General features: G+C 37.2%; 3 protein-coding genes and 1 long non-coding RNA gene across 6 annotated transcripts; 1 reads left to right on the top strand and 3 right to left on the bottom strand.

Moving 5' to 3' along the window:
- The first annotated feature begins 1,791 nt into the window (after positions 1–1,791).
- Positions 1,792–37,938, top strand: arhgef19 (Rho guanine nucleotide exchange factor (GEF) 19). Of its 3 annotated transcripts, XR_005281928.1 has the most exons (17): positions 1,792–2,145; positions 22,039–22,735; positions 22,818–23,315; positions 27,092–27,224; positions 27,305–27,390; positions 27,499–27,755; positions 27,842–28,002; positions 28,116–28,268; positions 29,420–29,549; positions 29,706–29,780; positions 29,871–29,960; positions 30,049–30,212; positions 34,159–34,317; positions 34,407–34,486; positions 34,560–34,664; positions 35,410–35,646; positions 35,806–37,938. XR_005281928.1 is itself a non-coding variant. In XM_038298507.1 (16 exons), exons 2-16 carry the CDS (start codon positions 22,060–22,062, stop codon positions 35,562–35,564), a joined length of 2,922 nt encoding a protein of 973 aa, XP_038154435.1. In that variant the 5' UTR covers positions 1,792–2,145; positions 22,039–22,059; the 3' UTR covers positions 35,565–35,680. The 3 variants fall into 3 exon arrangements, 2 of the variants coding, with proteins under 2 accessions (XP_038154435.1, XP_038154436.1); XM_038298507.1 differs by lacking the exon at positions 35,806–37,938 and having other exon boundaries at positions 35,410–35,680; XM_038298508.1 differs by lacking the exon at positions 35,806–37,938 and having other exon boundaries at positions 1,793–2,145; positions 27,092–27,206; positions 35,410–35,680.
- A 2,952-nt stretch (positions 37,939–40,890) lies between these two features.
- LOC119792056 lies at positions 40,891–63,634 on the bottom strand. Its single transcript, XM_038298511.1, has 11 exons — positions 63,269–63,634; positions 53,950–54,064; positions 53,151–53,297; positions 51,681–51,767; positions 51,489–51,576; positions 51,272–51,408; positions 51,029–51,175; positions 48,533–48,619; positions 48,227–48,302; positions 48,025–48,101; positions 40,891–41,312 (listed from the first exon to the last, which is right to left on the bottom strand). Exons 1-11 carry the CDS (start codon positions 63,361–63,363, stop codon positions 41,181–41,183), a joined length of 1,188 nt encoding a protein of 395 aa, XP_038154439.1. The 5' UTR covers positions 63,364–63,634; the 3' UTR covers positions 40,891–41,180.
- A 205-nt stretch (positions 63,635–63,839) lies between these two features.
- Positions 63,840–80,220, bottom strand: ttll10 (tubulin tyrosine ligase-like family, member 10). The gene is made up of 12 exons (XM_038298509.1): positions 80,127–80,220; positions 79,922–80,039; positions 78,243–78,384; positions 77,948–78,066; positions 77,757–77,871; positions 75,792–75,895; positions 73,586–73,730; positions 72,852–73,023; positions 72,232–72,372; positions 69,403–69,519; positions 69,233–69,326; positions 63,840–65,756 (listed from the first exon to the last, which is right to left on the bottom strand). The coding sequence occupies exons 1-12, from the start codon at positions 80,211–80,213 to the stop codon at positions 65,335–65,337; spliced, it is 1,776 nt and encodes a 591-aa protein (XP_038154437.1). The 5' UTR covers positions 80,214–80,220; the 3' UTR covers positions 63,840–65,334.
- A 15,383-nt stretch (positions 80,221–95,603) lies between these two features.
- On the bottom strand, positions 95,604–100,378 carry LOC119792080. The gene is made up of 2 exons (XR_005281934.1): positions 99,267–100,378; positions 95,604–99,177 (listed from the first exon to the last, which is right to left on the bottom strand). It is a non-coding gene; the product is annotated as an uncharacterized LOC119792080 (long non-coding RNA).
- Positions 100,379–116,517: the final 16,139 nt, after the last annotated feature.

The raw sequence follows: 116,517 nt of genomic DNA, 5'->3' as shown, positions 1-116,517 counted from the left end.
TCCACACAAAAGCTCCTTTCCTTTGCTTTGAAACACAATGTAGGAACCAAAATTAAATTAGCTTTTACTTTTATCGAATAAACCTAGATTGCCGATGGCTTTAGTATTTTCTGTGTTTTATAACTTTCTTTTGTGCTCCTGCAAAGAAACAAAACAAATAGGGCATCCAACGCTGCAGAGGAAACTGCTGACCTGAGTTAACCCCCCGCCCCCTCCACTCCCCCCACTATCTTTAATAAGTGAACACAGTTGACAGAGCAGAGAGCACTAAAATAGACGAGAGCTGAAGCAACCCTTAGCAGCTCCAATCTGTCACCACCTCACAAGCCTGATATGTGGAAGAAACTACCTGTATTGGATGCAGTAGGAGGTTCTGTTAACTATTGGGCTGTTTGAACAAATCCACAGACATGCAAATATTTTTTATGCAAAGTTTTGCTTCTATAAAGCACGTAGTGTTATCAAATCACTCCAAATAAGGCTCATTGTGTGTATAAGCCTGGCAACCTTAATGAAATGTGTTAAGATTTTATGTGACAGAACACAAGGTAGAGCTGTCACTGAATAAAAGAAAATTCTGCGATGTCTCTGAATTTTTTTTTTCTTCATTTTTAGAAACAATACTCCAATAGCATTTAATTGAATCAAGCCCAAGAGATAAAATTTAATATTGCAACATGCAAAAAGAAATGTGACAGAAGCTAAACTCTCCATACCATCATGAATCATAGCAGGCTGTGGGTATTCTTTACTACGGCAGGAAAGGAGTTTGTGGTAAGATGGATGGAGCTAAATACAGAGAAAATGTGTTTCATATTTATTATTTGGATTGTATGTGATGGAGAAAAACAAAGCAGCACATAACAATAAAGAGGAAAAAAAATATTTTCATGTGTTTTTAAAAACACAAATCTCAGTGATACTAAATGATTATTTAAAGAACATTTTGTATAATTTCCCAAATGATCCAGACTAAAATTTAGTTTTCTGTTTTAATTATATAAAAATATTCATCATGAATAGTGGGTTTTCAGGCTTTAAAAGACAAAGGTAGAAAGGAATAGAGAAAATAAGGAGAGTGAGATGCAGATTATGACAAAATGAGAGAATAAAGGGAAAGGAAAGGGTCGGGTAAAGGAAGAAGAAAAGATACAAGAAAGAAAAAGGATGTGAGGAAGTGCAGAAAAAGAGGCACTGAGAAGGAAATGATTATGCAAGGTAAGATGGGAAGTAAAGACAAGGAAAGGTGTAAGATCACAAGGAAATAAGGATAGAATGTAAGATTGAAGGAGGGAGACAATAAAGCAGGTTATGAAAGAAAAAAGGAGGGAATGGGACGAATAAGAAGGAAACAAAGATGGAAGGATGAAAACAAAACAACTCTTAGATAATGAGACTTCTTCCATTTCCATATTTATCGACACTTGTTAATGAATTGTGAAATCTGAAAAGTGTGGCATGGATATCTTCTCTTCTTTAACCTGATACATCAAAACAAAAATACAATTTCAGTAAAACAATATCAGTTCTTGATGGTAACGGTAAAAAAGTTGACAAATTTAAAGAGTAAATAAGCTTCCACAACACACCTTGGGCACACTTTCCTATCAGATAAACATTATTGTTACCAAGTCCGTTTGTCCCTCTCCCTTTCTCCTCTTTCTGTGTCAGGGCAGGTGCTGAAATGAGACACTAAATAACTATTAGAGGAAGGGCAGCAAAAAGGGAGGAGAATAAGAGAAAGAAGGAGCGCTCCTCTCCAACAGTAGCAGGGAGAAACAGAGAGAGAGAGAGAGAAGGGTGGGAGGGTAAAGAAGCAGAGAAGCTCAGAGAGTGGATCTGCATTATAAGTAGCTATGAGAGCAGCAAGCGGGAGTTGTTTTTAACCTGTTTTTGATTTTCTGAGGAAAAACAGAAGTAAGAGGAACAAACAGAAGAGAAATCAAGAAGAGAGACACAGTTTCAAAAAGTCTGCTGTGATCCAAAAAAGAAAGCCAAGTGCAGAAAGGGGAGGAGGGAAGCCGAGAGGAACTCAAGGCAGCGATGGATTGCAGACTTGCTCAGGCTGACCCTGGGATGGCCTGGATTCACACACTGCTGCTGGCCATCGTCCAGCACAAACTCTAGGCTGCGAACGCCAGCGAGGTATGGTACCAGTTACCCTAAATGAACAATCTGAGCTAATAAATCTGCATCTTTCCAAAACTTGTCATCTGAGCACTTTGTAGCAGGGAGTGAAAGGTGAGCTGGGCTGTATAGGAAGGAGTGAGCAGGCTGTACTTTTTATGTTGTGCATTCTGTAAAAAGAAAGCTGTGCGGCTCATTAAATGACCTGCAAATTAATTAATTTCTGATTTGTATTTGTAAATAAAGCCCTAGATAAAGGCTCCAGAGATCCAACTATCCAGCTTAAGCAGATGCATGTTTGGTACCTGAGAGATTATTAGCTTCTCTATTAAATATTCCCTTTGAAGAAGCTGCTTCTTGCATCGATAATATCTCCAGCAGCTCCTTAGGCAGTGAGCCTTTAAATGTGATGTTACAGAGTAGCAGTGGGTTGCTGCAGAGCGAGGCAGGTAAGTGCATGTCTGGAATATGTTAGATGAAGGGTTGTTAGGAACTCTATGTGGCTAAAAGTTGGCGCTTGGCTCTCCTTTCTTGAATTTTTAAGGGTAAGAGGCAAACTTCTGATGCTTCTGTGGCACCAAACAGATTATTCTAGTCCTAAAGAGTGTTTTGAAAGGCATGAATACATTCATCAGATCATAACTTTGCTTATATTTAGTTTTTGTTGTCATGTGCATCATTTGAAACTGCCAATCCTGTTGGAGAGAAGGTGAGCTGAGGTGAGGCTGTGTTTCTGTCTGCCCACCTGATGACTAAGTGCTCTGTCATGTGAGGTGTCTGCTGCCCTGTGTGTAGATAGTTTGTCTGTAAATATTACCGCTTTACAATAAGGTCGCTGCGGTTTTTACTGGTCTGATTCACCACCTTAGTCCAGGCCTGAATGCACAATCTGCATGTCTGGTAAATGTGTACCAGGACCAAATTCAAATCAGGACCTTGAACTGTTCAACTGCCGTTTATTACAGGCAGGAAATCCTCTGCATGATCCCTGACGCCTTGTTAACCTTTTTTTCCTGGAATGATCACTGCCAGATGAGATGAAGAAGTCAGAACCAGGCCCAAAAAAAGAAAAAAAGAATCAGTTAGCTGGGAATGATTTTTTTCACCTATAGGCCGTCGCTTAGATCTGATTTCCTCATGCATGTCTGCTCACATAACACTCAGATGCAAAGTATGATCCCCCTCCCACTTCCTCCTTCCCCCCACAACTGTCTGGAGAAGCACCTGTCCCATCACCTGCCACTCAGACGGCGGCTGTCTGAGCATGTATGTGTGTGTCTGTGGATGCACCGTATAGGACGCACACATAACCTCAACATTTATCTCCTTTAAACAAAAGCTGCATCCAAATAGTCTTATTTTGTGATTTTTTTCATACATTTTTAAGGTTTCTGGTAATAAAAAAAAAAGTGCATGCAATTGACTTAAAGTTATTGTAGAAGATTTTCTTGCATTATTTAAAAGAACCGACCTCTCCACTTTAAAAAAATGCGCTTGCGAGAGCATGCACAAGCCCATTTCTCCTCGTGCACGCTCTGTTTAAAAGTAGCTGTTCTCATAGCTCCGATCGACTTCATAGTGAACTTCGACTTGGCCTACGGACAGATGATCACTTCCCCGTTGGTTCATTGTGTGGTGCTTGCGCCATCTTTGACATTAGTCGCTGCTGTTGAGGGGCAGAAGCCTGTAGCGACATTGGGCAACTGTGAGAGCAAAGCATTCTGGGAAACATCTGCCTCTTCTGAGGCCTTTCTTTTCCTCTCATACACATCGTAGACACTTTTTCTCTTACGACCCTCGGCCATTTTCAGAGAACTGTGGTGAGAAAGGTGACCTTCAATGACTGTCTGAAACCGTCAGATATACACCTGAAAGTGCATATGTGCAGAAAAAGATAAGCTAACTGGATGAGCATGTAGGACGGTCCTACTTAAACTTATCACCAGAATGATTGACAATTTAGAGGACCACTTATTTAGAATATTCACCCACAAATAAAAGATCATCCTCTAACTTTGAGCTGGGATTAAAGGTACAAGTCTTTTTAGGGGTACGTCTGCCAGCCCATGCTCAGTTAGTCTGGATGGAGAACACTCCTGAGTTCATCATTTTCAAGTGAATTTAGGTCTGAACTTTAACACGGCCATTTACGCCTATGAATTCACTTTGAACCATTTCACCGTGGCTCTGGCTGCATGTTTTAGGTGATTTAGCAGCTGGAAGCTAAACCTCTGCTCCAGTCTCTATTGTTTTGCAGCTTTCAAAAGGATTTCTTCTGGGATCAGGTTGAATTTAGCTCCATCCATCTTCCCTTTAACTTGTAGTTTCTCTATTGCTGCTCAGGAGAAGAATACACCGAAATGATGCTGTGATCACTGTATTCACTGTAATTAACAGTACGTTTGTTGGGAAGGATTGTGTTAGTTTTCCTTCATAGTGTTTTAGAGTAAAATGTTTTTTCAGTCCTATCGGAGAACCTCCTTCATGCATACCGTACATGGATTGTGGCAAACTGCAAAAAAGATTAATCTTTTCTTTTTTAAGCATAAAATCAGTTATTGTGTCAGAATATTTTCCCCTCCTGATCAGTGAATTTCTGCAGCTCCTCCATATTTGACTCTGGGTCTCTGGGCTTTCATTTCAGCTGATAATATATACCCAAATCTTGGAGTATTGTTTTAACCCTGCTTTAAACTTTTAAACATCAATATCACAAAAAAGTGTTGCTTCTACATCCACTAATGATTTTTTTTTCACAAACCACAGTGGCTTATACTGAGCTAGGGTTAGAGTGAGTTTGGCTTTGTTCACATCATAGTAAAGGGGATTGCTGTAGGTTTTAGTATTTTTTTTCATAATATATTTGGAAAAACATTCATAAGCCTCAAAGCTACCCTGGTTAGTTTCCTTAAAACTAAGCTTAAAGCATTACACATCACTGACTGCAAGAAACCAGCCATTTAAATATGAGCGCCACAGTTATTTTGGAGAAACTCGGTCACTTTCCTGCCATTTTGGCTTGCGGCCCAGATACCTGCAGCTTTAATAGTCTATAATAGCAGCTTGTGCTCCTGCGCGTGCATAGTTTCGGTGTTTTCTTGCCTCCTGTCTCAGCTTAGAGTTCTGTTTCAGAGGAATGAGCATGCAGAGTCATCCGGGGAATGTGGAAAAGAGTCTCAGTGTGTCAGAGGGTCTCATCTGTGATGGTAGCTGGACGTGAACTTGTCATGAAGCCAAGGCTGTTAAGCAGACCACCTACTGAGTTAAGAACCACATCTATTCAGGTAGCAATTATTAAACCATGTAACAGATGAAGATGTGTTTGCACTGTAAGACAAGCGGGCAGCTTTTTACTCATAAAAACAAGAACTTTGACACGTTTTAGGCAGCAGTTCTCGATCTGCTCTTCAGATGATTATTTTGTCCTTGCATAAAAGCAAAAACATTCAGAATCTAGACATTTGAGCCTCCGGCTGTGTTTGCTGTGGACAGCCCTGCACACCTGTCTGGCTCTACAGCCCTCAGGGTATTTCACATTGAGTCTTGGCCAATTTGATGCACTGTGTGCAGCACTTTTTTTTTCCTAACTCATGTTTCTGTTTTGGGAATAAGTCAGCAGAATAAGCTTAACCCTAAGCCTTTTTTTCTCCCCTGGAAAAACTTGCATACCTTTTTTCTCACATCGAACCACAACAGATCCTTATTCCTGTATTCTTTACCTTTAGCTATCTATATAAGTATAACTGCTAACCTAAAGATCTATCCTAAAGATTTGGCTGTTCACTCACAGTTTTATCATTAAGCTAAACCTAGAGGTCATCCTTACTGTAGGTGTTCAGATTGACCTGATCACATAAAAAAATTAAAACACGACTTGTATGCAGAGGTGAGTGCTAATTACTTACATTTACTCAGTTTTTAGTGGGAGTGGCAGCCTAGTGGTTAGGGCATTCCACTTGGAATCCAGAGGTTTTGAGTTCAAGCCCCACTCCCACAGACTGCCAATCTGGGTCCCTGAGTAAAGACAGGAAACCCCACACTGCTCCCTGTGTGCAGCCCACTGCTCCCCAAGGGGATGGGTCAAATTCAGAGTGAATTTCATTGCTCTGTACTTGTGATAGTGTAATGACAATAAAAAAGCTAAAAAAAAATACACTTACTTGAGGAACACTTTGGAAAAAAATTTATTTTAGAAGTAGGTTTACTGTGCCACTTCTTACTTTTACTTGAGTGATATTCTTGTAAAGTATCGCTCCTCATACTACTTGAGTAAAATCTCTGACTTCTCTTTCGTCTGACTAATTTGAATTATTCCAAAATCAGGTAAAACCTACAGTAAACAATATATATTAAAAGTGGAATTTGTTATCCTGTCCTAACATATATACAGTTCTCATTGTACGGAATGGTTTTCATACATTTTATGTTAAAAAAACAAAATAAAAGTATTTTATCTGCACATATTTTTTCTTTTATATTCATCTGGGCATTTAAAAGTTGCACATAGAGTCTGTTTGCCAGCATCAGTTATAAAAATTAAACCTGGTGTTATTATGCAACACTTCCTCAGTCCTCAAGTAGCCTTTCTACCAAATACTTTTTTACCTTTACTGGAGTTATTTCTTGGATGACTACTTTTTACTTTTACTTTGGTAAAAAAATGTTAAATGCTACCCTTGAGTACAATTATTGGGTACTCTACCTCCTCTGCTTGTATCTACATGTCCAATAAAAGCTAAAATAATAGGTAGGTGTTGGTATGCTGGACCGAAACAGGGAGTTAAGAACTGAGCAGATAAATGTAGGAGATGGATCAGTGTTTCTATTGAAAGAAGGACAACTTTTTTTTGAAAGCATTTGATGGATCAGATTGGGACCAGAGTGCCATGGCTGCAAAAACCTAGTTTCAGCCTTTTTTAATGAGTGTACAATGGGCCTAATAATACAGGTGGCTCCTTATAGTCACCACATTTTTATCCAGGAGCGAATCCTTCAAGTCAATGTATCAATGCCACCAGATGGGTTTCTTTAGATAATAATCTAACCAATCAGTCTGTATTATTTGATTAAATTGTCTTTATAAAGTGCCTTTGGATGACGTTTTGTGAATTGGTGCTTTATGAGTAAACTCAATCTAATAATACAAACAGATAATAAAAATGATAAATTAAATTAAAGCTTTGACTTAATAATCACTTTTTAAAAACAAACAAACTGTGTTTTAGAGACCTTCTAGCTACAGTCCATTTATTGAATATATTTCTAGGCCCAAAACCTTAGAAATGTCTCTCTAGCAAATTTATGATCATTTACTGTGGCTGATTTTGTTTTTTCAAACAGGGTCAGGTCTTTTTGTGTTAAGTCAAATTTTCTTTATCACATTATAATGTATGATCTGTTTTGGAAGCAGCAGCATATATCTCAAAGCAAGAAAAAACAAGAAAATCTTATGTTTTTTCCTGCAGTTTGCTTCCGTTCGCACTTAAAAACAAGAGCTTCAAACTCACCTATGGGATAGTAGGCACTCAGCAGCACTAAAACCTCTGCTGTATTCATTGTGCCTCTTGTTGGTGGGGATATTCTGTAATTTCTTAAGCAAAAGGTCATGAAAACTGACAAAAGACCAGCCATTAGAATAATGGATAATAACATCTTAAAGCTTCCTGGTTTGTGACAGAAACAGAAACCTCTGAAAATTGACCATAAACAGCAGGTGAATCATTTATTAAAACAGCAAAGGAACTTATGACTAAAACAAACATTAATTAACGGACTTTTATTAGATTCTATTTTCAGCAGGAATAACAGTTAAGTATTATTGTCAGGGCTTTTACTGATATGTTATCTTTTGTTCTCTCTATGGATGTTTACCATAGAGTCTGCATGGAGCTGAGTTTCATACAGATTTGCGACTAAAATTAGAAACTCCCATAAACTGAGGAACTTTTTTACTACTGTAAATGCCAACAAAACCCTATGAGCAACTTTAAGTATTAAAATGGAAGAAGTATTTCTTTAACCAACCAGCTGGGTTAATCTGATGGGACAGAAATAAGGACATTTTGATGAAGTATTGGCTCCGAGTTGGGTTAGAAAAGGGCTCCTCATTCTTTACAAGCAGGAGTTGCAGAACAACCTGGTCCAACTTAAATGAACCTCGTGCATTGGAGGAAATGATGCTATTTAATGATGTTGATAGTAGTGGCGTCCAAATGACTTCAGTGCCACAAAGAACCAGCTAGTTTAATGTAAATTAACTCTAATTTAAGTTAGAGGAAACTAAAGTTATTTCAACATTCATGCATTGATTAAGAAACTGTTCATACAGAGAAAACACTAACATTAAAAAAAGAGTCGTTGTTGGTATAGTTGTTGCTATTATGGCAAAACCACAGAAATTTGAGGTTTGATTCCCAACTGGAAGTTTTTGCACACTTTGAATCTTTTTTCTGTGTATGCATGGGTTTTCTACAGGTACTCTGACTTCTTCTCACATTCTGGTGAACAAACTTAGGTATGTTTCTCTGTCCTGAATATTTGTGATGAAGTGATCACTACCCTGGTGGGGATGAACACCAAGCCTTCACCGATCTTTAAAACATTTTGAAATGGATGTATCCCACACAGAAACATAGCTAAAGTGTAGACCATAGTTACAAATCTTGGAGTTAGAATGGATTCTCAACTTACTTTTGAAAATCACATTAAGCATCTGTCTAAAATCTGTTTCCTTCATCTTCGTAATATCTCCAAAATTCGTCCGTTTCTTTCTTTTTCTGATGCTGAGACTCTCGTTCATGCATTTGTCTCCTCCAGGTTAGGCTACTGCAACTCTCTGTTTGTTGGAATCCATAAAAAACATCTTCAGAAGCTCCAATACATTCAAAACAGCGCAGCCAGGATTCTCTTGAGGGCCCGCAAATTTGCCCATATTACACCTATTCTGCATGACCTTCACTGGCTTCCCATCACCTGCAGAATTCAATACAAAATCGCGCTCATCACCCATCAGTGTTTAAACGGATCCTCACCGGATTATCTGAAGGACCTTCTCACTCCACATTCATCCACCAGATCTCTTCGATCACAAGACTGCAACTTCCTTCACCTTCCTCGCTCCAGATTAAGGTCCATGGGAGATCGGGCCTTCGCTGTCGCTGCCCCCCGTCTCTGGAACTCTCTCCCAGATCATCTGAGAGCTCCACAACCACTGAATGATTTTAAAAGAGGCTTGAAGACTTTTTTTATTTAAGCAAGCCTATTCTGCCTCCACATGATTTTTATGTTGTTGATTTTTATCTTTGATTTTATTTGCACTGTGTAGCACTTTGAGATTTTTGTTAATGACCACATGATTTTTAAGGTTGATTTTTATCTTTGAGTTTATTTGCACTGTGTAGCACTTTGAGATTTTTTCTTAATGAAAGTGCGGTACAAATTGGATTTATTATTATTATTATTATTACCTTTTTTATACCCTTTAAAGGGTAAAAATGTAGCATTGTCATTTCTACTTTGTATCTGTGTCTTCAGGTTTTACAAAAATTCTTAGATTTGAATAAAAAAATAAAATAAAAATGCTGATAACATTACTGTGATGTGAACATGTTGCTTTTAGTAATTTATCTGTTTTCGGCTGTTTTTCAATGCTCTAAAACTCCAATAGGAATATCAATAATAGTGGCCAGACTACCGGAATTACTTCACAATACATTAACAATGCAACCAGGAGGTGAAAACAAATTAAGAACCACAGTTTAAGTTTTTACTTACCTATTGACTTGTACTGTTCACATTTGAACCAGTACAGTGCCAATGGCCGGTACCAAGGAATCGGTGTCAGTACTCAAGGGTACCTGCAAATGTCATCTAGGATAATTTATCTGAAGCAGATGAAGACTCTGATGCCTTTTGTTGCTGGCTGCATACGATGAGCTGCTAATGGATGCTAACGGTGGTGAATACAGGAGCGGCACTTTACCAGATGCTTCCTCAGATTTGAAGTATACCCAGCAGCTGCTTTTTATATCGCTTCACAAATGTTGCAGCGAATGAAATCTGCATGACATTTCAAAGAGTAGAGCCCTCCTCTCATGTATTTTCTATATGCCATGCTTTCTTTGTATAATGTAGCAGCTGCTTCTGCTGATTTTCAGTTGGTACCAAATTCGGTACCCATTTATATTTGGTCACTGTTCACAATTCAGCATGATCGAACATTAAGAAAAACCATTGAAAAAATGCCATAGGTAAAAAACAAAAAAAAAGGCAATTTTCAGAATCAAAAATAGCATTTTGATGTTCAAAGATGTATGAGAAAATAGCCTTAGAACGAATACTGCAACAAGTGGAACCTTTTGAAAAGTCTGCATCCTCCAACAACCAAGGTCAAAAAGACCCAGCATTATAAAAAACAAAAGCCATCATTATGACAATCATACACTGTGATGTATTGTGATGGCCTGGAGCTCATTATTTGACTCCCTACCAAAAACACCTAAAGAAGAATGTCCAGTTATCAGTTTAAGACATTTATTTCAAGTTCAATTGTGTTATGCACCAACACAATCATGCAAGAGCATCACTAAATGGCTCCAAATAAGCAGCAAAAGGAACATTTTAAGATGGGCTAATCAAACTTTAATGATAAAGGTGCAGTGGCATGATTTAAACCAGTAGAGCTAATTTCTGCTCAAGATTTTTTAATGTTGCTGAATTATAACAGACCTGTAAAGAGGTATAAATTATATTTAACTGGCAGAGTTTGCTACCAATAGAGAAATAAGTCAGTTAGTTTAGCTTTAGCATGGGGATTGGTTTGGAAAGATTAACTTAAAAAAAGAAATCAAGTCAGTTTATACCCTTGAAACATTTAATATCTCCTCAAATGCCATTTATTCTCTACGCCTTCATCCACAAATTAAACATGTTCGTAATATGGACTATTGTTACACAAAAAAAGGAAATCTCAAAGCATTACTCAAGGTGCAGGGATTTGTATTATACCCACTGAACTCGGGTGTCTTATCTAAATAAGCTAAAAGTCTAATCTGTCGGTTCAACTCTTCACACAACCTGGAAAAGAAAAACTTTTCTTCCTTTGAATACTGCTGCACAGACATTAAGAGTCTATCTAAAACTACTGCTTATGAGATTTTCAGGCTTTTCTACCTGTTGAGTCTTTAGCTTTTTATCAACTTGCTTTCATGACTTATGACAAAGCGCCATAATTAAATCAAGTTTTTCCAACAAGTTTTATCAATGGTTCCTTTGTGCCTTTTATAGCCATGGTGTGCATCTCGTGGATATCCCCACAACAGAGTGCAACAGCAGAAGAGTGGGTTAAAGGTCCAGAAGCTTTTTGCGTTTACATGCAAGATGGTCACCATTTTTCCAAGTCTGCAAGCAAAGCCAATGCTGTTTATTTGTGTTACTGGGAATCCCGCTGGGTGAGTCAGTGTCAGCGAAGGCTTCCCTGCAGCCTCAGAAGCCCATGAATACCGATGCTCACTGTCATTTAGATGGACCTTGCATTGCATTGTTTAGTGGGTGTGTAAGTTGTCAGCAGGCATCCTAATGGGTTCCCAGAAGGCTGTGAGTCTGCAGCCCAAGACCCTGAAGGAGGATTAGGAGAACCAGCAGTTTGTGTAAACATTTGGGTTAACCCGCTCATCGGCCTCCTTCGTAGCCTCTGGGGTGCTCAACTGTCTCTGTAGGCGAAAGCTAGAAGAAGACAAATGAAGACACCCATGACCTGACACAAAGGGGACCTCAGATTTCACAAAAAATGTGTACATCATCTTGACATCAGGTGTGACTTCTCTGGCTGGAATGTTAAAAATTGCTCCAAGGAGTTTGTTTTGGCAAGAGATAAAGAAAGCCAGTAGTACTCAGAATGATTTCCGTGAAATTTCAAGTAGAGTGAAAATGAATGGATATGTTTCAGAGTTCTTAGCGTTATTGATGAATTAGTTTAAGAAAAAAAGGCAATCAGGTTTATGAGATGATGGAAAGTTACCAGTCTGTCCCTGCCTAAAGCTAAATAAAACAAACTGGTTTCACACAATGCAGAGAGTTGAGGAGAGCTGTTTTCCCAGTGATGCTGCATGGCGTCATGTCTTCTCCACACAGACAGAGTTGGGCTCTTAAAGTCCACATCTTGGCAATTAGTGGTCTAATGTGACCAAGTAAAACTGTCTTTTCACACATACACACCAGCAGGTCGCAGCACACTGTCAGAACACTCCGCTTTGTCTGACCAAACAAGCTGAATGTGAGCTCATGGAGAACGTTATGTAGCAGGGGAAGAGCAGAGGCTGGGTCTTTTTCATAACTTTCCTTTTCTGTTTAAAAACAATATATTTTGATCTTAGTCAGTATACTGCTTCAGTTATCTTTAAGCAGATTAGTTGTCCAAGGCTTCAACATCTATGCTGTTTTTCACCTGATAATCCAGGGAAAGTTAGAACTGAAAAGCAGCAGCGGATTCCTTTAGCTCTTCTTTGTGTGAGGATTTAATGGAGTAAATCATCTCAGATCATACAGCTGAGAAATGGAGGGACTATTAGGCTTAAAGATCTCTTGAAATAATGGCACGGCAATGTTTTTGTTTTTTTATTAACCTTCCTTTTTCCTGACCAGACTTGTAAGGTAAGCCTCAGCTGAAGGCATCGCTCATCTTATCATAATTTCTATCATATTAATGCTGTCCTGTCAGAAAGTGAACTCCAATCTAAAGTCCTCTGCATCCCATCATCTCTTCCTAACTCTGACCAGGTTCTTGTTCTTGCTGACGAAAAGCATTCCCACAGCACTATGCTGCATGTTTTACAGAGGTACCTTCTTTAACTAGCTAGTTGGACTAGATTTTATACATTTTGCTTTTTTGTTTTTTACTTGCATCCACCTGATCTTGAAAAAAGCAAATCAGTATGAGGATCTTGTAAACTTGTTTTTTTTCTGTTTAATTAAAGGCCTTTATCCCCTACACATTATTTATTTGATACAAAACCAGTTTATGATTCTGATAACCTGTTACTGTTTTGGCATGTTTTCTTTGATGCCTCATCCTCCAGCAACCAAGGTCTCTTATTGGTTGTCTCTTTAAAACTCTGGGTATAAAAATCTGTCACTACAATATCATGCAACAAAATTCAGTCGTTTTCTGGTCAGAAGAGTCCAGGATTAGTAATGTACTTGCATAAAGGAAATAATTTTTGATAAAATCCTCTTACCGGTAATAATTTTCAGGACGCTATTTCAGGAACAGTTATCTGAGCAGAATACCTGGCGATTTTACCTTTTTCCTGACTGGAACTTGCTTCTGTTTGATTGTCTGTCAGTTTCATTGATTCATGTTAAGCCTTGCTAGCTAAACTCTTGCAGATCTGTGCAGTTGGTCCCAAACTCCTGCAGTTAATGGACATGAGGCCGGGCCCACCCTGCACTGATCAATGGATTTCAGATTGAGGAGAAATGGATACTTTAGCTTCAGATTATCTGTTAATCTAAAAAGCAACACCAGGTTGCAGCAGAATTAATTATTATTATTATTTTTTTTTGTACCTTATTAATTTAAGAGAGAATGCACACACCGTTTTCTTTCTAAACTTTTTGTTTATCATATTAATTTCACCTAGTCAGGTATAAAATGTCAAAATTCTAGGTTTAAAAAAATAGAGAAACTACAATAAACATACTAAAGGTCAAAAGTTTGATGATATATCAAACTTAGATTTTAGAAAGTATCAATACTGGTCTATATGTGCTTTGTAAAATGTTCTTATTTCATCCATGTGGGTTGGAAAACTTCAGAGTGTGATCCTGGACAGGAATAAGACTATCTAGTAAAAATTTTTTGCTTTAAGCATTTATTTCTGAAGTCAGTTGTTCTTGAAATGTTTGCATTTTCCCTCAATTTGGGCCAGTAGGACACTTAACCAATGAAATAAGATTATTTTTTTTTTAAATAAGACAAAAACTAAATGCCACTGGAAGACCCTCTAATTTTTCCGCTCGAGTCAAAAACAAGTACACTTGTTTAAAGTCATTTTTACTGATTTTGAGATCAGTCTTTGCAGTGAACTAAAAGAAAACCCAGAATGAGGCTGTTTCTTGTGGACAATTAACAGTTTTAAAGTCACTGGAGACTGGTTACGCTATAAGAACTGCTGAATTAAAAACAACCCAGATTAACAATTTATATCCTGGGTCAGCTCTGGTCCAGCTAGGAACCCAGATGATCTAAGGTTTATGCTGGTCAAACATGCTGGGTTTTGTTTCAAATGAAATAATTCAGGTGTTTTATTTTTAGTACTAAGGACTCTAAATAATGGGTTAAGATGAATAAAATATGGCATAGACTTCTAAAAAAGCAATATTTAGACTAATTTAATGACTTTTTAAATTCTATCCTGTATAAAAAAATAGCGTTGGGAAAAATGCATTAAGTACAATCTTGAAATATCTAAAAAGAAGTTTTCTGTAAAAACATTTGAATTTTAACTTTATACTCTTAATGAAAACAGGGAGGCTATATGGATTTATGATAAATCATTCAGTGAATAATTGAATGGTGATCAGCGCTAATAACTATTTTTATCTAGCTACTTTGCAGGCATCATTTCACCCATTTCTCTCATGGAAGAGCTTCTTTGAAGTGTGATCAAATTATGTAATTCAAGATGGCAGCTTTTGAAGAGAAAAACTTCCCCATCATACTTCCTCTAGCTAAACAAACTGAATTGTGTTGGATCATCGGGCATTTTTAAACACGTAATGAGCTGCTCAAATGACCAAAATAAGATTTTATTGTAATGCACATTCTGACTTTTTCCTTCATCTTTTTAAGCTACCGTATTTTGAGCCTATATAATGTTGTTTTTAAAATGAAAACGGCATCTAAAAAATGAATGTTGATCTCAGTCTAAATATTTCTGCTAGGCCCATTTACATGAAACTCACCCCAGATGTTAACAGCAACCAGAGTAATCCAAACATTCAAGGAAATTTAAGTTATGTGTAAAATATGGAATGACTTAGGAAATAAGTGTTGGAAACCATTACCAACAAGTATTAAATGCATGGTGAGGACAGCCTTTTCTGATAATGAGAACTTCAATATGTCTCATGGAGAAGTTTCATATACTATCCTTGGGAATCTTGATCAATACTCCTTAAAATCGTATAAACTGTGAGCATCTTTTTTCTATGTCAGCGCCTCTCTAGTTATTTCTATATAGTATATTTTCCATTAAATAAAATAGGTAAAAGACTGACTGAGCCTTGGAGTTTTAAATTTCTATCTCTGAGAGCAGTTGAGAGGCTTTAGGCTTAGGACTTTAATGTATCTGCATTATGTTGCATCCATCTGGTGGAAAGATCTATCTCTTATGCTGTTTCTGATGTCAAACATGCTGCATCAATGACATCAAAAGCATTCAGTTTTACTCTTATCTAGAAAAAAACTATAATCTCAGTTTTTTCACTGGCTTGTCTTCCTATGCAAATGCATCAGGGCACAGCAAATACAAAAAGTACTGCATAAAACAACAAAAATAATCTAACAAACATTAAATCTAGTTAAACACATTGTGATGCTAAATTTTTTTAGATGAAGTCATTTTTTCTTTATCAACTGTGCCCCTTAGTGATATTTTAGTAATAGGGAAGCCTTTTTTAGGGCCACCATTTATATTGAACTGGCTGATAGTATTTTTGCACATACAGTAACAACAGAAATATCATCTGGAAATATTATGACATTTTAACCCAAATCTATATTGAGATGCACTGAAAAAAACAAAAACAAAGAGTAGTTTTCTTAGGAATGTTTTTTTTGTACTTAAAAATAAAGCCCTTTCTGCTCCACAGATACTCATGAATGAGTGATATACCCAAATGATGGGGCCATTAATTATAGTTTAGTAGTGGGTTTTTTTTTGTAGTTGTGTATTTTGTTTTGTTTTTTGACCCATAGACCCTAAATTCATATATTGGTTGTAATCAAGAAGTATTTTTTGAGCATTAGTAGACATTTACATCAGACTTTTGAGCTGAAAATCTATAGATGAAGCTTAGATAGGATGCCTTCAGTAGGAAAGTCACTAATAGATTTCCTCAGCTGGAAGTTGATGCTTGGAATAATACTAAAGCATCTCATTATTAGACAGACACAAGCATGTCATAATCCATTAAACTATAAAGCAACTTTTTAGCTTTGCACAGGATCAACATGATTACTTTCCACTTAAATGTTGCTCCTTTAGCATAATTTTCCACAACATTTGGAAAGTAAACAGAGGGGACCTTTACAGGTATGTCCTCATACAGCAATAAAGCACATTATCTCATGCGCTGAATCCATTTCCATTTGTCTGAAAATCGTTCTAACTCCCCTGGAAAAACCATGAAACTTCCTTAAATTATGTGATTCGGTAACATTTCGCTGTCTTGCCGAGCTTAATCAGCAGCGCTCCCTCACGTGATCCACCTTGTTAAAGGGATTATTCAAAGGCCATTGAGATGAAAAATTTAAAGCATTAAAAATGTTTTTCTTATGGATAATGGCATTAAAGACTTGTCAGAAGGCTGTTCGTTAAGACCTCCCTATGCAGACTTGGCGTCTTAGAGCAGCCTAGTAAAATTACAGGGAGGAAAACTGGCTGCAAAGTCCATAACAATTACAAATAACAGCTTGGTGTGACAAGCCAAATTACACGTCTTTGGAGTAAATTTTAATGGTGTGATATAATTGTATCAGTGCAAGGAATGTGCGATAGAGGTTGGTACTTTTATGTTTAGCTGGCGAAGCTTACCGTCAGATTTTTGTGATCTTTTTTAGCTTTTGATTAAATAAGAATATTACCAATTCTACATCTTAAGTCTGGCTTGATTTATGACGACTTAGCTGTTATTGCAGGATTAAGGGAACATTCATTCCTTCACACTGTGACTTTGTCATTATAGGTTTGTTATATGTAAACATTTTGCTCTAGATAATGTTGAAAACTCAGATTTGACCTCATGACAGGCAGTACAGCTGCTGTTAAGTAAAGTTTAGGTAATTCTCCAAATAGAGTAGGATTACATTATAAGCAGTGGGCTATCAGTTGTAGACACCATTAAGATTGTGTCACTATGCGGGCATGGACTGGATGTATTTATATGGCTCAGTGGCTGCACTATATGAGTGGATGAGAATGAGCAGTTCCCACACCCTCTCAGGTGTCCTGTGTTCAGGGCAGCCTGGCACAGGTACACACATAAAGACTTTCTTTGTCTGCATTCGGGAACAGGTAACCATTTGTGCCAGCCCTACAGTGTGTCTGTGTGTGAGTGTGTGTGCAGTCATCTGCGTGTGCATGTTTCTGAAACAAAGGCGGATAGGATTCTCTGGCCGGCTTACCCCGGCCACAAGAGCAGGTGTGGCTTTTCAGTGGCCTCGTATTCACCGTTGACGGCGCATGTGCGTTTGATAAACAGAAAAGATAACCCGTGATTTCCTGCAATTCTCAAGAAATCTTCCGGCATTCTGTGTAAAGATATGAGTTGAGAAACAAACATCTATCAATGCTTTTTCATGTTTTTGCGAAACACGATATGGGCATAAATTACTGGAGTAAAAGAGATTCAGTGTGGTACTAACTGCCTGTAAAGTAACAAAGAATAAACTCTATGGTTTAATAGCTCTGGAGGACGTCTACAGTCTGAGCATGCTAGCAGGAACAAATAGTGTGAAAGATAAAAAGTTAACCATTAACATTCAGCCTCCTTTGTGTCTCAGAATGTATGCTTACCTATATTCATTCCATTTTAAACATCCTCAAAGAGAAACAAGAAAGACTTTTAGCCTTTATTACTTCCATACAGCAGACCATTAAAGTCGTAGGGAAATCATATTTAAATTTCAAATCATTCTGGCTTAAACATGTATATAAATGTACTCTTTTAGATGATACTGTCTTAAAATCTGCGGGGTTTTTTTTGTTATTTTATGCAGGCCAATTAGTTATACATCAGCGTCATAGCATCTCTATTCATATGTCGCAGCTAATATACACAACCGCTGAAATAACAATTTCCTTTCCCATTGAGTTCCATCCCAGTGTTCACAGGGATGGACGTCTGTGTCTTCAGCAGGCGTAGAGCTAACAGAACTGGCAGCGTTGCGAGGCAAGGGCTCAAACATGTACGGCTGTAAGCCTTCTACACCAAACCAAGCTTCTACTGGAAATGCAACGGTTGGAACAGCCGTTTCCCTAAGACTTTAAATGTGACATTAACTACGATGTGTCTGTTGTGTGTTAGTGGCATCTAGTTTTTTGTGCTGACTGAATTACATTTACAAGGAGCTAAGCTAATTGCTCCAACATTCACTTGGATTTAGAGTCAACATTTGTTGCCTGATGCACGTTTTAACTCTTTTCTGGGCACCCGGCCTTTTTATAAATAACTATAAATTACCTGAATTCTGAATAAACCAGTTGTCATTTACATGTTTTATTGATTTAGTTGTATAGTTGGTGTCCCTTTAATTTGTTTTGATTATGTTTAAACACATTAGTTCACAAAATTGTAACCAACATAAAATATTGACATTTGTGATGTTATTTTGGCTATTGTTACTTGTTTGACGGATGGGAGGGGAGATTTAGAGGTAAAGGGACAACAGAACTTTAGCACACCCACACAAAACCCAAAATAATTCATAACCTTTTTATAGAGGTAAATTCCTTTTAATGCAATTCACCCATACATTTAGCACCACCGGGTTGTTTGGCCACCGGCAGAAGGCAAGCGGAGTGTCTGATGCTACCTGAGGTGTCTTGCCCGGGGACAACGACTGAGACAGAGAGAGTGGGCATTCAAACTGGTAACCCAGCAGTTAGGATTAACTCCTACATCTGGAGCCACTGTCTTCCTATAATGGTTAAAACCACAGTGTGAAAATCACTGGTTAAAAAACAACTTCAGTAAAAGTCGGAAATCTGTTCACAATATTTGGCAAAGTGAAAGTACAAAGTATTTTTGTACATTAAAAAAGCAAGACAACCTGCTTTTTTGTTGGTCCTTTATTTCACTTAGCCCTAAGAAGCATGGTATTCAAACAACACTGTCCATAAGAACCCAGAATAACACAAAAGCCATCATACATAATGACATGCATCCAAAAAATAAAATAATTTACAGGCAGTAACTTGGGTTTACAGAATCTATGAAAAAATTTAGTCAAAGTCAAAGTCAAAAAGTCAAAAAGCCTTTATTGTCATATTCTGCGACAGATACAATGAGATTTGGGACTTCCATAACAGCTACCATGAAATAAAAATAAAAATAAAAAATATATAAAAAAAAATATATAAATATATTAAAAGGAAAAGGAAATGTAAACAGTTACAAAAAATATATATAAATATATTAAAAGGAAATGTAAACAGTGAAAAGGAAATGTAAACAGTACTGGCACAGATTGTGGGGGGGGGGATAGTAGGGATTTAGTATAAAATGTAGTAGAATAAAGACATTTCTGACCCCTGAAAGCAAATAAAATAAAATCAATATTTTTGTTTTTACAGAGGCATCCTGTAAAATGCTTGTTGATTCCACAAAAACAAGTCCTTTCAAAATAAATTTCAGTCATATTTAAATTTTTAGTTATCAAATTTTAGATATCTCAATTTTTTATTTAAAGAAATAAATTAAACATTCTCAATCAAATTTTTATTGTCTTATGTATAGAAATAGAAGTAAAAGTCTGAATAAAAAAAAACTTGTTAATAAAAACAATCAATACTATAAAAAAATAAAATGTAGTTCAGTTACTATACACCTTTGTTAAGGCACATATATCTTTATGCTGTGCCTGAGCTGAGCTTGCAGCTAACACAGAGAAGTCACCAGGTTTTTGCCTTTGAGGGGGAAATATTGAGACTCCTCCCATCAAAGGTATGCAACGTTTGTCTTCAAACTTATTCTGCAGAACTCTTACAATCAAAGCTAAACTTATGTTCCCCATAACTTAAGTTCCTCATAGGAAAAATGGAATTTGTTCAAATTGCTCTTGCAGCATTAATTACTCAAGTAAATATGCTCTATTGAACGTATGTGTTTGTAGATTTCATTTATCATAATTAATTTTGTTTGTCTTTGTGTGGATTTAAATACTTTTGTTGTAAAGTTCTGTCTTTGACCTGGATCCAAGTGCAGGCTCTCTAAGAGGAATGATAAATATAAGGCTTTAATGAAAAGGCAAAAACTTACCGTAGGGCACTATAAAAACAGGACATGGAACGCGGTCAGAATAACAGAAACAATGCCAAGCATGCACAGAAAGAAAAGAATCCAGGGGAGAACAAAGAGGAATTAGGAGGTTAAATAGCAGGTTAAACAGGTGAGCGTCATTAGCCTGATAGGCAAGGACAGGTGGACTAAATGAGACGGATTGGATTGAATGTTATGAAATGGAGACAAATAAATATACAGAAGGCTGAACAGAAATACAGAAGAAGTAAACAAATGCATGCACAGATATCAAACATAAAAAAACACAAGAAAACACAAGCCAAGAAAAAAATAATAAACTAACTAACAATCCATGATGTATTCATGTGTGTTTTAAGGATTTTATGTTTTGTTTCCTTATCTTTCTCTCTTTTTTCCCTTTTTTCTGGACTTATTATCTTCTCTTACATAGGTGTAGGGTGTTGGTAATTAAAGTAACCCAAACTTTGCACCCTGAGTTAAAATAATACTTTTCCCAGACTTTCTTTTAGCCCTGCTTTCCTCACAACTCCATGCCCAAGAACCTGAGAGATGGCGAAAGAAAAAGTACTTGCTGCTTAAAAATGAAAGAATTAGGTATTGTTACCTTAATCTTATAGCAATAGCTGCACATCAATGACCAAATGCAAGAATCTTTGCTTTCCCTTGTGCACAGATGCTGCACGTCAGAGTTCCTGTAACAGGTGTTTAAAGCAGAACTCAAGGATTAGCAGCTCAGGAAGCAGAGGCATAAAAAGCAAGAGAGCTCCTCTGGTGTGGGTTTCAACACACTTGTCACGTGACCTACAGTTTTGACCCATATCTTGCTCTGAACAGATGTTATCTGTAAATATCAAATTTGGCAAAGATACCTGCTATTAATTAGATTGACAGCCTGAGTGAGTGCTTGGTGTAAGTGAAAGGTGAGAGTGTGGAGGATGTGCTGTATTTTTTCTGTTCGTCCTACCACTGTGGCGTTCTGTTTGAGGCTGGCGTGTCACTGTGTTTAAAGATCTTAAGTACAGGGGTTGGATGCCATGTGGAAAGAAGTCTTTAATTAGAGCAGGAAGGCCCGGCTCAGGAGACACACCAGACCAGACGTCAGTATGTGTGTCTATCAGTGAAGAACAGCCTTGACTATTAGATGTCCAGCACTACTCCACAGTTATACTCCTGGAATGTGCGCATCATGAGTAGGGTTTAGTATTATGCTTTTTTGAATGCACCAAGCTAAACCTTACTCACTTCAGTTTAATTATACATAGCAGCAATTCACAAAAAATGTCATCTCAAGGCACTTTACAGAGCCAATTCACTCAAATCATGAACTCAGATTGGTTTAAGATTTTCTATCAAAGGAACCCTAGATGACTGTAGTTAAAGGTTCCTCATCACTCCTGATCAAGAATCTAAAAACTGGGAAAAATTTGGAGTTATTTAAATTTTATGCCTGCAAGCTAAGGTTTAATATGCAAAGAGAAGAGATGGTTTCAGAAGATAAAATAGAAACAACTATTTAATGAAAACAACATTTAAAACTCAATGAGGCTGCATTAAACCTTTGTAATCGTCCCACACTGATTAACCTTTGCATCCCTAATACATGCCTTTAAATTAACAGTGTTTTGTTTATAATCTCTGTTACTACAGCTTCCATGTGGCCATCTAGCCATGCTCCCTGGGTATGGATTCTCACATTTTCCTGACTTCCATCCCCACCTTCACGCTTTTCGCTGCCGAGGAGAGAGCCCCAGCATGTGGATCCCAAGCTCAGCAGAGTCTCAAGGTTCCAGCGAGTCCAGGGAGGGTCGGCCTCTCCTCCATCCCATCCATCACAAGCATGTGGCTGTGTGCCAGGAGGAAACGCTGGCATTCATTGAGCTACAACAACCAGCACCTTCTAAATTAAACAATCTTGGCTGTCAAAGGCAGAGCAGCGTTTCAGACTTACACTCTCAATCATTTAATAGGTTGAGACAAACTCTAAATGAACTGAATGACGTGCAAAAAGGCAGCCACAACACAGACAATGAACACAGATTGAATGTAAACTCTTCATCACATGGTGAGAATGAGGTTGAGGTTGTTTGGCAGAATGGCACGAGTACATCTCGACAGGACCAAAGTGAGAAGCCTCGGGCCATAACAACAGTTTGCCGACCTCTCCATGCAGCTCTTAGCCTCCCTCTGTCCCTGCCCCTGTCCTCCCTGTACTCAAACAGAGACTCACTGGATTCTCAGGTACCTTACTCCTCTTCCTCTCCAGAATGTACAGATTTTCAAGGTTTGGACACCTGCCAGCCACAGAGGAGGACGTCACAGGGATCTTTAAAACAGAAGTCTATCCGTGAGTTGACAGAACAATCAGACTTTAGAAACTCTTTAACATGTTTTTGTTTAGGCTGAAAGGGCTGTTTTCTTGTCCTCAGGGCGAAAGGTGCAGGTTTATTCTTCAGACACCCTGAGCGATGAATCACTTGGCAGCCCCATTCTGGAGCCGGATTACATCTTCCCCGGACCTTTTGCATCTTTTCTGGAGGAAGACCTCAGTGGATTATCTTCCCTGGAGGCTGGTTCAAACCCTCCATCCACCGACAGTGTACCAGATCTCCCAAACATCAGTCAAGAAGATATTTTCAGCATACATTCAGAACCCTTGCAGATAATAGAGGACTCAGAACCAGGAGCAGAGGAGGAGGAGGAAGGTGGTATTGTGGAGACATCGCTTCACCCGGGAGTGAGCTTTTTGCCACGCGGTCGACAAACTGACCAAGAACGCCGTCGTTTCTCGGCTTCAGAGCTGATATCAAGGCTACAACTCTCCCAAAGGAAGAACTCTTTCACCTTAAAGCTGGGGAAGTCTCTGTCTGCTCGGGTGTCTTCCAGAGACAGGCAGAGCTCCAACATCCTCAGCCCAAATTCTGACTGTGAGTGGAAAACACTACCCTAATCTTTGTAGCACTTCTTTAACCAAGATGTACTGCTATGATACACCCTTAGACTTTTATACTCTCCTTTAATACTCCAAGCTTTCTTATAGTATTTTAACTAGATCTGGTGCTGAAATAGGATGTTAAACTTTTTCTCTGGTCCTTCGCACTCTTCAGTTGTTCTACCTGCTTACTGTATATCAACATGTCTGTACATTGTGGTCAAGTTTTCAACTACCAGATCATTAAGAAAAAGTTTAAGTGATAGGGGAGAAAAAAGCTTGGAGCAATGTCATCACACCAAGTTTAGTAAAATAGGGGTAAGTCAAATTTACAGAGTATGGCACATCAATTAGGAGTTTGAAAACTTTGTAAATGTTGAAAACTTTACAACAGTGGTATTCTAATGGTCCAGTCTAGGTTGCAGCATGACAGGTGTCACAAGGAAAACTTTTGTAAAGGTTTTCTTTAAAAACTCATGAATCAAAGTAGCACCTAAACAGTTCTATGATCAATGCTTTTATTTTTGATCTTTCTAAGGTCTATCAACACATGTTTGTGGATATACATAAACAAGTATGATGGGTGTTTCAGCTATTTTCCTGTCATAATGCCTTCACTATCTCTAGGCTCAGAACAAAAGGACCCAGTATAGAAGGCAGAAAGACAGTTAAATTTAACAAAAAAGAGGTCCAGAGGCAGAACGGGTCAGGATCTGACAATCAGAACACTGTAATGCCATAAAACTTCTCACCAACAACTCTAAATAAATCTAGCCCTGATGGCTGCTCTGAATGTTGGTTAAATAGAGGCTGAAGCAGGTGGATCTGATGAGTGGTAATGAAATGAGTAATCAGATGGGACATCAGCCCCAAGATCATGACAACATGTTAATCGTCCCTTATTTCGCCACAATTGCTGTGATGGCTCTTACTGTAAGTTTGTCTTATGTGATAATCCTGCTCCTCTTGTCTTGGAGGGATGTTGGGAACACTTCAGCATATAATTGGGTATAACCAACACGTTAGATTGCCTTAGCCTGATATCGTACCATGTGTGACATTCTCTGAGGACCCAACCTGTTGAATATGATGACACCTATCCGATCAGAAAGCACTTTCCATGGAAAAACAAAACAAGCTAATAAACTCACCAGTTAGAGCCCTTTCCACTCCTTCAGCCAGCATTGCTACGTTTTGTTATATTTTTCTCTGGTGAAATAACTTCACACATATCTTGATTTCGTCTTCCTATCAGGATTTGTTTGTGGATAGAGGACCTAAAAGCAGAGGCAGGAAGGTAGAGGTGAATTTATAATTGATTTAATGATGAGTTGGAGGAAGATTGACGAGGACCCAGCAAACAAGAACTGAAGAGGGAGAGCATTTAAAGGAGAAGTTCGGTTTTTAACACTTTTAGCCCATTTTCTGTAGTGTCCAGGATGAAATCGAATGATCGACACCAAAATTTTGACAATTGCTCCTGTCTCTGCTTTTTGGCTCATTTAGAATCACCCCCTGGCTGCTTTAGAATGGCTTGCATAGAGCATGTCCGATAATGTCCTTAAAACAACCTTAAACGTTCTTTTTTTAAAATATGCTACTCACCGGGTCGTCAGCGCTGTTCAATGACGTTCCAAAAAAAGTTTCGTAAAGAAAAAACGTTCCTGTAGTGTTTTATTTAGCATTTTGTAAATCCCATTGAGTTCTGTTGGAATAGTCAATATTCCCCTGCCACCGGAAATGGAAATGGGGCCTGTTTACACAGTTGTAGTCTTTTCGCTTCACTCTGTGTACTCCGACGTCGAGAATGAAGAATCCACCTTTCGTATTCCATTTTCAGGGTTTTTTAAAGTGTTTAACAGAGACGTTAGCACCTCGACGTCGGAGTACACAGAGTGAAGCGAAAAGACTACAACTGTTTAAACAGGCCCCATTTCCGTTTCCGGTGGCAGGGGAATATTGACTATTCCAACAGAACTCAATGGGATTTACAAAATGCTGAATAAAACACTACAGGAACGTTTTTTCTTCACGAAACTTTTTTTGGAACGTCATTGAACAGCGCTGACGACCCGGTGAGTAGCATATTTAAAAAAAAGAACGTTTAAGGTTGTTTTAAGGACATTATCGGACATGCTCTATGGAAGCCATTCTAAAGCAGCCAGGGGTGGATTCTAAATTAGCCAAAAAGCAGAGACAGGACCAATTGTCAAAATTTTGGTGTCGATCATTCGATTTCATCCTGGACACTACAGAAAATGGGCTAAAAGTGTTAAAAACCGAACTTCTCCTTTAAAGGAGACTGAGACAAAGAGAAGACTAATGAGCAGAATGGGAACAGGTGAGCACAGGGCAGGAGAGGAAAAGAGCTAGAGAAAAAGGAGAACACAAGAGGGCAGCAGGGGGGAACAAATAAAAACCTAGAAAGCTGAAAAGTACCACAAAACACAACAAAATAAAAATTAGACTACTAAGAAAATAAAAATGGAGCAAAATAAGACTAAACACTCAAAAGAAAAACAAAACAGAGCCAAGACTGAAGCAGTAACTAAGAATAAACCAGAGAACACAGCAAAATAAGAATAAAACCACTAACACTAGAAAACAAGGAGTAAAGCAAAACTGAATATGAAAAGAAAAACAGAACATAACAGAAACAGAAACCTAACACTTCCAGTGCTCTTCATTGGCCATGTAAACTGTGTATTCTCACAATTTTCTTAACTGAAATGTGCTACTTTGAGGCTTTATACAGAGCCAGAAGGAACCTGTTATATCTACAACAGTTTAACATCATATAACATCATATCTAAGATCTCTTAGATTTAGAAAATGACAAAAATTGAAAGCTTTTAAAAGCTTGCTGTGTTAACTAGGCATTACTGAGTATAAAAAACAAAGGTTCACCAAAAATCCAATTAGCTAGAAGGTGTTGTGAGGTAAAAGATTTGCCGTCAGAGAAAAAAGCTGAAATTCTTTTTTTTACTAGTAGAAAAAAAGAGCAAAAAACTGATGAAATAACAAAAAACTAATTGGTAGTAGATTCACCTCAAACTTGTACGAATCCAGTTTAGTCTGAATTCATTTGAAAAATATGCTAAATATTCCAACCAATCTAATTAGAACCACACTAAGTCATAAGCAGTGTGGTAAAATCTTAATCGTAATCCAATATATAATCATTTTGATGATTTTTGGTAAAAAGATGATAATCATCAATCCTTCACCCTGAGCAAGGGTGTGGCAACCGTGGACAGGAATAACTTGTTTATTTGGAATAGAGGCTTTTATCTGAAAGTGATCAAACTGGAAATGTGGCGAGAGGAAGAAGACATTCTGCAAAGGTGCATTACTATAATAACTCTCTTTTAACAGGAAGGCGGTTCCAGCAGATCTAGGGTCTGTTCAAGATGCCCTCCTCTCCAAATAACCAAAGTCTCAGAGATTTTTATGCATATTTAGCAACCATACATCCATCCATCCATCCATCTTTTTCCCATTATTCCATTAGGATCGCGGTGGGGCCAGTGTCTACCTCTGCAGTCTATAAGCGAAAGGTGGGGTAACACAGAGATGCTCAACCATGCAACCAATCACTCACACTTAAGCACAATTTAGAAAGCCAATTATCTTAACAGTTATCTTTTTGCAGAAAGACTCTGGGCCAGATATCAATCCCGGAACCTTCTTGCCGCAACGCAACAGTGCTACACACTGCACCACTGTGCAGCCCCGCATATTAATTGTTCTTTTCTTTCCTTTTTATTATAGATAAGTCTAACTCCAGACTGCGCAGCTCAGGCGGCTCCAGTGATAGCGGTATCTGCAGTCCTGTTGGAACTGGACCTCCCCTGCCCAGTGGTGACAATGGGATGCCTTTACATCGGTGGAGCACTAAACTTGGGTTATAAGAAACCAATATGAGAATACATCTTTCAAAGACATCTTTGGATTTAAATAAAATCTGTTGTTGTGGTTTCACAGAATGCGAAAGAAATCCATCGAAGAAGATTTAAGCACATCATCACTCTTACCCACCTCAAATCGCCTTTCACGTTTTTTGCCAAGCTGTGAGTTTACCTAAATTCTAGAATCTTTGCTAATAAATTATTCCTTTCTCATCTCTTCTTCCTTTCCTTACTGTACCGACATATTCCATCAACGTCTTGTTTTTGCAGCAATCCTCTACCAGGAGTACAGCGATGTTGCCATCAACCGAGAGATCCAGAGGCAGCAAGGAAAGGATCCAGGAACAGATGAGGAGGGGCTTAGAGATGAAGGATCAGATGGAACTCCCTCTCCTTCAAATCTCTCTCCATCCAGCTCTTTTCGCTCTTCTCGAGGCTCTGCATTTGCACTGTGGCAGGATATACCTGACGTGCGAACCAGCGGTCAGTTAGACACCTTCAGTAACGAAGAAAGAAAACTACAGGAGGTGACAGAAGTTCAAGCTTGCTTTCCTTTGGATTAAAGCTTATTCTTTGTTTGTTTTCTTTAAAACTGTCTGTTTTTCCCCTTTAGGCAAAGTTTGAGCTGGTAACATCTGAGGCGTCGTACATTCGTAGCCTGACAATCGCTGTGGACCACTTCATGCTGTCTCAGGAGCTTGCTGAGTGCCTTGGTGCTAAGGAGAAGCAGTGGCTCTTCTCCAAGCTGCCTGAAGTCAAAGATGTCAGTGAGAGGTGAAGAGATCTGCAGCTGATTGACTCCACTGCATTCAGACTCTGCGTTTTTACACCTTAAGCAGAGATATGTCGCTCTTTGAGAGTGTTTTCTACCCCATCACTGTCTGTAGGTTCCTTCAGGACCTGGAGCACAGGCTGGAGAAAGACATTCTCCGTTTTGATGTGTGTGACATAGTCCTGGATCACTGCCCGGCCCTGCGAAGAGTCTATTTGCCTTACGTAACCAACCAGGCATATCAGGAGCAAACATACCAGCGTTTGCTGTAAGTAATTGTTTTTTGGTTCATGTTCAGTGAGTCTGTTCCGACATGAACCCACAACGTTACTGCAATCTTTGCCAAGAGTTTTTTTCATATTCATATCTCTTAGTTGCTTTAGTGCGGAGGCACAAATACAAAAGTTTGGCCACTTAAATACAGTAACACAATTGTTTAGAGTAAGAAAAAGGGTGGCTGATTCACATTTTCAAACTGAAAAAGTGTGGCATTTATTTGTTTTCAATTACGCCCATGAACTCTGACCAACTTGCATCTCTCTGCAGAGAGGAGTATTTTCCTATGGAATAATGCTCTAATGCCATGCTTCATGGCTCAGATGGTGTTTCTGGGCTGACTTATGTTAATTTTCAACATTAGTCACTTTTTGTACATTAAAACAAAAAGTGAAGTTTTATCCTTAACCAGCCAGAGTAAATTGTTTTCCACATTTGCTTTGTCCCCAAAATGTAAACCCTTGTTTTATTCGTGCTGAGTTATGGGGACAGCAAGGTAGACCAAAATCAGAGGCAACTGACTTTTTCTCAGTCTTTCATCCCCTGTAAGAGTATTTGTCTTCCTGAATAGGTGTCAGAACTCAGTAAAAAAACTGCGGGGAAATCCAATTGCCTCCGATTTAAGCCTGTTTTGTGGTTGCTCATTCTATTGTTGGTTTTTCACCTAAAATCCCAATAAAATATACTGATGTTGGTGGCTGGGAAGTGACATATGTAAAGGATTGAGGGGTCTGAATTTACTGTTAATCTAGATGCTGTTTTGTAGCAAACTGGTGACATTCTGTGTGTTTTATAGACTCTTCGGAGCATTCATTGGTGTTTCTTGTGATTTAAACTATAACTCCTTGAATAACGAAGTATACAGATTATCAAAAAACAGGTTATCCCTGATTGCTGGTTTAAAACTAATCAAGGCAAGCAAATGCTTTTAGAAATTTAAAGACTCCTTAAGAGCCCCTGTGTTCAGCATAAAGTGTTTTTGTCTAAATCTAAAATAAAATGCAAAATATACCATTGTTTTGCTTAGTCCAACATAACTTAGATTCTGCTTGTGTTATTTCTCTTGTCTGGGCTAGTAAAAACACCTGGAATTTTGATTAACCTAATAGTCATACAGGTTTTTGATTTTAAATGTCCCCTCAGGCAGGAAAACCCTCGTTTCCCTGGCATCCTGGCTCGCCTGGAGGAGGACCCCATCTGTCAAAGGCTTCCTCTGACCTCTTTTCTTATCCTCCCATTTCAGAGGATCACACGCCTCAAAATGCTGGTGGAGGTATGATGTTGAGCATTCATAGTAAGGGTTCATGCCCATGTTTAAAATATGCCGGTAGATGTGGTAATAATTGCACCTGTTAAGTTTTTGACGAGAGCTGGGAAAATACAATTTACCTTTTGGCCCACCTTAAAAAAAAACATATTTATTTCTCAGAACATCCTAAAGAGGACAACACCAGGCTCCCGAGATGAGGACACCGCCACAAAGGCTTTCAATGAGCTAAAAAAGGTGGTGATCATCACCTATAATGGCTGGAATACCAGTATTATTACCAGTGAGGCTTAACAGTAATAACAGTGTTGGTGTTTGCATTCTTAGATCATCAGAGATTGTAATTCCAGCGTTCAGTCGATGAAGAGGATGGAGGAACTTATTCACCTAAACAAGAAAATCCACTTTGAGGGCAAAGTTAGTTGCTTTAGGATTTTGCTTTTAGCAGTTTTGATTCTCTTCATCCAAGTCTAAATCTGTAATTTGTCCTATTTTTTCCCCACAGATATTTCCCCTCATATCCCAGTCCCGCTGGTTAGTTAAACATGGTGAACTCCTGGAAGTGGACACTCAGACGATGAGCATTTCAGGATCAAAACTCAAGCTACCCACCAAGCCTGTGTACCTCCACTTGTTTAACGACTGCCTGCTGCTGTCCAGGAGGAAGGAGTGAGTTATAGTCTCTGTGGTATTAGACCTCAAATTGTAAGGCCTCATAAGAAATATTTATTCTAAACAGATTATTTTTTCTGTTGTTTCTTCAGATTGTAAAAACTGAGAGAGGTGAACAGACGTTTGCCCATAGAATGGCTAAACTTGTAGATTTACTGCATGGATATTAATCAAAATACAGTGCAGTTTCTAACTCTTTATCAATGCTAAGACAAAGACTCAAAACATTCTATATTTTTCAATACTGAAGGACTTTTTTGAGGCTCAAAGTTCCCAATAATATCCAATTTATTTAGTCCATATTAAATATGACGAATGGTATAACGACACAACAATAGGCCCCTAAGCAACATTATCTGGGTGGGTTCAATATGAAGTACATCTGCCAAATAAGAAGATGGTGCAGCTACCTCCACCTTTCACCTTTCTGTCTCTAAAAGTCAAGTGAAGAGGCAACTAAGTCACCAGGTCCTGATGGTTTCAACCCCAGAAGCCTGAAGTCCTGTGCAGAGCAGCTCTGTTGGCTTCTACAGCACCTCTTCAAGCTTAGTCCGACCCAGGAGACAGTTCCATTAATGTTGAAGTTGAATGTTGAAGTCATCCTGCGTTGTTCCAGAGTCAAAGAAAACTCAGCCAACAATCCTCAGGGACTATAGACCTGTTGTTCTCACATTCTACATCATGAAGGTCCTAGAGAGACTTCTGTTGGTTCCCCTCAGAAAACAAACACACATCTATCAGGACCCCCTGCAGTTTGTTTATCACCATGGAATTGGAGTTAAAGATGCCATAATACAACTGCTTTAACAAATCCACAGTCATTTAGACAAGGTAAACAGCACCGTGAGGACCATGTTCTTCGATTTCTGCAGTGCATTTAATACAAATCAACCATACTTTCTTTGTGAGAAACTCCATAGGACTGTGCAGACTCATCAATACTCACCTGGATCAAAGACAAACAGACCACAGTTAGACTGAAGGGTCAGGTGTCTAATCAAGTAGTCAGCAGCACAGAGGGACCACAGGGGACGGTACTCTCTCCAGTTCTTCATAAGGGCTGGTTATACTCCTGCAGCAGTGTGTTGCAGTGATCTTGTCGCAGATATTTTTGATTTAAGCCCAGTATTGAAGCATGGTAGGCACTATGTTATTCCACTCCACAGCGCTAGAGGGACAATGACGAACTGTGGGTCTAGATATGGCAGAAACGGTGAGGAACTGGGGGCAAGGTTAAGTGACAACGGAGGGACATGAGGGTGAAAAAGAGGAGGGAAACAAGTGGAAAAAGGGTCCCATCTTTCTTGCGCACCACACTGTTCTAGCTGGTCCAACTTCACGAGTCGCTTTCCACAATGGCGGTCATACAAACAAAACAAGCCGCTAAGGTATTAACAGGAAAAACGCATAGTGTAGAGCGGATGTATATTTGACCAATCAGAGGCCTGCTGTCTGCAGCACTGTCTGCGGTCACCTACAGTTTTAGAGAGGTGCACCAGTGTGTCTGCGGAAGGCGCGGGGGCACATTTGCTTTCACTGCTACACACACGCAGACGACCTGGTTTCTGAGTATAAATCGGTCTTTACTCTGTACACATCTGACTTCCAGTACCAGACAGAGTTCTGTCATCTACAGAAATACTCAGATGACTCTGCAGTCATTGGGTGGATCAAAGATGAACAAGGAGTTGAGAACAAGGAGCTGGTGAACCGCTTAGTGGAATGGTGTGAAAACAATCATCTGATCCGGAATGTAAACAAACCAAGGGAGATTATTGTAGATTTCAGCAGAAACAGGAACGAGTTGAATCCTGTTCACATCAGTGGAGGTGTTTAAGCAGCATAAATACCTTGGTGTCCATTTGAACAACAAATTCAACTGGAGACGAATCTGTGAAGCATCACAAGGAAGGGACAGATTAGATTGCACTTCCTAAAGGAAGCTTAAGTCCTTCGGTGTTTGCAACAAGATGCTACATATCTTCTTTTAGTCCTATGTGGAGAGTGCGATCTCTTCTGCCATCGTCTGTTGGGGTAACAGTATTTAAGCAAATGACTTAAAAAAGCTCAACAAGCTAAAAAAGAAGGTTGGTGCTTTTGTAGGAACTCCCTTTGAACCTCCGGAGATTATTTAACAAGGAACACTGCTACATAAAGTGAAAAAAGAGAGCATCCTCTTCAAATTATTTTTAAAGAAGAGTGTCTGCAGTAAGTGGCTTCTACACATTGATCTGTGCAAGACAGATCAATACAGTAGATCCTTTCTGCCCGCAGCTATAAACACATACAATAAATGATTAAGAAAACCATATGAATGAATTAAATTTCCCTTTGGAATTAATGAAGTATTTATGAATTAACCTGAATTTAATGATATTAAAACATTTATTCCTAACTGTTATTATTTAGTTAAAAGAAAAATATTATCTTATGTTATCCAGAGCAGTCAAAAATACCAACTGGATAAAAACAGCTGGAAGCCATAATTAGGATTAAACAAAGAAAAACAACAAATAAAATTATAAAATTAAGGTAACGTAAAGATGTCAGGAACAAGATGGGAACTTAGTTCAGAAAATAAAACATGAAGTTAAAAAAATTAAAATGGAACCAGATTCTCAACTTCAAAATGTTTAACCACCATAGCTGGACATAAAACCTGATACAAATTAGCCAATGAGCTGTGTACTGCTTTGAAGCAGGACTCTCCACCATGAACAGAATCAAAAATATATATTGATCCAGGCTCAAAATGAGCACCTTGATATGTTCTTGAGAATGGCTTTGTCTCCATTCAAACCCAGGTTTAAAGCCTTGCAGGGCAGCATAAAGCCCACTGCTCTCATTAAGCCAGAAAAAAAGAAAAAAAAAAAAAAGAATTTCAGGTTTTCAGTTCAGGTGTTTTATAAAATATGTGAATCATGAAATTGTCTATATACCAGATTTTTGTTCTCAACTTCAAAAGACACCCCCCCCCCCCCCCCCCCATTATAAAATGGAGTATAAAACGTGTTCTTTTTTATATATATGTATTTATTAAAAAAATCAATGTATAACATGGATGAATAAACACCTCATTTTATTTGAGTGTTAAATTCTTAATTAACTTGTTCCTTAGAGTAACAGATTGTAATAAAAAATGTCTCCGGACCTTTACTGGTTGTTGATTTTCTTTATTCGGACCCTGCTGATTTTTAATTGATTACCCCTGGTTTAAATAAAAAGAACATTAGGATACAGGGAAATAGAAATAAAACCTATTCATATCAGGATTAAAAGATGTGGACTTAAAGCTCCGACTGGGAACAAAAATCTGATCAAATTTCATTTCTTTTTAATCTTTTTAGTCTTTCTAATTGTTGGCTTGGAAATAATCTCTACAATCTTTATAAAACTGGTAAATTCTCCAACACTGAAAAACAATAATAATGTGAATTATGATAGAGGGAATTATACACTGTTGGTTTCACACAATAGTTTGGATTTTATGCTTAACCCTTTAAAGCCTGGACCATGAAATAATTGACAGAATTCCATTTTCTTTAAATTAGGGTTGTCCTTGAACTTTCTGATAAATGACATCAAAAAAGAATTGTTGTATAAGTTAAATTACCGTAGATCATTTATTTACATCAAATTTGATACATAAGGCATTTCTCTATAATCTTTTAAAGGTTTTCTGTTCACTACATGCATCTTATTGTGTACGTCAGGGTTGTCAAGAACAAAAATATAACACTAATGATGTATAGGTCTCAAAAACGTATGTATCAAATATGATACAATTGGCTTTAAAGGGTTATTTCCAACCAGTGAAAAATAAGATCATGAACTTTTTTAACTATTTTGACAAAAAGTTGTTAACCAGTTTTAAGTCTTATTACATATCTGTATTATATTTTGTTTAATGATGGCTAAAACCTTTTTGTTGATGTTGTTACAGTACCTGGAAGTTCATGGTATTTGTGCATGCTAAGATTGGAGAGCTGAAAGTGAAGGATCTCAGCCAGAAGCTGCAAGGCATCTCAGGCTTTATCTTCCATCTGCAGCTCTGTGAAGGCCAGCAGCTCAAACATCAGATCCTACTCAAATCTCACACAGAGTAAGACAAAAAAAAAAAAAAACTCTCTAGCATCATCTTCCTTCAGAGCTGCTAAAAGCTAACTGCTGTTGCTGCTTCTGTCTGGCAAGGAGTAGCAAGCAGAGATGGATCACAGCAATGTTTCCATCTGATCCGTTTGAAGACATTGAGCAGGCCAGTGAAAATGATGGTAAGCAGAGATCTGAGTGTGCGCATTATATGAGGATATACCTTTAAATAATTTTTTCTGTGTTATTTTGCAGATATATCCCAGGTTCAGTGCATTAAAAGCTACCAGGCTCAAGAGCACGATGAGTTAACTCTGGAAAAAGCTGACATTCTTCATGCTAAAACTATTACAAGTGATGGTAAGAGTCAGGAGGACCGATTTAAGACATTTAATACTCGACTTAAATTTTTTTGCATTGCAATAAACAACCATAAAAACTTGTTTATGATTTCTTCATTAACCAGAAAATAGTAGCAAATTGGAAATGAAGAAAAAAGATACATTTTTTTCAAAATTTTTTTCCACCTTTGAATCTAAAAAAGCATTTCTTTACATGTGTGAGCACCTTATTAGTACTTTAATTTATTGTTTCTCTGGTCAAAAAAGAAAAATCAGTTAAATTTAACGTTTTAGTCTACATGCAAAATATTGGGAAAATTTGATGGAAAGACGAAGAAAAACGTTTTTAAACTGGGGTTGATTTTAATTTACAAGCAAAGAAAGAAGACTCAAACATACAGCCAAGTAGAGACTGTGGTGGTTTAAATCAAAACATATCATGTGCTTTAATGGTGTTGTCAAATTCCAGGCCCATATGAAATTCAGCATTTTTGCCAAGACTGATATTTACAGCTGCTCTCATGCCAGTCTCACACTGCTAGATAAATTTATCAAGAAAGGTTTTTGAGGTTGTTATTTAAAGAAAGTCGTAAAAATCACTTTACATTTATGGACTTCTTTTATTTCTGTCTAACACCTGAAAATTTGTTGAAATACAGTAAGGTTTGTAACTGCATCGTGACTAAATGAGTTTAAAGCATAATGTCAATGCATTTCAACTGCACTATGGATGTCAGTGAAAGATATTTGATATGTTTCTACAGGATGGGTGGAGGGCATCAGGCTGTCAGATGGGGAGCGGGGCTGGTTCCCCAAAACCTATGTGGAAGAAATCACGAGTCGCAGCGCGCGCCTCCGCAACCTCCGAGAAAATATCCGCATCAAATGTGTCACACAGAAGCTGAAGGGGGAGGACTGAAACCTTTCACTGCCACGCTTCAACTTTTTAAACTACTGATTGTTTTCCTTTTAGATGGATGTATGGCCTTTGCAGTTAGCAGGTGATGAAATAAGACTTTTTCTCTTCTTTTCTTTAAGAAAGCTAAACTTTTTATTAATTTGTACAATTTTTAGTTGGAGGCTTTCAACCAATATGAGCTTCTAGAAATATTTTTTGCATTTTCGTGATCAAATAATTTATTCTTAATGTTTCTTTTCAGGGCTTTTTTTTTCAAAAATTGGGAAACATGCTGAAAAAAACTGGAACAATACAATTTATGATGAAGAATATCCCTTCAGATTCTTCCATGCAATCAAATGCCTGGCAGAGCACAGGAATCATGCTTGTTATCAAATTTTTGCTGCTGAAACACTTTGATACAGTACACATGATATTTTTAGTTTAGAGCCCTTAGAGGAATGTGCAAAAATTATTAAATTAAAACTCTTTAGACTTTGACACCAAGGAACCATTTTATTGGAATCTAAAGGGTCAGTGATTCTGCACAATACAGAGATCAATCTTATCCTAATATGGGGATGATGTCCAAATCATTTTGGGGTTTTCTAATGCATTTATGTAACACGAATAAACAGGATAAGATAAAGACATAGAAGAAATGGTAGGACCAGAGTTGCAGTATTACAGTTCGACCATATGTCATTTAGCCAATTTCAATATTGGAGAGGTATCTAAAAATAAACTCAGAAGATTAATAGAGACATAAAAAGCTTCTAGGCTGCAGAGCAATTGTTCGATTTCAAAATTCACTGAATTGTATGAAAAATTATTTAGTACGGTAATTACTTATAGATTTTCAAGAGGACAAATCCAAATAGGAAAAAAGGAGAAAAATCCAGGACATACGTGAAACATTATTTCCAGATGCAACTGTATTTTATCATAGTTTAGTTTTCATCTAATTCTTGACTTAAACTACCTTGAAAAAAAGAAAGTATTTTTAATGAGCAACTGTTCCAGCTCCTTTAAAAGAGTAAAAGAAAAACTGGCTCCTTTCTACCTGGATATAAAAACAGTGTTGGTGTTTTTGCAAACTACTGTTTTTCTGTTTACCAGATACAGAAACAAGAATCCTGAGACAATGCATCTCCCTGTGCCGAAAGCAACAATTTTCTGTTTAAACTATGTTCCCAAAATCTATAATTTGGTTAAGTCAGAGGGGCATACGTTTCTGCAAAACATGGACTTTTTTTTAAAAGTCATTTTTAAAACTCTCCATCCTGCTGCTGTAAATACTGGCAAAACTTTTGCTGCTGAAAATAGAAACCCAAATAATGATGCACTTTTTACTACTGAAAACAATGTATATATAAAAACACTTCAATATAAAGCTGTGTGGGATATATTTCTCTTATTATACGGTCTGTGAAGTGACCCCCAAATGATTGATAGGCTAGACTTTTTTTATACGAGTAAACAGTAAATAAGGAAAATAAATGGCTGTTTTAAAACATAAATAAACATGAACAGTTCTGGTCAAAAGTTCACTTACAACCATCTGCATTAATGTCATTGTTGTGGATTTTTTAATGATTTAGACAATATTGTTTTTTTTTTCTGAGTAGAATTGATCATAAAAGACACAATTTTCTACAAAACAAGGGATTTGGATCTTTGCTTTACTTTTTTATATCATTCAAATTGCTTCTGAGGTTCAGGATTGATTCAGAGGATTTTTCAAAAGTTGTGTTAAATGTGGGTAATTCCAGCAGCTTTTGTCCAATAGCTTCACATTAGCTTCTTTGCTAACATGAAGCTGAACATATTGATGTGTTCGGATATTTGTCCTGCTGTAACACAAGCTGTGTCTGAATTGTAAGTTCTAGCTCTTAATTTGTGATGAAGCTGAAGGTTTGGAGGATTGTCTTCCTCATTCTTTGTGTAAAGAATCAGTTCTGCTTACAGCTGAACGGGCCCCCAGCATGATACCACAACCACCATGCTTGTTTTTTGAGATTAGAAAATTCTTAGCTTCACTCACCTAAACATTTTCCTTGTGAAACATAATACAACATTTTCCTGGTCAGCTTACACTGTCAGACATGTTTAATGGCGCTTTTTATTTTTATGTCTTTGTTAACTCCCTCTCAGTCCATGGTACAAATATCTTCAGAGTGGACAGGAATGCTGTTGCTCCAGGATCTGTCATTATTTAATAGCCTTTAGTCATTGTTAAGCATAATTTGGTGTTTCAGGTGGACAATAAACCCAAATTCACATCAAAACAACTTTTTGGAAAAAAAAGCAGGCTAGCATCCAGGTTTTTAAATGACCCAGAATGTCAATCTAATACAAATGTACGGATTATGTAAAAAAAAAAAAAAAAAAAAAATAGCTCTGCCTATTTAAGAAAAAAAAAATCAAACTGATGAATTTTCCAATCTGAATTTTATCCAAGTGTTGTTAATTGCTGCATTTGCCCAATTTTACTGGGCCTGTATGTATAAAACTGAGCTTGTTTAAAACTATTTAGTGAAACAAACTGAAACTGCTACGCCAAACTTAAACCAAAGCTTCAGGGTCATCTTTGATATTTAAAACTGAGAAGGTTGTTTTTCCTTTTCTTCAGGGTGATAAACCTTTTTATATTAAAACAAACAACATACGATGCAATAAAAACATTTAAAACACGTCAAAAGACATCTGAAGCTAATAACTAAATAAAACAGTTTGCCTCTTTATTCCTTTTTAACAGGAACAATGGTGATGATAATTTCCTTAAGTAAAACTATATGAAGGTTATTTTGTTTCCAAATTATTTGTGGATTGTAGTTTTAAAGCTACAGTGTGTAATTTTCAGCGACATCTAGCGGTCAGACTGCAGACTGCAGCAACATGAACGTCTCCCCCCCACCGCTTCTCCCCCCCAACAGTACGGCGAGCGTTACGGGACAAAATGTCTTCCACGACGTCCGCATCACCTACCTTCTCAAGTGATGAGGTTTGTTTACATAGATAATTTTACAGATAGTATTTCATTAGTCTGTGTAGGGTATAGATTTCATGTAGACTTAAGATAATAAATATACCCGTTATTTTTTCTACGTCGTTGTGACGTTTTGGTGAGCTGCTTTGCATGGTGATATAAACAGACGAAGTAATTGTAGTCATTAGTTTAACAGCGAGATTGTGTTCGCTGGAAGAATATATATTCCCCGTTTACAGAGTCCAAGTCTTGTTTGTGGCACGGGGGTTACAAGGCAAGGAAGAGGGAAAGGAAGAGGGCAGAGAGGCCGGGGTGAGCGTGCAGCTGGGGCCAGGCGAGAGAGGGGAGCCAGCGGGGTGAGAGCAGAGGAGGAAAGGCTTGAAGATCTCCAAAGGAGCCGGAGAGAAGTAACCGAGGTATATATCCAGAAAATTATTTTACAGAAAATTACTGAATCATTACCTGTGAAACGTCAGGGACGTTGCTGAATAAGTATACTGGAGAGTAACAGCATCATCACGCAGCATGTTATTGTTTTAGACAGGTCTGAGCATCCTGTACTCCAAAAACTGCAGTGATATTAGACAATTGTGTGTATAGGATTAATTACCTGTCCAAGAGAAAACTGGCAACTTGAGCGTCACTTTGAAAACCTTTTTCCTCCATCAGTGACTTCCATCGTGTAAATGCCGTGCCAATGTTGATCCGTGTTTTTTGTCGTTTCTTGTCACTCTTGCGTTTATTCTCGTCGTGTTTCCGCTTCTTAGATGACGGGGGTTCGGTGTCCGCCGCTTTTCGTTGTGATACAGAGTAGGCATGATCCTCCATTCGTCTGATGTTTGGCCACACAGTGCCAAACAGTTTGCAAAGTCACTCACGCCTGCCGCCTTGTTTACCTTTCTTGTTACAGAGGCGCAGTATACCTGCTTCTTCTTCTTCTTTGGTTTCAGGCAGACTAAACGCTTCTCAGGCATAATACTGCCATCTACTGTTCAGTACCGTCTCAGTTCATCTCTCTCAACTTGCCGTAGTTATTTTCGAGCGTCATGGGAGATCTCGCAATCGCTAGTTTGTTGCCTCTGCGCTGCCGTAGCGCAAAGATGTCAGCCTCCATGGCTGCGAGACCCGCTCCTATGTAATTATAAATAACGAATTCTAAGGCAACGCAAATGTTATGGTTAAAAAGCTGAGCTCATAGGTGATGATAAATAACATAGTTATGTATAATATATTAAATTTCTGAATTTATATGCCTGTAATTATTACACACTGTAGCTTTAAATTTGAAGTTGTGGAGAGAGTTATATTCTAAGTTTTGTATTTGTAGAGTATTGCCCGCAGTTTTGCTCACGCTGCAGCGCGAGCAAAACTGAGAATTTAAGAGGTTTTTGATGTGCAAATTGTAGAACATAATCTGTATACTTGTACTTGAAATTTGAACAGGGGCAAAAAAAAAAAAACTGTACTTGTGAATTTACAAATACAAAAATTAGAACGTTACAATCTCTTTACATTTTCAAATTCACACTTACAATGCACAAATAGTCTTGAAACAAAATAACCTTAATAAAAGATTTATATCCATTAATTAAAATGGGAAGGAAATCTGCCGATTTGTGCAGCAGAGATTTCTGGACCACACTGACTACCAGCTAATAAGCTCTTTTAGACATTTAAATTTCAATCATGTTTGTCAATATTTGGCCATATTTTGACAAATATCATAAAAGTCTGATAAGCATGAAATTAATATGACATTTGCGTTCATGATAAGTGGATCTGGATGCCTGACTGGAGCCCATAATCAACCTTTTATTACATTTACTCAACTGTGTGAGAAATAGGGTTTCTATAGCATCTCTAGTTTCAGAGACGCTGATCTAATAAAATGTAACTGCTACAGCTGAGCTCTGATCCACTGTAGCTCCTCTCAGGCAGCACCAACGCCTCAGATGCAGAGCAGCCCAGTGTAACTGAGCTGAGACCTGATGATCGACCACTATAATCAACTCTTCCAGTGGCACATGAACTGTTTTGGACTTCCTGTCAAATAGCTCTTTGTTGTAATTTAAACTGTTGCAGCGTGCGTATTTATATTCCTCCAGATTCTGATGTATATGTATTTTACTGTAGATTGTGTCGTGTATTAAGAGTTTGAACCTTTTTTTTTTCCCTTTTTATCACTGTAATTTATATTCAGTAACGTTTGACACAGATGCAAGCTTTTGCTTTAAATCCTGATCCCATTGTTGATATGACTGCAGTAAAACACTGGAACTCTGCCTACTGCTGTAAATGTTTCAGCTCTGAGATAAATACAGATACTTGTATAATGTTGTGCTCAGTAAGCAACTCATGTTCATTTAAAAAAATCTTTATTAGTAAAGCTCTACATACAGGTATGTACAACTTCTCCAGTCCTAGCTTTTTTTATCAGTGTATCTAACATCTCTGCAGCTATGTTCTGCTCTAAACCGGGTCATGGCCTGGTTTCCTTTCCGGTTCTAAGAAATTATCAGCCAGAATAATTTTCCAGCCACCATGCCACCATGTTTTGGCACACATCAAAGTAATAAATACTTTATCTACATGTCGGTTTGAATTTATATTTACAGCGGATTAATAAAGATTCTCCTGAGTGCGGCAGGTCAGCCCCAGCTGTTGATGTGATACTGGGCGTCTGATAGGCTGGGATCATGGAACTCCTTCCCGCTTCTCTGCAGCTTGGGCACTAACGGAGGAGGTGGCTGACTCAGAAAAATGTGGCTGTCTCTGTCTGGCTGTGGGTCAGAGAGGGAAAAAAAAATTTCTGTAAAATATTCTTTGGAAAACATCACCTTCCTGGAAAGTTATATTAAGCAACAATTTATCAGAAAAAACAGATAAACAGAGAACAAGAGGAGGGATTTCTGTAATTCAATTCAATTCAATTCAGTTTATTTATATAGCGCCAAATTCACAACACATGTCATCTCAAGGCACTTTACAGTTCAACCAGATCATACAGTCAAATTGATACAAAGTTTTCTATCTAAGGAAAACCAGTTGATTGCATCGACTCAAATACAATCCCCCACACTAAGCATGCTTGTAGCGACAGTGGAGAGGAAAAACTCCCTTTTAACAGGAAGAAACCTCCAGCAGAACCAGGCTCAGTGTGAGCGGCCATCTGCCGAGGCCGACTGGGGTTCAAGGAGACAGAAGCAGAGATACAAAAAGCAGCTGTAAAAGGCGGCCCCGTCCAGGAAACACACAGCCAGGCAGACGAGCTCCAAGGCAGCTCCCATGCCAGAGGACGAAGAGAGCACATCCACTCAGTCACGGTCAGAGAAACAGGACCACACTGGAAAACAGGCCGATCTCCAACATCTATTAACAAGGGTGTTGATAGAAGCAGCACAGCTGATGTTTTTTCCAGGATGACGTCACAGCCAAACAGGAACAGACGAGGCAAAGCTACTCTGAGGAAAAGCAGAGAGAGCAGAAGGTTAGAGATTGAACTAACAGATTCTGCAGAATAGGAGAACAGAGAGAGAATGAAGCAGAATGATGAAATGGGGGTCCCTATGTCCTCCAAAAGTCTAAGCCTATAGCAGCATAACTATAGAGATAGCTCAGGATAACCTGAGCCACCCTAACTATAAGCTTTATCAAAAAGGAAAGTTTTAAGCCTAGCCTTAAAAGTAGACAGGGTGTCTGCCTCACGGACTAAAACTGGTAGTTGGTTCCACAGGAGAGGAGCCTGATAACTAAAAGATCTGCCTCCCATTCTACTTTTAGAAATTCTAGGAACCACTAGTAAACCTGCAGATTGAGAGCGAAGTGCTCTGTTAGGAACATAAGGAACAATCAGATCTCTGATATAAGATGGAGCTTGGCCATTTAAGGCTTTATATGTGAGAAGGAGGATTTTAAATTCTATTCTTGATTTAACAGGAAGCCAATGAAGAGAAGCCAGGATAGGCGAGATATGATCTCTCTTTTTAATTTTCATCAAAACTCTGGCACCCGCATTATGGATCAGCTGAAGGCTTTTAACTACAGTTTCTAGTCTTCCTGATAATAAAGAATTACAATAGTCCAGACTTGAAGTAAAAAAAAAATGCATAGACTAGTTTCTCAACATTGCCCCAGGACAGGATATTTTTAACTTTTGCAATGTTCCTCAGATGAAAGAAGGAAATTCTAGAAACCTCTTTGATATGGGATTTAAATGACAGGTCCTGATCAAAAATAACACCAAGATTTTTTACTTTATTATCTGAAATCAGTTTAATCCCATCCAAATGAAGTGACTGGCTAATCAGTTTCTTTTTCAGAGACTCTGGTCCAAAGACTATAACTTCTGTTTTGTCTGCATTCAGAAGCAGAAAATTAAGAGTCATCCAGGTTTTTATGTCTTCAAGACATGCCTGTAATCTATGTAATGGGTTAGCTTCATCTGGATTTATAGACAGATATAGCTGGGTATCATCAGCATAACAGTGGAAATTAATCCCATGCTGTCTAATAATTCTACCAATTGGGAGCATGTATAAAGTAAAGAGAATTGGTCCTAGCACTGATCCCTGTGGTACTCCACAGGTAACCTTTGAGCGTGTTGAAGATCTATCATTAACATGAACAAACTGAATTCGATCAGATAGATAAGATTTAAACCAGTCTAGTGCTGTTCCTTTAATTCCAACAAAATATTCAAGTCTTTCTAAAAGAATATTATGGTCAACTGTATCAAATGCAGCACTAAGATCCAACAGGACGAGCACAGATACAAGTCCATTATCTGAGGCCATGAGAATATCATTAGTGACTTTCACCAGAGCTGTTTCAGTGCTATGATGAGCTCTAAAGCCAGACTGAAACTCTTCAAAAAGTTCATTATGGTGGAAGTGATCGCAAACTTGTTTGGCAACTACTTTCTCAAGAATTTTGGATAAGAAAGGAAGATTGGATATAGGTCTATAATTGCGGATAGAGGAGTGCTTATGATCTTATTTTTAATAAGATCAATCTTATTTATAAAGAATCCCATAAAATCATTGCTGCTAAGAGCAGGTGGAATGGACGGTTCAACAGAGCTATGGCTCTGGGTGAGTTTGGCAACTGTATTAAAAAGAAATCTAGGATTATTCTTATTCTCCTCTATTAATGAGGAGAAGTATGCTGCTCTTGCTTTACAAAGGGTCCTCTTATACAGCAGTAAACCATTTTTCCAGACTAGGAAGGACTCTCGCAGGCCTGTGGAGCGATATTTTCTCTCCAGTTTCCTAGCATTTTGCTTCAAAGTACGCAGCTCTGCATTAAACCAAGGAGCAAGCTTTCTATTTTTAACGGTTTTCATTTTCAAAGGAGCTGCGTTGTCTAAGGCAATACGCAGAGAACTAGCAACCCCCTCAACAAAATCATCAACCTGTGAAGGGGAATAAGCTAAGCTTTTGCACTCTGCAGCACTGCTCAGTGACACAGAGCAGAGAGAAAGTGAAGCAGATTCTTTAAAATTTATAACTGCACTATCTGATAAAGATCTACTAAAATTGAACCTTCTTTTGGGGGAGGAGAACTCTGTTAAAGTAATCCTGAAGGTTATTAGAAAGTGGTCAGAGAGGACAGGGTTGTGAGGAAATACTGTTATTTCTTCACATTCTATGCCGTATGTCAGCACAAGATCCAAAGTATGAAGATGAGAATGCGTGGGACTATTCACATTTTGAACAAAGCCAATAGTGTCTAAGATAGCATTAAAGGCTGCTCTTAAGCTATCGCCTTCAATGTCAGCATGGATGTTAAAATCTCCCACTATGATGACCCTGTCAGTATTTAATACCAAATCAGAAAGGAACTCTGAAAACTCATCTAAAAATTCAGAGTAAGGACCTGGTGGACGATACAAAGTTACAAAAAGAAGAGGTTTTCTTGCCTTGAAATTTGGATCAGGGAAATTAAGGGTTAAATGTTCAAAAGAGTTGTAGGAATTAATTGTTTTGGGAGTAATCAGTAAGTCAGACTCGAAGATTGTTGCTACTCCTCCTCCTCGCCCAGAACTTCTGGGGATGTGAAAATTTAAATAGCTTGAAGGAGTTGCCTCATTTATGCTCACATAATCCTCTTGCTGCAGCCAGGTTTCTGTAAGGCAAAACAAGTCAATGTGATTATCACAAATCAAGTCATTAACTAGTAGACTTTTAGAGGAAAGCGATCTTATGTTAAACAGACCGCATTTAATTGTTTTAACTTTTTCCCCAATTGGAGTTATTTTGATTTTAATTAGATTATCATGATTTACTCCTTTGGGAATCTTTGCTAATTTATTAGATTTTGGTCGTGGGCAAGACACTGTCTGGATGGAGTAAAGAGTGGGTAACAGTAGAGAAGCTGCAGAGATGTGTGTTAAACTACAACTCTGCTTCCTGGTCTGCACCCTGGGTGGTCAGGGTTTTGGAGGACTAATAAATGTGGCCAGATTCCTAGAAAGAAGCTTTTAACTCTTTTTCTGCTAAAACCGAAACCTAAAATGCAAGAAAAGATTCAGTTCTTATTTTGAAAAAAAAACAAAAAAAAAAACAAACATAATGCATGTTTTCTGAGGGGGTATCATGTCTGCAACCATACAGTATGGTAAAAATAATTTAGATAAATGCTGTAAAGGCTATCTCTCCACAAATCCACCAACTTTTCTTACTGATTATTCGAGCTAATAATATATGAAAAGCTTATTATTAAGGATTGGAAAGAAAATCTTCAAATTTTCTTCTGGTCATTTTATACTGTATGAGAACTCAATAGCAGACCTGCGGGTAAATCCTTATGGGTCACTCCTACTGCAGCATTCGTCAACCACACCCACTTAAAGTTTACAACCATTTACACAATAGCTGTTATTAAAATCTGTGTTAATGAAGACAAAGATGCATGCTGGTGCAGCTTCTGTGGGATACATACAGGCCTTAGAGATATGAAAATGTAAAATCATGAAAACTGAGAGACTAGTATTTTTGTTGGTTATGCTGCTCCCATACACCTTATAATGTACCCCAGCACTGCAAAAACAATCCAGAAATAAGTAAAAAATGGCTTAAATTAAGTATATTTAGCCTTAATTTGAGCAGGTAAATAAGATGATTTGCCAATGGAATGAGTATTTTCACTCTTAAAATAAGATAGTTAGATAATATTTACTTGAAATAAGACGATAAAATAGTTTTTTCTTATTTTAAAAGGAAATTGTCTTGTTCCATTGGCAAAGTGTCTTACTTACCTCCTCAAATCAAGAAAAAACACACTTATTTTAAGAAAAAATAACTTATTGAGATTTATATTTTTTGCAGTGAGTAGACAGCCTATATTAGCATATCAAAGATACTCCAGCCATCCATTAATAAGGCCTCTGTATCACTTTAGATTAACCCCCATTTTATATGTGTTTGGATAGAGTATGTTACTGAAAATGCATAAAAACATTGAATTTGATGCAGCTTATGCAACTTTGCAGTTAGAAAAACAACAATGTGATGCTGTAAAGCAGTTTTGAAAAAAAGAACCACTGAGTCAGAAATCTGATTTAATGTTTCCTCCACTCTGATTGGCTGTTTGCATTAAAATTAATCTGCTTATTTTTACAGATTACTATAATCCTGATACGAAGTTAAACTGTTCAGTAATGCTTACCAGAATACTACCACAAAAAATGTGAAGTATCCCAATAAAATAAGTAAAAAAGTGAAATCTACTGTATTACTAGATCTTTTATGCTACTTTTCCGAACAAATGACAAATTATTCAAATTCCCTCTAATTTCACTCTCTCAGTTCCATACATGTCAAGTTTTGGATTTGAAAGAAAGGGGAATTTTACAAAATGAAAAAAATATGATGCTGTATGAAATGAATACATGCCCCAAATTTGAATATGTTTATTTGGTTTAGCTTCTAAAATTGAATTATATTTACCTATCCTGCATTGAATTAAGTTATGTTCAGCTTACTCATAGGCTGTAAATAACCAAATGACAAATAAATCCGTTTTATCAGCTCAATTTAATTTATTTTAAGAGTGGAAACTGTTTTTGTCAATAAAGATGCATGCATGTCACATGGCCAAAAAGCCTTCAGAAACAAAGAGCTGCCTGTGATCATGGATCTTAGCCTCAAGGTAACTTATGGTTTCATGTGTGTGGACTTGGGCAACAACTAACTCCACCATATGACCTCCACCATGCTGACTTGCTCTCTGGCAAAAGTGGTCCGACAATTAAAGGAAATAATAATTGAGTTCACTTAAAAGACCGTCCTTTTAAGCTCAAAAGACACCCTTATAATGAACTCAGAAATTTTACTTCACATTGCATCATAAATAAAATGTTCATATATATTGTGTTACATAAATTAAATATTACTAAATATTTCTGGAACCAATTCATTTAGGTATCTTTAATGGGAAGAAATTGTTTCACCTCAATGGAGGGCTCGAATCATTTTTTTTAGTGTACTGAAAAAAACAAATACCCGTAGTTAAGAATGGTGACATATTGTAAAATATATTGACCAGATTCTGGAACACATGAGGCATAATCTTATCTCTTTCATTTGCAAATTTGAGCCCATTTACATTTATGTTTATCTTTCATATATTGTCTTAACTAAATCTTAGGCCATTTTCTTTATATTTACAAGCTTTATGAGCTCACATGCTCAGTTGATTTTTAACAGGAAAGGGGGATCAGCAATCTACAAGGGAGCAGCTCAATGCATTCAGGCATGTAGATATGTTTAAGATAGATATGTTGAGTCCCTTAGTAACAACTCATCATCACCGAAACACCACAGCTTACATGAGCATTGATGCTAACTATGCCCATTCCTCTATCACCACAATGCACCTTCTGAGTGCTAACTCAGTGTACCGTGTCCCAGATCTCAAATAATCTCAAACTGTTTTCTTAAACTTAGACAATGAGTTAACTTTACTTACTGTGTATTTTAGTATATTTTACTGGTTATTCATGTTCCTAAGTTGAGAAGAACCTTCTCTGTTGTGACTTCCAAACTTTAGAAGAAGAATGACTTCCATCTCATCTAAAGACTGCATCTTTCTAACTTGATTAACTAGATTTTCAGGTTGGTTCTATTCATATATATATATTTTTTAATTATTTTTATTGCTTGAATTCTCTTAGATGCACTCTTAATGTTGCATATAGTTACTTACTTACTTACTCGTATCATTTTATAAGCTGTGCAGCACTTTAGCCACAGGTTGGGAGTTTCACATCATAGATGTTCGGCTGAAAAATCTGCAGCTGCCAGATGTTTTTATGTTGTTATGAAACAAAAGTTCTTTGAGTACCTTATTGAATCTGTCATATTTAGAAATAAAACAGTATCTAACAATGACTGGTAGGGTTTAGGTTCCTTAAAAAGCCGAAATAACTTGATTATTTATATATATTTTTTTTTCTATGAGAGATTTGCTCCTATAAATACAACACAGCCAAACCTGCTGCAGATGGAAAATCCAGGTCTGGTAATCCTCCTCACAGGTGCAGGAGACTTGCAGTGGCTCCACCAGCTCCCCTGCAGCAAAAATGAATATTACGTACATGAATTCCAGCATTCCTCATGGGTCTTTGGAAAAATGGCAAAAGCAATAAGACTGGCTTCTGATTAAAAAGAAAAACATGATTTCCTGAAGTTTTTACCTCTCAGATCAAACTCCAGCCGTCCAGGAAGAGCTGAGCGCTCCACTGCTTTGATGCTGTGTCGAGCCAGCCTGCCCTGTGACCGACAACATGGAAAACACAAAGGGAAGGGGAATGTATAATGTTCTTTTCTTTTTTTCATTAATTATTACTGTGAATCTGTTATATTAATAGCTAATGAAATAGGTGTGAGATAGAAAATATCCCCCCATGTGAGCCATGTATCAGCGGAACAAGCGCCCTGTAGTGATTCACAGGTCAGCAGCTATTATTATGGGTTTTCCAATGAGAGTTATCATACACTACCTCATACTTTACATTTAGCCGCTTGCTGTCCACAGAAAGCAGCAGAACATCATGAGGAAAGAGAACCATCAGCCTCTCCTGGAGACCCTGCAAGAAAAAAAAATTTAAAAACACCATGTCCCCCATTAGTTAAAAACTGCCTAAAACAACAAATTCCACTAAACCTCAAAGACGCCTCATAACTTCAGCACAATAATAGGAACTCCCTCAGGAATATAAACTGTTTCATTATTTGACATTTTGTTTTAATATGAACATGTTTCAAAATATTTTTTTTATCATAGTCTGTAAAAAAAAAAAAAGGGTTATTTATGAAAATATGTTGAAGAAAAATCTTACACACTCAGAACAGTAGAAACTGAGCAGAAAGAATTAGAAATTCAAGCTTGATTAGCATTTATTCAACAGTAACTACCTTCTTAGATGTCATCAAGAAGGTATTTAGGCAAGGTCACACAGCCTCCAATTTTTATGTAATGTAAATCCCTTTTATTTTGCCATAATGGGGAAATTAAATCTCTGCATTTGACCCATCCTCTTGGGGAGCAGTGGGCTGCCATCATGCGGTGCCCTGTGAGCAAAGTGGGGTTAAGTGTTTCGCTCAGAAACCCAGAGTGGAGGCTGTGGGGATCAAACCGGGCACTTGTAACCTTCTCAGATAACAAGCACTGCTCAACCACCAGGCCAACACTCCCCAACATGACACTAATGGTATCTGATACTTCTCTAATAGCCCTTAAACAGTTATGGGAGAAGGATTTAAGTTATACCTTTTCAGAGGCTGAATGGGAGGGGCTACTTAGAAACAGGAAGAAAACATCAAGAGAGTTGAGGACTCGATTAGTTCAATTCAAAATATTACATAGAATATACTGGACTCCTCTTAGGCTAAACAGAGTGGGTTTGGCAGATAATCATAAATGTTGTAAATGCCAGGAGGATAACGGCACATTGGTACATATGCTGTAGGAATGCCCAGAAATTCAGGTCCTTTGGACATCGGTTCATAGAGTAGTCAGGGAGATCCTCGACAAGGATATTCCATTTTGTAACAGACTTTACATTCTTGGTGACCCCTTGATTATGAGTTCTTTGCCATCATTTCTGTCACAGTGGGCCCAAACTACAATTATGCTTGGAAGGAAATTGTTAGTAATGGAATGGAAGTTTGCTTCAACTCCATCTATTGCCATAGTAGTTCAAAAACTTCAGGCATCTAAATAGGTTGGCGATACCTCTAAATTTTAGGTCCAGATTTGTTTGGCATCAACTCTATTTTATTATTACTAGTTAGTTATTTAGTGTTGTTATTTTAATTTTATTGTTATTATTTTTGCTTTATTTAATTTTGCTACACCATATTGATATGGAGATGTGTAATTTTTGCTGCATATTCTATTAGAGCATTTATGTTTTGTACTCCATTATTTTCTATATTAATTTTGTTCTGTGTGTTAATGTTCCAAAGACTGAATCTGATATTATGTGGATTGCTGTTTATAGATGTTTATTGTTATTATTTGAAAACAATAAAGTTCAATTCATAAAATAACAGTAAGTACATCTTCCATAAAAGAAGAAATGCATTTTTTTTAAGGTACCCAGTCCATCGCAGGGCAACACAAAGACACACAGAGACAAACAACCACTCACGCACACAATCACACCTTTTGCCATTTACCATTACCATTTTAAGGAAAATTTTAGAGAAACCAATTAACCTAACAGTCACGTTTTTGGACTGTGGGCAGAAGCCAGAGTACCCGGAAAGAAGCCATGCATGCTCAGGGAGAACATGCAAACTCCATGCAGAAAGACGTCGGGCCCAGAATCAAACCCAGAATCTTCTTGCTGCAAGGCATCATTAAGACATATTATTTGTAATATGTCATATATTATTTATATATTATTTTTTATTGTTTGTTTTGTCTTATTTATTATTATTTATGATTTATCAGAAGGCTTAAGGTTATTCTCCTCAGATGGATCTATTTGTCCCCTATTTGTCTATTTGTTTTGAGATGTTGCATTATTATTTCCACTCTGTATAAATCTATTAGTGTGGTGCACCAGTCCCTCCTGTGCCTCCCTCTTTACTTTACAGGTCTCAGATTTCCTGCTTTTTTTCCTCAGAACTGTCATTGTATCTAAAAACTAAATAAAGACGCATATTCCAACATTTTTATTCAATATAATATATTACCTATTCTATATGTTTTAAAAGCCCACCTCTAAATAATGCACCAATTTTTCCAATAAAATTGCCACGATAAATTTATATATTTATCGGTGTATGATGGAACTGATTAGTCATAGCAATTATAACACAGACAAGCTTGTTGCTTTAGCAGTCCCACATTATGCCACACAAGATGATCAGGTATTGTGGAAAAAAAGGATAAAAAAAAAAAAATAATAATAGCAAAATAAGTTAAAGGCCTGATGGGGTTTTGATTATGAAGCAATCCTTCTGATGACATTCAGAAACCCGACTACCTGTCTTTGAGTGTTGATGATGTGAACAATAGAGATGTATCCTGGCTGACCCATGTGCTGTATAGGCGAGCCCTCCCAGTTCCATATGGGAGCCTGCAGCAAGTATTTTTTCAGCTCCTCTCTTTTCCAATGTTCATCACAAGGCAACTAGCAAGCAAAGATAAAAAAAGGGGAAGGTTTAAATGCACTGTTGGAATCACGCAGGCCTTTAAACCACATTTGCAAAAGATGTGAAAAAATTACAAGATAAGAAAGAGCACAGTGGGAGGGACTCATGGGTTGCATCATGGACTTGTATCTCCTGTCCTCTATGTTCTGCATCCACCTCTTTAACTCTGCAGCACTGGCACACATAAACACCTTCGAGTCCATCATTGGACCTGGACAACAGACAGAACAGAAGAAATTAAACTTAACAATCTGAATTATTGAGCTAAATCTTCACTGGGATTCGTCTCACTGCTGATCTCAAACATGTGTGGTGAATGGGACACTTCCGGCTCCAGCGATACAGCTCGGAGAGACAGCCCAGAAACAGGAAGAATACCCTGCAGGAAAAGAAAAGGCAAACCTTGAGTAACTAGAAGCATACATCTTTGGGTAGACTCAGAGGGAAAGATAAAAAAGAGTTAACTGATATCAAATCGGATACCTCATATATGAAGTCTTCTCTGGAGTGGTCCAATGACAGGATCAGAAGGTGAAAAGAGAACAACAACAGGAACCGTTCACTGGTTTCCTGTGAATATAGATGTAGAGAAGCAGAGGTATAATCTGCGTTCTTTGCCTCAGCAGGAAATAATACAATAAGATAACAGATTACATTAGTTAGGAAAAGTAGCTGTATCCCAATAATAAGCACATGACAACCAGAGGTTGGTAGTATCTAGTTACATTCACTCAATTACAGTTACTTTAGTAACTTTTTGATAAAAATATACTTCTAGGAGTGCTGGTCCATAATTTTCTACTTTGTTGAAGTAATATCTATAAAATATCCCTACTCTTGCTTGGGTATAAAGTTTCCTTTAGACAAACAGTTATGTTATGTTTATGTCGCAATCTATTTTATTTTTGTACACAAGACACAAGATATGTTTTTCTTTTAGAAAGACTCAAATATTTTGTAGGAATTAAAGGAAGAGCACTAGACTGTTTAAATATTATCTATCTGATTAATTTCAGTTTGTTCACGTTAATGACAAATCTTCATCATCCTCCAGGGTTAGCTGTGGAGTACCACAGGGATCAGTGCTAGGACCAATTCTCTTTACTATATACTGTATATGCTCCCAATGGGTAGAAATATTAGACAGCATGGGATTATTTTCTACTGTTATGCTGATGATACTCAGCTATATTTGCCTATAAGATATCCAGATTAAGCTAACCCATTACATAGATTACAGGCATGTCTTGAAGACAGAAAAAGCTGGATTACTCTTAACTTTCTGCTTCTGAATGCAGACAAAACAGAGTCTTTGAAAAAGAAGCTGATTAGTCAGTCACTTCATTTAGATGGGATTAAACTGATTTCAGATAATAAAGTAGGGTTGTCAAAAGTATCGATACTCAAAAAAGTATCGATACTGAAATGCTGTATCCGGATACAATACTCGTTTTTAAAAGTATCGATACAGTGCTACCACCAGTGGCACCTAAACAGTCATTCATCTAAAGTGCAGAATAGTGGAAAATGCACTTTCTGAACACTGTGTGATTAAATCATTCTGTGCACTTTTCAGTTTCACACTTCTTTTTTGTAAGAGGTGCAGCTGCTGAGAATTATTTTTGTTTCTTAACTGGTTTGGCTAGTGTCATTGTTATGTGTGCAAAGCATAACCAAGGAAGGAACACTTAATTTTAATTTTGTAAGTTTTTTCATCAAGCTTGCTTAATATTGTGAACAGCAAACAACCTTTATTGTACTTATTTATTGTACTTTATTTATGAATGAAAATATTTCTGTAGAATTTTGGAGTCTTTGTTTTTATCCTTGTGGTATCGAAAATGGTATCGAGTATCGAGTATCGTGAAATGAATTGGTTAAATTATTACGTAACACATTTTGCAATAATTGAATAAATATATTTGTTGAATTTTTCCTATTTCTATATGTTACCTGTGTGTAGCTGGTATAGAGTGACACCAGAGAGGAATAGATGACCTCTCCATAAATATGAGCAGGTTGGCCCTCCCAGCCCCTGATTGGCTGCTGAGAGAAAATCCTGTGGTGGAGCTCATCTCTGGTCCTGCCCCACAGCACCACCTACAGACACAAGCAATATCAGATGTACATTTGTCAGGGGATTGAACATAATCTACCCTCAGACAGAGCGTTAATAGATAAACTACACGTTAGAAACGAGTTTGTCTTCTAAAGCTTTCAGTAAAAAACTTCTCTTTTTTCATTTTCTTGCTCATAGTATCTGTTTTTACAGTCCTGTTTGTTGCTTGTTTCTTGTTTGTATATTAAGCCACTGTACTCAGAGCTATGAGCTGTTAAAAATAAAATGTTTTGTCTACACACAGTGGCAGTTGTTAAAATGGTTATTATGGCTATCTGCCCAGGGTAGCATAACCTGCAGGAGGCCAAGAGCAAAAACCTGAACAAAAGGTTTACTGGAACGCCCCAAACAGGTTTATTATTGTGTATTTGACTGCCTACTCATTTAATCACAGAACAGGCTTTTTCAGGGAGGACTCCAATGTTGGGATAATATTCAGCTAAAAAAAACAGTTACCAGCAGCTTCTCATACAGACACAAAGAAAACTTCAGGAGATGTTTACGATCTTAATGCGTTAGCAAATATTGTCTTCTTTTGTATACAAACAGCCCATATGGAAGAACTATTTAGCATTTTCTCTATGCTCCCTTATAAAACTGCTATTCTAAAGGGAGTGTTTGTGGCGCTCTGACCTCCTGCTCCTGGAGTCGTACTGAGGCTTTGCTTGGCAGCTGTGGTGGGAGCTGGTGCTCATCTCTGCTGGTCCTCACAGAAAGCTGGACTCTGTTTTCGCTCAGACTCCATACACTGAAAAAAACACACAAAACAAACAGGAATCTGAGTATTTGATCAAATCAGATTAGTATCATGTATCAGCAGCAGGAGCCGAGCGAGCAGCTCATAGATTTGCTCTGTAGCCTCACTGTAGCTGGGTGACCGGTTAGCAAACTGCAAATGTTGAAGTGTTTTATGTTTTTGGGGAAATATGCAGCCTTCAGCTGACCAAAGCGTTTGTTGCTAAAAGAAGATAAATTGGGATAAACAGTATTATAACCTAATGATAATGGCTTGTCTGCAACCCCCTAACCAATCCTAATCAGATTATAAAGGTCTGAGGGGAGACAGACCGGCTGCTTATTTATTCCTTTAACAATTTGTTGCTACAGTCTATCCTCTAATAATAATGACTCGGCAACAGATTAGAGGACATGCAAACTAAATTATACCAATCTAATCCAATTTATTCCATTTGAAACAAATTTGAAACAAATAACAAATAAAGCAACATCAGATAGCATTTCTTCAGCTCATTCATCATGTTAGAGTAAAATAATTAAATAAATAAGGTTTAATAACAACTACATAATTATACTATAACATATACTATAATTTCTTAAACATTTTGTCAATTTACAATTATTATTACTCAAATGTATTGTATGGGGATTTACTGTGAAAGAGCATCTGGATAATATTAAGTGAAATGGAAATATGTTTAAATATGTTTATTTTTTTTTTCTTTAGGTAAAGCTTGAAACACATGTAGGTATTTCAAGCTGAAAAACTCATACGGAAAGAAAAAGACAATTAAAATAAATGTATTAATACGATTACTTTTACTCTTTGGCGCTCAGACCTCAGCAGGAAACATTAGCACTGCATTTTGTTTGAAATGCATGAACAGGAGTATGAGAACAGGGATGTTTCCCCCCCGAGGCCTGAAACTGGTGGTGGAGTGGAGATGGATGAAAATGGTCAGTCTGTAGACTGCTGGTTGGTAAGACGGTGTACTTGAGCTGTATGGAGAGATCCAGTGGACTGCGTGAGCTGATACTAGAGGTTCACTCAGGGACCTGGAAGATGGAAGTCCAGCTTTCATAACACAGGTTGCATTAAGCTGTCCATGATGAGCAAGCATGAAGCGACAGTGGAGAGGAAAAACTCCCCATTGGGAAGAAACCTCTGGCAGAACCAGGTTCAACATGGCGGTCTTTTGACAGACTGGTTGAGATGAGACAGCGAATGCAGTAAGAGTCAGTGAGGAATGACACCCTGATGAAGCTTTGGCTAAGATGGTGAAGAAGGGGATGGAGGTGGGTTAAATCGGGGTCATTCGAATAAAGTCAGACACAGCCCAACCACTGCCTGTGCTTTGGGTAGCAGACGCAGTTATGGATTGGAGACCTTTCAAGAGGAACTCCGGATGCTAACTGGGCTTTGTGGAGGTGTAGTTCAAAGCTGATTAGCTTGTGTCGGAGGCGGGTAAGAGTAAGTAATCAGTTTTTTTCAGTTGAACTTGCGCCTAGGCTCCATTAAGCCTTATACTTTAACACTGAAGCACAGAAACACGTTTTGCTGCATCTACAGAAGCCGCAAGCCATTTGGGGACTCTTATTACAGATTATCAACTGAATTTAGTTGTGGACTTTGACTATACCATTCTAATTCTTTGATCTTGCCAACTGGCTTCATGTTTGGGGTCCTGCTGGAAGGTGAATCCCTTTTAGTCTCTTAAAGGATTTCTTTTAGGGCTGCTCTACATTAGAGCACCAACTATTATGCATCAACTCTGAAAATCATCCCTATTCCCAGCACAGATAAAGAATCCCCATAGCATCACGATGTCACCTCCATATTCTGCTGTGTTCAAGGAAAGCCCTGGGTAAGTTGCACAATTAGTTTTCGACCACAACTAGAGTCTCATCTACAAAGATTCAAAATGAGAGGCGCTATTCTGCATATAAATATATTTTTAGTTGATAATAAGTCGGCGTGTGGAAGGCGATCTACAAAGATTGCTGAGCAAATGTCAAGATGTGCAAACCGATTTGGTTTTAGCACATTAAAATGAGCAGATTGTGTGTTCCCTTGTGGCACTGTACCAATGCCACTTTTGTGGCAGCAATGATTGTGGTTATTTTTGTGTCAGTTTCCAGCTGACTTTCAGAAGCACTAAAACTGCAGTAGCAGTTTAGTTTCAGATTTGGAAAATTTGATTTGAATGTAGTAAATTTTGACATTGCATATTCCCCACCCATGAATTTCCAGGATTTGGTCATTAGAGTCAGAATTGCATCTTGATGCACACACACACAAAAAGTTTGCACACCCTGACTGCTGAAATGCAAATGCAAATCCCTTGCACCTTCTCTGAAGTTCTGCCTTTTGTGTGCATACATGTTTGAACCTGTTTTAAGAAGTGCAAACATTTTAAAGATTAGACCAATAATGTTTTGTTTGTTTTGCATGTAAGCAAATTAAACATATATATATATATATATATATTTATCTGATTTGACCACTGCTCTTACACTTTTACTATGACAACAATCTATAAACCACAAACATCAAACAACTTTGACTTCCTTCTCGCCACTCTTCTATACATTATTGTTCTTTAAAATATTAGAAACTATTGGTAATTTCCTGCACTTAACATTTGCAAAACTGTATATGATTCTACTGCATTAAAATATCATTACATAAATAGGCAGTTGTTATGTGACAAGTCGTTGAGTGGTATATTTATAATCATAGATATTTATTTTCAATCATATCAAGGCACTGTAGAAAACAAAACCAATAAAATAACATAATATTCCTTAGTTCAGCATTTTAAAAGCTTAAGACAGAAAGATTTCCTCCTGTCTGGTGGCTTTGCAGCAGTAGCATTAGGAGGTCTCTGACAATGTATAGAGTTCTAATCTAGGAGCAGTGATCCTGTAGAGTCTAAGAAGGGCCCATGACCCTTTCAGCTCCCTTAACTATCCTCTGCAGAGTCCTTTTATCTGTTAGTACTGCAGCTGGAGTTCCATGCTGGGGTTTATAGAAGGTGATGCATGTTTAAGCTTTCTCAGAAAGTGCTGTACCTGCTTGGGCCCATCTAACCCTCACAGCAATCTTATTTCAGCAAAAAAGGTCATTAAAAGATTTAGATTCCAAAAAAAGCCAAATGAATGTGTGAAATTCCCCTTAATGCCAGAAAAGATATCCAGGTTGTGTATCCATTGCATTTATCATTCTTCAAACATTTCTTAGACGTAAATCTCATCAGAAACCTTAAATATGTCTTATGGATCTTAAGGGAATCCTCTTTTCATAACTAGCACAGTTAACTTGTGCATATGAAGGCTGTTCACACTCCACTTTATCTTAGCCTATTCCATTGCAAAGTAACCCAGGTACTCTGAGGTTGACATACTGTATGTACATTTGTGCAATGCCTAGAACTACCACAACATGGGTTCTAGAATCAAGAGTAGATCAAGACTGAAGCTCTTAAGCATTACCAATGAGATACAAAGGCAACAAGGAAGAGAAAAAAAACCCTGTTATGAATACAATAATCACATCAATGACCAGGGCTACCAGAGCCTTTTTTTGTTCTTGCATTTTATGTTTTTAGGACCTTACATTGCATCTTCAACTTGAATAATCTGGTTTGACTGATATGAGAAATTTGACATCTTTGAAGATAAGCTACAATCTGTTCAAGATTTTCAGTTTAAACAGTGATTAATGTGTGAAAGTCTTAATGTGATAAATGAGTTTCCTTGTATAAAGGAATTCATCCCTAAAAAGGTTATATAGTTATAGAACTCATCAACAAGTCTTCACAGATTTTTATAGAAAAGGCTGATAAATCTTTAATTAGCCAATGCAGTCATATTTATCCTATCGTTTACCTACCATACACTTCAAACTTATAAGCAGATCTCCATGGTGTTGTGAAACCATGGAGAGCAAGATATTAACCAATTTCTTCATTCTGCTTAAAAATGTATCTTTATCTCAGCGCTAGAGTTAATATCACACTCTTCCAGTCAGTTTGTTTCTTTATTAAATTACCAGATTATGATCCTCTGTTCAATCAAAATAACAATTTATGGCTCCCTGCCTGGATTTAAGTGAGCCACCTGGATCTAAGCAACCAGATACGAACCTCCTATCAGATAATTACTGCATGACCAATCATCTTTTAGCTTGCAACAAGTTATCGAACCTCAGTTGATGCAATGAGGCGCTTCTCATTTTTTAAGCAACCATGTCAAAAGATGCATCCTGTGATCAGGGAAAAGATGTTCAGTCTGTTTTAGAAGAGTTAATTCATTGGCATTCAGCAAACAGAAACTCTAACTTGCAGATTCATAGTGATGAATCTGTCGTTAATATAGTTACAGCAGATCTGAGGAGTTTAATTTCTGAATTTGTATTTGTTGGCTCAGTTAAACTCCACAGAAAAAGGGAATGTGGCACACCAACATATGTGTTGGTGAGAAAAACAAGCAGAGTTTAAACTGTGGTTTCCTGAGGGGAGGAGGTAAAGTGCCCAAGGGGAACTTTTAAAAAATTTAGTATTTCTCTGTGACCACAACTTCCTTTTACCGCATATGTTTTCATACTGATAAACACTTTCAAAAAGTGAGAGTTTGTGAATTTATAAAACATCTCTCATACAGTATATACTAGATACTTCTTTTGAGCTTTTAGCCAAGTTTATTGCTTTAATGGCCACATTCAGTATAAACCCTCATGATAATGGTTCTAAGTGTTAAATAAAATACGCTGAAAAACTCAGAGGAGAGTTTTGTGTCAGAGGTCATGGATGAGTCTCCTCTGTCATACAATTTTTTATTTAGAGGAGGAAAGCGGGGATGAAGATGTTGTGGAAGAGGACACCATTGCGGCAGAAGCTTGGTTTGGTGTAGAAGGCTTAAAGCCGTACATGTTTGAGCCCATGCCTCTCAACGCTGTTAGCTCTACGCCTGCAGAAGACACAGACGTCCATCCCCGTGAACACTGCGATGGAACTCAATGGGAAAGTAAATTATTCTTATTTCTTATTTCAACCGTTGCGTATATTAGCTGCAACATATGAATCAAGATGCTATGCCCGAAAAAATTTGATTGACAGATGATCACTGACATATGATTGGCCGAATTTAGGTTTACAAGTTAATGTATAACTAACTGGTCAGCATAATATAATGGAAAAAACAAAACAAAAATACACAGATTTTAAGACTAATTTTCTGACTTTTGGGACAATATCGTCCGATAAAGATGAAATTTTTGTACATGTTTAAGTCAGAATGATTTGAAATTTAAATATGACTTCCCTACGACTTTAAGTCTATCAGTCAACATGTTGCATCATCCTTTGGAGGAAATGCATCACCTTTCTTTGCACTGAAAAAACCAGCTCTAGATAAACAGTGTTTTGTCAGTTATAGGCTGCTTGGGTTTAAGTGGATATTTACTTCAGACATTTCATCCCAAAAGTCCCATCTGTTTGTATGTTGTAGTCTTGAATGACCAGCTGCTGGCATTAATTAAACAAGCCATAAGAAGCTGTAGTTCCTGTTTTTGATTAGCCTCCCGTTAATCCCTGAAGCCTCAGACTGAGCCAGGATTTTGTCCAGCCCTTTTCTTTGTATTAAAACCTCTCTACGCTTTTGTCTTGCAGTAATCACCTAATTATATCAGCTTCACCTCACCAGCTTCGCATGGTTTAAGCTGAGGAAACAGGAATCTTTTAGTTTGTCTGTCTCAGTCTACTGCTGCATGGTAATTTACTGCTGATATAATCTGTTTTTTGTTGCTTTTTTGAAACTATTTATGCCTCTCTTCAGATCTGCTTTCTGACTTGGAACACCTTAAATTTTCTAAACTATGCATACCTCTTAAAACATTTCACATTTATTTCCTGCTACAAACCTTATTTTGTTGCATTTGATATGATCAATGGGCACAAAGTGCAGTTAGCTCAGGTACCTCGGAATCCCTTAAGCAAATGGCAACCTCGAAGAGTTGACAAGGACAGCAGCTACAGCCAAATACCTCCAAAGAGTGAGGCAGGTCCTAAGAAGCCTGCTCAATGGCAAGAATAAGTCTCGGGCAATAAATAGCTACGCTCTACCAGTAATAAGATACCCTGCAGGAATAATAAGCTGGCCAAAGGATGAGATACAGGCCACAGATGTTCAGTCATGAAAGCTTCTAATCATGCAGGGAGGGTATCCTCCAAAACCAGCCCCCTGAGACTGGACACTAGCGGTAATGAAGGATGCCGAGGACTAGTGAGTGTGAGAGCCACTATCCAGGATGAAACATCCCAGATCCATAAGTACATCAGGGAAAAAGCTCCAACAGACGACGTGCTCAGTGAATGTCTCAGACAATGGGGAAAAGAAGATGAGGTGCTAGATGGATCGGTGGTACATCCCATGTACCATACAAACATAACCATCCATCCATTTTCTGACACGCTTTATCCCAAGCGGGTCACAAGGGGTGCTGGTGCCTATCTCCAGCTGTCTACGGGAGAGAGGTGGGGTACACACTGGACAGGTCGCCTGTCTATCATAGGGCAACAAAGAGACAAACAGGAAAAACAACCATTCACGCACACACTCACACCTAAAGAGAATTTAGAGAAGCCAATCAAACCAACAGTTATGGGGATTTCCTCCTGTGGGAGGAAGCCAGAGTACCCAGAGAAAACCCACGCAAGCTTAGTGAGAACATGCAAACTCCATGCTGAAAGGGGCCAGGAATCAAACCCAGAACCTTCTTGCTGCAAGGCAGCAGTGCTACCCACTGCGTCACTGAGCACAACACAACCAGGTGGTGGATATTAGGAAATCCTACCAATGGCTAGACAAAGCCGGACTGAAGGACAGCACCGAGGTACCCATCATGGCTGCACAGGAGCAGACCCAGAGCTCCAGAGCAAAAGAGGCCCAGATCTACCGCGCCAGACAAGTCCCAGTCCGTGAGCTGGACTGGAGTTGTGACCGGTAGCCCGGGCCACAGGCGGCTACGCTCTACCCCTTATATTCGTTCAGCTAGCTAATCTGAATCGTTCAATTCCATTTCGAGAGGGAGATCATCTGTGGTAGTAGCACTAGACATCTTGCAGGCATGTGAATAAAACTAGCAGCAGTTTAGCAGGCAGGATGAATGAGGGGACAGTGATTCTTCTTCATGTAATGAATGCTAGCATAACACAAATGATAAATTATGAACAGTTTAGTTTGTGCCTTCAACTTGTTGCCCATAGGAAGACTAGGAAGACATTACTTGGATATAACAAAACCAAATATCTTCGGAACAGCCCCAAATGACACAAAACTAATATGGGTGAGTAGAACATTATGTAATAATGTAAAATCAAGAAGCCAATGTAAATAAAATGGTGTTCCCCTTTGAAGAGGTGGTTGCCAAAAATCACAAGAAAAGTGACTCAATGACACAATGGATATCAACAATAGGGGACATCTTCATGTTGGAGACAATGACCTGCCACCTAAGAATCAATTCCTCTGCCCAAATACAAATAATAATGCTTTTACACTTCTTTTGTATATTTTCTGCTTTTTTTGTTCCATGCAAACCTGAGAGATAATGACAAAAAAAGAATGGGAATGTCTTGAGAGCTGTACTGAACAAAATTTCGTTTTACACCCTGTGTGCAAAAAATGACAATAAAGTTTGTCTAAGTCTAAAGTCTGCCCATGTAGTATCCCTCAGACCTAAAAAGATTGGTGACCCCTGTAATAGATCTTCTTCAAAGATTTGCTGCCTGCCCCTACCAGAGACAAATGATTCCACCTCCATCGTGTTTCACAGAGGGGAACATTGTAAGCCGAGTGGAGAGCAGTTTTATTTTTATAACACTTACTGCTCAGCATGTAGGCTACAAAAAGCGTAGTTTGATCTCATATGACTGCGCTCCTCATTGTTTTGAATTGACTTGTTTTAGCTTTCTATTTACAATAACTCACTTCTTCCAAATCTTTCACGAGACCACATTTTTTTGCAGTGCACAACTAAAACCAGGCATGTTAACAGCCAGTCTGTGCTGCTCCTGCCAGTTATGGCGGACTACCATGTAGGTTTTGCAGTGAGATGGATTGAACAAAACTCTACGTATGTGATGAAGAAAACATGCAGTATTGTTTAATAACCTGATCCTGCTTTAAAACTTCCTCCCTGACCCATCCTCTATGGTCCTACCAGTTTGTTCTCTATTGGTCTCTAACAAACCTCTGAATATTCAGCAGAAACCCTGAATTGGTAAAGAGATTAAGGCTCTTCTCAGTAAGGGGACGTCTGGGTTGAATGAAGTTTTGATCTATCAGATTATTATATTGTTTAATATATCTGTACACTAGTTTTCATTGGACTAAAAATGGAAATCCTATTGAGGTATGTGGCCGTGACATGACACAGTGTGAAAAGTTGAGTTTATTACTAATTTACTTTATTTCTATTCCTACGAGTTATGCAGGATTTTATTAAATCAAGTGTTTTTCAAAATCAAAAAACATCCCATTGAATCTATGCATTACAAGCATTATCCTCCTCATCTGATGATGTCCAAAGATTGAAAATGAATATGAAACAATCAAAAAGAGTTAAAAAAAGAAAGGGAAATCACAATTTATAAAATGCATAGAAAACTAAAACAGCCCTCTAAAAAAATTTTTAAGACTTTTATATTAGTGAAATAAATTAAATGTATCAAAGATTCTGACCCATCTTTCAATGCAAAAGAATCTAAGTGATCTTTTCTTTATTGCAAAATGAAACAAAAAAAAATCAAATCTTGTAATATTAATGTTTTTATGTTTTCAATTGATTTTAGTATTTTTTATACCCTACATGCCACATCAGAGTCTAAGCGAGGCTTTTGTCGAAACATGGTGAAGCTTTGAAAACATAAAAGAGACATTTTATGTTGCCTTCAGAGTTAAATGCAAACAATCCCAGAGAAAACCACAGAGGTGGCCTTTTTCACTTCACACACTGTCACCACTTCCTCTTCCAGAACTTACATAACATGTTTGAAAATGTTGAAACTAATAAAAATAATATAATCTGCCAGCTAAAATTAAATTTCAAAGACTTGCCTCATATTATCCTTGCAGCTCTCTCTTACTTCTGTTAATATTTCTGACCAACTTAATAAAACAAAACAAAAATAATAATTGTAGCTGGTTTTCTTACCCCAAATTATCTCCAGAGAGTTCCAGCAGTTCGATCTCATCTGGACCAACTTCATCCACTCCTGTATGCCTCTGAGTCACGCTGCAGCATCCCATGACCAGCCAGGACTTCACCTTCTTACTCCCGTCTCAGCAACTGAGGACCATCTGCCGACGCGACCATCCACAGGGTTTGTGTGTGAGGCACAAATAAAACCAAGAAGATAACAGGAAAATTTTGGGGGGGTTGTTTGGGTTTAGAAGAGGATATTGTTCAGTAGTGAGGAGGAGGGGGAGGCAGGAGGAGGCTTAGTATAGTTCCCCCTTGCTGGCAGCATGCAGAGCAAATTTCCGTAGAGTCCAAAGAACAAAAGGTGTTACGGCTCTTAAAGAGACGCTGAAGATAAAAGTGGCAAGCTTTTGGCAAGTCACAGCTCAGAAGCTGTTCCTTCCTGTCAAGTGGCAGCAGAGGACTGAACCGCTTCCTCACTCTGCTTATTTTTCTCTCTGTACACATGCTGATGATCTGCCAACACGTCACTGTGGCAAATACAAACTGTTTGTGATGTTGCTTCTTAGACAACCCTGATCAGGTAGAGGAGGGAAAAGCTGCTTCTCCTCCTAATGTTGACAACACAAGTTCATTGATGCCCTTTGAGTTCTTGCTGAAAGCAGGTGGATGATGAAGAAAACTTCCTGTTGGGAAAGATCCAGTCATGTTTATCAGCTTCCAGCCCTGAATGCGGCTTGCCGGGCTTAGATAATTGCGAGTTGTGACATGGCAAGGTAAAGAGCTGCAGTCAAAACAAGCTGAAACAGCTCTGAAGCGCAGGCTGGTGGGGATCTTCCTGGTTAGAGGACGATAAGAGGGGTTGCACACAGTCCCAGGGGTTGTGAAGGGATGCAAATACTGTTGCAATCTTGACTGCAATTTAGGTCACCTGGCGTGATCTATGAACTAGAAGCTGCTTACAAAAAAAAACAAAACAAAGAAAAATGATCTGCATACCTCCAGCCAGAAGTGGAGACATTTGTGTACCATCCAAATTAGTCAGCTTCTGCTTTATGGAAGCATATCTAGTACTCAGTAGAGCAGGTTTGTGCACAAATTGACAGCGTTTGTAATGAATCATGGCCCAGTCCTCCAACAACCAGCACATTTAAGCAACTTATGCCTGCTTTTTCTTAGTTTTAAGACATTTAGCAACATTTACGTCAGCCCACACTAAGTGCCATCCCAGGTCCAGTTTAATTTTAACTTGGGAACCTCCTCCTGTTTAAAGGTCAGATGATGCTCATATTTCAGCTTCCTCTTTGGTAATTCTAACCCCACCTCCAATATTTATTGTCTTAAACTGAATCCAGCTTAACTTTTATAATGTTGCAGGTTTCCTTTACAAGGGGGAAAAAAACAACTCCTCAGCATCACTGAGCCATCGCTATGCTTTAGCGCAACAAACCCTGCTAAGCCTTGGTTTTCATTCACAGAATCCCACCAAATATTTTGTATTATTTAAAAAAATATATATGTATTTTTTAGTTTTTTGCTCATTGTTAGTGTCCACCCTCAAGTTTTGGCATTAAGTGCCGGTTTGTGCAGGTTTTTCTTGCCATGCTCGGGTTTACCTTCAAACTATATTTCCAGCAGTAGCGCTTAAAACATTTCTGGTTTTGTGACCTTTTGTCCTTTTTAAGCAAGACAAGAATCTTTTTTTTTTCCTGAACTGTTTTTCTTTTGACTCATCCTTTTTTCTAATATCTAATGACACATGTGACCGCTGTCTCACTGGTGAATGTATAAAAAGCCTTTCAAGGGCTTATATGATGTTTAAACTGCAATTTGTAAGAAAAGAAACCAGACTTAAGAGTTTTATTTAACTATCAAAATGTTTCATACACGTTTTACTGTCCAAAAAAATACAAAGAGTAGGAAACGCTGCAGAAAACAAGGGGTTTTATTCTTACAAATCTTTTCCACCTGCTCTCCTCAGACAATGATCACATTTGTTTCCATGTATCACTGTTCCTCTTTCCCTTGCATGCTACTCTGACCGCGTCCTGTTTGAGTTTTCATCAAGAGACCTGCAGTCAGGACAGAAGCGTGGCAATCCTTCTCTTCTGCTCAGACTTTGGCTGCTTCTGATTGTTTGTGGCCTTTAAATGATCCCCCATTGAAATGTAGCCGCTCAGTCTGACTTTATCTTGCGGTTGCATGGTTCTACCCCTGAGTAACTTTGAGCATTTAGGTGGAGATGTTGGGTTTTGAAGAGAGGATGTGACTTTGGGCAAAGGATTGTCTGCCCCCTTCTTCCCCTCTACCTTTGACTCTCTTTTAGGCTGTGTTGTGTGGTTTCTTTTAATTTTCTTTTTGTCTAACTTGATGCCGTTGCTTGTTTTGCTGCAGGCATGATCTGAGGCACCACTATACAGCATTACGAAGTCCTTCTGACTGGCTAAGGGAAGGATTTTCTTTCTCAGACGACACTTGTTGAACAACTCCAGAGTTAAATCTAGGCAGAAAAAGCCAGAGAACAAATGTTTAGATTAGTTTAAAAAAAAAAATAAGACAAGATAAGTAAAAAGAAAAAAACTGTGTACAGTGGGAATTTTTCAAATAAAACTGCTGCATCAGTTTGTAAAGTAGAAACCTTTTAAGACGTTTGGTGCTTCAAGGATCTGTTTGAGAAGAGACACATCATCTGAGCGAACACCAACCAATCCTTTAAATAAACTGGGACCATTTTATAAATTGAAATGATTTTTAACATTTATCACTTTGAACTATGGGTGTCAAACAAATTTTTATATGGGGCCCCTTAAGCATCATCAGATCTTTAAAAGGTTGTTTGCTGCTGTATAAATTAGACTTTTGATTTACATTTTCAAACAGCAAACTGCTCTGATATAAGTTTATCTATATTCACCTTGCAGTTTTAGCAACTGGTCGTACTTTGAAACGATATATGCCTTTACTTTATATGAGAGGCCTTTTTTGGCTCCTAACAGCCCAAGTACTCATAATGGGCCGGATTTGGCCTTCAGTTTGACCAAGCTTTAATCTATGTATTTACTTGACCGCAAAGGGACTTTCTTTAAACGCTGAACCTCAACTTCTGATGGAAACAGTGGACATGTTCCCCATGTAGATGATTTTTTTCACATGATCCCTGTTAACTATATGATTGATTGATTTATTGTTGCATTGTTCATCTTCGAGGGATTGGATAGACATCCTCCTTGTATCTTCCTGGACACCTGCAGACATATGCACCCTCTAAATCCCATATATCCAGTGATTATCCTCTTTTATTTGCATTAAAGTCCAGACTGGTCAGCTGGATCAGATCTTAAGAGTCAAAGCCACTAAAATATTTTACACTGGACTTTTTTTCTAAACATCATAAGATTAAAAATATTCTTGATGGTGAACTTTATTTTCTCTAGTGTCTCTCACACTTTTATGCTATTTTTCTGTTTGATGTGAAGCATTAGTTTCACCTATTTTTGCAATATAAAGAAGTTTGAACTTGAAATCAAATGTTCTTAAAATGATTCTAGCCACCGATTTTGAGGCCAGACTAAAGCCATGTTTACTTGAATATTTATGATAGATTTTCATTTAGATTAAGCTAACTAAATTTACCTGATTACTATTTAAAACACCCCAACATACATATTATGTCCTTTCTGCTCTTCATTTTTTTCAGGGATCACCACAGCAAGTTATTCACAAGGTGCACAAATGGAGATTTAAATTTTATATACATCTTAAATGAAAACATGTGATGAGTAACTAATGAGAAAAGGTAAAGATAAAAGTTGAAATAATGAAACAACTTGTAGGTTGATGATTATTAAAATTTTGCCTAGGAACAGAAATATATTTAGTGAAGACAACAACCAAATTACTAACTTCGATGTAACCTTAAAATAGGGGATGCAAAAGAAAAAATATCTTCCACAGTCCTGTCAATCATAAAGTGCATATAACTTAACAAATATAAATGTACTCTCTAAAAAGAATGACTTATTCCTCAATTTGAAAATTCCACCACCTACAGACAAATCTTTCCTGTATAATTACATAGTGAAAGAAAAATATTACAGGTTCTAGGATTTAGGGAAACAGCAATTCCTGTCAAAAGAAAATGTATCTTATATTATTGAGTGAAAACAATCTTCACCTGAAACGGGCTTGTTTATGGTTGCCATCTCTCTTGAATATAATCTGGCTGGTGGGCGGGGCAGGGTTCTAGTAATGGTTTATTTCTCTTTTTAGTAAAGACAGGAAAGCAAATTTGTGCAAATAAACTATAAAATTGGTCATTAGCTATAGACAATTGACTAGAAAACATTGCAGCATTTAAAGTAATAAGGCAAACGATGAATAACTTATAATAAATGTTCCTATTCAGACAAGTTATTGCACTGTTATACTCAATTGAATTATTAATGCTAAAGATAAATGAAATAATTAAAAATGATTTATTATATATTAATAACATTTTAAATATGTCTTTTTTATAATCTAGCATAAAGCAATAGCACCTAAAGTTTGTTAGTTTGTGTGAAGTTTGTAATTAAAGCTATTATATACTATACAAAACTCATCTGCCTACATTGATAACCACCCATTCATTGATGTCTGAATACTTTGAATAAAAAATAAAAAATGCGCACAGAAGATGCAAAAAAAGAAATGTATTACAACTAGGATATGCTATATGTTATAACTACATTTTCCTACTTGGTTTATTTTCTGATTCCTAGTTAGCATGATTCACTCTTTAAATTAACATTTAGTAGGTTTTACCGGTTACTGTGTTTTGTAACTTCTTTTTAGATTTAGTATTGATGTGTCTGTGACATACAGCAATTTTTAAATCGCGCGACAAATCGTGGCGTTCCTTATTGGTTTAATACGGGACACAATGTTTAGCTGCCAATTCCGTATTTTAAGGGACAGACTGCAACCCTTTGCTTACTGAATGTTTAGGGAATCAAATGAGCATCCTGCTCTGCAATTCATTACCAGTTTTTTTCTCAAGGTTTTGTTAAAAAGATAACCACATCAGTTGTTAAAACTTGTATTTATATTAAATCCAGGCAAATTCAATTGTAAAATGGCTCAAGTCACATAAAAAAAATTTAAAAATACACCAGATTGTGTTGATTTTTGTAACCCGTAACTATGGTGTCAAAGAAGTTCAATTAATCGAAGCGCTGTATTAGTTTTTGTTCTACAAGACCTTAAAAATTCTTCGGGCAACACTGCATAACTTTTAGCCAGTAGGGGAACTAGACCTGTAACTTCCTGAAAGCAACTGGAAGAAGTGCAGAGTTACAAACTGAAACTGTCTCTCTTTGTGTTTTGGAGTCTGATGTACATTATTTTGGATGAGCAAGTAGGGAAGTCATAGAGTTAGTTGTAAAAACATGGAAACATTTACTATTCAAGATAAAATCCTTCATTGGAGAACCAAAACATGTCTCATTAGGTATCTGTTTTACCATCTAACAACAACTCTTAGCTTAAATAGAGGTGTTCAAGGAGAGCTCAGACTGCTATAATGCTGCTCCCTTGGTCACATGACTCATTCAGTGCAAATCCAACCATCACAGGTTACATAGGACAGTTTTTGAGAGGAGGAGCCCACATGGAGCATTGATGCAGGTGCAGCCTATTAGCATATATCAAAAAAGTAAATAATTTGATAAAAAGTTATGCAGTTTTGCTTTAAATTCAGCTTGTAGAAATGCTCTTTTAATCTGAACCATAAATAAAATAATACTCAAGTCAAGTGCTTGTGTTAAAAGATTACACCTAAATACAGGAGGACAAAGCAGCAGCAGATTAAACAACATTTGGGAGGTTTTTACACTTGAGTCATTCAATTAACAACAGTACATTTGAACCTTATAGTAAGATGCAAAGTTGTGCTTATACTCTGCAAATGCGTTAAATGCTGGTGACTTGCCAACTGACCCAGCGTCTCTGAAACTGTGCGAGGTATCACCTCCTTCAGCACCTCACAGTCTGCATTAAGTGCTGGATTGCAGGTCATCTCTAGCAGCCACACCTAGAAGAGGCACATCACGATTTTATTTAATGAGCACATTGGGATCCAGCTCCAGCTAAGATGTGTAAACATCCACCTTAAAGGACTCGTCGACTAGGAAGTCGCAGCCGATCAGGTCAAAAAATCCAGGGCGGCAGTCTAACTTGTCTTTGACAGCAAAGAAACACTGTGTCATGATCTGCTGCATGCGCCTCTAAAGTGTGAAAAGAATAAATACATCTGTCAGAGAATATGTGGTGAGAACAGTGAGAACAGTTCAGAGTCATAATTACCTATATGACTCAAGAAACAAGACATTTGTCTCTTGTTTAACAGAATCACATCATAAAAACATTAATGTATAATCTTAAGGGAAACTATATTTACATAGCTATATGTGTATTTGCACCCAATATTATTTTGTTTTCTTTTTTAATGCAGGATTCAACAGAGATAGTAAGTTATTTTTTTAAACATGAATTTGCTGACAACTATTCATCTTTGAAAAGAGACGGTTTTTGCAGAGCTGGTTTGAGCTCCAAAGCACAACAACTAACATGTAAAGCAAAAACATGACTGATGTAAACTGCACAACAAAGAGTTGAAAAAAATCCCAAATGAACAGAAACCACAACAAAAGAAAACTGTTCCATCCACAGAAAATAGAGCAAAGCAGAAACCTTCAAAATACATGCAAAGGAGAACTGATGAAAATAAAGAAGAATTAACAGGAACTTAAAAAAAAAAAGTTGAGAATTCACTCTGTAGAATTGAAGTACAACAGACCACTAGAGGGAGACATCTGCAATGTCACATGGAGGCGTAGCATATTTATTGACGTCAATACTTTGCTGTTCTATAAAACTTAAAAGATAAAACCATATATTTTAAAATACTATAAGGGAAATAATATATTTTTCTTCTTCCCTGAAACTTTGGTTAATCTTTCCTGAGGGTCTCATCCATATGACTTTGGGGATGCCCCCCTTGTGGTCAGGCTTACTTCCTTTTTGCAGTGTGAATTTGCTGCTTTCTCTGATTCAGCTTTTCTGTGATTGCATGTTATTTTACTTTGCAAACATTAGTTGGTTTAGTGTTTCGGTGACAGCACCATTTGTCTTTAGCAGCGTTTTACTGCTTCATTTGTTGTTTGTTTTCTAGTTTGCATCATACATGTGTTTGCACCACATTTGGCCCCTTTTTCTACCTTTTCTCCACTGGGAAAACAGCTCTCTAGCACCTGTATGAGGGTTTTATTTCCTGAGTCGCCACTGGAGGTAAAGCCTCAGCAGCTTACTTCTTAGCAGTGTTTGTGTGGCACTGTTTTGGCTTCAGGGGAAGAGCTTTTCCAATTATGTCTTTTATGGAAGGGTTTGGTTCAAGTGCTGCTACTCAACTACTAGTAAAGGTATCATTTTTATCATTATCTTTCTTATTTCAAAACCAATAAGTGATCCAGTAATGTCCCCATAAGACATGTGTGTTGCAGAAGTTTTTTGTAAATTTTGTTCCATTGCATTAATCAGACCATGCTCTGCAGCAGTGACACGTCCTTCTAACTCCTGGTGAGACAAGAGAAAACAAATAGCCTGTTTCTACTGCATTATAGTAAACCCAACACTAGTGTTGCAGCAAAAGTGAGTTGTGGTTCACTTCTCAAAATGTAAATTACCACTTAATTTTAAATTAAACTTAATCTATTCCTTGCAGTTTACACAGCTAACAAAGATAATATTGAAAAATATTACCTATGATAGTGCCGAACTGTTCAGTCTTTTAATTTACAGTGTTTTGTTCTCCTTTCCAATGTCAGTGCAATCTGTCACTGATGTAACTCCATATGTTTTCAGCCTGACTGTGTTAAGTGACTGAGGTTTTCTTCTCATTTTGGATAATGGGTGTAAAGATCTCATATTCTACCTCTCTATCAAATCAGCTTTTCTAAGACGGATTTTTTTTTTTTAACCCCTCTCTTTAAAGGTGCAGTGTCTGATAATTACAGGAATTTACTGACAAAAATGTAGTATATTATCTATATGTATGTAATTTGTAATCACCTATCAGCTGAAATGCTTTCTTTGCCTTGGAAATTGCTATTTATAATTACATAGCAGCAGGTTTGCATTTATGGCGGCAGACATCTTTTGTGCTACGACAGCATAGAACTGAGAAGCTATTGACTGTAGAGATCGTTGTTCAGTGTTCATGTCGCTGCAATCTGCAGTTGACAATTAAATGTCGCTGACAATTTTTAGCTATAAATAACCTGTACACAATTTCTGGACCAGAGTGGATTTAGCTGGACAAACTACTGGACTTTGTTTCCAAGTTTGAAGACGTCTCGCTTCCCATCCAGGGAGTTTTTTCAATTAAAAAATTTATTTTTTGAACTGAAAAAGCTTCCTGGATGGAAAACGAAACCTCTTCAAACTTGGAAACAAAGTCCAATGGATTGTTTTTAATTTTCTTTTTTTTTGAATGACTATGACCTGGATGACTGAGAATCTTCACCAGCATTTAGCTGGACGTGTCTCTGGGCGTGACTCTGTCAGAACAGCTGTGTTTCAGATACTCTTTTTTTATCAGAATAAAATCTAAAATCTGACTGGCATCTTGATTAATGCAGAGATAACACAGCAGGCGTTTAGAAAAACAAATCTATTGTGGTTTTTCAGACCATAAAATATGTTGTAATCAGGTTATAGAGCTCTTTTTATAAGCTGCGGCTAAAAAAAAGCATTGCAATGCATGACAGTACAAAGAAAAACAACTTGTAATATTTCCTTTTTAGCCGTAACATGATGACTATTCATAGAGCAATGAGCTCATGTAAAGTTAACCACATTCTCAATTAGCTACCAGTGCCAACCACCCCGTCTGTATTGGTAATTGGTCCCTCAGAGCTACAGCACGCCGCAGCTCTCACCGCAAAGGCTCCCAGCACCCAGTCCCTGGGCAGACCCTTGGCAACCTGAAACCGGAGATTGACATAGGTGTTGAAGCTCTCCATAGACCAGACAGTGTCCTCCTTCAGCTTGCTGTAGAGAGGGTGTTTCTTCTGAACATACTGGAAACAGACAGCAGGGGGACCAGTGACACATGGAACAGGAAGTAAAGGTTACAGTTAGTGCAGGTTGCAACTCTTTGAATGTTAGGTATTGTGCATCTTTCATTTAAGCTGATTTCACAGTTAAGATATAGAAATTACATCTACATGAACAATGTCAGCTGTGATCCATGTGTAAAGCAGGCAATCATTGTATGCTTTGTTTCTTCATGTTCCATTCCACACAAAAAAAAGTGTAAAGGTTTTTTTAGGCTTTCCCTGTTTTCAGGATTTTAAGTGAAAATTCAAGTCATTCAAGTGGTAATGATATAAAAAAAACAGGTCAATATGTATCCCTCTGCAGGAGGCTAAAAGGTCAGAGCAGAAAAATCCATCTCATATGTTTGGCTTTGTTCAAAAGGGACCAATTCCTGTTTAGATTAACTATGTCAATTAGAAGTGTCTAGAAATGGCTGATAGTTCAGAGGTGGGGGAGTTACCTGGTTGGTGAGGTGAGTAGAGAGATTATTGGAAATTGGATCGTAGACGTCACACGTCAGCCGGACATAACCGTGACGAAAGAAGACCATATAAGGGGCAGTGCAGGCGATGAGAAGGTAAGATCGCACATCAAACTTCCTGCCGTCTAGCAGAAGCGGCTTCTGAATATAACTGGGTAAAAAAAATATGATGAAACAATGGATGCATCAGTTTAAAGGCGTAATGTAACTGTGGGGGGAAAAAAGTAGTGTTTACAGCAGGGTTTCCGCGGGTCATTAAAAATCATTTAAAGTTATTATATTATTATTTTTTAAATTAAGGCCTTAATTGGCATTTAAATCCATTCAATTTGATTATTGTGGCATTGAAAATGCTTTATGAAAAAAATAATTTATAGAAACAATTTCATCAAATATATTACATCGCCATATATATTTGCGCAGAACTGCTTCCGGTTGATCGTAAAGCCGTATGTTCGGAAAAGAAGCTTGAGGCGGAGAAAAAGCTAGAGAATGGGAAAATGCAAATTTCAACAACAGTGGCTAGAAAACGAAGAATTCAGGACATGGCGGCAGCCTGTCGATGGTAAAGATGATTATATATGATCATATATGATTCATGGGTACTTGTTCATGGCATAAAAATGATTTCTCATAGAATTAAAAGAGCATTAAAAAGCACTAGTCATGATTGACTAGTTTTTGTGTGATCAAACAACCAGGTATTCACCCACTGTTGGGCAATGTAGTTCCTTCCGTGGGCCAGGCTCTGCAGCTTCAGTCTGAATTCATCAACATCCTGCGTGTTCTTCAGAAGGAAGATCCCTCTCCCCTGGCTCCCATTGGTGGGCTTACAGATCCACATACAGTTCTCCACCGCTGTCACCAGAAACAGAGACATATCACTTAGATTTTAACCTGCTATAACAAATTATTCTTCTGTAACAGCAGGAGATATATCTAGTTTTGGTAAATGTCTTACAAAATCACTTCAATGGACAAAACTGAAGTATGATACTTTTATATAATATAAGGAAGTTATTTTCCCTCAAAATAAGCAAACACACACAAGTGAATGTCTAAATTCACTGGTGACAAAAAGTGAGTACACTCCTAGGGGAAAATGTCAGTTCACAAACAATTCAGGTAAACTTTTTTCTTTGGTACTTATGTGGTAAGATGTGTTTTATTTTAAAAGAAAATCATTCTAAATTTATGTTGGAACACAAAATCCTGAAAAGTGAAGCTGTCTGGGTTTCCTGTCTTACAGAAAACTTGTTAAGGACTGATTTCAAATGTGATCTCATTTACTCCAGATTGAGTAGCGCTACAATTACTGGAGTTTCTATTGTTACCTAAGAAAAAAATTGAAAGTACAGTAGGCATCCTGCAAATTCCTCTAGAATACTTTAAAAGAAGTTAAAAGAAATAACATTTTTCTGTTGCATTTGTTGTTTGTGTGTTTTGGAGTTTGCATCATATATGTGTTTGCAGTGTAGTGCAATAGCTCAATTCAGCTCATAGCATCTGATCTAATATTTTAAAATTATGTAATCAGACATTTATGTGCAAATTATGGCATTTAACTGATAAAGTTAAAAAAAAAAAATTAAAGAAGAAACACTTTTAACTAACTAAATATTTTTTCAAAGTAAAATGATAAGAACCAACCTTAACAGTATGTAATCCACATATGTGAGAAAAGGATAGAGAGCATCAATGTTTACCATTTACTGTAAGTTACTCCAAATTTTACTCAAGTAAGTGTAAAATGACATTCAAGTAAAACTACTTCTAAAAGATTTTTTTTAAGTTACTGAAGTAAAAGTAACATTTTACTTCCCACCTCTTGTAGAGAGAATACTTTCTTACCACCTGAAATGATTCCTGAATTTGAACACAAGGCAAACAGTAGATAATGAACGAGTGACGCATTGTCAGGTGTTTCCTTCTTAAATAAATGTCTTTTCAGTTAATCTACTTAGTTTCTTTATTCCTAATCTTTACCCCTATATAAACAGCACAATGGGATGGCCAGAGAGTGAAGGAAAAAATGTGGGATAACATCAAAGGAAGAAATTAAGGGGGTTTAGACTATTTTTTTATACATTGTTAAAGTGTAAAAACTAAACACACAGAGAAGGGATGTCACTGACAAATGTTGACTCACTTCTTTCTTTAATTTACCCAAAACATTACAGCGTTTCATGAAAAAAAAGCGGTACCATAACCTGCAAAGCATTTTGTAATCCCCTGTATAGAAATAAGTGACTCATGCAGAGACTTCAGTGCAGACTGTTTCACATCTCTATTATTTCTAGTGTGGTTTGGTTCTCTTTTGGCTTTTTTTTTTTTCCTTCTCTTGTCTGTCCCATGAATCCATCCGTCACCCAGAGATTAAACCGGCTGTTTAAGTCTTTCTCCTGTTTGCTTAGTGATAACTTTGTTTGACAAACCCGTACACCTCTTACCACAATGTGTTTGTTGTGAACCAATCAATCTAGATTTCAACTGTGACTTTCATCTCCAGGTCCTAACACGACATTAAAGGCGTTTGAAAGTCCTGAAATAACTTTGTTACTTGTGGCTTTGTTTGGTGCAGCAGCCGGTGCTGCGTTCAGGTTCTTCTTGTTTGTGTCTCAGCCCTGCCCTCTGCTGACTCATCTCCATGGCAGCAGCATGGTTCCCTGTTGATTTTATCACGGCCTCATGGGAAGTGAAGTGCATTATTTTTCCAACGTTCTCCAGCTCTTTATCAAACACGCACCTAGGCGACTGTTGTCCTGACACCGTCAAGAACAAACTCCTTGTCTGATTCATAAGTAGTCAGATGTGATTAAGCTTTCTGACATGAAGCTGGCAGCTCCACTTTGAAAGGTGAGATAGGGGGTTTATTGCAGGAATAGAAGGATAGGTTGAGGTAGAAAGAAATGGTTTTACCTGTTTTACCCTCCTGTTGGGTGAAGTGGGAAAAGAAAAGTTCCCTCTCCTTCTTCATATCCATGCGGTACGTTGAAGGAATGAACTCCTCCATTTTCAGCCACCTGTGAGGGACGGTTTAGAAAAAAATGAAGCAAGATCATCTACATTTAGAAAGTGTAGCATGCAGTCATATTCACAACACTTACTTATAGCTGTAAAAATGTGTGTATTATGATCTCAGTATAAATACAGCTGCTATCTGAAAGGTAGTTTTCTTTTTAGAGAACATTCAATAAACAGCATAGCGGACACCAAGGAACAAAAACAGATCAGAGAGAAAGTTTTGGAGATGTTTAAATCAGGATTGGGCTATAAAACAAAGGTAGATCTGACAACGAAACTTCTGTCTAATCAATGTAGTGGCATACGGTATAATAAAAAGAATATGCTGAATACCAAATAAGAATTTTATTTTTTATTTTTTTTAAAGACACAACGCTCATGCAGGTAGGTGCTCAGGTGTAATGAAAGACCTCCATAACTGAACTCCATGGTCTGGAAATTACTGTAGCTCTGTATCTCAATCTGTACACACCATTGCAGCCTGGAACACGGTGGTGGCAGAATTATGTTATGTAAGCCTGAGACGGTGGTTCACTGTAGGATACCAGCTGTAAACATACAGCCAGAGCAAGAATGGCTGTAGATTAAAACATATTACGTAATGTGTTATAAATGGCCCAGCATACAGCGTAAAATTGAATTTAGGTTGTATGGCAATGCTAGAAAATTTATTTTTATTGCAACCTGTGGCTCCAGAGCAACATGTTGCTATTTGGACCCTCTCCAGCAACTCTTAATGGTGGCTAAATGTATTTAAATAGTTAAATAATGTATTATAATGAGTATTAAAAGCTTTAGTGTTTTTTACAAGATGGAAGAGCTTAATATAAAATAAGCAGAAATATGTCTTGAGAGCCATTTTTCTTTTAATTAGCTTTGAAATTACAGGTTTCAGAATGATCTTTAAAGCTAAAAATACATAAATTGTGGATTGTTTAAGATGACAACTAATTTCCTATAAAAAAGTTGTTTCTTTGAAAAAGTCATATTTTGCAAAATAACCTTTGTCGGACTCTGAGCAAAACTGCTCTTTGGATATGAAAGGTTGCAGATCCCTGTCATGGACAATCTATGTCCAGTCTGACTGAGATATCTTACAGAGAAGAAAATGAAAATGTTTCTGTCTGTGCAAAATTGGTAGAAACAAATATATCCAACAGGAAGTTGTCCAAAACATTAAATTTGATTGTTGATTAGATGAAGGCCACACTGCTTTGATTTCTATCAGTAAACTATTTTAAAAGTCATGAACCATTTTCCTTTTACTACCCATATATTTACAATTCTGTGTGGATTTATCATATAAAATCCCAATAAAATCAGTGTAGGTTGCACTTGTAACAGGTCAGAATGAATACATGTTAAAGGTGAAGAAAGACAAACCAGTAAATGTTGATTGATATGTTTTTAAATGACAATATATCAGCATAAGAAGATATTGTGATATTTTAATGTATCAATATTTTTTCCCTCGTCTTTAGAAGTTTTTAAGTCTGTAAAAAAGAAGTTTTTGAGGAAGAAGAAGTAGTAGTATTTATTTTTTTTTTAGACTTTAGAAACTCAGAAGCTGATCAAATATCGGGTTAAATATCAGTGGGGTGGCCGATGTCCGATATTCAGTTTTAAGGCCGATACAGGCCGATACCGATAGGGGGCCGATTATATCGTGCAGCCCTAAATCAACCCTATCGCTGCGTTAAGGTTTTTGAGAGCTGGAACCTGAGACTTCTGTTAATCCAACTAATGAATTAAATGGTCAGCACAACCAACAAACCGGCTTCCTTCAGACTACTTTGACACTCATTTAAATGAAGGTTTATGACAGAGTAATAAAAGGGGGAAACAAGCTATTTGTTTTACCTGTGTCCATGTTGGACTTTGCGGCCGAATTGCTCAAACTCTCGCAGGCTTCTAAGGAGCCCGATTTTAGTGGTGAGAACCATGTTGTTGGGAATCTGGTACATCAGATGTCTACCTGGAAAACATTTCAACAAGGTTTTCATGGCTGTTTAAATTTAGAGTTCTTCTAATATAATTTAGCTCTACTGTACCTTCTCTAAAGCTTCTGTATTTAGCTGGAGATTTGGTCACACACCACTTGAGTTTGAAATCTTCTCTGTGTTCACTATAAATCCTCATCCACCCTCTGCTGTCAAAGTAGCTGCTCACTCTGCAGAGAAAATCAGCCACATGTGTCCAAGCAAACCAAAACCAGGTAAGAGTGGTGAAGGAGCACACACATCTCCTTTTTAGCATTAAGATCATTATTGAAATAGTAAATCTGACTCTCTGATGGCCCTTAATGTTGAATTGGATAATATTTTGTATTTTGCATGTTTAGCTCACATGTCAGCCCCATTGGTTCCTTCAAAAAAGTAGAATGGTCCATTTCGACAAGGCTTTTTTGTCATCTTTTTGTACTTGTAAGAAGAGGGCTGCCAGCTCTTAGGTTTGGAGATTTCCACTTTCTTCTCCACTTTGTGCCCACCTGATGCTTCAACAAATATAGAGAACCGAATTATAATGTAAACAAACACTGCCTTTCAAATGTATGAATGCCTATCAAACATTTTTTAATGGTGTCATATCAAAACACTTTTTTCTATGAAAGTATTCTAACTGATTTATTTATTTATTTTTTTAAAGCCCATGGTATTACTAAAGGAGCAACAGATATTTAAACTCAGATTAAAGAAACTATTTAGCCATACTGCGCCAAAACAAAATCTAAATAAGTAATTTTTTTTTAAATAAATTATTTTTTTCTTGAATTTAGGAGGTAATTGAAAGACTTTGCCATTGGAACAAGATAATTTATATTTGAAATTAGAAATTTTTTTTTGCATTGTCTTATTTCAAGTGCATATTATCTAATTATCTTATTTTAAGAGTAAAAATACTAATTCAATTGGCAAATGATCTTATTTACCTGACCAAATCAAGGTAAATGCACTTATTTTAAGAAATACTTACTCTGTAAATTAGGCAAATACAGCTTTTTAGGGAGCAGTCATTAGGAAAAAGCAACTGCTAAGTTGGTCATAGATAGAACAATCCTGAAAAAAAAACTATGTGAAGCTGAAAAGGATTTGAGACTGAGGTGAAGGTCGACCCTTGTGAAACGCAATATTAAACATAGAATAGAATAGAATAGAATAGAATAGAATAGAATAGAATAGAATAGAATAGAATAGAATAGAATAGAATAGAATGGAAAATCCTTTTGTTGTCCCACAATGGGGGAATTCTGGTGTTTACAGCAGCAAAAAGATTATAGAAAAATGATCAGAAATATGGACCTTAGAAAAATGTATAAGAATAACATAATAGTGAAGAGTTAAAAGATCCAAAAAACAATAATAATAAAAAAAAAAAAAGTAGGAAAAACTCAGGAAAATAAAGGGAGCTGCTGAAACAGGCTGCCTGATCTTCGATGGCACCTAATAACATGCAGCTAAAGCTACAGCGTGAACTTGAATTCAATATTTATTAATTTGGAACACTGAAGTATTAGATTTAGACTTAGACAGATATATTTTGTCATTTTGTATATACGAGTATATACAAACATCAAACCTAAATCCAATTCAGAAACTACAAGTAGACAAGCCTCATATTCACACATCCACTCTATCCATTTGTTTGTTGATTATGTATATATATATATATATATATATATATATATATATATATATATATATATATATATATATATATATATATATATATATATATATATATATATATATATATATATATATATATATATATATATATAAACATATAATCAACAAACAATTCATAAATTGTATGGCTGTAAAATATAAGTAGTCTGTATATGTGCATTTTAAGTAATTGTAAAATTATAAAAGTATAAGAAGATTTTTCTTCTTGAAGCAGTAAATCATCCTATTTCATAAAGTTATGGATTTATAAACATTTAATGTGTTTACAGATGATTTCAAACAACTTGCTAAACAGCTTTATCCACCCTCCACAGCCCTGCCCCCAAAACAGACACACACCTTCCCGCCCATCTTGCTTCTCCTCGCTGGTAGATGAGAGCGAGCACTTCCTGCTCTCCTCCTGAATCTCTGCGCCCTCCCTCGAAACATGCTCTGCTCCACCTTCTGATATCATTTCCTGTATGTTGGTACAGTCAGGTGACATGGACTGTTCTGTTTTTGGCTCCTCCTTCTCTGCATACGGAATCTGTTTATTTTGTTTTACCTTCTCTTGCTGTGCCTTCATTTCATCCTCCTGCTGCTGCAGATCACTGGACCACTTTATAAAGCTTCGTCTTGTGCAGATGGACATGTTTTGATCTGGAATTATATCATCATAAATGTTTAAATCATTGTAACCCAGGTTATCATATCATTTTTCATCATTCTAAACTAATACACACAGAGCATTGCAATCCAGACCTAAAACATTAAACCACATCATTTACTTGGATTTCATGTAATAAAAACAACTAAAAGAACTTGGTAATTGTAAAGTGGAAGTACACTGTTTCCTGTTTTTATTGTGCTTTTTACATTTTTTACACTGACTGACATTTTTGTGTTTGTAAAATAGGTCAAGCTCAGGATGAATATATAATCTCTTTTTAAAAAAAAGCTAAATGGAGACACATTAATGTCATGTTTGCTCTTTTCATTTCTCTGCAGCCAAATTCAATCCGGGGTGGTGTTTCTGTGTTTAGCTGGATCCCCTCCCACAGATGGCCAACGTCTATGCGATATTATCAGTCTCAAATATAGGCAATCTATGGAGTCCTCTCAGTCCATCTTTTGAATTAATACAAAAAAAAACAAAAAAAAAATCAAATCAAGAAATTTAACAGTAATCAAAGCAGAAACATAGTTTACATTTTTACCCTGTAAAACCGATGTAAAATCCCCAAAGCTTCAGATAAAGTATGCTAAGCTAGTGGTTGAATGTGAAAAATCAGCAGTTACTGGCTTTATGGGTCTCTTAGCAACAGTTGCCATTTGTAAACTGAATAACAGAACAACATCAACAACATCTTAGACAAACTCAAAACTCAAGGTTAATGTATCGCTTACATACCCGCTGTCTAACTTTAGCTTCATTCAATATTTACCTGCTGTAAGCCTTTGTTCAGTGAACCGTATGGTAATCTGAGAGCAGGGTGTCGGTCAGAACAGGGATTGTATGGTGATCCAGAGGGCAAAACAGCATTTTAACCCACTCCCTAACACATGTTTTGCATTATCTAATAAAACTAATATAATGTACAGGATGCACAAGATATCTATCTATCTATCTATCTATCTATCTATCTATCTATCTATCTATCTATCTATCTATCTATCTTAGTAATAAAAATAAAAGTCTTCAACAAAAGAGGATAATGACTCAACTCATAAGAAGTTTCTAAATCATTTCCAACCCATGAATTTTGACATGTTTGCAGAGATGATTCCCTTTGAGATCATGTTGACAAAATCATTAATCAATCTCTGCTGCCAAATCCGGAGCCAAGGTATGCGGTGGAGCAACATAGCATTTGTCTGCTTGCAAGGCAAATCCACTAATTACCTTCTGTCTCTGTGATTTGCCTCAAGAGGAAACACCCAGGCCGAGCTACCGTTGGAAATTATGCATAATCCCTAGTCTTCCCCACAACAGCGTAATAATTGACAGGAGGTGGGCGCCTCTCAGACACAAAACCGTGTAATTATGCAACCAGTATTAACAACCCATAAATCAGATTAGTTTGATGAAAATGTTTTTTGAAAAAACAAGTAGTTTTTTTTATCATCACATTAAGTGAAATAACAACCAAAACATATAACACATTTTTAATGCTGTGAGGAATAAATATTTTTGCCAGAAATCCTTATTTGGGAGCAAAACTGTTAAAAGGTTATGAAGTTTCAAAATCTTACCATCTACAGCTTCAGCTAACAGCCAGTCTAAGATACAAAGCAGACCTCTATCATCTTAAAGAACAATCATGTTTATGGGCCAAATTTTTTTAATAACCAAGAAATATGATATGACTTTGGCTTACATCACTGAAATCATATCAAAATAAATAAAATATGTTAAAAGATAGAGGAAATGCAATAACAATACGCACAAGTAGATATTTATGCAAATGCTTTTATATGAACCCTTAAAATCTTCACATTTATATTTTAGCAGCAAACCAGCACAATGATCTTCCTGTGTTGTAAAAACCTAGAATATGGATATACATCCATCCATTCATCAATTTTCTCCCACTTAGTTCTCGTTAGGGTTGCAGTGGGGCCTGTGCCCATCTCCGGCAGTCTATGGGCGAGAGGTGGGGTACACCTTGGACAGGTCGCCAGGCTGTCGCAGGGCTATAGATATCATTTAGGGTTGTTAAAATGATTCATGTTTTAACAACACTTTGGATTCCAGGCATTTTTGTTTGTTGGGTGCACTTCTACTGCTCATAAAGCTATAGTTTGATGTATAGCTTTGGAGCCAGTATGCTAAACCTTGGAAAGATCAGTGCGGCATTGGTGACGTAAAAGAAAGCAAAGAATAAGGAAAATAGTGGTTAAAGACAAGAGTTAATTATCACAATGCTAAGTGGTATAGACTCAGTTTTATGTGAGGGTAGTTAAACTATAACAAGGATGTTTCATTCTCAGTATTGTCTGGATAGTTGTCAGAGGGGAACTTGGAAAAATTCATACGTTGATTGAATAAAAACCTAGAAAGGTGGACCCCCACCATGGACTGCTCTCCCTGCTGCCCTCTGGGAGGAGGCTTTGCAGGATCCTCTGCACGTACAGCAGATTCTGCAACAGCTTTTTCCCCACTGCCATCTGACTGCTGAACTGTTGGGGGAAAAAAAACAATCAGGTCACAGATTCTGTATCACACCAAACCAAAAAGAACTCAAAATAAAATAAAAAAAATGTTTTCCTACTGCATATTTGCAACATATAAACCCTCAAAACTTTAAATCAAGACTCTGCATAACAAACCAAAATAATGCATATTTTCATCATATATATTTATATTTGCAATGCTCTGAACTTCCATATCAGTGCATTTGGCTAGGGGGACCATATTTTCATTTGAGAAAACCAGGACACCTTGGAGCGGCGGGGGGGGGGGTGGGGGGGTTGATTGAAAGAACAAATGTGTCATCATCGGGATTTGCTCCGCGATGAGAGGAAATGTTACTTGTTACTAGTTGTTTTAATGGTTATAGAGTCAGATATGTGGCGGTAATGTTTTATCTAAATGTTTTTATCTGTTACTGTGTAAATGAGTTTGGCTGGAATTTAAGGACAGATTCTAATAAATCTGCAGAGCGGGGACTATAAATCTGATAGGAGTTAAATTTTTTTATTGTTGTTTTGCACAATATGCTTAACTAAGTATTTTTGGTTGTTGAAGATTAGATATTTTGCAGATACATTTTGTAGATACATTGTTTAGATTTACTTATATCTCTCTACCCCTTTTATAGAATAGAATAGAAAATCCCTTTATTGTCCCACAATGGGCAAATTTACAGCAGCAGAAAGATTATTGAAAATGGTCACACAAATGAGGACCTTAGAAAAATGTATACCGTAAGAATAACATAATAGGGAAGAGTTAAAATATAAAAAATTTAATTCTGTAAAGTTTTTTAACAATATAAAACTGGAGAATTAATAACCAATATGCAGCTATAGACATTTTTACAGTAATGGATATTTGAAAATAGCAGCAACATCAGAGATGTGCAGAATGACAGCAGCATGTTATTTAAATGACTAAGGTTTCTATCATTACATTTGATTTTATTTGTTCCTGCTCCCGGTGGTTGGAACCTTTATTCCACTCTGGATTCTTATGAGTGTAGTCTTTGTTCACTTTAACTTTTTTTAAAATAAATAAATAAACAAACAGTTTTGAAAACCTCGGTATTCATTCTTTTCCTGCTTTGTGTGTCAACTTTCACGGTTGCTAAGCAACAGAGCATACGGCGGTAAAACCCGCTGAAGGGAGGACCTGTTCGAATTTACAGCCAAAACTCTTCCGGCCTCCTTATTTTCAAGGACTTCGAAGGATCCAGTCTAGGTAGACCGCGTCCTTGGAGGATGAAGCCCAGGTTTTCGAACAGAGCCTCTGATTAAGAACAGGGCTGCCCGCACTGACGCGGCTCAGGGATTACGTCACACGGAGCGTTGTGCGCAGTGAAATCAGGACATTTCCTCACTTTCTAAAAAAAACCCGGGACGCCCGGGACAGGACGTGAAATACGGATATGTCCCGGGAAATACGGACATTTGGTCACCCTAATTTTGCACCATCTCCCACATTTGATCCCTGCTGCACTTTATGAAATGATCATTTCACTGCTAAGCTGCTGTTTATTCACTGTCTGAAGGCTGTACAAAACTAAATTTCGTTTTGTACACACTCTGTGTCAAATGACAATAAATATTTTCTAAGTCTTTGACCGTGAGTCTCTTACCGTCGCATATCAGTTTGGTCTGAAAGGGATATGGAGAATCTTCACCTCCGGAAATGCCATTAATTTAGATTTAACTCAGATTAGTAATTGCCACTTAACCTGACCCTAAACTTTTCTGTTAACAAAGCAGTTTGAGAGCCTTTATAGCATTGAATATTGTAGGTGGGTTTACAATTAAAACAGCATTTTCCATAATATCATGAGCTAGGCTTAAGGTGCTTTTAATTGTCCTGCATATGAAACAAAAATAGCTTTTTTAGAGTTATTAGCACCAGACCAAGCATGTTCCTGTTTAACAGAGCTGTGTGGAGCCAGTGTCAGCCACACCTTGATAAAGAGCCGCCATCTGATAGACACAGCGTGCAAAGTGCTGCGTAGGAGGACAAAGAGAACAGGCTTGTTTTACAGCCCCGTCGACCTCGTGCTTTAGCATATGCCAACAGTCTGTGTGTGTCTGTCTGGATTAGGAAAATGTAATAAAATAAACACACACATCTGTATTTATGGTAGGTATTTTTCTTCCAGGTTAGATTTTATTTTATCTACTGGAAAACAAGTAAAACATGAATTCTTTGTTTACGGTTTCTATTTAGAATAATTGTTTTAAACACTTATTTCTGACTCAAACTTATCTATGTAATATTTACTGTTGTAGTTCTATCATTCAGTGTGAACCACATCAGCACCAACCAGACATTTGAAGAGGACAAAAAAGGAGGTTTTGGGTGACACACGTAACTTTATCATTATATGAAAACTAGGTAAGCCTGAGTGTTTGAGCCTGTCTGTCTCGGGGTGGTTTCGCTATACGTTGTCTGTGTGTATCTTTGGGGACTCGCCCATTCCCATGTCATTTCAACTGCCTCTGACTGGGGAAGTGCTCAGCAATTACAGGGATGCAGCCCGCAGCAATGGTGTCTCTACACAGCCTATTATTTGGAGGGATCTCTCTGTCAAGGTGTTATATTGGAAGAAATGGAATTGAGTTACGCTGTAAAGAAAAGCCTGTCTCAGTAGAGCCTTGCTCTCTCTTCCTATTCAGGGTTTCCTTACAGAATTACACTCAGTAGAGTATATGAGGCCTGTTCTACCGGGTCTGTGTATTGGTGGTGTTTCCCAGGGTTTCATTCACTTATTTCATCTTGTGGTAAACTGAAGATGAAAACTGAGGTTAATAATCCTGGACATTAATCTGCATTGTCTATGTATTTTTAATAAATAAGTCAATCATTCAAATCAATATTATATTTTGTGAGTAATATTGATGTGAATAATAGCCAGAACCCTGCAAGTACCTATTCAAATATCTCCACTGTCTCTTAAAGCCATCTGAAACCAAACCAAGTCAAGTTTTGGATTTTATCATGAAGAAAATTTAACAAAATGTGAGCTGCCAGTAAGTTGCACTCAATATTTCAAGACAGGTGCACAAGAAATCTAAAATAATCACTTGTCATCCATTTGCAAACTACAATATGGTGATCAGATTTAGACCCGGCATGCTAGCAACAGTTCTGTTTTAGGAGGCAGATGAATGTTTTTTTAGACATACATACACACACACACACACACACACACACACACACACACTTATACACAGTGTATATATATATATATATATATCCATCCATTATCCTACATCTAGAGAAGCCAGTTACCCTAACAGTCATGTTTTTGGACTGTGGGAGGAAGCCGGGGTACCTGGTGTATATATATATATATATATATATATATATATATATATATATATATATATATATATATATATATATATATATATATATATATATATATATATATATATATATATATATATATATATATATATATATATATATATATATATATATATATACAGTACACATCAATTTCAAGCAGACGGTATTGGTGTGGTATCGGTATAGGCCAATACTGAAAAGTCAGGTATCGGGTATCTTTATCAGGGCCAAATAAATGGCAAATAAGGCAAAATAATGGAAAGAGTTTCATCACTTAAATCAGTGTATGTGGTATTTAGCAAGCAAGAAAAACATACTTACCACTTTACTTACTTATCTTTGACTATGAAGGCCATCAATAGAATACACAATGTGGTTTATTAAAAGCTTGTTAATATTTGTAAGATATTTTTATATTTTCAGATATAAACAAGCTTTGATTTCTCTCCAGAAGCTGCTTGAGATAGGATCAGTTCAGAAGAGGATAGAGTTAGGCCAGAAGCACATGCAGCTAGATCAGGGGTTTGAAATCTGTCTCTTTGGACATTAAACAATGGCTCTTAATTGTAGCTAAAAAAGACAAAGAACCAAGCAAAAGTTTTGAATTTAGTGTACTAACAAAGCCGTTTTAAAAGATTTTGAAGATTTGAAATAATAATTCAATGGAATTTCCACAACAAATTACATTAAAAGAACTAGTAAAATGTTTCCTCATTAGTTTGGAAAAGGTTTTATTTTATATAATTTTCCACAAATATGTACCGCATAGCTAACATTTATATATGACAATGTTATTTCTTTTATCTAAATGTCATTTAATGTTTTTAGTTTTAATCTACGTTTATTGAGCTGGATCCAGGGCAAACTGGCTCTTTAGGTTTTAAAGGTTACAGACCCCTGAGCTAAATAAAGTCTTAATTAAACTGTGTAAAAAGGCAGCAGCTGGATATGTTTCATAAAAATGTTAAAGTGAGTATCTTTCACCAGAGGTGAAACAGGCCATTTAATGTATCTAGAGAAAACTTTTTCATCGAAGTTTAAATCCACAGCTGCTGCTATTCTTCTGTTATAGATATTGAATAATCTGGATTTAAATGAAAACATCAGAGCAACTTTACTGCAGATTATAGATTACAATCTTTTACCTTGGAGTCACACTCTGGTACCGTAATGTGTGTTTTATAAGAGCAACAGGAATAGCTTTACACACTTATAGATGTTTACGAATGATACAGTTTCAATTTAATTTGTCGGCAAATTAACTATGGACCAACAAAACTCCATTACTGTCTATTAATTTTAAAAATTTCCTTTTCCAGTATCTACACCTTCCTAAAACTGGCAAGTGTTCCTTCATGTTTTGGAACCTGATAGCAGTCAGTTTTGGACCAACGGGTTGATGTCATGGAGTTACTGCAAAGAAAGAAAACATTTACCCCTCTAGATTTAATCCTACATTAGAAAACCAAATATTTCTGATCAGGTAAATTTGTTTTAGCTAAAAACTTTTAGCTTAGTTAGCTCTAGTATTCAAGGGGAGCTTAGACTGCCATCATAGTGGTGCTCTGGTTCACATGACCCTCTAAGAAATGATTCTGACTCTCTCAAGTTACAAAAGTGCAGCCTGCACAGAACATTAATACACAAACAGTGTTAAAAAAATATTCCTGTATATTGACCTAAAGAAATCTTTTAAAATTGCTTAAGTTAAGTTAATCTGTCGATGAAAAAATAATCAGTTTTAATAATAATGAAAAAAATATGTGGTCTCTCAATAACTTGGCATACAGTTTTAGGTGGGGGTGAGGAAGTTTGCATCCATAATACAACATTAAATGAGAAGTAAAAACATATAAACTCATATTACATTAATATCTCAGATCAAACTGTCTTTATAGTGTATGAAACCTTCGAGTTAAAGGTATAGTGGAGCATTTTTAAAATTTTTTGAAAAGACCCGCCCTCTCCACTTTAAAAAGAAAATCCACATGCACAACCCTGTATCCACTCTCAAGAGGGAACGCCTATGAAACGCGTGCGAGAGCTTTCACAAGCCCATTTCTCCTTGTGAACGCTCTTTTTAAAAGTTGCTGTTTGCATCGCTCATACACATTTACTTTCCAAAAGAAGATTTGCAATTTTTCCACTATGATTCACCAACGGTAACTGAAAATAGGGACGAGCAGGTAGGACAGCCTTACATAAAAATATCACGAGAAAGATTGACAATAAGTAGTTAAGTAGTAATTAAAGATCCACCTCGAAAAAGAACATCCTCCACTATACCTTTAAGCTAAACACTAAACCTGACATGATTTTCCACTCAGTGGAAGATTGATTAAAGGGACAGTTTGACAGGTGAGTTCTGTAACAATGTCCTCTAATCAGCATCTTCACTTTAATAAAACTGAGACTTTTCTTTTAGCTGACTACAAACCAGAGTTGTTAGCTCTACAATATAACCAACAAAGAAAAATACCATCAGGTTTGCATAAGCTGATTAGTTAAGTAGGAATCAACAGATGGTCAGTGCTAAAGGCTGTAATAATACTTATCCATTCTGGAATGCAAAGAGTAGTGCTAAATAAGTGTCGCAGTGGGTAGGACTGCTGCCTTGCAAAAAGAAGGTTGCGGGTTTGGTTCCCGGCCCGGGGTCTTTCTGCATGGAGTTTGCATGTTCTCCTTGAGCATGCATGGGTTTTCTCCGGGTACTCCGGCTTCCTCCCACAGTCCAGAAACTTGCCTGTTAGGTTAATTTGCTTCTCTAACCTTAGGTGTAAGTATGTGTGTAAATGGTTGTTTGTCCTGTTTGTCTCTGTGTAGCCCTGTGATGGAATGGCGACCTGTCCAAGGTGTATCTCGTCTGTAGACAGCTGGAGATAGACGCCAGCACCCCTCGCAACCCTGCTTCAGGATGGATGGATTTTTTTTTCTTCAGAGTTGAAAGTATTTTCTTCTAAAAGAGCTGTTTAAAAAAGATTGGCATTAGGCCTATTTTTAGAGCATCATAGATGTTGCAGTTCAGCCCCAGCACACTGCCTTCATACATCACGTATTGTATTCAATGCACCAAGTGCCTGAAGTGGCCCCAAAAATATCCAATTTGTGATTCATAAAGTCACTATTATAGTGTCTCAATGAAAGCGTATATAAAATAAAATTTCTAAAGCTTGCCATTAGATGTAAGTAATACAGAGGAAGAATATTTGCTCCAGAAAAAGATGAACCCATCTCTGGTCTCTGCCATTGTGCCTCCCTCTACCAGTGGTCTGTTGCTGGGCTGGTTGACCTTTAGCGACCTCTTGAAGCTTTCATTAATGTCTTTAAAACCATAACTGTACAGACAATACTTTTGCTGCCCCATCGTAGCACAAACGCTTGAAACCATTTTTGTTTGATTTGGTTCATGTGGGGGGGCTGGTCAACCTTTTAAACTTTGGGCAATAGAGTTAAAGCGGCACACATAAAAACAAATGCTGCCAAATTGATTGCTACCAATTTTGTTTGATTTGAAGAAGGTGAGGGTGGGTTTAATCTTTGTTGACCTTTGGAAGCTGTACCTAATATCTTTAAAATGGTAACAGTGCAGACAAAGATTAGCACATATGTTTCACACTATTCTTGTTTGATTTGAGGCCAACTTATACTCAGGTCCTGCGCAGATGAGCCTGGAAAACATATAAAGGTGTGTCAGGAGGTCCCTATGTTAAAAATACTTTTAAAACTCTAAATCAAGTCACAGACTCTGCATCACACTGATAATACCAAACCTAAATTCTGCATTTTTGCACCATTTGTATTTGTCTTGAAATGCTCTGAACTTCCATGTCAATGCATTTTGCACCATATCTTTTTCTCCCACACTGTTTACATTTGATCACTGCAGCACTTTATGGAATGGAAATGTTCATTCACTGCTAAGCTTCTGCTCATTCACTGTCTGAAAGCTGCACAAAACGAAATTTAATTTTGTTTACACTCTGTTTATACAAAGTTACAATAAAAGTTGTCTAAGTTAGTCTTAAGTCTAAGCTAAATGAAGTGCTGCTAGGAAGCATCCTGCTTCAGTTCAATTTCAATTTAGTTTATTTATATAGTTCCTTGTCATCTCAAGGCACTTTACAGAGACAATTTAACCAGGTCATACAGTCAAACTTATTCAAAGTTTTCTATTGATTCTCTATTGTTTTCTATTGTTTTCTATCGACTCACTGACTCCAAGGCAATCCCTTACACAAAGCATTCTTGTAGCGACAGTGGAGAGGAAAAGTCATTTTTAAAAGAAAGAGACCTCCAGTAGAACCAGTGTCAGAGTGAGCGGACCTCTGCTGAGGCCGACTGGGTTTCAAGGAGACGGCAGCAGAGATCAATTAGAAGTAATAACAGACTTCCTAACCTAAGGTCTTTCCTTACTACCAGTACTAATCAGATACCACCTATTACTGCGACTGTAGACTCACTTCCACTGCAGCATTAAGTGCTGTAATTGATTTAAGGCATTCCGATTGAGGAAAATAATAGAAAACAGCTTAACCCCTTGATACCTATTGTTGCAAATATGCAACAAACCATATTCTATGTTGAACAGTTTGTTTCAGCTGTGGCTGGTTTTAAAGCTCCACATTATTGCTGTTGATGATGTAGTTGTTGTTATCGATGAAGAACCCATATTACTCAAACAGCAAACATAGAAGGTGTGGGGCGTGCTTTAGCGGTAAGGCAAGGCAAGGCAAGGCAAGGCAAATTTATTTGTATAGCACAATTCAGTACAAAGACAATGCAAAGTGCTTTACATGATTAAAATACAGGAAGATAAAACAGAATCAAAGCAAGTAGGAAAAATAAAAAAAATAAATAAAATAAAATAAAAAATGCAGGAAAAAAAAGAATATTAAAAACAGTTGGATTAAAGGAAATATGTTTCAGTTGAACTGTTTAACTAGAACAGTCGAAGGCAATCCTAAACAAATGTGTTTTTAGTCTTGATTTTAAGGAACTCAGGCTTTCCGCTCTTTTACAGTTTTCTGGAAGTTTGTTCCAGATAAGTGGAGCATAGGAACTAAATGCTGCTTCTCCATGTTTAGTTCTGGTTCTAGGTATGCAGAGCAGGCTGGAGCCAGAAGACCTGAGTGGTCTGGAGGGTTGATACACTGATAGCAAGTCTGTGATGTATTTAGATGCTGAGGCATTCAGAGATTTATAGACTAACAGAAGTATTTTAAAGTCTATTCTCTGAGATACAGGGAGCCAGTGGAAGGACTTTAGAACCGGGGTGATGTGCTCTAGCGGTGCAGTGGAATCTGACCTGAGGACCTTTGCCGCATGTCTTTCACCTCTCTCATACCCCCTTTCCTGTCAGCCTACTGTCAAAAAAAAAAACAGCCTCTAGTGCTGTAAAAAATAAAAAATTAAAATTTAGAAAGTGCACTCCCCCAATATCAGTGGGGACATAGGAGCTTTGGGCAAGCACTTTTTTCTAGTACAACTGTTGTTAGAAATTTGCACTTGGGCTAAATTGCTATCTTTTTTTGTGCCATAGTCAAAGTAACAATCTCAATTTGATAACTACTTAAAGGCAAAAAACATGTGCAATCATTTTACATACATGTATGTGAATTCAGGTGTCAAGGGGTTAAAAAAATTCTTGCAACTGTCAATGAGAACACTTAAATGTGTATTAACAATAATAATTTTGAATGCAGTTATACACTACTGAAGAAGTGCTGAACTTCTCTGGACAAACAGAAAAATGGATAAAAACAGAAGCAAAAAGAGGTATGAAATTTTCCTATGTTCAGCCTGTTAAATCTGTCCTAATTTTAAAATGTTTTACTTCAAACAGCATTCTGTGAATTTTAAGCATATTTGGTTTTATTAAGCTCAGGATAATTCTTCCAAATTCTTTCATGATGATAAGGGTCAGTTTCTTCTTTGAGTTCAGGCCTTTTTTAATGATTTTAGGTGCATTAAAGAAATAAAAACAACTGAAAAAAATCACAAAGTCAGACTTATTCTTGCAACTTTTCATAGAATGAGAATAGTTCTACGTCGCATTCCCCATTGTTGTATTTCCTTCCTTTTACTTTGTTTCCTCTTTGTTTTAATCACACATAAAAACTTCTGTCTTTTTCAATGTTCCTCAATGAATGTAAAATACATTTATCTTAGGTGGAAGTATTACAAAATACCAGAGTTCTTTTGGTATTTTTTCTTCTTTGTGAAATAAGAACCATTTATTTCTATAAAAGTCCATATTGTCATGTTTGGTATTGCTTCAATCATATTAAACACACATCTTCATAAAAAATATGTGTGTATATCAACTCCAATGCTTCAATTAATATATTAAGGCAATACTCTTTTGAAGCAATTGGAGTACGGTATATAAAAAAAAAAAAAAAAGCAATTATTTCATGACTGAATGTGAGTTAACTGTGGATATTAATATAATTATTTGTTTTTGAATATAACTGATTGAAAGGCCAACTTATAACCAAACATCTGCTACAGTAACTACAGATGTAAACTAATAGATGTTCTGCCATATTGATTCTGTCTTCTTTGTCCATCTAAGCTGTTGAGGTTTTAAATAGAGTCAGACTAATGAAGATAATAATGTATCTGACTGTGTCTGACTTTTAATTAGTTTAACCCTAACCTACTGTATGTATCTAGCTTTTTAAGAGAGAGACTAAATGTTATCAGTGTCTGAGAAACTTTTCTTTGATTTGAGTTAATTTTACTCAAATTTCCCATAAAAGACATTTTACCGAAATGGCAGAAGAAGTACTGAATTGAAGTAAAATGTTATTTTTAAAACTTTTTTAGGCAGTCCCTTTGCTCCAATTTTAAGTTTGAACCAAAGCCAAGACAGGGATTTACAGTCTGAACTTCTCTCTGAGCTCTGTTCTGTGATAGTATCTGAGAGAAGCGAAAGTGAAACACATCAGCTTCTTTAGATCGGATCAACTAACAAAAACCGTCCTTACTAACTGCAGCATGGGACAGATAACGTGCATAAACAGAGCTTTTTTTATTTTCCTTTTTTTTTTTATTAACCTTTATTTAATTAGGAATGGTTTAAACATTTGAGTTAGTAAGGCAATTTGGGAAACATGACATAAAATCTTAAAAGTGACTTAAAAAAACACAGTGATCCAGAGTTACATTTAACTTAGGCCTTTGAAGGTTATTGAATAGTTTTCTTTTTACTAAACAAATATTAGATCCAGCCCGGTGACATGTCACATTTAAACATTTTCATATCAAATATATTTTTTCTTATTAACTTATTAATAAAGTTATATCTACATCCATACATGGACAAATAAATTAAATTGAGGGTAACTGTCTGAGGAGTGTATCTATTTTTCACTTTATGTGCACGTCACCACGCCTGCAGGAGCCGTTCAGTCTTTGTTGTGTTCCCGTTCTACCTCAGTGGCAACCCCAGCTTAACGTACCTGGCCGTCTCAAACAAAACCGGTAGAATTGCAAGAATCCTGTCTGATTGCACTAAACATGCACAGACCGGTGCAAGAATCCTCTACAGGCCGTCTGCCAGCCAGGAATGTGACTCAGTGATGTCACTAAAGCAGATAGTAACCACTGTTCTGTTATAGATACCTTACAAAGTCCAACTTTACCTTACCGACTTTACCAACTTTAATATCTTCTCTGCAGAAATAGGAGGCTTTTTATGAACTAGTTGCTGAGAATTAAAATATCTAAACAAAAATAGTTTTAAAAAAACTGGCTATAGTACATTTACTCTGTAATATAGAAAATGCTGTTACCTTTTGGGTGTTAAAAAACATCTAGTTTTTTATGCCATTCTTTTATCAGATAATATTAAAATGCATAAAGTTCTGAATTTTATATCAGTTTAAAAGTTTGCAAAGTACTATTTTCATTATTATTATTTATTATTATTATTATTATTATTATTATTATTATTATTATCATTATTATTATTATTATTATTTCCCAATAAAAATTAGAATATTCATAGATATATCATTGTATAATGCATATATATCTTTATATGCATCAAAATATCTATACCTGTAGGAGATTAAGATTTAAAACTATCCTAATTAAACATTTGGATTTTATGATAAATGCTGCAGTTATCGTTGTTTTTTTAAGGTTTCTGTTTACACTTTATCTTAGAAAACAGCATTAAAATGATCTAAAACATTCCCAGCAATGTATATTAAAAATATTTGTTTGTAATGAACTCCAAAACAGAGTCTGGAAGGCCTCCTGCTATTAAATCAGATTCAAGTTGTGATTCTGATTTGGAGATAAATGCTAATATGAATTTTAGTTAGCAGAAACAGTAGAATTACACCTATATCTACCAGGGGAAGCACCAATTCTGAGATTTAGTGTAATATTTCATAATAATATGAAAAAGAAGAAAATTTTCTATATATAATTACTATAGAAGCCCTTTGAGGCCTGAGCTTTGTTTAATCTCTTAAGAAAAATGAGATTTACCCCTTTATATTTCACTGAAAAGCAGTTCAACCTTTTGATAATCAAATAAAAAATGAAATTTTTTGAAAATAATGTCTGCAAAGTAACAAAGAGGAAAATCCTGTTGTTCCTTTAGTAGAATAGATGAAGCCGTTTCTTTTTGATCACAGGTCTGTGAAAGGTGACTCAGCAATGAATGGTGCTCTGGGTTTAATCATTAAAACAAGCAGGATGCCAGGATTAGATTCTTTAAATAAAGAGTTACAGGAAAACAATATAATTACCCATAGATAGCACAGCTCCTATAATAATTTACCAAAACCAGAACCACGTTGGAGACTGAGAAAAATGAATCCCACTGAACCTTTTAACTTTAGCAAACAGATTCAACATGTTTTCCTTCGTTCAGAGTCAGATTTTTGAGGGGAGCTTCAAGGTTTGCGATGTTTCTGGGAATTGCAAACTCTTCCTCCTGGCTGAGGAGATCAATGAGGCTTGAGGCCTGTTATGTTAAACGGCTAAATGGTTTTTCTGTTTGTGTTCAGGCTGATAAAATCTACGGACTCCGTTTAGATAGTCAACTGAAACCCAGAGCCAATCTAACACAATATCTATTGTCTCTTTCTGTCTCTGTAATGTAGATAAAAGACTTTTACCTTTATGTGGGTGAAAGTAACCAGTGAGTTTGCTAGAAGCATTTCTGCAGACACAGACGCCTAGTTTGTGGCACAGAAACATGCCTTGTGCTGCCTGGGTTATCAGGCCAGCCTACTTTGAGCCGCCATACAGGGGGGCACAATGAGGGCTTAGCTGATGGAGGGACCTCATGGGTAAATTGAGGCATTTAAAAAGAAGCTCTGTTCAGCGGTAACCTGATCCACACCTGACTGAGGCTCAGCATTCCGGTGTGTCCGAGGGAAGAGTTCACGATTACCAAGGAAGCTGCTACAGAAGGGCTCCAGAGAAAGTAAAAACTGTTAAAAGTACCCCCAAAAAGTAAGAAAAATAAAACAGACAAAAAGGCAATTTACAATTTAAGCTCCTTTATTAAATGTTCCAGTTTACATTGTAAAAATATTTTCACATTTGAAATTACAGAAAGATTTTGTGCATTGCAACCTCCACGGTTTTAAAAGCTATAAATATCATTTCTGGGTAAAATGAAAAAAAAAAACAAGTTGTTGCTGTTATAATGAAAAACGAATAAAGTTAAGTTATTGTACATCATTCTGAATGTAAAATGCATCAATCTTGCTCTGGACAGCAGCTTAAAGGAGAAACTTTGACTCATGACACATGGAAGAAGCCAAAAGAAATAAATCCAACTTCCAGTGCAAGGATCACAGTTCCACAGTCGTCCTTATTAAGCCCCACATGCCTCTAACTGTATAGACGTTCTTTTGCTTTTAGAGGCTTGGCTTCTGTCAACACCAACGCACTTCAGATGCACAGAGCAAGAGGAGGGGAAGTAAGAGAGCAGAAGGTAGCGCCATTTAATGGACGGCATTACCAGACAGTATTAGACACCAGTAATTACATCTAACCATGTCTGGTAAGACGCCTATCAACAGGCTGGAAGGGATGACTTCTGAGTGTTCATCTGTACAAAGAGGAAGAGCTGCAGGAAACAGAACAGTGTGGAAACAGGTTTGCCCCCTTTTTGTCTGGAGAATATATTTTTGTCCCTTTATGTCCGTTTGAACTCGTAGAGCATGCAGAGAAGTAAGTAAAAGCACAAGTAAACAGACTGAGGAACACAAAGAGAGTTAAGCTCGGTTAGCTGAAATCATTCTGCTGAATACAAAATATGTGGCAACAATACAAACATGACATGTAACAGAAAAAAAAGGTTATTTCATTTTCCTGTGGCCTGGATAATAGAGCTTGGTGGGCAAATAAAGGTGTGGCTCAATATTTGTGGGGGTATATCTCCCTCCTTTAACAAACACAGAGTTTATGCCTGCTCTACTCTTTTTTTTTTTTTGTCTGTGCGGAGGCTTTATTACTACATCTCTGCCTAGATAAGATAATGATTTAATGACACGTAAAAAACAATAATGCATCCTCAATTACTTTTTAGTTTTTAGTTACCAACAAGAGCTCTAATTTCATCCCTTTAAGTTTGTTTGGAGTCTGTTGTTAGCAGGTTTTGCTTGATTTTCTTCCTGTAGACAAGGCTTTGAGAGTCTGAGAGGAAGCAAGTTTTTTTCTCTCTCTCTTTAACCACCATCAGGTGAGCTCATGTGTCCGTTTCAGGATGTGCCACGCAGGTAAAGCTCTGCCGACCAATCACTGTTATACAGCACAAAGACTAACGCTGTTCAGGGGAGGGAACAAGGAAATGTCGCCCTGCAGGACCGGTGGAACCATCAACCGACTGCTATTCTTTAACTTGGGTGGGGTGAGGTTGCTACAACAGCTTTTTGTGTTGTTTTTTCTTGTGAGACAAGCAGAGGGGAAAAACACTGTGCTTGACATCTCTTCTCAGTTATAAAGTCTCTTTTTGGTCTAAATGTTTGTGTATTTTTACATAAACTATTATCTGTTGTTGTCTTTCTTTTTTAGTTTGAACAATCAACAATGCGAGGTAAAATGGCCGGGGGTATCTGCAGCACTAACCCTAACCCTAAACACAAGACCAAAAGTACACTTATTACACTAAAATTAAAAGTACCAAGTTTACTTTTAGACATGAGCCTCTAATGTAAAAAATAATGCTCCCAAGTGGAATCGGAGAAATATAGAAACCCAGGAAACATCGTTACCAGACAGTGTTAGAACAACAGTTGTACAATCCAGCACTGTCAGGTAAGATGGATCCTGAGAACCACTTCTATCGTCACTCAAGCGTCAGGCCGGATCCCGGAGGTTCAAGAGGAACAGGTCGCTGCTAACTCTGCAGAAAGCTGTTTGTCTGGTTGGAGTCAGCAGATGATTATCATCATCATTACCAGGCAGTATTAGAGAAAGGGATGATATCCAATGCTGCCTCGTAAGATGGAGATAGTCACCCAAACACATCCCCTATCTAAGCTTACATTAGCAGCAGAGCTTAAGGCTGAAAACATGGAAAAATGCTTTAAATAATATGAGGTGATGTTAGTTTAATTGTTTTAAGGTTAATGGAAACTGACTTTTTTTAAAAAGCCAAAGTTTAACTGAAAACTTTTTAGTTCAAAACAAAAAAACAACAGCAATGGAAGAGACTGGTCTGCCTGACCTATTTTTGAGTTTATAAACATGACCTGTAAGGCATTTAACTTTAATTCCTGTCAAAATGTATCGTTTAACTATACTTTTGTCTAAGAAGAGAGCCTTAAATGACACACTTTTCCAACCTTTGATTATCTCAGTGTCATTTTTTTATCTTACTTTTCTGGGCTACATAAAGACAAAGACTGGCTGACATGAAATGGCCGAAAGATAATCATGGACATCCGCTGTCTAACTGGAAGAGCGTGACGCCATCAGGAAGGGTGAGAGCAAAGCGCCACACGAGCCAATACAGTCGGTGAAGGAAGCGTACAGACATGGGGGAAACACTCCAACACTGAGTAACTGCTGAAGCTGTGTTGTGATGGGGGTTTACCGCTTAAACCTGCTGTCACAGAAGACTGGGCCACAGAGGTTGTTAATGATTGCCAAAACCTGTTCTGACTAGTCTAAATCTAAGGCACCACTAAGGTTGGGAGGGCTTCTTCTCACACAATACATGGCTGTAAGTAATTTCAAAAGTGCCACCAAGTTTATAGACAAACGGCAGGGAGCTGGTTAGGTTACATAGCTTACTGTATGCAAAGCTCTTTGAGTTTAAACTGCAGCAGGTTTCTTTAGAAATGTCTGTCTCAACATATGCTCAAAGAGAAGGATAACTGTCTTTTCCTTTCCACCCTCTTTTTTTTTTCGTTGGCAGACCTCTCTGCCCCGTTGTCTTTGTGTTTGCCGTGTGATGAAAGGCCGATGGAATGCTGCTCGGCTCGACCTGAGCCAACGGTGTGTATGCAGAAGGTCATAGAAACAGCCTTCGTTTACTGAATAACACGGATCTTTCACAGGTACAACGCGTGAAGTCCTCACACCCTGTGCCAGCATTATCGGGTTTTACGCTTATGTTCCCTTTTTCCCTTAGCAAACATGCAAAAATTATCCTTATTTACTTATTAAAGTCAGTTTATATCATAAATACTGCCTTCAATTAGAAAAAAAGGTTTCAATAATCCTGTGAGTCTAAAAGCTGATTCTCAAGGAGAGGGGGAGGGATAAAGACAAGGCTTTAAGGGAGGGAAAATTCAGGGAAAAGAAGGTGGAGAAGGAAAACAGAGAATGCACCTGTAACCTTACCGTCGTGAAAGGTACCCCACGGAAAGAATGAAACAAAACCAAAGTAAAGAGAACATGTTTAGAGGGAGGGGACTGAAAAAGAAAGACAGAGAGCCAGAGAGAGAAAATAGATCTTGAGTTTCCAGCCGGCTGCTTGAGAACGCTCCGTCTTCCCTCCAGCCGGGCAGGCCCCCATGAAATGAGAAAGTCAAGCAGACATGCTCTCCCAGACTCTTAGTTAGTTAATCATCAGCATTATAAACCAGCACTGCAGGCCCCTCTGAGGAAGAAAAGAGGAAGAGATATAAAGAATAGGTAAGCCCAGAAATAAACAAGCAGGTAGAAACAAAGCAGTGGAAATAAAAGTACCTGAACAAAGTGGAGCTTGTTCGTATCATTCGACTCATACGTCCTATCAGTTTGTCCTCCTTTCGTCCAAAAACTTCCTCTCCCGATCATGGCTATTTTCTGCCTTTTTTTTCTCCTTGCTTGTTTTTTGCCCAATTGTTGCTCGCGGTGCTCAGGGTTGTGGGAGTCTGAACGGCGACCCACGCTTCTTTGCCTGCTGGTAGCGAGGCGTGATCAGGTAACTCTGCCCTCTTTGCTGGAATGTGACTCTGCTGTGAAGTGAACAACCCGATAGGTAAACCAGCCTGGCCCTTAATCAATAGTTGCTGTCTTTGTGAGAAAACAATGGCGGGGGGGAAACCCAAAACCTTATTTAACTCCTGGCCTTATCTCAACGCAAGCTAATTGGCCCCTCAGAGCAGCCGGGGTCCAGCCGAGCCACTGTGATATTTAGGCCCTGGAACTGGTTATCATCCAGGTGCAACTTGTTTTACTGTTTTTTTGTTAACATATTCAGTGATGTAGTTCGCTTTACATATCATTTGGTTGCTCCACCCCTACCTCCCACCCTTTGCTACCTCTGAATTTCCACTTCCATGATTTGAATATTTCAAATGAAAGTCTAAAATGTTCAACTGCTTTGACTTTCTGAACTTTTCCTTTAATTTCTGTGTTTTGTTTGATAATTTCATTTATTCTACTTTATGCATTTCACCTGATTATAATGCTTTAACTAAAATATATTTTGTTTTCTCCATAGTATTAGAAAATTTCAACTTTTGAATAAAAGCTATAAAAATCTAAAAAACTTGTAATTTTTTTTTTTTTATAATAAGCACTTTTTCTGTTTAGAATATCCCATTCTGGCCTTTTTTAATGGGCCCTAGTGAAAAAAATGTAACATTACTTCATATAACTTAGTGCTAAAATGTATTTTAGCATTTTATATATTATCTAATAACTTTTAGTCTCTTATAAACCTCTTATAAACTCTGCTGGTGTTTCATTAGTTCCAGTCAAAGTCGTCCCAGCTCATAATGCTGTGTCATTCACTCCTGTCTCACTGTTGCTGCTGTTTTAAACAAGCCTTTCTCCTCCTCAGGTGATAAAGGATAAACTTTCACTTGATTTCAAACTTGATTTCAACACTTTCAAGAGAAGTCCACCCAGCCAGAACTCTGTCCTGTACTTCCTTGTAGTTCGCCAGCAGAGTCGGCGGCTCTCATGTGACCAACAGCTATTCGAGTGTACAAAGAGAAATGAACAAATTTTTCCCTCTCAGCCAATCACAGCCCTCCACCTTGCCCCGTAGTCTTCTCCCTACTGTATTCAGTCGACATTTTCCCTCCATTTTGCCCCCCCTCTCTTTTTGTAGACGTTTGCTGTCGCCAGGCAGCCTTAAAGCGCCTTTGAAAGTAGTCCAGAAAACAAGATAATGTACACCTTCCAAGCTGTGGAAAACTCTCTGTTATGTTTAGTCTCTGCCCTGCCTGAACTTGCAGCGATACCTCAGAGGCAGGAAAAGTGGATGAGCAGACATTTTACATCCGGCTCGCATCCACTTCCCAACACTAAGTGAATGAGGCTATGAAGCTCCATCTTGAAAGCCCAAAAAAAAAAGCAAGCAGTAACTTGTTAAAGAAGGATTTTAAAGTAGATTAAAGGGTTTTAAGGCTTAACTGGTAAAGAGGAAAGCATCGTAAGGAGTTCCCTATGAAGCACTGACGATGTTTCTTAAAGTAACCAACTACAGCTGTTAGATAATTAGTTTATAAAGCAGATTCATACCGTAAAGCCTCGGATGTCTCTTCGTAAGAAAAATTGTGTGCTTTAAAAGAGGGATTCAGCGTCTATCTTCATATCCTTTGACAAGTCTGGCAGTTTGCCTTTACCTGCCCCAACTGGTCTATCCAGTTTAGGAATGAGCGTTGGCCTCTATTGTGTTCTCTTCTTTCTCTCAGCTTAAATGGAGTTGGAATTTGATCCAGTTATTATTTTCGCTTCCCATCGAAACTGCTTAAACCCTTGTTTAAAAGCAGGCATTGCGTCCCCACCCAAGGACTCCGTACAGCTATTTGATTTGTTTGCCACAAATTTTGCGTTCAAAGCAGCACACCTTAAAGTTTTACACCGTTGAGCAACAGGTTATGACAACTGCTGAAGACTTAAAGATGGTGAAAGAAGAAGACCAAGAAGCGATTTTTTTTTACCCCATCTTTCCCAGGTGCGGTCACTGAGCCAGAAACCCAAGACAAGAGGCAGCATTGTATGAGGGCTCTTGACGCCCCTGTTGGCTAGCTGCTCCCGCTGAAGGACGGTCGACCTCTGGAGCGGCGATCTGAGCGTAAAGGGAAAAAAAGGCTGTCCCTCTCAGGTAGTCTGCATCTGTAGAGACGGAGGATGAGCCAAGCCCCGGAACAAAACAAACCAGTTTGAGGCGCGTCACTTATCTTCCTGTCGCCGAAGCAAGGCTTAGTTTTTTTTTTTTCCATGCGCTCTCCTTGGCAGTCTGAAGCACTTAAGCTCCTCAAGAAGACAGAGGCTGAATTTGTAAAGGGCTTGGTTTACATGTAGCCTGAACCCCCTCCACCCACTTTTCCCCCACAGGTGTAATTTTCAGGTCGCAGCCAATCTCTTTAGCCTCTGGCGCTCACAGGTGCGTCCTCCGTGCCGTCTTCAGCCAATAGTAGAAGAGACTAAGCCCCCCCCATCCACCCCTGACCCCCCCGCTCATGCCCTCAAACTCCCACCTCACCGGTTAGCTCACCTCCAGCCTCCTCATAAGCCCCCAGGTACCTTGTTGTGTGTTTTTTATGATGTCAGCTCAAGCTTCTGTGGGAACGACCTCCTCTGTTCATATTACAACTCAGACAACAACTGCGCCTCCATCAACACGAGCTGACGAACACACCCATGATGTCTAAGCAAAGAAAATAAATTGTTAAGCCTAAAAGAAGCACAGGTCAAACTATATGCAATGCATCAACCTTTACCTTACTATAACCTGAGATACTTGCCCTTTGCTCTAATGACTTCCCTTCTCCCTCCTCTTGAGTCCATACACATTCTTTTTGTTCTGGGACAATAAGCTGGCTGAATTACAGCGAGCACTACAGCTAAACAAAGTGCAGGTGAGTAAAACCTGAGAGAGACACAGCGGCAGCTTTAGGTCAGTTAGAAATAGAGTAATGGGAGAGGAGGAGATAAAGAGCCTGCTGGGGATATTGACCCCTGAGGGCCCAAGAAGGGCCTTCAGCCTGTGTCCTGAATTGTACTGGATGCTGGCTGGGCAGAGCGGTCACTTTCGGTCTTCAGATTTAATTGTTGGGATTAAACCTTCAACAATGAGCACAATGCCAAAGCAGTATCCCATTTCTCCAGGGGTGTGGCAGTGGTTTCAGCTGAACTGCACTGCCAAAGATGGAAGACAAGAACTTTTTTGAATCTGCAAAAACGTAAAACAAACTGGCCTCTGTGTTTTGGATTGTTTGTTGATTTTACTGATCCCACAATATCTGAATGATTTATGATATTTATGGAAAGATATGACAAGGTCATTTACTCTGATTGAAAGTTATGGCCGAATACAAATCTTTTGCTCAAAGTTATCTTAGCAGGACACAGGTTTGTGATTGATTTTCAAGATCAGCGGGATCAGTATCATCCTCTATCATCATCTAAAAAAATAGATTAAAATACATTGTAGTGTTATAGTGAGCCATTGCCCACATGAAATGAAATTTTTTTAAAGCAACTTGAGAGCAATAATTGAATGAAAAAACAAGGACAAAATGCATTAAATATGTAATCTACTATAGTTGGAATGCTCTCAGACAATTTCCTTGAAATTAACAGTTTTACAACTCTTTCTTTGGCCTTTTAATTCTGCTAAAGTTTAAGCTCAGTCATTTGTAGTTATTAATTAACTTTTCTGTGCTTTACATTGGTAAAGCTAAGCATTTTTTAGGGGGAACAGATGGTGAGTTCCTATACTCTGAAAGGTTGGCTTTATTTAGACTTTTCATTTGCATACCAAATGAGTTTTGGAGTGAAGCACAGAGGCCTGACCTGAACTCATTTGGCTACCGATGGCTATCTGGGCAGCCAGTCACGCAAGACAGGATGTAAGAACATCCATCAGTAAGACTGAGCAACAGCTTCAGGATGTACAACAAACAAAGATACACATGTTTTGGTTTGCACACAAATGTTTGCAGTAAAGCGCAAATGTAAATCCATTATATTTGATTATTTGAATGCATTTGGTGCGCTGTCCTGAACTCAACATTTTAGGGTTTTAACTTTACCTGATTAATTTGGTAAATTATTGTAAGTTGTTGTGGATTCAAATATCAATGTATTGCTGTAACCAAAATCCACACTAGTTCATGTAACAGAGGCCTGGTATCCAGGGTATGGGTCACAATGTGACCAGCATCACAATATCAGTGACTGGTTTCCATTGTGTCAATAAAAAAGCTAGATTAACACCAAACTGTTGGGCTACTCTATAAAAGCTGAAATTCAACTCTATTGCAGACATTTTGAACTGAAAAAGCTTCTTAGATGGGAAGCAAAACATCTTCAAACTTTGAAAACAAAGTCCAATTGTTTGTTTTTTGTGGTTTTACATGGAAAAACATCAAACTAAACCTTAGTCATCTCAATCCAGCACATTTTATATTTTGTAAAATTAAAAACAACCATGCTCTATTATCTGTTTCTTATCAAATTATCTCAGTTATCCTACAAGATGAGATCCAGTTCATATTTAGCTTCATGCAAACCGATTCACAACAAACTCACCTTATTAGATAGAATTCTTTAATAGAGGTAAATTTTATGATAGAATGCTATAAAAAAAAAGTTGAAAAACAAACTATTGGACGTTTTGCTTCCCATCCAGAATGCTTTCTGAATTCAAAATGTCTGGAGTAGCGTTGAGTTCCAGGCTTTATAGAGTAGCCCAACAAAAGCCATAACATTCTAAGCCATAACAAGGCTTTGTTGGGCTACTCTATAAAGACTGGAACTCTCTTTATACTCAAGACATTTAAAATTGAGAAAGCTTCCTGGATGGAAGGGAAACGTCTTCAAACTTGGAAACAAACTCCGATGGATTTTTCTTTCACTTTTTTGGAATGACTATAACCTGGATGACTAAGAATCTTCATCAGCTTATTTATGACTCTTTGCTATATTCGAATGTCCAAATGTATGGTTCTTTGTTAGGTCCTAAAAATGAACAGGAGCTGTGGAATAAAGAAGATCCAGATTTTCTCTGTAGGTAACATTTCCATAGCAACATTACAGTCTTCCTGTTCAACACAAAAAGCAGTACTGTTGTTTGCTTTACATAGGCTGCAAATAGGAAACAAGATGCAAAAGAGAATGAGTGAGATATATAATCAACCAACATCATACAAACTTTCACATGTATAATAATACCAGCCATTAAATTCAACATATAACAGGTTTATCAAGGCATAAATAAAATACGGAAATCATGAGGAAATTAATGTAGCAGCTGACCGTAGATATAAACACCTAGATGTCATCAGTTTAAGCTTTTGCCCATTCGTTGGTTTTAAACCGGTGTTGAGGGCCCCACTAAGAGAACAGAACAAACTTGTGTGCTGCTAACAGATCAGTTCAACAAAAAAATGCAAAAAAGCAAAAACTCACAAAATAACATTTCACAAGCAAACGACTGAACAATATAATATTATTCTAACAGTAATACCTTTATGAAGCTGTGTTTCCCTCCATAGCATCAGGTACATTTCGATGAGCATCTGTCTGGCTCATGACTCATGATTCTAACATTCAATACAACTTATGCAATTACACAAAGTACATTTTGTCATGAAATACATCTTACCAACTTGTAGGCCAATTTCATTCATTTTCTTTGTGACAAGGACCATTTCCAAATAAAACATTAAGATAAATACATTGCCTTTTTTTGCCTGTTCACTTAATTTAATATGTGTAATTTTGGTGAAAAAATAGGTGTCAGCCATTTGTTCTCATAAAAGAAAAGTTTCCAAGCTTTTTAATGTAAAGGTTTTACATTAAGGTTTTTGTTAGTTTAGCATGTTTGTTTTTTAACCTTGAAAATTTTTTAAGCATATCTTTAAAAACTAAGACTATATTAAAATAGTTCATTGAAGTTCTGTTTTTGAGCAAAATGTTGCTGCATGTTTACAGCCCTACTTAATGTTACAGCAAAATAAACCCTCCAAAACATGGTTAACTAAATTTTAAAAAAAATTTGTTTTAAGTGGACATAAATTTGTCGTCTCCTCAAGATTACAAAAAGTGTTCATGAGCATTAGTGAAATTTGGTTTGAGGGCAGTTTAGTTGTACGTTTTTTTATGAGGTAGGGTCAGGGGCCACACAAAACTATTCAAAGGGCAGCAAATGGCCCCTGGGTCACAAACTGGATACCCCTGATCTATAGAATACATACATACTTATGTTAAACTTATATTTAATTACAAATGAAAGCATTTTTGCTTGAAAAACCTTTGTTCACACTTATCAGAAACTTAAACTAGAGTCTCGGTTTTTTAAGCTGTAGACTGACTTCACCAAAGTTTAGTTTCTGTAAAAATAATTTATCTAAATTTCATTTTCTTTGTTAATAAGGCTACACTTCATACGTAAATGTATATAATACAATAACTGCTGGACCTTTTAATGTGTATCACTTATGTTTTTTTATTATTATTTATAACTCAGAGAGATTTTATATATCTTAAATTTAATGAGAATACAGCTAAACTAAAACCAGATAGGTTTGCTTATTCTAAGCCTACATCTGTAAATCCGAGCCATGCTGGACTTCAGTGGGGAAATTTAGGCTACTGCTCAGTGTGACTTTTAAAGTAAGTCTTTGAAGCTTTCCTTCTAACTAATTTACTCTCTGGTCTGAAACAAGTTATTGAATATGCATCATTATTGACTGTGACTGTTAAACGACAGCCCTGAATAATTCAAACAAATCAAGCGAAAAAAATAAATGAGGCTAGCATAAAAAGTGGCACTGAAAAGATAATTGTTTGAATCAGAAGAGCTAGATTTAAACCTGCTTTGTTTAAGGAACTGTTTGAGAATAAACAACTTTTTACATCATCAGTATCAGTTTGGATTGATGAAACGGAAAATTATGTTGGTGAGGAGAGGAATGAGAGGCTATTTCAGCAACCTGGATAAGTTAGAAAAGCCAAATAAGAAAAGTAAATCTATCCTTTTCTCCGTTGTTTAATAAAACCCAAAAATACAATAATGAGACCATTGATTAAAAAATCCCCTCATGCATTTGACTGGTTGCAACATTTTACAATAACTGAAACTAAATTTTCTGTAAAACCAAAAAAAAAAAGAAAGAAATAGAGAAAATGAACCACTGTCTCGATCTAGGAGCAGTCTATGATAACTGCGCTGTTCATCCAAAACCAACAAATGGCAACCTACATTCTTAGTAGAAAATAGAAAGACCCATCTTGCTAATATTTTCTCTTTTACATAAAGCTTCTCCAGAACATCCATCCATCTATTTTGTACACTGATTCAAAAATGCTGCATTCAGGAGTAGAGATCAAATGAGATCGAGTATTGGAGTTGTATTACATCTTTTAGTCTATTCGTAAAAGGTTTATACATATATATATATATATATATATATATATATATATATATATATATATATATATATATATATATAAAAAACCCAAAAAAATATTCCTCCTAATGTACTTTTCCAAGTTTCCAAGCATTTTTTTGAACATGTTGAATCATGACGCAGTGTTTGTTTTTTCAGGTGTATTGTAACCATTGAAATTATTTTTAATAAGAAAAAAAAAATCTGTTTCTTTACCAAAACCAAAGGGAGCAGCTTTTAAATGCGCACAAAGAGCTCCTTTTTCATCTGAATATCGAGCAGGTGCTAGTAAAGTGTTTTGACCCAACATTACCTCCCAGCCTGCCTCAGTACACAATGCATAATAATGTATAAAGAGCAGGTGTTATACAGGCAAGCTCAAGAGACACAAAAGGTCTCATTTAAGATTAAGTTGTAATCTGTTCACATGAGTGTAATAATGCATGAAATGTGTTCATATTCATCGTTTTTTTCTTTTCTCACTTTATTCTGAATGGGTTTGCAACTCAATGTGGCTACAGCAACGAAATACTAATGATTTAAACATTTTACCATCTGAATGTAAAGAGTCTTAAATATTAAACGCTTTTACAAGCTAATGCATATATCCTCGGGTAGTGACTACCATGACTGGAACCTGGAGCTTTTCCACTCTTTGTCAAATGAGCAAACAGACACAGTAAGTTATGTTTATCTTTGCTGTATACACCTTGGTCATTTTCCAATGATCATACCGAACCTTATTCAGCATCCAAGGTTTCCTTTCAAACTGGCCAGGAAGCTCGCCTGAAGGAAAGGTGTAACTGCTATTATTATGCTTATTATGCCGCCCGAATTAGGTCATGTATTCTGAGGAGTGACGTCTTATGACACAACAGACATTTTCAGCCTGAAAAAGTGAAGGAAAATACCCTTTTCTCCATTGATTAAACAAAACTTTTAACTGCAAAACGTTATCATCACTTGGAAACGCAGTAGGTTTGATTTATCAAGGCCTTCGCTATGATTTATCATGGAATGTTCTCTGTAAAAAATTATTTTTTTTTTCTTTTTCCTATTTAAGGTTTTATTTATAAAATAAAAAAAGACATGAATCTTTTTGTCTAACAAACATTGCTGGAGCACATTACATACATTACATAAAGGCCCTTTTTAACTAAATGACCTATTCCTGTTACGTAATGGACTTGCAGCCTCCTAACAAATAAAACATTCAGAGCAAGTGAAGCGTTTTAGTGATCAGTTATTTCACAAAGTCCTCTGGGCTTCTGTATAAACATGGGTTTTGTTTTCAAACTGGAATTATGGAGAAATAAATGTCAGAAAATAAATTTTAACAATGTACATTTAGAATAGTACAGTGAAATTAAGTAACTACCAAATTCTTGTCTTTACAGATTTGTACGATCTCATGAATACATCCAAGAACATCTGCATTTGTTCATGGAATCCAAATATCAGTTGTAGCAAGGTGCAAAGAGGGAAAAAATTTCACTATTTGATTGAAAAAGATAATATACATTTTTTTTCTGAAATATCCATAAGGAAGAAAATGCCTCTATTCCAATACAGCCAAAGCTGTAACTCAAGGAAAAGCACAATTTTTCTGTCCAAAGGGCATAAATAAGGGGTTAAATGAGAATATTTGCTGTGATGTGGTTAAAAGGTCTGAAGGCATAATAAGAGAAACTTTACCTAAACCTACAGAATAAAACGTCAGATTAAAAAAAAGGTTTCTCCAGTTTAAAAGTGAAGAGATGAGTAGATGTTTAATGCTTTGAGCATAAAATCACCTTCAGAATAATTCAAACCAGTTATTAATGTTTCTCTTACAATTAGACCATCTTAATTATAAACCAGAAAGGGCATAAAACTGAGCTTTAAAAACAAAGTATGCTGTGTCTTTTAACATGTTTTTACATTTAAGAAATCTTTCCAACAGTTTTGAAAAGGATACCTAGATATAATGCAATCAGCCCATAGCTTCTGTGTTAGCAGTATGCAGCATCTGTGTTCACTCTTTCATGTTGTTTTATCCACCTGTTCCCTGCCCTGCCCTTCTGCTCAGGTGACTGTGGGATAATTACAGAGATTTACATTGTCTTCAAGGAAATTGGAGGAGATAACCCAGGTGTGATGTTTATAGGCCCCTCATTACACTGATCAGCACTCAACTGCTGATTTCTGACAAGTCTCTAGCCAATTAGTGTTCTGTCTCCCACAGCAGCAGGCATCCTTCGCCACAATAAAGCAGGAAAACAATAGATATGCATTTTGTGTGTTCAGTTTTTTTGCAATATTTTCTTGTTGGCTTTTTAAGTTTTGAGTAGAGAGAGTGTTATATATTTTGTCAAAGCTAAAGAATCACCGAGGGAGCAGCGTGCACAGCAACGGTCTGGCAGCCGCAGCCCTGCTCCAACTTGCCGACTGCCACCACCAGCGGGTAATTGGCCCCAAAGGATTCAGGATGGGACGCTGCGTGCGGATGGCAGAGACGTATCCCATAATCACCAAGGGGCCATGTTGCCATAGGGAAACAGAGTGAGGCACACCAATTATTATGAATGCTTTATTCCACAACACACCTGTTTGGCTCTGCTGCTGGTTAACTGGCAAACTGAGAGCTACTGAGAAATTCTGCTCATGAACTAGTTCCAAATACATGAGCAAATTGTTCAGGGAATCTTTTAAATTTGATTATTCAGCATATTCGGCTAAAATATTATATGTACTGTACCTACACAACCCTGTAAATCACATTTATTTATATTTGATAAATGGCGAAGAATGTGAGATGTTAAAAAAATAATTTTTCCCTCTTTCATTTCAATAGCTTGCCTACACGTTCCAACCTACACATTGCAGCAACACTATATATGTAAGAATCCATCAATTTGTTTAGGTGCAGCAATCCCTCCTATAGCAAAATAGCCACAAAGCATCATGATACCACCGCCGTGCTTTTTAGATGGCATAGTGTTCTCAGGCTTCAAGCCTCCCCCCTTTTTCTCTCCTGTTATAACAATTGACTTTATGATCATTTGGTTTGATTAGACCAGGGCAGAGATGGCAAAAGTACTCACTTTCCGTACTTAAGTAAAAGTACAGATACTTGTGTTAAAAAATACTCTGGTAAAAGTGGAAGTACTGATTAAACTTCTTTACTCAAGTAAAAGTAACAAAGTACAGGCTTTTAAATTTACTTAAAGTATAAAAGTAAACGTAGAAACCACTTTTTTCATGGCGTTGCCTACATTTTAAATGGATGTCTGCCAATAGGACTAGCTCTCTGTTCATTTTCAATCATCTCGTCGTCCATACTACTATGCTAACGCCACCGCCACCAAGCTTCAATGATTTGCCGCGAATTAATACTGCCGAATCTGTCGATTCATCTTGTAGTAGTGCGTCAAATGCAACGTAGATTCCCATCCATTTAGATTGAATTTGGTATTGATGACGTGTAAAATAATAACGGTAACTCCATTGAAATGATTCAAAACTAAAGTAACGAGCCAATTTTTAAAAATGTAAGGAGTAGAAAGTACAGATATTTGTGTAAAAATGTAAGGAGTAGAAGTAAAAAGTCGCCATAAAAATAAGTAGTAAAGTAAAGTAAAAATATCAGAAAAATCTACTTGAGTACAGTAACGAAGTATTTGTACTTCGTTTCTTCCCATCTCTGGACCAGGGAACATAGTTTCTGTCTCTTTTAATCCTGCGCCAGTACCTATTGCAAAGGATCACTCTCCTAATACCTTCTGCAAGCCTCTTCAGAAGGTTTTTCTGCTTTATTATTATTTTTTTTTTTTTGGTTCATATAAACATTTTGCTAAATAAAAACAGATTACATTTAATTCATGAACAGTTTGAGAAACTGGCATTCTGTATGGTTTATACTTGGATAATGTTGTTCCTGCACATGAGTATCTTCAGGTTTCACCCTAAGATGAACAACCTTTCTCTTACAGGTATTTTGTCTAATTTATTATCATTTTTTCCATGAGAACAAACAGCAAAGCAAAGTGTTTCTTTAAAAAAAAAAAAAAAAAAACAATACTAAAGACTACATTTTTTCAATTAACAAACTGATATTTCAGGTACTACCGGGGTGACGTAAAACATGGAAATCCATATATTTACTCTCACAAAAAATGAGAAACAGTTGGTTTTTACTGTAATTGGCAGCACATTGCAGAAATTGTCATTAATGGCTTATGAATTTGCAGATATAAATAAAAAAAATTGTCTCAACAAAATAAAACTCAAAAACCATTCATTAAGAAAAAAGACTGATGATATAGAAATCTTACAAACCCTTATACTTTGGGATACAACACCAGAATGAAGCCAGATCTGTTCTTCCCAAGACAGACAGCCTCACTCATCTCAACATAATCCAAATAAACCCTGATCACTGAATTCACAAAACATCATTTTATTTCTTTTAGAGTATTACCATATTTAGAGTGTCTCATATTATCCTGGGCTATCTCTTTAGTTATGCTGCTATAGGCTTACGCTGCTGGAGGACACAGGAACCCCTTTTTTATCATTCTGCTTCATTCTATCTCTATTCTCCCATTCTGCGGAATTCATTAGTTCAACCTCTAACGCTCTCTCTGCTTTTTCTCATAATAGCTTCATCTGGTCTATTCCTGTTTGGATGTGACACCATCCTGAAGAGAAATATCAGATTTGCTGCTGCCATCAACACCTTTGTTTGTGAATGTTGGAGCCTGGCCTGTTTTTCAGTGTAGTCCTGTTTCTCTGACTGTGACTAACTGTATGTGCTCTCTTTCATCCTCTGACATGGGAGCTGGCCCGGAGCTCATCTTCCTGGATGTGTGTTTTCTGTACGGGGCTGCTTTTGGAGCTGGTTGACAGTTAGTTGCCTTTTGTATCTCTGCTTCTGTCTCCTTGAACCCCAGTTGGCCTTGGCAGATGACCGCTCTCACTGAGGCTGGTTCTGCTAGAGGTTTTCTGCCTGTTAAAAGCGTGTTTTTCCTCTCCGCTGTCACTACAAGTATGCTTGGTGTGAGGGATTGCCTTCAAGTCAACGAGTTGATGCAATCGACTGATTTTCCTTAGATAGAAAACTTTGATTCAGTTTGACTGTATGATCTGGTTGAATTGTAAAGTGCCTTGACATGATGGGCTGTGAATTGGCACTATATATATAAAATGAAGTGAAATTTCATTGAATTAACCAAGCAGTTGCGTGTGATGATAATAATAAAGAATCTGCTACATTTAAACGATTGTTTAACAGCAACAAAAAATTTCCCAAATGTCTCTAACATCATCAGGTACAACAAAATTGCAATGCATGTGTGATGGGATATGACTATTTACATTTATTTATAAAAAGGCAATAATCCAGTTTCTAAAGAAAACCCTTTTTTTTTAAACGTTCACAAAAATTCACAACTTAAAAATACTTCCTGTTCAGAATGAAATTTCTAAATCAATAAGTTAGTTGTCATCAATAATTAGAAGCAAGATGTTATTTTTATAGGAAAAGTATTTCTGTTTTATAATTTTCCATTAGCATACTTTCCTTTTTTTTAAGTATGGGAAAATCTAAACTTTAAGCCCAAAATGATTATTTGAAAGGTTTGCTATAGGGATCAGAGCATGAGGAACTACTGTCACAGAGAAGCTACTCATCCGTGAGAAGGGGCAGTTCAACGTCAGCGGATGGTGTCCTGCTTCCTGAACCAACATGCATGCATTCACACACACACATCCACCCCTTTCCCCTGTTGCCTGTCAAACACACCTGCAGACTCGCTGGTTGGGTCAAGTTTCAGTCATTCACAGTCGAGACGTTGAAGTTTGTTTAGGAAATGAGAGTAAATGCTGACCTAGAGCTTGTTATTTATTGTGTTCATCATTAAACAGAGTCGGGCCGCTCCTTCTTCAAGTCCAAATTTGGTATTGTCATGTTTTTAAAGGGTTTGTGTGCGTTCGCATTGTGAAGTGCAATGTCAGCGTACCATCTCCAAACACACCTGTCCGTTTCTTCCAAAAGACCTGCTGTTTGATCCAGTGTAATTAGCCCCCTGTGATATGTTTGCCAAGACATTAGCATTAACAGCAGTGACGATTCTTTTCAGGGATGTATGCTTTAAAATATGTGTTTTAATTCATCCAGTCAAGCTCTAAATGAGATTAAGAGAAAAAGGAGTGCCCACTGAGAAAGCCTTTGTGTCACTGCGACTGTGAGCTTTGGAAGAGACAAGCTGACTACAGGCAACACGCAATCAGTAGTTTATTATCACTATAGTAAGATTTCCTGAGGCCAAATTTATCACTGAACAGTTTAACAATGTTTAACCCTTTAAAGGGCACTAAGTGAAATACAGTACTACAGTGACAATCAAAATTTCAAGCCAGAGTGTTATTAGAGGGCAGGACAAGACATTTTTACATTTGCAACGTTCAAAAAAATATATTTGGAATGTAAAATTTAAGGTCAATGTAATAACAGGAAACTGCCACTTACCCTAATATATCAAGAAAAATAACAAGAAATTCATGAAAAACACTCAGAGTGAAATAAACTTTTTTGTTGTGTTTTGTTTGTTTGTTATAGCAGAACCTTAGAGCATTAGTGTTGATAAAGGGACTTTTTACTTTTTTAACTTGGCTTATTAACTGTTTAACTTAACATTTTAACTTTTTCACCTTGCTTTTAAAAATTTATTTTGTAATACTCCTTTTAGAGCTAAGTTACAGCCAGTGATATATTATTCAAGGCCTCATCTAATTGGTCAAATGCCAAAATAACATGTAGCAGAATCTTTGCTGAATGGCTGGATGTAAATCTCTGCCTTTTGACCTCAATAATGGATGGATAATTTCTGTTCATAAAACTTTCCCAAGGATGATAAAGCAATGATAATAATGCAAAGAGCCTCCTGGACATGATGTCCAGCTCGTTTGGCTCTAAATAAAACATGCCAATACACAGTGCTAAATAAGAACAATTAAAACCTCTTAAACTTTCGCTCTTTTATCATCCAGACTTTAGCATGGAAGTCTATGGACAATATTTACATCCTTTAGAAATATTTTAAAACGTCTTACAGGAGTGTGTGGGAATCAATTTAATGTCAGATAAGGGGTCTAACATATTTGTCTTAGTTACAGAGACATGTCCAAAGTCTTGTCCAAAGAATTCGCCCCTAAACATACAGTCTCTGTAAGGTAGCAACACAAAGAAATGAAACCAAGCCATCAGCAGCAAAACCTTGCTCTACAGAGAGGAGACTACTGTGCAGATTAAAGCTATCTAAACAAGAAGATGGTTCATGTTGTCTCCTGCTCCACCAGAGCATTTGAGTAAGCAAATCTTCCTTTGAGATTTGTGTTGTCTGGTGTCACATGAAGATAAAGAAGCTCATAAAGAACCATCATTCAGATTGTGTCCTATGAGCAGCAGCAGCAGCAGGCTCTAGCACAGCCTAGACACCCTAATTATGTTGTTAGGGGTTAACAAAGGACAAGGCAGCCATTGAACTCAACAGTAAATTTTACTATATATATATATATATATATATATATATATATATATATATATATATATATATATATATATATATATATATATATATATATATATATATATATATATATATATATATAAAACAATCTTCTGGTGGGGGATGGAAAACACATAGACAACACAGCGAAGTCTGAAATATTTCTTGTTTTCAAGTCATGGCTTGAAAACTGATCTTAAATCCCAGATTGGCAAATTTATTTAATTATTACATTAGTTAATCTATAAAACAACAGAGGCAATCCTTTGTTTTGTTTTTGCTTACAGGATGTGGCTTCAGTATTGCGTTTTTTTTTTATTGGCATTATAAAGGTTTCAGGTTATGAGTCATATGCATCCAGTGTTTGAAAAATAAACAAGTCAGTGAAAAGCTAAAAGTGACCATGTTCATGGGATGTTTGCCAGGGCTTGCTGTAGGTTCTTAACTTCAGTAGGGTAATTTTCCACCTTGTATGGGAGAAAATCTAATGTCCAAAAACCTAAATTTTAAGGGTACGTTTCTACATCCTTGAAAAGGCTTTTGCTGCAGACTTTTTTTTTTTAGAACAGTGACATTTTATCATTAGTTTTTTTTTTGTTCTTATTGCCATTAGTTTAAGAAAGGGCTGCTCAGTGGCACAGTGAGTAGCACTGCTGCCTTCCACCAAGAAGGTTCTGGGTTCCATTATTGACCTGGGGTCTTTCTGCATGGAGTTTGCATGTTTTCCCTGAGCTTGCATGGGTTCTCTCCGGGTACTCCTACTGTTAGGTTAACTGGCTTCTCTAAATTCTTCTGAGGTGTGAGCATGAATGGTTGTTTGTCTCTGTGTTGCCATGCCATGGACTGGCGACAGGGTGTACCCTGCCTCTCACCCGTAGAAAGCTGGAGATAGGGACCTGCACCCCTCTCGACCCAAGCAGGGATAAGCATGACAGAAAATGGTTTGATGGATGGATAGTTTAGGAAAATATGGTTAAAATCAAATCCTAAAGAGATCATGGAGGGGGTGGATGTCTCTTAGATAAAAACGTTGCTGCTGAAACAAAAGAAGAAAAGGTATCAGTAAAGCAGAGCAAAGCAGAACTGACTCCAACAGTTATTAGAGTAGAATACAGAACCTCATCCTAACCGCATTAATTAGTCGTTTGGAACTGAGGCATCTTTAAATGAAAGGGAAGTAATGTTTCACAAGTGAAAATTTATTTTACAATATTGTTTGGATGAGGCACTGAGGTGTTTTTAAATTTGGTTCTTTGTTTGCAAAGTCTTCTTTATTCTTTCTGCCCAGCCTATGCTCAGAGAAAGCCTTGACCTGTAAATGTACATTCAAAGTGCGTTGGATAATGATCCGTGTCTCCCACGGCGTCCATCAGGGGGTCAGGCTGCAGGGTGCAACAGCAGGTTTGTGCCAATGATGCAAGACGTGTTTGTGATGTGGAGGTTCCCAGGGGAGTCACGGTTCAGGTGAAGACACCATCAGGAAGCTACCCACTGGTACCAGTTACCAAGAAACACAGCCCCTCCAACATCCTCACATGTACCTCTGCACTTCCTCTGTGGGTCAGGGCTACAACAAAAACATGATTTCAGATTACAGCATACATGTAGCTGTGATGCATGTGTATGGCTTTGATAGCGGTGTTGTAAAGACACTGTAAAGCATTGTGCAATCAGAGTGGAGAAGTGGAGTAGTAGCAGATATTTTAGCAGATGTTAATCATTATAAACGTCGTTTAGAGAGGTATCACTTATAATTATAACCCTCTGGGCTTTCTGGCTGTTTATTACACTGTAAACAAATATAAATGTCGATTGATTTTATTTGGATTTTTAGTTGTAGATGATAATGAAATGGAAAGAAAAGGACAGAATAAAAACTGTATGTTATTTTAGTGAATCAAGGCATTCTCACCTCCTGGGTCAAGACTTTGCAAAACAAATCCTCTGCTGCCATTTCAGCTGTCCTTAAGGGATTGTCTTTAGCAGCAAAAAAAACGTAAAAACACTTAATTTTCTAAAGTAAAAGTATTGCCCCTGACAATATCCACTTTTGCTTAT

Source organism: Cyprinodon tularosa, unplaced genomic scaffold, assembly GCF_016077235.1.
Source record: "Cyprinodon tularosa strain WSP-4 unplaced genomic scaffold, ASM1607723v1 ctg409, whole genome shotgun sequence".
Lineage (NCBI taxonomy): Eukaryota > Metazoa > Chordata > Actinopteri > Cyprinodontiformes > Cyprinodontidae > Cyprinodon > Cyprinodon tularosa.
Note: the sequence above shows the minus strand (reverse complement) of the source record. Positions and strands in the feature narration are given on the sequence as shown.

Bases quoted from the DNA above. Each gene is read 5' to 3' on its own strand.
- LOC119792056 (XM_038298511.1), bottom strand. From the start codon at position 63,363: ATGGGATGCTGCAGCGTGACTCAGAGGCATACAGGAGTGGATGAAGTT. The intron at 54,065-63,268 runs GTAAGAAAACCA...TGTTTTTTTCAG, and splicing joins CTCTCTGGAGATAATTTGGG to TGTATGGAGTCTGAGCGAAA. The intron at 48,620-51,028 runs GTAGTCGGGTTT...TTTTTCTTGCAG, and splicing joins TCATCAACACTCAAAGACAG to GGTCTCCAGGAGAGGCTGAT.
- ttll10 (XM_038298509.1), bottom strand. From the start codon at position 80,213: ATGTCCATCTGCACAAGACGAAGCTTTATAAAGTGGTCCAGTGATCTG. The intron at 77,872-77,947 runs GTACAGTAGAGC...AATGTTTTCCAG, and splicing joins ATACAGAAGCTTTAGAGAAG to GTAGACATCTGATGTACCAG. The intron at 73,731-75,791 runs GTAAAACCATTT...TTCTGGTGACAG, and splicing joins CCAACAGGAGGGTAAAACAG to CGGTGGAGAACTGTATGTGG.
- arhgef19 (XM_038298507.1), top strand. From the start codon at position 22,060: ATGCTCCCTGGGTATGGATTCTCACATTTTCCTGACTTCCATCCCCAC. The intron at 29,961-30,048 runs GTTAGTTGCTTT...TTTTCCCCACAG, and splicing joins AAATCCACTTTGAGGGCAAA to ATATTTCCCCTCATATCCCA. The intron at 30,213-34,158 runs GTGAGTTATAGT...ATGTTGTTACAG, and splicing joins CTGCTGTCCAGGAGGAAGGA to TACCTGGAAGTTCATGGTAT.